Here is a 144,179-nt window from a genome sequence, read left to right as displayed (position 1 = left end):
TCCTCCACTGGGTTCCCTCTGAATATCAAGAGTACAGTACATACAGTGTGATATTAATAATATATTCCTGCGCATATCTATGCGCAGGAGCATGCTACTTTCTGCAAACTGCCATCGGAATATTGCCCTTGAAATACTGTACAGCTGGATACCAAACACCACCTCCTAACCTAATTCTGTCCCCTCATATCCTGTAAAGTTGGATATCTCTATTGTTCCCTTTCCAAAGTAAATGTAACTCGCTGGTGTGGTGCATGTAGGCTATGTGTAAATTATGTACTATGTGGATTAAATATGAGATATGTCTTTGTGGCTTTTCCATGCGAATGCGTATTCTACCGTATTTACTCATACCACGCGTTAACACGCAAGACCGCGTGAGCGATTGTACCTAACTGCGAGTATGCGCACGCACGGCAGAACAAGCACCCGCACGGTGGCCATCTGTGTGGTGTTTGTACATGATGCGTGTGGCTATAATATTTTCGACTTCGACACATGAACTACCTGCAATCTGGCCGGAAACAGCATTGAGTACTGAATATTGTGATCTCGTAGTTTGCGTTTGACTTGCACAAATTGAGCACAAGATTTTTGTACATCCAGAGCGAAATCCGGAAAGGCAGATATAGAATGATTTTCAAACTGGAGAGGACCATCAGTACGTGCCAAGCATAGAACAGTGTCCCTGTCCTTAAAATGAAGGAAGCGAGCAATGAAGGTCCGGGCAGGGGCTCCAGGTGGAGGAGGCAGAGGAGGAAGCCTGTGAGCCTGTTCCACCGCAAATTGAGGACTAAAAGCTTCTCTAGCAAAAAGACTGCATAGCCAATCCTCCAAAAACTTTTCAGGCGTAGTGCCCTCAGCCCTTTCAGGAAGCCCCACAAATCGCACATTGTTGCGTCGCAGTCGCCCTTCAACATCAGACAGTTTAGCTTGGATGGTGGCCATCTGAGATGAGAGATCATCCACTTTACTCTTCAAGGGGTTAGCAACATCCTCTAGGTCAGTGATACGGTGCTCAGTCTCACCAATCCGTTCCCTAATTTTTTGTAGGGAGACATTAATTTGGACCTGACCAATCTTGTCAGAAACCCTCTGCTCCGACGCAGATATAGCCTGCAAAATTTGTTGAATACAATGCTGGGAATCACTGCCTCCATCCGCATCATCAATCTGAGGAGGAGAGGGAGGCGAAGGAACACTGCAGCTATCAGAGGCTGGTGACTGTGGGCTTCTGGCATACCTCTCAAGACGTTTCGCGCCACTGGACTTCCCCATCGTTGTATATACGGAACAGGATATAACAGGAGAGCGTCTGTAGTTCCGGAAGTGCAATCGCATTAATATAACAGGAGAGCGTCTATAGTTTCGGAAGTGCAGCCGCACTGATATAACTGGAGAGCGTCTGTAATTCTCAAGATGCTGTAGTACTGATGTAATAGAACAGAAGGGTAGTGAGAATTTTTGGGGATGCAGCAAGACCTATATATTGTAACAGGAGAGCATCTGTAATATCCAAAAGTAAGCAGCACAGGCGCAATATAACAGGAGAGTGTCTGTAGTAGCTAGAATGCAGCAAAAGTGATAAAATATAAAATGGAGTACCTGTAACTGGAGTCTACAGCTGTGTCCTGAGGCTGTGACTCTGAGGTAATACAGTAACCGGGCTTTATGAATGAAGGTGGAGTACAAGCCCCATCCAAGATGGCCACAGCAGGCTACCACCACGAGGCCCCCAGAATGGGAATGCAGCCTCACAGAGACTCAGTCAGCTCACCTGGATCAACAGAGGGGCCCCAGTGTAGGAGAGTCACTGTCCTGGTGTCCACTAAACAGCACTGCAATAGGCGGCACAGACTCGCGGCAGCAGGCATCCACAGCGGGAAGCATAAGATGACGGCCGTTCGGCGGGACCCCGCGACCTCCGGCGTTAGAAGAGGTAATGGCTCTGACTCCACACCTGGTGTCAGCCCCGCTCACGGAGCCGTAGACACAGCAGCAGCCGCCGGAGTGCAGGGAGACCAGGGCGCACGGAGCGGGACTCAGTAGCAGGGATGTCTCGGCCAGAGGGTACACAGCTCCTTCAGTTATCAGCGGTCCAGCGCTGTAAAGTCACCTCCATGCCCCCTCCACATGCACCGGATAGCACAGTATGCACACGGGATACAGTGTAATATTTACCAGGGAACAGGATATTAAACAGGATGAAGTGAGGGAGCTACAGCACTGAGCTGTTACTCCCCGCTTTCAAGGTTTACCATCAGTCACGTTGTTGATCCCAGGCTGCCACTTGTTCACAGCGCTGGGATCGCAAATGCAGCAAGGAGGTGTTTAACACCTCCTACTGCATTTGGATTGCATTTAACAAAGCTGGTACGAACAGTTTGACAATTGCAATCCATGCTGAATTAGGCCCTACAGTATGTACTAAGCCTTGTAGAGAGACAAAGTAGACGGAGATAAAGGTGGTCATTCCGAGTTGATCGCAGCCAGCAACTTTTAGCTGCTGCTGCGATCAATAGTACACGCCTATGGGGGAGTGTATTTTAGCTTAGCAGGACTGCGATCGCTTGTGCAGCCCTGCTAAGCTAAAAAAAAATTCAAGCAGAAGTAGACCAGCCCTGGACATACTTACCCTGTGTGATGGATCCAGCGATGATGGGCCCGGCTTTGACATCACACCTCCGCCATCCGTTGTCCTGGACACGCCTGCGTTTTACTCACCACTCCCCGAAAACGCTCTCCAATGGTCCGGATCCGCCCATCCACACCTCCTTCCTGTCAATCTTCTTAGCGGACGCCGCTGCGACCGCATCCGTCGGTAGCCGCGACGTAACCCGGCGACCCCTGTCGCCGGGCAACGTCGTGCACGTGCACTGCGCCCGCCGTGCATGCGCATTCCGCACCCGTTCGCACCGCAGCGAAAAAATGCTGCGTGCGAATGGGTCAGAATGACCCCTCAAAGTACCAGCCAATCAGCTCCTGTTAAACAGCCTGTAACATGGCAGTTAGGAACAGACTGATCGGTACTTACCTCTGTCCACTTTATCCCTCTCCAAGGCTTAGTACATAGACCCCCTTAGGATTTTTACATCTCTATTGAGGACAGAGGGCCCACATTTTTTGCAGAGTCCGACTGTGCATCTGTATAAGTTGCACTGTGCATTTGCTGTGATGGTCTTGCAGCAGCGGAAACAAAGAGGATTTCTTTGTGAAGTGACTGACAGTCAGGGAGCGTTTGGGGGCGGTTATGGGGAGTGGTGGCAAAAATTCAGGCGTGTTGCAACAATTTTTTTTAGGGTGTTTCTCAGTTTGCGACTGTGATCCCATCTGCAGCTGCAATGGCTCCAGCATCTCACTTCCTGCGGCTATGCTGTGCAATCATAGGGAAACTCAGAAGTTTCATAACTGACTGATCTGCAACAACTCTGTGTATTTGTATGCATCCGCTAAGACTCGCGGAGCCAAAGGTACAGTACAAAGCCAGGAGAATGTGGTATTTGCATATTGTGTTGCACAGTAGCTGCTTACATGTTTGCAGCTGTGAATACATTAGTGTACATCTCTGATTCAGGCCAAGAAATGTATTCCTCACACCAGAACAAATAATTTTTCTAATTAGTCTAAGGACTTTAGTCATAGAGTAGGTTAGGAATTTAGCCTTCTGCATACCATACTTGCCTACTATCTCGGAATGGCCGGGAGGCTCCCGAAAATTGGATGACGGCCCCCCGGAAGAGCAGGGAAGTCTCCCGATTTCATGGATCCCCCCTGCCCGGTCACCCACTTAGCGAGTAAAGTGGGCGGTCCGGGCAGGCGATGATGCGATTCTTGTTGAATCGCGTCATCATAGCCACGCCCCCTGCTGTATAATGCCGGTAATAGCGGCATTACACAGCGGGGGGCGTAGCTTACATGACGCGATCCCGCAGCCACGCCTCATTCCGGCTCCGCCACGCCCCTGTTCCACCTCTGGCCTGCCCCCCTCTGAACGTCACCTCAATGCCCGCCTCCTGCTGAGCCGACCTGGCTGCTCTCTCCCGGAGAGAGCAGCCTAAAAGTCGGCAAGTATGCCACATACTGTAATCAACAACATTGGCAAAAGGATTTCCTGATAAGTAAGGAAGCAAATACCAGCTGTATTTCTCCTACAGTAAATTGACATCTAGCACACACTTTTCTGTCAGTATCGCACTTTAAATATGTATTTAAATTTCTCTGAAAATCTAAATGGGAAGCAATATCATCTGAACCCAAATTATCCCCTATCTGGTAAGAATTAGCCTACATGTCCATTGTCTCTTAACAGCATAGTTGCCTACCCTCCTGCATTCTGCAGGAGACTCCCTGAAATAGTAGCAATCTCCCTGACTCCCTGAATATACCAGCAATCTCCCTGATTGCACCTTATCCCTATTATGCAGCTGTTACATTCTTGAGGGAAAAAAAGAAATCAGACATATATACATTAAATTGGGCTTATCAGTGTCATTTCCCTGCATTGTTATAAGGCACAATTATCCCTATGGTTATATGCATATTAAATAAGTTTTCTCGTGGCCACTTACAGTATGTGGAATCTCTTGTAAATCACAATACACAAATAAATCCTGAAAAATATCAGTCATTTCTTCAACAAGTAGATCTTACTAACTTTGGGTCTCATTTACACTTGGATGTCAATCATTTGTATGACACGCCTCTCAGATGTAGCAGTACACATCCGCGCTGATAGATGTTACTTTCACAATCTCCCTGAAAGGCTTTTTCAAAAGTAGGCAAGTATGCTTAAGAGGTCAATAGTAAGCTTAATGTTGATGATGCCACTCGGAAGGTATATTGCAACCAAACCCAGGGGCACCAAGTGGCTGTTACCAAGGCATAGTAAATTCTAAAAAGAGATTTATGGATTGTAAAGAGCCATGTTGAAATCACACGGCAAGTTTGCAAATTAGCATAACACCATCTTGAGTTCCCATCCTGAAGCACAGATAGACTGCTATCTGAGCTAGTTCCTTATGACAGTAAGAAAAAGTATACATGCCTTGCCTAGTAGCAGTGTTTGATGCCAAAAAGACATTCAGTCCAATATCATAGTCTTTTATGTTTCATACATTACAAACTCTGGCTAAAAGGACAAATTCCTAAACAGGCATGGTTTGCCTTGTAAATGTTTGCTCCTTTAAAAAAAAATCCAGATTGGCTGGCATCCTGCACCTCTGGCGATCTCGGACTCTATTACATCCCGCCGTTTAACTCTGCCTATAAACAGATGATGTTTGCTATGACCTAAATACTTTACCAAAGCTTTGTAAGAAATAGAAATTAATATTGAGCCACAGTACAAAAACAAGATATGAAGACATAAACTCTCTATCAGCCGATACACTCGCACTCCATTCCATTCACCCGATCTTAACCAACTAAAATAATGAAATGGACAACTGAATTGGCAGTGAAAGGGGTTAGCTTTTTATTTAGCGAGATTTTAGTTTTAGATTAAATGTAAAGTACTAAAGTATGGCGGCAGGGGGAAAGAATGGCCTAGTCGTAAGCAAATAACTCAAAACTGAAATTGAAACAAGGCCCAACATCCTTGCCCCAATGACTTGCAAGGGAAATAACTACTGCTCAACCCTTGCGGGACTAACCACCAAACGATGAGGCCTTCCGCCTACATCGTCATCGACTTGAGGCGATCACCCATCCACGGTGAAGGAAGGACTCCACCCGGCCCAATGGTGGCCCCTGCCCAAGACTGGAATCCACACCTAAGACCTTCACCATGAATGGAACGCCCCCCCCCCCCCCCCCCCCGGGAAATAGGCAGAAATAATACCAAAACCATCAATAGCCGTTCTGACACCGGCCCAAAACCAGGTTCCCTAAGAACTGCAACCGCCACCAAACCCAACAGCCTCAAACCGACCTCAACACTCCAAAAGTATCTCCCAGAAAAATTGCAACACCTGCTTCTGAAAGATGAACTCCATCACTCCAAAACAACTGGCTATCATGAAACGAGATAGCGTCATTCCTAATAATCCTTCCACCTTGAGCTTCCACAGCCCTACCAACCACCGCCTTCACCCTGCGCCTAACCAATTAAATCGCACCAGGATGCACAGCATCACACCAAACCTTTCTTTGTATAATGTTGGACCCAAATACCCAACAAAAAGGCCAACTCTCCAGCTCCAGCATTTCCCGCTGGATCTTGCAGCACAAGTCCAGGAACGATCTGATGGTAAGATCATTCCCTCCCATGTGCATGACCAGAAATATTGGGTAACCGTATAACTGCGCTGCCTCCTCTACCGTCTGACGGCATGCTAACCATCGCATTCCCCTATAGCCCAGCCATCAAACCAATGGCGACTCTGGGCACAAAATTACCCTCTGCCGCCAGAGCAGAGCAAGAAGCCCAAAAACAAATGAGTGACCTACCACATAAATTAACTGCCCATCCAAATGTGCCCCTGTCAAGGAAACACAATTTAGACAGTAAGTGTAAACAATGAGATCTCTGAATCCGGTCAACACAGCAAAGCACTAACCAACTAAGGGAAGAAGCAAAACTGGGAACCAACTTAGGAAACTTGACCTGAGCCTTGGGGAGGGGACGGGGACGGGGACGGGGGTGTCAAGGTCCACCCAAAGTGACTTGAGGGAAAAAGACGAAACATGCTCTGGCTGGCTGAAACCATAACTAAACCGGCGGCTAAAACCAAAAATTCCTCAAGACCCCTGCCTAACGGCAGCGAGTGGCTAATCCTCCGGTTGGTATGCGCTGAGCAAGCTAAAATCAGATGTACTATTTGAAAACACCAGACTTCCACCTGCCCAGCGCCCGGATTTGACCCATGTACCAACACGCCGCAGTGGCAGCTGTGGTAGCACTGATGCGGAACGAGTGCATTCCATAATAACCCAGAGAAACACCCAATTTCAAGATGCACCACTTCAGAACCCAAGCGAACTGGTATCGGGTAACCAGCGATACATCCAAGTGCATCAGCAAGGCACCCTCGGAAAGTGGACGAAGCCTCCTTTAGGATTCAGCCAAGACCACAGGACAAATTCTGTAATCCTGACATCGACACAAGGAAACCCAACATCCCTTACCAGTCGTATCAGTATTGGAGCGCTGCAACTTACTGAACAACCCATCTTCCCGAACCACGGCATGAGACGCCAGCACTCCTAGAGAAGGCCACAATTTCATCAACCCTGAACGCCCCATGCTAAGCTATCGCGAAAGCCAGCTTAAACAAACATGCCTCAAACTCTGATGCACAAACCCTCAATGTTATTTGTGAAATCCGATGCAAAAAAGACCCATCGATAGGATGACACGTGTCGGGCGGAGTGGGAACTACCCTCGCCCAACCCTTCAAAATCTGAGTTAGCAAGGAGGACTTGGTAATGTCCAATTCTGCTCGCAAGCGAAGAAAATAGGAAATACCGGCAAGCAGCTTACCCACGTACGCTCTGGACTTTCCGGCCGAATACAACTCCCACACAAAGGCAAGAATCAAAGAATTTGATTTCTTTTTCATGTTGCCTCTATACAGAAGGAACTCGCTCCACTGTTCCCAAGTGGAGAGATAAGCAGAAAGTGTTGCAGGCGCCAGCGATCTGTGGGCTAAGCCCTCCATGTCAGCCTTATTACCTGTCACACATAAGAGGGACATAATTCACCAAAGGCTTCTCCACCCGGTGCCAGAAGCCTAAAGCGCACCCATTCGAAACGTGATAGTGCATCGGCCTCCCAGTTATTTACCCCACGTGCACTGCCCGAATAACAATGTTATTCTGCAGGCACCGCAGAACAATTTGTGCAAGCAATCGAAAAGCAGGAAGAGAGAATGAACATTTATGATTAATTGCATGAACCACCACGACATTGTCACACCAGAAAACAACTGAACGACTCTTCAGCAAACCACACCACAGCTCCAAAGCAACCACTACTGAAAAAAGCTCCAGCAACAGCAAGTTTTTAGTGAGGGAATTGAAGGACTGGTATGTCACCCTGCAATACAATTCTGCTATGCTATCGTTGACCAAAGTCCCTGATGGCAAGACAGGTGCTGAATCAGCCGAAACTTCCCAGGCATCTTCTTAGGTACAACTCCCACCGGTGAAAGCAGCAATCCCTCTATGGGAGGTTCCCAGAAGGGACCCTCCATCCGGCCCTTGCTGACCTCCTACTGCACCTTCTCATGTAAAACTACTAGAAACTCTTGAGCCGAACGCAGATTTCTAACCAAACCCATCCTAACCTCCCCATGGATGGGTAACAAAAAACCTTGCGTAAAACCAGAAATAAGGGAAAAAGCATTGTTGCGAGAGGAATAAACATCCAGCCAAGCCAACATCACTTCCACTCGCACCGGGGTGAGGGTCCTACTTAGCAACAGGAGCTGTGGGACCGCAGTTGTGTAACCTTGTGGCATTACCAGACTCACCTCTGCTACTGACATATTGCAGTCTCTGACTCGACGGGAACCTCCGCACCTGATACAAAGGTGCCAAAACTTGCACCTTGACCCCAAAGTGCACTGCCCATTGCCAAAGGCGAAGCACTTACTATGACCATACTTGAGGCTGCCGGACTTAAATCTGTTGCCCCCGGTATCGGCTTGTGAAACCCATGTCGGGCACCAGGTAGAAGTGACTTCCTCCGTCGCCTTGTTGGGCTGCGTGACAGCGACAAAAATCTCAACGTTCTTTTTCCCCAAATCAATTATCTCCCAGCCATGCTGCCTGCAACGGAACTCCTCATCGTAAACCCTCCATGCCAAAACCTTTGACTAACTAAAAAGCTCATAAATGAGATACTGATACCATATGACATTCATGTGTTCATCCGGGCAAGTTTCCAGATAATGTGCAGCAAAGATGAAAATGCCCCGCAACCAATTGTTGTAGGACCTGTACGTCTCCTCTGCCTGACTACCCTTTTTCTTAGCAGCCGCTAGCTCCTTCTTTGCTAAACTCATCGCCCTCTACGAATATGATCCTTCACCCTAGGGTGGAGCCCCCTCAATATCGCCATCAGAGCAACAAACTGCATGCGATTGGACCAAGTCCATGGACATGCTGCTACTAGAGAACCAACGTTTATGCTTGGACTGCCTATGGCGGCGCCCACCGCCACGACTGTCTGAGGAAGAGGAGGAAGTGGAAGAGGTGGACACAAGGCTCTTATCATCCGACCCTTTCCCGCAACGCTTTCCCTTGCCCTTACGACTTCTGGCATGGCATGACCCTCGTCTACGCCCTGACCTGTCGGACTTGGATGTGGCAGAGCCAAAACCCGACGATCCACTCTGCACCCAATCCAGATCCCTAGAGGAGTCACTGGCATGCAGAGGCCCCTGACTCCCCCTCCCCTAAGCAGACTCCCCCAAAGCCCCCCCCCCCACACAGTGGAGAGCTGATGTCACCCTTGCATCACCTTTGGCGCGTCCTCATCCACAGCCATGTGGGCCACCTCACTACCAGCACCCAGGTCACCCCTCACCATCGGACACACCGGTGCGGCCAATTGACTAACTCCCCTGCGCTCAGATACCCGTGTGCTAGCTGCTGGGGTAAGGCGTGCAACTAGGGAATCTGACAATCCCCACATCGTGGCCCTAACCTGCGGATGCCCCCAACCTCGGTGCGCCTGACCTGGCCCAGAAACCACTGTATTCGTAATGAATGATGGTCTGTGGTTCTCCTGCAGAAAATGTCCAGAAGAGAAGAGAACCTTTCCCTAACAAACTATCCCAGATAAAGCCCATGCCACCTCTCATAACAACTACAGAACCAATCAACAGTTCCTGCCATCTAAAACCAAAACCCTCCTCACAAAAAACCTTAACCCTGGTGTGCTGGTGTACAGGCCTGGAGATTTATGACACTGTCATATCTCATTCCCTTCGTTTTCTTTCCCCTTTCAGTGGCAACACAATAAATTCAAATATACAGGAATAGTTGTTACTAAACATTATCACCAACTTTTACAAGTGCACTTGCCTTTGCTGGCAAAAATGTAATCTAATATTACCAAATAAACTCATGGATAGGCTATATTATTTCAGTCAAAATTTATATTTTGTTGAGGTTGCATTACTTCCCATTTTAATTTCTCCACTTAACCAACACATACTTACCGACTTCCTGGCTGCTCTCTCCAGGAGATAATAGTGAGCAGAGGGGGTGGGGCAAAGGTGGAACGGGGCAAGCGCTGGAGGCAGAATGGGGTGTGCTTACCATGTTGCATCATTTAAGCCACGCCCCCGTTCTGTAATGCCAATATTACTTGTAAATGCTGATTTACATACAGGACTAAAAGCAACACTCTAAAAAGACATTTCATACACTTTAAATGGAGCCGCTGTGGCCACTATACTTAATCCTCAACCTACGTACTTATTACACCATTAGCGTACAGAGCCCCGTACCGTGTACGTACTTTGCGTACAAACGCCGCGCTGGCTGTACAAAGTACACTCAGTGCGTACACACCCAAAGATACACTGTGAACCCTTAACAATTATGCATGTGATAGTAATACACTTATAACCTTAGCAGGGAAAGGAAAACATGACACCAGTTTGTATTTAAAATGCCGTGTTCCGACACCACAACATATTATTACTGAAAGGGGGTTACAATAACAAAGCAATACAATACAACAGAGTAATGGCTACAGTCAATGGTACATACGTGTTTGGTTTTCGCCGCGCTTCCCAGTCTGGTCCTCAGTCATCTGGGTAGATGACCTTTTGAGTCTGTGTCTGACCAGGCATGCAGCTGGCTCATTTATACAATCTTCCAAAACTTAACACAATGGACACTGTAATCTCTTTGTCCATTGGACACAGGGATGGTCATTTACAGTACAGGAGAGGTCATAGGTTGGTTTGAATAGGTGAGCGATGTCTGTTCCAGATGCACTTGTGGGTGGTCTCCTCTGGGTTCCCGCCGCATACTAAATGTACAATAAATACAGTTTATATCTATATTCTGCTCCTGTGCATAACTATTCGCAGGAACGTGCGATCTTCTGCAAACCAACATCGGAATATTGCCCTTAAAATACCCTACAGCTGGATACCAAACACCACCTTATAACCTTGTTCTGTCCCCTCCTATCCTGTAAAGGTGAATCCCTTTGTTCTGATACCATTTAAACTGTTGTAACTTGCTGGTGTGGTGCTGGGAGACTATGTGTACATTGTGCACTATTTGGATTAAATATGTAATGTGTTTTGATGGCTTTTCCATGTGTTCACAAACTCAACTCGTAAATACCCATACCACGCGCTAATGCGCAGACCACGGGAGTAACCATACGCAAACTGCGAATATGCGCATGCACGGCAGTACAGGTACATGCGCGGAGGCCATCTGTGTGTAGTTTGTACGTGATGTGTGTACTGTAATATTTTTCGACTTTGACATACTAGCATTATAATGCAGGGGGTGTGGCTATGATGACGCGATTTAACAAGAATCGTGTCATCGACTGCCGGACTAACCACTTTACTAACTAAGTGGGCTTCCGGGCAGGGGGGACCAGAAAAATCGTGAGACTTGCCTGTTCTTCTGGGAGGCCAGGAGGATCACCCGAATTTCGGGAGCCTCCCGGCCATTCCGGGAGAGTAGGCAAGTATAATCCAACATCATATTTCATTTTTTAATTGGGCAAATAAATGCCCCAGCTCATCCAGTGGAAGGGAAATGGTCATTTCATAGTAAAAAAAAAAAAAATTATAATCTCTCATTGCGGCACACCCAGTGCATTCAGTAGGGTGACCCTCCATCTTCTAAAGCAGTGCTTGTTTAGACTTTTTATTTATGAGTACCCCTTCATCTCATAAATCCCCCCCACCCATCCGTCCACACCAGAAAAGTTTGTTTTTGTTAGGTAGTAATGTTCTTAGGTTAGCTAAATACGCAAACAACTCTTTAATGGCATTTATAGGCTTTTAGTTTTGATTTTGCATTTTACAATGTTTTTCTTTTTGTTTTGTTTTTTTGCAGCCTAACTTAAAATCAAAAACAGTGTTACAAGTACAAGTTTTATCTTGATATACAGAAAAGGAAGATATGTACATGCGGAGATGCATAATCAAATAAAGGTATACAAATTGTGGATACAATCACTTCAATCAATGCAGCAGGACAAATTAGAGGTGAATTACATATTATATTTGCCTCAATAACGTATAAAGTTAAACACAATGAGCACCTGCCTGTGTTTTCATTTTACCCACGGGACGGCTCCTTCCTCCAGCCACAGCTGCATGATGCGGCGTCCACATAGCGCGACAGCGCATGCGCAGGGGGCTCCTACATACAGCCGCAGCTGCGTCTCCCGGTGTCCTCTTAGCGCGACAGCGCATGTGCCATGGGGACGATGAAGACTTACACCACCACCGGCAGTGTTTTCAAGTCCCCCCGACCAGTCCGCTGCGTACCCCCGGGGGTACGCTTTCCACAGGTTCTAAAGTATGGACTCAGATCAAAGCAGAGAGAATCAGTATTCTATTGATTTCTTCTATCCTTTGGTTCTCACAATATCGACATCCCCAGCTGGGAAAGCTCATCCTGTCATCCCTGTATCACTTTCTATATGGTGCTCCGCCAACAAAATGTTCTTTTTTGCACCGTCACCATCCGCTATAATACAATTTAGAATTAACTTTGTGTTTCTTCCTGGTTGAAATAAGCAGTTCTTGGAACCCTGGCTGTCAGGTGGTGCAAGATTTGGCAAATAACCAAACATTCTTCTCCTTTGTGGATTTGCATTAGAAGTGGAGATGTTGCCCATAACAACCAATCATATTCTAGCTATCCTATTCTAAAAGGTGCTAGAGGTGGTACACCTGTCAATCCGTAACACAGGTGTCCTAAGGCGAGCTGAGGAAGGACAGAAACCTCCTGAGGGGTGACACTAAAGTGCCGACTACACCTCAGTCAGAAGAGCTGGGTGTGGCTGTGTGACATTACGTGCAGCACCCGTCTCCTATCACTGTGTAGGAGCCGACACTGCACTCACACTGGTCTCTGAGGGCAGCCGTCATACCCGGGACCCCCAGAGTGACAAAACGGGGGTTCGGGCCACAAGGCCACATCCATTACCCATAAGGCCATGCCCCCTTTTCCCATTGCGCCATCATTAGGGACGCCTCTGGTCACTGGTGTATCTATAATGGGTGCAGTGTGTGCGGTGCACATGGGCCCCTGGGTCCAGAGGGGGCCCACACCGCACACCCATTTCTTCTATACTTGCCTTTCCGGCGTCCATCTGCGACTGTGTGTGGGCAACCTCCGCGCGGCGGCCATTTTTCGGAGTCCTGCTCATGCGCTGTAGACTCCGGACAACACTGTTATCAGCATTCCTTGGTAAATGTAAAGGAAACCCATACAAGCAGGGTCGGATGAAGGGCCACACGGGCCTGAACTGAAAAGGTTTTATGAGCCTATACTGAGAAGAGGAGGAGCTGTGACCAGTGTTGTGTGGGGGTGGTCATTGACACGAGGGTATGGTCAATGACACATGAGTGTGTACACCCCCTACACTATCAGACCCACTGTCTCACAAAATACATAAAAATAGAAAGTAGAATTTTGTGAGAAAACTAGAATTACAATTTAAATAACTGATTTATGGCTGGTCGTGCTGCCAGCTAGGTGGCTTGTTATCATCATACCATCATAATTAATGATAAGCCAATTTTTATGTGGAGGCCTGGAACTGGAGCTCCCCCTGCCCCATTGTTAACCTGGCCCTGCACATAAGCTTCTATAAAGATGTTATAATGTTCCTCTTCAGACTACAGAAAATTAGATCAAATTCAGACAGATGCTGTTAAGGTTATTCAACCCCAGGATCCTTTTTTTCAATAGGTTCCAAATTACTGACTGTCACGATCCGGGTATCTGGACGCCATTTCTTACCCATCAGATGCCTCCTAAGGCTGGCTCAGCGCTCCAGGACCGGATCCCATCTGTTATCCTGATGTGTACATTCCTGTATCCTCTCCTGTCACTCTGGGACGCTGTCACAGTAAACGCCATATTACACCTGGCATGGCGTCTCCCGCGGCCTCCGCCGCCGTCCCTGAACTTCTGCATGCAGAGTGTCTGAGTGGCGATTACGTCAGCCGCGGCCTCCGCTGTGTCCGCGTGGTTGGATGTGCATCTGTCAGCCTGGCGCCTCCTGTCTCCGGTGGCCGGCGCCGCCATTACTGTTTTCATTACCACATGGATTACAAACCAAACTTCCCTCCAAGTGTCTGCATGGGCGCAGCCATCTTGGATTCTGTCAGCTGATCATTTCCACCAATCTGTTCTCAGTATTGATAATCTGCATAATTGCCTAGCCAATCCCTTCCTTGCTGCAGGTATAAATACACTGTGCCTGAGCAAGGAAGGCGTCAGTGCTTTGGTTGTCAAACCTAGTTCCTGTTTGTCTCTCTCCTGTGATTGTCTTCCAGGTTCCAGCTCCTGTCTCAAGACTTCCACCATAGAGACCCGCACCAGCATTCCACCTGCGGTGTAGCCTGACTCTCCAATCCGTTGTGGATTCATCTGTTTCCAGCTACTACATTACCTGCTTCCAGCTCAGCTTCCAGCAGAGTACAGCTTCTCTTAAAGGGCCGGTGTCCTTTCTACACTTTACCACTCTCCACCGGTATTATTATTTCTCCGCTCTCAAGTTCTACATTTCAGTTCATATTTCATCGCTCCCAAGTTCATTTATTATTTAACTGGTTCCAGCCAGTATCCACTCCGTGCTAACAACAGTCTGGTTCCAGCCAGTATCCACAGCAGCCGTTTTATCTTCAGCAACCCAGCTTTTCCTGGAACACCAGCTGGTACAATCCTGGGTTATCTCCATTGCTACAGTCGGGCCTGGTAAGGACTTTCCATCTAGAAGATTATAAGAACTATCTCACACTACCAGTGCCCTGTGGCTCCTGCCATCCTGTAGTACCCAGGAACTGTATTTATTCTTTGCTGACTTTTACGTTTTCTTTTACTGCTGCTGTGTTGCGGAGTTGTCATAATAAACATCATTGACTTTTATCCAAGTTGTCGTGGTCACGCCTTCGGGCAGTTATTATTCATGTTACTTACATGTCCAGGGGTCTGATACAACCTCCCAGGTTCCGGTACATCTCAGCCCCTACAACTGAGGCTGCCTCCCGTCAGCTCAGGCCCTCAGTTGTGACAGTAAGCACTGACCTAATGAATCCAGCCGGAGACCAGGATCAAGCGGCCAGGCCGATGCAAGAACTGGCAGCCCGACTAGAACATCAGGAGGCTGCACAGGGCCACATCATCCGCTGTCTCCAGGATCTCTCTACTCGGCTGGATGGGATTCAGACAACTCTCCGTGGATCAGGCGCGTCTGGTGCGTCAACCACAGTGACTCCAGCTATAACCCCACCCACCTTACCCATTTCTGCTCCACGTCTTCATCTTCCAACGCCAGCAAAATTTGACGGATCTCCAAGATTCTGCAGGGGATTTCTCAACCAGTGTGAGATTCAGTTTGAGCTACAACCTGGCAATTTTCCCAGTGACCGTACAAAAATTGCCTACATTATTTCTCTTCTCAGTGGCTCAGCCCTTGATTGGGCATCACCGTTATGGGAGAGGTCCGACACCCTGCTATCTTCCTACACTGCCTTCGTGTCAACATTCAGGCGCATCTTCGACGAGCCAGGCCGGGTAACCTCAGCTTCATCCGAGATTCTCCGTTTACGCCAGGGGTCACGTACTGTAGGACAATATCTGATACAGTTCCAGATCCTGGCATCCGAACTGGCATGGAACGACGAGGCCCTGTATGCTGCATTCTGGCATGGCTTATCTGAGCGTATTAAAGATGAGTTAGCTACCAGAGACTTACCTTCTAAGTTAGATGAGCTAATCTCACTTTGCACGAAAGTTGATTTACGTTTCAGAGAGAGAGCAACTGAGCGTGGAAGATCATCTGCTCCAAAATCTTCTGCTCCTCCTCCTCGTCAACTGTCACCATCTAAAGATGAGCCCATGCAACTTGGCCGTTCCCGTTTAACTCCTGCTGAGCGCCGAAGACGTCTCTCCGAGTCTCTCTGTCTCTATTGTGCAGCTCCGTCTCACACCATTAATGCCTGTCCCAAACGTCCGGGAAACTCCAAATCCTAGCTCGCCAAGGAGAGGGCCGGCTAGGAGTAATGATCTCCTCTCCATCTCCTCAAGATTGTAATCTCCCAGTCTCGCTTCAAGTTGCTCAACGTTATCGGAACGTCGTTGCCCTCCTTGATTCCGGAGCAGCTGGGAACTTTATTACCGAAGCCTATGTTAAACGGTGGTCCCTACCCACCGAGAGACTTCCTTCGTCCATTTCTTTAACTGCCGTGGATGGCAGCAAAATTTTTGATGCAGTTATTTCTTTAAGGACTCTACCAGTTCGTCTGAGAGTGGGAGTTCTTCATTCCGAACTTATTTCTTTTTTAGTGATTCCAAGAGCCACACATCCTGTGGTCCTGGGCCTTCCATGGCTCCGTCTTCACAATCCTACAATTGATTGGACGACTACGCAAATCCTGGCATGGGGTTCCTCCTGTGCTGAGACATGTTTGTTTAAAGTATTGCCTGTCTGTTCTTCCTCCCCCAGGTCGTCTGATGTTCCACCTCCTCCATATCAAGATTTCACGGATGTGTTCAGTAAAGCTTCTGCTGATATCCTTCCTCCTCATAGAGAATGGGACTGCCCGATTGATCTCGTTCCAGGGAAGGTTCCACCTCGAGGCCGAACTTATCCGTTGTCTCTGCCTGAGACGCATTCTATGGAGGAATATATTAAAGAGAACCTAGCAAAGGGGTTCATTCGACCTTCTTCTTCTCCAGCCGGCGCAGGCTTCTTTTTTGTAAAAAAGAAAGATGGTGGTCTGCGGCCGTGCATCGACTACAGAGGTTTGAACGACATTACCATCAAGAACCGTTATCCTTTACCCCTGATTACTGAGCTCTTTGACAGAGTTAGCGGAGCTACCATCTTTACAAAGCTGGACTTGAGAGGTGCATACAATCTCATCCGGATCCGTGAGGGTGACGAGTGGAAGACCGCCTTTAACACCCGTGACGGACATTATGAGTACCTCGTCATGCCCTTCGGATTGAGCAATGCTCCAGCTGTCTTCCAGCATTTTGTCAATGAGATCTTCAGAGACATTCTATACCGTCATGTCGTGGTCTATCTAGACGATATCCTCATTTTTGCCAACGATTTAGAGGAACATCGTTTTTGGGTTAAAGAGGTTCTGTCCCGTCTCCGTGTCAATCATCTCTATTGCAAATTAGAAAAATGCGTCTTTGAAGTCAAGTCCATTCCGTTTCTAGGGTACATTGTGTCCGGTTCCGGACTAGAGATGGATCCTGAGAAACTACAAGCAATCCAAAATTGGCCGGTACCCTTAACCCTCAAAGGGGTCCAGAGGTTCTTAGGGTTCGCCAACTATTACCGAAAGTTTATACGAGACTTTTCCACCATTGTGGCGCCTATTACTGCTTTCACTAAGAAGGGTGCTAACCCGTCCAAGTGGTCTGAAGAAGCCATGCAAGCATTTCATCTTTTAAAACAAAGGTTCATCTCTGCGCCTGTTCTGAAACAGCCTGACATCGACTCTCCTTTCATCTTAGAGGTGGATGCCTCCTCCGTTGGAGTAGGAGCGGTGTTATCTCAGAGGGCTAAAGATGGCCATTTACACCCTTGCAGTTTCTTCTCCCGGAAGTTCTCCCCAGCTGAGCGCAACTATGCCATTGGCGACCAGGAGTTGCTAGCCATCAAGCTCGCTCTAGAAGAGTGGAGGTATCTGTTGGAGGGAGCTTCTCATTCAATCACCGTACTTACAGACCACAAGAACCTTTTATATCTGAAAGGCGCACAATGTCTCAACCCTCGTCAGGCCAGATGGGCACTTTTCTTTTCCAGGTTCGACTTTAAACTCCAGTTCTGTCCGGGCTCTCAGAATCGCAAGGCCGATGCCCTTTCCCGCTCATGGGAGCAAGAAAATGAGTCAGAGTCTTCAGACAAGCATCCTATTATAAATCCGTTGGCATTCTCCACGGTAGGGATGGACTCTACGCCCCCATCAGGGAAAAGTTTTGTGAAACCGATGCTAAGGAAGAAGCTCATGCATTGGGCCCATGCTTCCCGTTTTGCCGGACATACAGGTATCCAAAAAACCCTGGAGTTTATCTCTAGGTCCTATTGGTGGCCAACTCTGAAAAAGGACGTCTTGGAGTTTATTGCATCTTGCCCAAAGTGTGCTCAACATAAGGTATCCCGCCAGTCGCCTGCGGGGCAACTGGTTCCACTATCTGTTCCCCGTCGACCTTGGACCCATTTGTCGATGGATTTTATTACAGATTTACCCATGTGCAACAAGTTCAATACCATCTGGGTGGTAGTTGACCGGTTCACCAAGATGGCACACTTCATTCCTCTCACCGGTCTTCCGTCAGCTTCCAAGTTGGCTCAAGTATTCATACAAGAGATCTTCCGACTCCACGGTCTTCCTGAAGAAATTATCTCAGATCGAGGAGTTCAATTCACAGCCAAATTCTGGCGAAGTTTATGTCAAGTCCTCCAAGTCAAGCTAAAGTTTTCCACGGCTTACCATCCTCAGACCAATGGTCAAACCGAGAGGGTGAATCAGGACTTGGAGGCCTTCCTCCGCATCTATGTGTCCTCCTCTCAAGATGACTGGGTTCAATTACTTCCCTGGGCCGAGTTCTGTCATAACAACCAGTATCATTCTTCATCTGCTTCAACACCATTCTTCACTAACTTTGGATTCCACCCTAAAGTCCCTGAGTTCCAACCTCTTCCAGCAACTTCTGTTCCCGCAGTGGATATCACCTTGCATCAGTTTGCCAATATCTGGAAGAGCGTACGATCAGCTCTGCTCAAGGCATCGTTCAGGTACAAGAAGTTTGCGGATAAGAAGCGTCGAGCAGTTCCTGCTCTCAAGGTGGGTGATCGGGTATGGTTATCCACGAAGAATTTGAGGTTAAGAGTTCCCAGTATGAAGTTTGCACCTCGCTATATCGGTCCTTTCAAGATTGAACAAGTCATCAATCCTGTTGCTTACAGACTCCAGTTGCCTCCCTTCTTAAAAATACCCAGGACATTCCATGTTTCCCTGTTGAAACCGCTGATCTTGAATCGGTTTCATTCCGCACTTCCTCCAACTCCGAAAGTCCAAACTCAACGAGGCGTTGAGTATGAAGTGGCCAAGATCCTGGACTCACGTCACCGTTACGGTCAACTACAATATCTTATTGACTGGAAGGGTTATGGTCCTGAGGAACGTTCATGGACCAATGCTTCTGATGTCCATGCTCCTGCCTTGGTCCGGAGATTCCATTCCAAGTTTCCTCAAAAGCCAAAGAAGTGTCCTGGGGCCACTCCTAAAGGGGGGGGGTGCTGTCACGATCCGGGTATCTGGACGCCATTTCTTACCCATCAGATGCCTCCTAAGGCTGGCTCAGCGCTCCAGGACCGGATCCCATCTGTTATCCTGATGTGTACATTCCTGTATCCTCTCCTGTCACTCTGGGACGCTGTCACAGTAAACGCCATATTACACCTGGCATGGCGTCTCCCGCGGCCTCCGCCGCCGTCCCTGAACTTCTGCATGCAGAGTGTCTGAGTGGCGATTACGTCAGCCGCGGCCTCCGCTGTGTCCGCGTGGTTGGATGTGCATCTGTCAGCCTGGCGCCTCCTGTCTCCGGTGGCCGGCGCCGCCATTACTGTTTTCATTACCACATGGATTACAAACCAAACTTCCCTCCAAGTGTCTGCATGGGCGCAGCCATCTTGGATTCTGTCAGCTGATCATTTCCACCAATCTGTTCTCAGTATTGATAATCTGCATAATTGCCTAGCCAATCCCTTCCTTGCTGCAGGTATAAATACACTGTGCCTGAGCAAGGAAGGCGTCAGTGCTTTGGTTGTCAAACCTAGTTCCTGTTTGTCTCTCTCCTGTGATTGTCTTCCAGGTTCCAGCTCCTGTCTCAAGACTTCCACCATAGAGACCCGCACCAGCATTCCACCTGCGGTGTAGCCTGACTCTCCAATCCATTGTGGATTCATCTGTTTCCAGCTACTACATTACCTGCTTCCAGCTCAGCTTCCAGCAGAGTACAGCTTCTCTTAAAGGGCCGGTGTCCTTTCTACACTTTACCACTCTCCACCGGTATTATTATTTCTCCGCTCTCAAGTTCTACATTTCAGTTCATATTTCATCGCTCCCAAGTTCATTTATTATTTAACTGGTTCCAGCCAGTATCCACTCCGTGCTAACAACAGTCTGGTTCCAGCCAGTATCCACAGCAGCCGTTTTATCTTCAGCAACCCAGCTTTTCCTGGAACACCAGCTGGTACAATCCTGGGTTATCTCCATTGCTACAGTCGGGCCTGGTAAGGACTTTCCATCTAGAAGATTATAAGAACTATCTCACACTACCAGTGCCCTGTGGCTCCTGCCATCCTGTAGTACCCAGGAACTGTATTTATTCTTTGCTGACTTTTACGTTTTCTTTTACTGCTGCTGTGTTGCGGAGTTGTCATAATAAACATCATTGACTTTTATCCAAGTTGTCGTGGTCACGCCTTCGGGCAGTTATTATTCATGTTACTTACATGTCCAGGGGTCTGATACAACCTCCCAGGTTCCGGTACATCTCAGCCCCTACAACTGAGGCTGCCTCCCGTCAGCTCAGGCCCTCAGTTGTGACACTGACATACTGAAAAAACTTTTGATACTCCATGTAAACATCCCTCTTTCTATAAAGTACTCTTTATTTCTGGCCATACACTTTTTTTTTTGTGTGTGCAGTATACACCCACATGACATGACCGAGCCCGGCATCCCGAAACTGAGAATCCCGACACTTTTGGGGGTAATTAAGCTAAACCTCCTCCCTCCCTACCCCAACCTTCCTCTGGTGACAGTTAGGGCTAAATCTAGGTGAGTGGCGGCTATGTTTAACCCCCACCGCTCTTGTGCCTAACACTAAACCCCCCAATGCCTAAGCCTACCCCCCTCCCCCCCCCACCTCCCCCCCAGGCCCTAACCTAAATACCCACCCAAAAACTTACATTTGGGATCCTGGTGGTTGGTGTTCTGGTGCCGGTCTCCCGATCAGTGTAGGGATTCCGGCGTCCCTCACATGACTGCTGCCATTCCGACCGCCAGGATGCCAAACACATCCCGTAGTGATAGCTTTTTGTAGCTGCTTAAGTGTTGTACAGTGCTCAGGAACTGCATGCACAGGTTTCGCTGCACAGTGGTGTTGTAGAGGATCTTCCTTGTTTAACAAAAGCAGCATTTGGATCTATGGAGAAACAGAGATCTGGATTGCAACCCAGGAGCTGGGTCTATTTACCAGAAAGAGCAGTCAGAAACTGTCAGTATAGACTCGGAACAACTAATAGGCAGTATGTGCAGTTAGACCAGGTAAGAGAACACCGGGCTCCAGCAGTTTGTGATATTACCTCTCTACTCCTTTAAGGGTTGGACTCTGAACCAGGGCCGGGGCAAGGTCTCTCTGTACCCTAGCCAAAGCTTCAGTCTAGCGCCCCCTAACTCGCACCCCCCCCCCCCCCCCTCCTTTCATCACCACCTCTCGCAGGGGAGATGAAGGTGACCACTAGGTGGGCTAGGGTAAAATGCATCTTTATACATATACAGAGAAAAAGGACAACACTCAAAGACTTTAAAGTAAAAAAAAGTATATTGTAAACAAAGTCACAAATTCCTTAAGTGATGACCATATTTATATATACACTGCATATGGGGTCTGGTGGGGACATTTAATTGTATGTGTAATGTGTATACATATATACTTATACACACATACATGTATTTGTGTGCTCCTTATTGTGTTCCATCCCCCCCATCTGTAAGTTCATTACTGACACCCCATCCCCCCTCCTCCATATGTACTGTATTGTGCCCCAGTGCCTGTGTTTTCCTATTACGCTGTTTACAAGTGTAAACTAGAGATGTGCACCGGAAATTTTTCGGGTTTTGTGTTTTGGTTTTGGGTTCGGTTCCGTGGCCGTGTTTTGGGTTCGAACGCGTTTTGGGTTCGAACGCGTTTTGGCAAAACCTCACCGAATTTTTTTTGTCGGATTCGGGTGTGTTTTGGATTCGGGTGTTTTTTTCAAAAAACCCTAAAAAACAACTTAAATCATAGAATTTGGGGGTCATTTTGATCCCAAAGTATTATTAACCTCAATAACCATAATTTCCACTAATTTTCAGTCTATTCTGAACACCTCACACCTCACAATATTATTTTTAGTCCTAAAATTTGCACCGAGGTCGCTGGATGACTAAGCTCAGTGACCCAAGTGGCCGACACAAACACCTGGCCCATCTAGGAGTGGCACTGCAGTGTCACGCAGGATGGCCCTTCCAAAAAACACCCCCCAAACAGCACATGACGCAAAGAAAAAAAGAGACGCAATGAGGTAGCTGTGTGAGTAAGCTAAGCGACCCTAGTGGCCGACACAAACACCTGGCCCATCTAGGAGTGGCACTGCAGTGTCAGGCCGGATGGCCCTTCCAAAAAATACTCCCCAAACAGCACATGACGCAAAGTAGAAAAAAAAGAGGCGCAATGAGGTAGCTGTGTGACTAAGATAAGCGACCCTAGTGGCCGACACAAACACCTGGCCCATCTAGGAGTGGCACTGCAGTGTCACGCAGGATGGCCCTTCCAAAAAACACTCCCCAAACAGCACATGACGCAAAGAAAAATGAAAGAAAAAAGAGGTGCAAGATGGAATTGTCCTTGGGCCCTCCCACCCACCCTTATGTTGTATAAACAGGACATGCACACTTTAACCAACCCATCATTTCAGTGACAGGGTCTGCCACACGACTGTGACTGAAATGACGGGTTGGTTTGGACCCCCACCAAAAAAGAAGCAATTAATCTCTCCTTGCACAAACTGGCTCTACAGAGGCAAGATGTCCACCTCATCATCATCCTCCGATTCATCACCGTGTACATCCCCCTCCTCACAGATTATCAATTCGTCCCCACTGGAATCCACCATCTCAGCTCCCTGTGTACTTTGTGGAGGCAATTGCTGCTGGTGAATGTCTCCACGGAGGAATTGATTATAATTCATTTTAATGAACATCATCTTCTCCACATTTTCTGGAAGTAACCTCGTACGCCGATTGCTGACAAGGTGAGCGGCGGCACTAAACACTCTTTCGGAGTACACACTTGTGGGAGGGCAACTTAGGTAGAATAAAGCCAGTTTGTGCAAGGGCCTCCAAATTGCCTCTTTTTCCTGCCAGTATACGTACGGACTGTCTGACGTGCCTACTTGGATGCGGTCACTCATATAATCCTCCACCATTCTTTCAATGGTGAGAGAATCATATGCAGTGACAGTAGACGACATGTCCGTAATCGTTGGCAGGTCCTTCAGTCCGGACCAGATGTCAGCATCAGCAGTCGCTCCAGACTGCCCTGCATCACCGCCAGCGGGTGGGCTCGGAATTCTGAGCCTTTTCCTCGCACCCCCAGTTGCGGGAGAATGTGAAGGAGGAGATGTTGACAGGTCGCGTTCCGCTTGACTTGACAATTTTCTCACCAGCAGTTCTTTGAACCCCTGCAGACTTGTGTCTGCCGGAAAGAGAGATACAACGTAGGTTTTAAATCTAGGATCGAGCACGGTGGCCAAAATGTAGTGCTCTGATTTCAACAGATTGACCACCCGTGAATCCTTGTTAAGCGAATTAAGGGCTCCATCCACAAGTCCCACATGCCTAGCGGAATCGCTCTGTGTTAGCTCCTTCTTCAATGTCTCCAGCTTCTTCTGCAAAAGCCTGATGAGGGGAATGACCTGACTCAGGCTGGCAGTGTCTGAACTGACTTCACGTGTGGCAAGTTCAAAAGGTTGCAGAACCTTGCACAATGTTGAAATCATTCTCCACTGCGCTTGAGACAGGTGCATTCCACCTCCTATATTGTGGTCAGTTGTATAGGCTTGAATGGCCTTTTGCTGCTCCTCCAACCTCTGAAGCATATAGAGGGTTGAATTCCACCTCGTTACCACTTCTTGCTTCAGATGATGGCAGGGCAGGTTCAGGCGTTTTTGGTGTTGCTCCGGTCTTCTGTACGTGGTGCCTGTACGCCGAAAGTGTCCCGCAATTCTTCTGGCCACCGACAGCATCTCTTGCACGCCCCTGTCGTTTTTTAAATAATTCTGCACCACCAAATTCAAGGTATGTGCAAAACATGGGACGTGCTGGAATTTGCCCAGATTTAATGCACACACAATATTGCTGGCGTTGTCCGATGCCACAAATCCACAGGAGAGTCCAATTGGGGTAAGCCATTCTGCGATGATCTTCCTCAGTTGCCGTAAGAGGTTTTCATCTGTGTGCGTATTCTGGAAAGCGGTGATACAATGCGTAGCCTGCCTAGGAAAGAGTTGGCGTTTGCGAGATGCTGCTACTGGTGCCGCCGCTGCTGTTCTTGCGGCGGGAGTCAATACATCTACCCAGTGGGCTGTCACAGTCATATAGTCCTGAGTCTGCCCTGCTCCACTTGTCCACATGTCCGTGGTTAAGTGGACATTGGGTACAACTGCATTTTTTAGGACACTGGTGAGTCTTTTTCTGAGGTCTGTGTACATTTTCGGTATCGCCTGCCTAGAGAAATGGAACCTAGATGGTATTTGGTACCGGGGACACAGTACCTCAAACAAGTCTATAGTTGGCTCTGCAGTAATGATGGATACCGGAACCACGTTTCTCACCGCCCAGGATGCCAAGGCCTCAGTTATCCGCTTTGCAGCAGGATGACTGCTGTGATATTTCATCTTCCTCGCAAAGGACTGTTGGACAGTCAATTGCTTGGTGGAAGTAGTAAAAGTGGTCTTGCGACTTCCCCTCTGGGATGACCATCGACTCCCAGCAGCAACAACAGCAGCGCCAGCAGCAGTAGGCGTTACACTCAAGGATGCATTGGAGGAATCCCAGGCAGGAGAGGACTCGTCAGAATTGCCAGTGACATGGCCTTCAGGACTAATGGCATTCCTGGGGAAGGAGGAAATTGACACTGAGGGAGTTGGTGGGGTGGTTTGCGTGAGCTTGGTTACAAGAGGAAGGGATTTACTGGTCAGTGGACTGCTTCCGCTGTCGCCCAAAGTTTTTGAACTTGTCACTGACTTATGATGAATGCGCTGCAGGTGACGTATAAGGGAGGATGTTCCGAGGTGGTTAACGTCCTTACCCCTACTTATTACAGCTTGACAAAGGCAACACACGGCTTGACACCTGTTGTCCGCATTTCTGTTGAAATACTTCCACACCGAAGAGCTGATTTTTTTGGTATTTTCACCAGGCATGTCAATAGCCATATTCCTCCCACGGACAACAGGTGTCTCCCCAGGTGCCTGACTTAAACAAACCACCTCACCATCAGAATCCTCCTTGTCAATTTCCTCCCCAGCGCCAGCAACAACCATATCCTCCTCATCCTGGTGTACTTCAACAGTGACATCTTCAATCTGACTATCAGGAACTGGACTGCGGGTGCTCCTTCCAGCACTTGCAGGGGGCGTGCAAATGGTGGAAGGCGCATGCTCTTCACGTCCAGTGTTGGGAAGGTCAGGCATCGCAACCGACACAATTGGACTCTCCTTGTGGATTTGTGATTTCGAAGAACGCACAGTTCTTTGCTGTGCTTTTGCCAGCTTAAGTCTTTTCATTTTTCTAGCGAGAGGCTGAGTGCTTCCATCCTCATGTGAAGCTGAACCACTAGCCATGAACATAGGCCAGGGCCTCAGCCGTTCCTTGCCACTCCGTGTGGTAAATGGCATATTGGCAAGTTTACGCTTCTCCTCCGACGATTTTATTTTAGATTTTTGAGTCCTTTTTTTACTGATATTTTGTGTTTTGGATTTTACATGCTCTGTACTATGACATTGGGCATCGGCCTTGGCAGACGACGTTGATGGAATTTCATCGTCTCGGCCATGACTAGTGGCAGCAGCTTCAGCACGAGGTGGAAGTGGATCTTGATCTTTCCCTATTTTTGGAACCTCAACATTTTTGTTCTCCATATTTTAATAGGCACAACTAAAAGGCACCTCAGATAAACAATGGAGATGGATGGATACTAGTATACTTATGGATGACGAGTGACTGACGACACAGAGGTAGCTACAGCCGTGGACTACCGTACTGCGTCTGCTAGTATAGAGATGATAATGATATAAAAAATATATATATATCACTACTGCAGGTATATATAATATAATGACGGACCTGCTGGACACTGTCAGCAGACTCCTACTACTAGTATGAAGAAGATAGAAAAAAAAACCCCGCCACAGGTAGGTATACAATTATGGACGAGCACTGACGACACAGAGGTAGCTACAGCCGTAGACTACCGTACTGCGTCTGCTAGTATAGAGATGATAATGATATAAAAAATATATATATATCACTACTGCAGGTATATATAATATAATGACGGACCTGCTGGACACTGTCAGCAGACTCCTAAACTACTAGTATGAAGAAGATAGAAAAAAAAAAACCACCACAGGTAGGTATACAATTATGGACGAGCACTGACGACACAGAGGTAGCTACAGCCATGGACTACCGTACTGCGTCTGCTAGTATAGAGATGATAATGATATAAAAAATATATATATATCACTACTGCAGGTATATATAATATAATGACGGACCTGCTGGACACTGTCAGCAGACTCCTACTACTAGTATGAAGAAGATAGAAAAAAAAACCCCGCCACAGGTAGGTATACAATTATGGACGAGCACTGACGACACAGAGGTAGCTACAGCCGTAGACTACCGTACTGCGTCTGCTAGTATAGAGATGATAATGATATAAAAAATATATATATATCACTACTGCAGGTATATATAATATAATGACGGACCTGCTGGACACTGTCAGCAGACTCCTAAACTACTAGTATGAAGAAGATAGAAAAAAAAACCCCACCACAGGTAGGTATACAATTATGGACGAGCACTGACGACACAGAGGTAGCCACAGCCGTGGACTACCGTACTGCATCTGCGAATATAGAGATGATAAAGATGATAGAGATGAACAAAAAAAATATAACACTACTGCAGGTAAATATTTATATAATATAATGAATGACGGACCTGCTGGACACTGTCAGCAGAATGCGTTTATAGAATAAAAAAAAAAAACACCACAGGAGTGTTTAACTTTTTCAGGCAGACAATATACTGGTGGTCACTGGTCAGTCACACTGGCAGCAAAAGTGTGCACTGTACTCCTGCTATAACTGCACCCCAGTCTCCCCCACAATTCAGCTGTGTGAGCAGTGAGCACTCAGCACAGTCAGATATACATAGATGATATTATCATGCAGCACACTGAGGCTGAGCACAGATATGGTATGTGACTGTGTATCGTTTTTTTTCAGGCAGAGAACGGATTATATTAAATAATAAATAAAACTGGTGGTGGTCACTAGTAACTATCAGCAAAACTCTGCACTCTGAGTACTCCTAATGCTCCCCAAAATTACTAAGTTAGTAGTAAATCAACTCAAGTGTCTCTATCTATTCTAACGGAGAGGACACCAGCCACGTCCTCTCCCTATCAATCGCAATGCACGTGTGAAAATGGCGGCGACGCGCGGCTCCTTATATAGAATCCGAGTCTCGCGATAGAATCCGAGCCTCGCGAGAATCCGACAGCGGGATGATGACGTTCGGGCGCGCTCGGGTTAACCGAGCAAGGCGGGAAGATCAGAGTCTGCCTCGGACCCGTGTAAAAAGGCTGAAGTTCGGGGGGGTTCGGATTCCGAGGAACCGAACCCGCTCATCTCTAGTGTAAACCACCAATCAGACTGTAATATCTGTACTGTCTGTGGTCCCGCAGAACCCCCATGAGTTACTTACCCTAAGTTGATTCCTTGTTTTCCCTACTAATTGGCATGGTGCTTCTTCCAGGCAGCAGCAGCATTACATTGACACTGCTGGGAGCAGACATGAAGTCTGGTGCTGCTTGCTGCTGGAGACCTGGGATCTAGGGGCCTGGAGGAGGTGCATCCGACCTTAACCAATATGATGCCCTAGGCAAGATTTTGTCTTGTGCCCCCTTGCACAGACACTAGTTCCGCCTCTGACTCTGTACCCCTTTCCCAGCACCATCACCCCTCACCCATAGCAGTCCTCATTTTGGTGCTCCTACCCTCTATATTTTAAATAGGAACAGTGTGACATTCGGTGCGCAGCCCAAAACGGGCGTGTCCTTGCTGGAAAGGGGCATGGCCACAAAATAATACCCCCAGTTGAAATTACGCCACACAGTACTGCAACTTTATTCACATTATATCATGCAATAATGTCTCTTATTCAAGTTACATCACACAGTAGTACCACATTATTCCTCACAGTAGTGCCCCTTATTCACATTACACCACATCATATTGCTCTTTATTCACATTAGACCACACAGTAGTGCCCTTTCTATATGTTACACCACAAAGTAGTGCACCTTATACACATAATGCAGCACATTAGTAATGCATTTCGTATGCAGATAGAGCCGCAGTAACACACACAATATAGGCATGCTCAATATCATTTTAATCAGCATAAGCTGCTTGTGTCCCTAAGCATTTGCCTAGTTTGCCTATGCCTAGGACCGGCTCTGGATCAGGGCTTTGAGGAGCCAGTTACATCCGCCTCCTATGTGCCTTCACATGACTTGGTATTACACGTGTCAGCACACAGCTAGCGCTGAGACACTATGTGGTACAGCCTGATCGTAGCAGCTGCATCTGATTAGACCGGCAGCAGCAGCCAGCGAAATGTAAAAGGAGGAGGCAGCACACAGAGACATCCTTCAGTATTTTGCTAAATGAATTCAGTGGCGCCCCCCCAGAGACCAGTGCCCATAGGCAGCCGCCTAAAGCTGCCTAATGGTAAAGCCGGCCCTGCACTAAACACCATACAAAAGGTTTATTGCAAAGATCAGTTAGTTTATTATAGTTCAGAGTGGCCTTATGGTTGTACAGCATGAAGTAAGAGGCAGGAGCAGTGGTGATTTTTACCTATGGGCTGTCACCCCTCTAAGTGTCAGTGAAGCCAGATGCAGTCCATGACTGCATTGGCTTCACTGTGACTTGCAGTGACTTCCTATTGGACGTCCTACATGTCAGTCACAAACACAAGGCACTCCTGTTGGAAGGTGTCTCCTTCCTCTGGGACTGCCAGACTGTGCTGCGATAGACAAGAGTGCTGGCTTCCTGTCGGAAGCCCCTTCCTGCCTTTCACGCAGCCCAATCCGGCTCTATGGGCTGCAGTCGATGCAGTCCATAAAAGCCGGGTGTTTGCGCATGCGCAGTCGCACTGCAGCATCTGTGCATGAGTTGGTTCCGACACTTGCCGGATCGATTGCGCAGGTGTCGGGACCCCATGTTCCATGTCTCCTCTCCGGGCTGGGGTAGTGGCAGTCCCTCTACTTAAAGTCAGTATGAGCAGTTGCTGGGCAGAAGCCATTGCAGCTGCATATGGGATTGCATTTGCAGTTTTCAAACACGTCCCCAAAACTGTTGTGACATGCCTTTGTTTTTCACGCCACTCCCCATTACCTCCTCACTCACTTTACAAATAACTCCTCTCTGTGACCGCCATCTCAAGACCATTGTGGCACATGCGCAGTGCCAATAATCACTCAATTGCAGAAATAAGGTTTGCCAGAGATCGACATGCACAGCTGCCATTTTAGGTGGAGGGTTCCTGGGGAACCCTGCCAGAACTACAGCCCCAATCTATAGCCCATAGGCAACAATGGGTTTCTGCTATCTGAAGATGGAAGTAGCTCCGGGGACCAGTAACGGGAAAGCTTCACATTTTGGATATTGGTAAATCTGGCAGCATCGCATCCCCTTAGGTACCTATAGGGGATGCGACTGCCAGCGGGAATGGAGGGATTGCAGCAGGTATTGGAGATATCCTACAGTACATACATTCTGGTAATACTTAATATTTGCACTGCAGCTAACCCCCCAAAACGGGTGTTTTCCAGGGAAATAGCCGCTAACATTGGTTGATAAATTGGCCCAAAAGTTACTTGCTTATTTTTGCTTTACTTATAAAAACAAATCAGGCCCGGTGATCAGTCTGTATCAGCTATGTGAGATCAGTGTGACCTGTATATAGTGGTGAGTGTGAAGATGGATAGTGATCAGCACTTATCAGATATGTAGTATCAGTGTGATGTGTGTATAGTGATCAGTGTGTATCAGGTGTGATCTGTGCAGTATAGTGATCGGTGTGATCAGAGCAGTAGAGAGCGGCACCGGGCCTGGGTATTATAGGGGTCATGGGCTAATCAGAGGTGTGTGTGTGTGGGGGGGCTTGGCAACACCTATATCACATCACAAAAATTAATTGCAAACTCCACGGTGGTATGGGTGTTTGCAGAAAAGCAATTTTTGGGGTGGGTGGTGTGCACCGTAATCTTACCTTGCTTGCTCCAGGAAGTGGGTCCCATCTTCCTACTGATATTTGGGAAGATGGCACATGTGCACTACAGAGTAAAGACTATGGCACAGTACCACATTTTTTATTTCATTGTGTGGCGCCATCTTACTGAGGATGTCAGTGGGAAGCCGGAGCCACAGAAGAGGACGGACCAGGTTTTTGGAGCAAGCTAAATATATTAGGAGGTGGAGGGAGCAGACCAGCCTGGACATCGGCCCAACAGTGAAAATCCCTGGTGGGCCGATGTGCATGTGGGGCCTGTTTTGTTTGTTGACATGTGTGAAGTGGTGTTGCCGCCATGATTACACGGTATACCTCTGGTGCTGCCCATGTAAGGCCAAATCTACAAATTTTCCAGGGTCACTTCAGTTCCCAATCCGTCCCTGTCCAACTTTGAAAAAAGTGCGATGGAATTTGATAGTGCTACATAAATGTTAAGAAATAATTGAATATATAGATGTTACAGCCAATAATTATAAAACCTCTTGGTGTCACTGGGCCTTTCAAACAGCAGTGGAAATTTGAAACAAATTGGAATACTAAAAGCTATATTAAAAATGTATTTGTTTTTCCCTGTGGGGGCCAATTTGTTTTGTTTTCTGTGGGGGACAATGTGTTTTCTTTTTTCTTGTGCAATGTTTTTAATCTACACTTGCGTCTGAGCTGCACCACACATGCATGCATTGCTATGGTGTTCACACAGAGTCAGACACACGCACCAAGAATTGTATTAGAAATGTGTTGGGCATTCCTGTATGGTTACTAATGTATGGTAGGGTGAGCTAATCAGACACAGATATAACATAGTATGGGTGTGTGCTGAAAATGGTTTCATATAGAGGCATTGAATTGCTCACATTGGAGACCATACTCAGACAGATGATCTGTACCTAGCATAGGGCTGGTGAAAGTTACAATGGTGTGGATGATGGTGGCGTCTAAAGACGCACAAAGCATGATTGCAGCATCTGTAGACACTGAAGTGCACATCTCAGTCCTTGCATATTTGGATGCATGTACATACACCAGGGAAGAGCATTGTAGGGTCTTTAGTATAAAGTCACAGACGCAACTGTAGCAAAAGATGCAAGGAAGGCTGCAATCGCATCCAACTCAGAATCAGAAGAATCCAACCGCCTCAACAGACTCCACCCCCATAACGGACCCCACCCGCATTAGAGCTGCTTCCATAAATTTCCATGCCAATCTGCCCCTGCTAGTCTGCATGTAGTGTAGCACGTAATAGAGGATACAGTTCAAGAAGGGTATAAGAGAAGATTGCATGTAGTAAGTGCCAGGATTCTGCATTTACTGTAATTTGTGCCAGGACTTTGCATCTTGTAGTATGTGACATGACTTAAACTAGTGTGACACAGGATTTTATACATGGAATGACGTGCAAGAGAGAAGCCACTCTGTAGAACATGTGACCGCTCTATGCATGATGTATACTGTGGCAGCAGTAGTCACTGTGCTTGTGTGCTAATACAGTAGTATGACAAGGACACTGCATGTGGTGTGGTATATGTCAGAAGAACATGTGATGGTTTGGTTTGGCACAGGACCCTTTGCATGTAGAGCGTGTGATACAGGACTGTACTGGAGCATGTGGTAAATGACTGCGTTCTTATATGTGCACGGTAGACTATGAAATTGTAGGGAAGGACTTAAGATGATGTTTCTTGTGGTGAGGGAGGAGAGACTCGGCAGCGTCTGTCAGGAGGTGGATGAGGTGTCTGAAGGACTTTGCTTTCTTTCCTGTCCCTGTAAATTGTCACATTGTTACAGGATGGAGAGGGACAGCCTGTGCCTTATCTCTGTGAGGAGGTAGCACCAGAGGGCTGGCTTTCTCCTTCTTCTTTATAAAGACCTTGTAGCCGAGAGCCTCTCTCGCTCTAACCACAGGGGGAGGGGATGATGCTGAATCTGGGAGCACCTGGCGGGCAGAGCGCCGAGATGGTCAATAGTGCTCTAGGGCTGCTCCTCCTGGTAAGTAGCGCTGCAGTAGCCCTGGACATCGAGTACCAGCCAGGTGATCACTATGGAACGGACGAGGCTGGAGCACAGGCGTTTGCCAGTGACTACAACAGCACCGCGGAGGGGATATTCTACAAGACCAAGGAAGCCAGCTGGATGTATAACACCAACATCACGGATTACAACTCGCAGCAGCAGGTGAGTCTCGTGCACTGTGGACACACATTCCCAGCTGAGCTATCAGTCACCCAGATATGCCTCTAACTATTGGAAAATTGCTGCCACATACATTTGGCTAGAACCCCCCGGCCCCAGCATGCACAATGAGAGGAAGAACTATGATAATATTTAAAGGAAGTGAAATAATTGGTTTTGTTACTTCACTTATTTAGATAGTGATTACAAAACGCCACTGTATATGTTTCTCAGGGATGTTGATATGTACATGCCAAGGGTAGATAGCCCATGTCTCTGGCTGGCGGGGCACGCTGGAACTTGTAGTTCCAGCAGGGCAGGAAAGCCAGAATCTCGGCAATCTATACACTGAATAATTCAGTTGGGTGGTTGTTGCTTGTTCATCCATGCAGCAAAGTGCTGTACTTCGCTTTATAGCTACATGTCTGGGGGAAGCTCCAGTGGAGTGCACTATAATGCAGCTGTGACTGAAGTGCAGGTTAGGAGGAAGGAGTGTTTTCTCGGAGACACCTCAGATCTTAGCCCTCTGTGTAACAAGAAAAGCCATTCAGTTCTTTCTATAGTACTGCTATACTCTGCCTGTGCATAATAATAATAATAATAATAATAATAATAATTCGCTCAGTGTTCGTAGTATTCGTGAACTATGTTAAAGGCAGCAGCAAACCGGATCGCTTATATTATATAATCTTCCGCGCAAATCAGCTTTTACTTCCCGAGTTCCCGGAGCAACACTACCCCTATGCTGAGGGCAGGGTTCTGGCAGCTCTCGTACCAAATTGGGATTAGTCGAAAGCCGGAACGGTCCGGACTCCGGAACACCGGACCAACTACCTGTAGCAACCTCGGCCGCTGTGGCGCTCTGTGTGCACTTTCCCATGCACCGTTTGCTTTGTGACGGCTGAAAACCCAGCTGTGGCTCCGGTTCCCTGCACAACTACTGAGGAGTACCTGTAGCAACCCCGTGCGAAGGCGAGATGGTTTATGGGATCATAATCGGGGCCCGCAAGAAGCACAATGTCGGGATAATTATCAATCAAATAAGTGTTAATTCCTTGCATGAGAAATCCCACCTTATTGGACCTACACCGTGGATGGTGTGCTGGGGAATCTCCCAAATAGCGTCCTATCGCATAGCTGTGTGCGGAGGGAGGACAGACTGATTAGCCGGTTGCTCTCACATTCCATATGCTGCCTAGGCTTTTGGACCCAGTAGCAATGCACACGATCGTCGCCGTCTGCAAGTATTATACTCCTTCCAGGCAGACCTGATCGTTGCGATATGATCGCAGGGGTCTGTGGTCTTGTGCAAGCTGCGCATGGCGTCAGGTACTGTTCTGTGACACGTTACACTGCGGGAACACACACTACAAGCTCCATAGTGGCAGCGGTCAAGTTTTTACTTTTTATCCAAACCCGTACAAAGTACAATAGAGACCAATGAGATGTCTGCACTACTGTGACTGACAATTTACCTGAAGTATGCCAGCTGTGATTCATTGACTGTTAACTTTGGAAAACTTCATGGGCTCTGACATCCCAGTAGCTCAGTGGGGTCTACCAATGCTCAATGAGTTTATGAAAAACAGGTGAAAATGAACATTTTCATCTTCTTTTGTAAGAATTAAGTGTCCGTGCCATTCATTAACAAGATAACTGCAGGAGATATCACTTTCACTCCATATCTGGCCTGCTGTCACCATACACCAGTGATTTTCAACCTTTTTTTACTCGCAGCACACAGAACAATATTTTAAAATTGCCAAGGTACATCATCAGTTACCCACAGAAAAAAGCAAAACACACACATTGGCCCTCACAGTAAAAAAATAAATCAATCCACACATTGGCCTACAGAGAAAAAAATCACATTGCTCCCCACATTAATCTTATTGCTCCACACATAAATCAATCACATTTCTCCCCACGTAAATCCTATTGCTCCCCACATGAATTATTCACATTGTTCCCCCCATAAATCCATAAATTCTTATTCTCCCCACATAAATCCTATTGTTCCCCAAAGGAGAAATAAAATAACAAATATCCGCTGTCCTCCTCGTCCCTCAGTGGCGGGGGTAGTTCATAGTGGAGTTCTGCGCAGCGAGCAGTCGGGCAGGTGTGGATGTGGGTGGGAAGGAAAGCTGTGTAAGCAGGCGGGAACTGGAAGATGTGTATGCAGGCGGGTGGGCTGGCTGGGTGGTGAGACGCGGCGGCCGTGACCTATGATATCACATTGCTTTCAAGGCATAGGTCACAGCCGGAGCATGACTGATCCTCTAAGAAGAGCCTGGGCTAACAGTTCACTCTGAAGGTGCAGGAAGCTGCTCTGGCTCCGCGGCACACCTTGCAATTGGTCGCGGCACACTGGTTGAAAAAGCCTGCCATACACTAAAATGGGATCCTAAATTCATTAAGCTCTGAAAATATTGACTACGGGAACATTCACCATCTCCAGATGGCGTTTGTTCCGGCACTTCCGCTCCTTCCTGTGAGGTGTCCCATTTGCAAAGAAGTATCGGGTCAGTTCCCTCAGTCACTGCCCAACTCCTTCCGCCAGAAGTCATGCATGAATGAGTCCAAGTTCACACATGCACAGTAGCACAGCTGAGTCAGACCTGGCAGTGCTAAGTGTCACCACTACTAAAGTAGCAGTGAAAACAGCTGATTTTCGGATCAGCTGTGTCCATGTCATTGCTCCGGCACCCACAGCGAGTTCAAAACTTCTGGGCGGGGTGTAGCGAGGGTGGCTCCAGTGGAGCACAAGCTCCGGGCGCCGGAAAAGTTAGAGGGCGCCGCCCGCCCCACCCGCTATACTGCGGGCTGATGTACAGACATCCACAGAGCAGGAGGAGAAGCAGAGGGGCACACACTGACTCGGAGACTAGCTAGGGAACAGGGCAGGCCAGAGGCGACAGCAGAAGACACTGACAGCACATGTCGGAGATTTGCTGCCCTCTTTATATGTCTCACTGTCTGCTTGTAGCTGTGCAGCGGGGTTACTTCTGTCACGTTACGCCACTCTCTGCCCCCGCTGTTGCAGCACCTCTCTCTGCCCCAGCTGCTGCTGCTGCAGCACCTCTCTGCATTAGAAGCTGCAGAGTAACATGTATAAGCGGCTCTACTGTGGCATAACATGTATATTCAGCTCTACTGTGATGTAACATGTATAAACCTCTCTAAAGTGTTATGTAAAGTGTATAAGGGGTACTACTGCGTGGTGTAAAGTGTATAAGGGGTACTACTGCGTGGTGTAAAGTGTATAAGGGGTACTACTGCGTGGTGTAAAGTGTATAAGGGGTACTACTGCGTGGTGTAAAGTGTATAAGGGGTACTACTGCGTGGTGTAAAGTGTATAAGGGGTACTACTGCGTGGTGTAAAGTGTATAAGGGGTACTACTGCGTGGTGTAAAGTGTATAAGGGGTACTACTGCGTGGTGTAAAGTGTATAAGGGGTACTACTGCGTGGTGTAAAGTGTATAAGGGGTACTACTGCGTGGTGTAATGTGAATCTCGGAATATACTGTGCGGTGTAATCTGAATTGGCCAAACGGTAGATGCTAGAATCACGTGGGCTAAGGGACCTTTTCCGTAAGGGGTAGGAGTTATGACACAAGGGGGAGGAGCTAGGCCAGCGGGACAGTTGCTCTACTATCCACGCCACCAACTATTACCTTTAGTAATCAGGTGGCGAGCGAAGCGTGGCGAGCAAAGCGAGCCCGCGAGGGTATTTTTTTCGGGTACCCTGTTCGCCCGTAGCTCCTCCCCCTGGTGACGTGTCTCCTCCCCTAGATACGTCAGAAGGTCCCTTCTCCCACTCCGAAATAGAATCAACCTTGGCCAAACGCCTATATTTTTGTTGCGCGCCTTAGGTGCGCACTGTCCCTATTTTAAACATGGGGGGTGCCCAAAGGAAACTTTCACATTGAGATCTACAAGATCTAGAACCAGCCCTGTCACCAATTTAGGAATATTGAATATTTATTCTTTTAAAATGTAACATGCACCCAATTCAGTACAGGAGAGGGGGTGCCAAAACATACCCTTGCTCCGGGCACCATGGCACCTAGCTACACCTCTGCTGCCGGGTCCCTGATAATTATCTTAATGGGCCCCAGTGTCTGTTCAAGCTGAAGTCACACCTTGGGCACAAGACAAGGTACCTGGTGTAGCTAAAGTGTATCCTTCTAATGTGAATTGACAAGTAAGCTAGGTTTATAAAAAAAAAAAAATCAAAACGCATTTCAAGTGGATGGCTTTAAGGTGGGTACGATTAACGCCACGATGTGGGCGTTCCCGATAATTTGGAACAACACATCGTGTACATCTTTCCATGTGTATGACCAATACTGAAGGCGATACGTGCACCTGTGGGTTGCTAACGACAGCCCCTGATCTTTTGAACAAGCAAGAAAATCTGTGGCTGTTGTTGGCGATGCCATGGTGCCGATGCCGCCCACCCAACTGGGCGCAATGTTTCATCATGCCGTGTGTACCCACTTTACATTTTTAGGAGTTTCATGTAATTTGCACTTAAACTGAAAGCAAAAATACACGATTTGCGAGCCATGATGTTGTGCTTTTTTTTTTTTGCATGGTCATAATTTTGTAACTTGCATTAGCACTCCCAAGTTTGCCATCTCCTGTCACAAGGCAGAATGCATCACTTATCACACATATACAGTGTTATATGTCCTGCCTATAATCACTTGTATACCCGCATTTTTGATTGCTGGCATGCCAGTCCAACTCGCCTTACATGCTGTAGCTGTTCCAGAGATGCAGACATTGTACAGCATGAGTTTTTGACTTGGGAGTGCGAATGCGTAGCCAGAAGCCTTGCACATGCCTTGGAGGACATAGAGGTATCCCTCTCCAGTGTTCTTTTGCAAAAAGAGGCCCATTAGCTTCTATAGGCAATGTCATCTATAGATGGCATTGCCCATCAGGCACAAGCTACGGAGAGTTATGTCTACTGGAATTTGCTGCATACAGACGCATCAAAACATTTATGAGAGACTCCTCCAGGGGAATCTGACCCTGTGCATGCACAACATGTTAGTTTCTGCTGCCGACTGAAGCTACAGGACAGGAATTGGAAGATCTCTCTTCTGCAAGTAATGATGTGTACACACTATGCAATACCGCATACAATCTGGCTGATATCGGCTGGATCCTTATGATATTTTATAGTGTGTACGCTCGATATTGGGTTTGGTGTGGGCACCCGTGGTTTGTGTGCTATATTGCACGTCGGACCATGCAGATCCTATGTGCACTGTTGCTTACGAAGGACATGCTACCGAATGTAACATGGTCCCGATCATCCCCTTGCCTCCGCTCATCACAGCCGACATATGTGTGTATGCACTTGCCGATGTCTGGGTCCCTTCACAAGCGGTGTCACATCGTGCGGGCATCGCAGTGATGTTTACATAGCCTAAGCCTCCATAGCCTCAAAGCGGTTTACCCCATCTGAAGATTGTGTTTATTAAAGGGCCAAGCTCTGAAAAACTTTGCATTTTGGAGTTTGGTACATAAGGGTGAGACCGCAGTCCCCTTTGATAATATTGGGGACTGCAAACTGCAACACTCATTAGCCATCTGTAAGAGATTTCTCTGAAACCTCCTGCATTAGGCTATTGGTAAATACTGTAGCAACAATTCATAAAATTATGCAGAAACTGTAGTGGCTTCATAATTTTATATCTGTGTTGCTGGGTCTCTGCTCTGTATCTCTAGTCAGGAGCAGGGTTGAAGTTGTTTGAATTCAGAGCTACTTAAATCCTGGGTTGGTGTGCTATTGTGAAAGATGTATTGGTGAACATCAGCATGCAATCTACACTGTAGCGATTAACGGCTATGTTTTGTAGTTGGTTTAGGGAGGATTTGCTAGAAGTGTAACTTTTATACCGGCATATCAGATTTTGCATCCAAACAGGAAAATTAAATACACAAATAAAAAACAAAAACACTTCTGGATTGGATATACACATTCTTAAGTATCATTTCATGTGAAAAACGTGTAATCTATCGAATTAAGAAAAAATAAACCAGTATCTATTATAATCCTAATCTGTATAGAACAGATATGCATTCCAGACATGCCAGTTAGAAAGGCGTTTACACAGCTGTACAAGAAGCAGGACAAACAAAACACCAGTGGGAAAAAAAAATGAAAACAAGCTGATTTTCTTGAGTAGTTATCTAAGGAGCTGTAATCAGCAGAACACAACGGCAATTAAACACTAATTGGATAGGAGAGCAAGTGGTGCTGTTGGAGCGGAGATAGGACTGTGCAGTATGACTCTTGGGTGGGATTACAGATTGTTATTGGAAACTCAAGCATTTACAGGATTAATAAAACTGCTAAAATAACTTGTGTTATATGGGTGACTAATTTGGCAGGTTGAAGTCCAATAAATCTTCAGACTTCCTCTAAAGCAGAGGTTCCCAAACGTTGAGTCACGGCGCCCTAGAGTACCAGACCTTTTTTCACGGCACCCCAAGGCCAAAAGTTTCTTATTTAGAATATTAAATTAAGCAAAATGTGCTTATGTCATCCTTACGTTCAATTATGTGGTGAGGGACAGGGTTCACTGCTGGTTGTCCACGTTTATGATTGGCAGCCACCAGCCCTGGTTTTGCCTATTACATTGACCATAAATATTTGAATTGGTTCTTGACCACCAATCCAAGGCACACGTGTTTGCGCATCCCTGCTTGTGTAGTTTAACAACTGCTCCATCGTTACTTCTTTATTTATTTGACGCAAGCTAGTGTAACACTGCTTTTTCCCACAGTACTCCATCTTCGTACATCAAAACTAAAGTGGACATAAGGCAGTGTTCCCAAACTTTCTTGAATCACGGTGCCCTAGAGTATCAGAATTAATTTCACGGCAACCCTAGGATTAATGTTGTGTTTTGGTTTTTTTTTATTGATAAATTTCCTTAGGTTCAGTTACGTGGTGGTGTACAGTTGTGATTTTGTTTTTCTGCATGTTTTATGATTGACAGCCTCTAGAACAGGTTTTGCCTGTCACTTTGACTTAACTAATTTGAATTAGTCCTGGACTACCAACCTGTGGCACCCCTGCAAGAGCCTCGCGGCACCATAGGATGCCTAGGTACACAGTCTGGGAACCACTGGGCCAAGAATTGTTCATAGTCTGTTTTACAAAGCACTTGTATATAGATCTTGAAAATCTGTTACATTTTTGCATTGTTATCTTATGCCTAGTTGGTGCATCAGAATCTGATACATGAGCTGCTACTCTTATAGGAAAAGTAGAAGGCTGTTTATTTGTAGAATACATGTGATAGCAGAAAATAACTATTACAAGTACCCCATTCAGAGTAGGACTGGCTAGAATCATAAAGATGCAATTGTCCCCTGATTGTGCTTCATCTTATACATGAAGGTTATAGCGGAGACAAGGACAGAGCCTTCATTGCTTCATCATTGTTTATTTCTAAGGTGTCGCGAATTCCATAGCATATGATCTAGTCACAAGTAATCATTCACATCAGTCCTTGCCCTACTGGTGTTCCTGAAGCGGAGTCAACCCATGCAAACATAGGTAGAACCAGTGGTGCAAGTAGAAAACATTTCTTAGTGGTACTGTGTGCGCCAAAATGGGTGTGGCCACATGGGGCATGGCCAATGAAAATAGGGGTGTGATACACATGCCCCCAATAGCACAGTGCCAGATACACACATTCCCCCACAGTGCAAGGTACACATATGCCCCCGTAGTGCCAGACGTGTCCCCACAGTGTCGGATACACATATGCCCCCCCCCCCCCAGTGGAAGGTACACTTAGTGCCATAGTGCCATGCCATATATGCCCCTATAGTGCCAGATACACTCGGCCGCCCCCCGCTCACCCGTCACTCACCGCTACTATGTGAAGAAAGGAGAGTGCAGCCCGCGCCTTTTCTGCCCCTCAGTGCTTATCCGGTCTCCAGCGCTGGTGGTGTGTCTCTCAAATGAGGCGCCGTTTTATGAGCCAATCGGGAGCCGCAGCTGCCAGTCCACGAACTCTGATTGGCTCACGAGCTGATGCCTCATTTAAGAGAGACTCCAACGTAGACCAGATGAACATAGAGGGACACAGGGGAGGCGCGTGCTGGTCGATCTCCTTCCCTCACACACAGCACAGCAGCGGCTGCAAGCACGGCGGACGGACCGGCGGTACTGCATACTGGCTGGCAATTTCTTACTGGTACGCAGTACCGCCCCGTAACGCCATACTTGCAGCACTGGGTAGAACCTACAAATTCTAAATAAAAACCTGATTGTAATCTAACTCAAGATGCCAGAGCTATAAGGTTGTAATGTTAACCACTATGCCACCATTATTTATGTATTTATTTATATATATATATATATAGTGCACACATTCCGCAGCACTTTTACAGAGAGTATTTGGCAATTCACATCAGGCCCTGCCCCAGTGGAGCTTACAATCTATATTCTCTACCACACGTACAAGCACACACATTCACGCTAAGGTTAATTTGTAGGAAGCCAATTAACCTACACAAGCACAGGGAGAATATACAAACTCCACACAGTTGGGGTCATGGTGGGAATTGAACCCATGACCTCAGTGCTGTGAGTCAGTAATGCTAACCATTACACAGTCTGTGCTGCCCTAACCATGATTTTCTTTTGGTTGTGCAGTCAGCAGTGCAGGGTCGCCATATAAAGCACATATAGATAGTTACAGTGTGTTTGGGGTTGTTTGGACTTGCTGGGCCAAACCAGAAATCATATGGCAGACCACCCCACAAGGCCCAAGTAGTAGAACTGTTTTTTATTTGTGGTTTTCCTGCAGGAGATCAGTTTGATCACCATTTGCTGCTACTGTGCTTCATCCTATAATAGATTGTTAATGTAAACCCATAGTGCTGCTTATTCCAATGACCTAGCAATCAGTTTGTAGCCCTACGGCTATCCTTGTATTCTACGGGATATTCATGTAAGCATAAGCAAAGCACTAGATGAAAAATTCAGCAAGCCCCAGAAAGATGGCAATGCAGATGAAACAACTGTGGATGAAGGTGGAATGTGTTTTTTGTGACTTATTAGTGTTCCAAGGATGTAAGGGGACCATAGCTATTGTTTGCAATGAGGATTTGGCTATTTCATTGCTATAGAATAACAGGCCAAGCATTGCCAGTTAGAATAACAGGGGTAAATGACCCAATATTCATTCCTTATAGTGACTAATGGAAAAAATGATCAGCAATAATCCAGCGCTGCTCACCCTCTTACAGAATGTGCGATGTCCAGCTTTATACTGTATGTTATGTGTATAGGAACAAATAAAACAAAGTTAGGTTCTATATCACGAATTCTGCAAGGCCACCATTGAGAGATATATGTAATTGGGTACCTTTTTAAACTGGGTACAGACTGAGCGATATGTCATTTAATCTGACGAATCGGACTGACATATCCCTCACAACAGCGCATGTTGGGTAGTGTATACCTTATATGTGGGTGTCAGCGGTCGCTAGTGACTTCGTCCGGTTTGATGTGCTGTGCATCAAACCTGATGATATCACTAGGGTCCTGTAGTATGCTAATTTAACATTGCTCAATATGTACCCAGGTTCGATATGTCGGCCTGTCAAGTTCTAGTCAAATATTTTTTATTTTTAGCCAACCACTTCCATGTTGACCTTTTCTACTGTATATCTTTTCCATGTCTACCTTTTTAACCCTGTCAACCTAATACATGTCGACTTTATGCGGTCAACTTAATGATTGTCTGTCTAATTACCGTAGATCTTCTATATGTGGGCAGCATGATAGGTGTAATGGTTAGCATTACTGCCTCACCGCACTGAGGCCATGGGTTTTATTCCCACCATGGCCCTGTGTGGAGTTTGTATATTCTCCCCGTGCTTGCGTGAGTTTCCTCCCACAATCCAAAAATATACTGGTAGGTTAATTGGATCCCACTAAAAAAAAAAAAAAAAAAAATTAACCCTAGCAGTGTGTGTGTGTGTACGGAACTGATGTTAATGGCCAAATATTCTCTGTAAAGCGCACGGAATATGTGTGCCCTATATATATAACTGAAAATAAATTTAAATAAATAATATACGTACACCACTTGCCAGGACAGCAGATCTGAGAACAGTCTGAGTTTCTAAAATAAAGCAAAACTGTAGTACATCCCTCCAAAACTTTCTGTGACTCGTACAGTAGTTGGAAACCACATTGTCCTCATGTTGGGGGTGTGACATGTTCTCTTTGGGAGATTATAGGTCTTCTAAAACATAATGGTATCAAAACCCAGTGGTGTGGGGCAGTTGCTTAAAGGGCTGGCATGATACTGGTTTTACATAATGGGCAGCAATCAACGCTACACATTCATTTATTATCATTTGGCAGATTCAATGTGTTTGATCATTTCTTCACTGGATTTTGAGGTTACAGGTAGACTAAGGCTGGGTACACGCTGTCCGATGTGCACCCGATATATCGTATGAGCCGCTGGCTAGTACGATATATCTGTAACATCGGACAGTCTGTACGGGTGATATTGTATACGATGTGTGCTCCCTCACGGGTTGTATACGACGTCGTATATCTTTTGTTCTGCACTTGAGAGCAAAAGATATGTGACAGCCCTGCATGCTTCAGGATGTGGGTGGATGCAAGCACCGCCGATATATCGTACACTTACGATATATTGTTTGCGATGTCACATCTGCCCAACATCCTACAGTGTGTACCCAGCCTAAGGCAACTGTGACAATATTATTTTAGTTTTATATTTACACTGTTTGAAAGGTAAAATAGCAGGTAAATTGTAGTAAAATAAATGTAATATCCTTGAAACAATAGTCAGTGTATGCATTTTATTTTTGAAGATTGCAAATTACTAGTAACTACTTCTGTTGTATTTTTTTTTTCTTTTTTTTTTTTTCTTCTCTCCCTTGAAAGATTAAAGCCTCCCTAGAGGAGCAGGAATACAGCGAGGTATGGGGGATGAAAGCCAAGGAGCTTTTTTCTGAAACTTCTAAAAACTTCACCGATCCCCAGCTCCAAACGATCATTCGTTCCATCTCATCCCTGGGACCTGCTAACTTGAACCTTACAGAGCGAACAGAGGTGAGTGCCACCCAAAACACAACCACTGAGACAGGCCTTGCCAAAACCTAGAGGGAATGCTTATGGGAGAATTCACTTATCTTCACTTTCCAATATGTGAAATGTTTAAAAAATATTGTTAAAACAAAGTTGAATTATTTTGAAATATAACTAATTAGCTCATATTTGCCAGTATCGCTGTTGATGATGATGCCCATTCGCTTTATCATAAATATATTACTAATTGTATTTTGGAGGCGTCTTACTGACACACAAAAAGGATTAACTAAAAAAATAAATAAGCACACAGCAACATCTGCAGGTTATTTAGAAGCATTACAGTCCAGAGCGATTTAATTCTTTGCATAATGAAAAGTAAAAAAATATGAGCATCTTCATCACTACTGTTTGCATGTCAAATGATAAATATATAGAATATTATATACACAAAGCGTGCTAGTTGCCCTCTGTGTTTGTAGAAACAGCAGTGCACGGTATTATCAAAGATTTTAGAACACCCCCATTTTTATTCAAGTTTTAGTTTGTCTCAAATTCTCAATGTACTTTGAAATGGAAGCATATAACATAAACAAGTGGATACAGAAGACATATTAGAATCAATTTGTAAAAAAATAATATAATTGAATCTACATTTTGACTCCTCAAAGTAGCCACCTTTTGCGACTATAAATGCGTGGTATTCTTTCTACAACAGAAATCATTCCCAATTCAGTTGAAGAAGTTGCCACAAATGTGTTACACTTGTAGGTTAATTTGCTTTCATCCTTCTGTCCAGTTAAGTCTGGAGACTGTTCTGGCCATTCAATGATTTGAAGCCTACCGACTCTACTTTTCCCAGAAGTAGCCTGTTTGGTTTTGCGTGCCAGTTACTCTGTGCAAGTTGCCAACTCAGATTATCATGTTTTCTCCATGTTTGACAGCTGGTGTCATGGAAGTGTATTTACTAAGCAGTGATTTCTAAATGTCGCTGCTGGCTGACCTGTTTAAGCCCGAAACTTAAAAGGGCAATGCTTTTCATAGTAAAACATGAGACGTTTTGCTATTAAAAGTACTGTTCTTTTTAAATGTTGGGATTAAACACTCTGGAAAGTGGCAACTTTTACAAGCAGTAACTTATTAAAAAAAAGCCACACACTGAGGAGCCATGCTTTTGCCTACTCCACCGCGCACAAACACCTTGTGTGATGAACCAAATAGTTCTACTCTTGATTTCAACTGTCCATGAGACCTTCTTCCAGTCTTCAGTAGTCCACTGGTGGTGGTTGTAAAGCATAAAATGTCAACAAAAACTAGAACAATGGAGTTGTAGAGAGTGTATGTATACATACATACATACATACATACATACATACATACATACATACATACATACATACATACATTCTTATTAACACGAGCATTCACCAGTTTCATTAGAAATATGCATGAAGATGTATTACCACATCATTGTTCTAAATGGATTTCCGTCTGTCGACATTTCAGTTGGCTATAGAACCATCAAGAAGAATAAAGTGAGTACATTGTTGGAGTAGTAGTGAATAAACTTGCTATTTACATACATAACAATGAACACAAAGGGGCACATTTACTAAAGTAAAGGGGGGTACACACGGAGAGATCCGTGCTTAAAATCTAAGCAATCTTGCTAGATTGCTTAGATTTTAAGCACGGATCTGCCGTGTGTATGCCCTCCAGCGATAGCGATGCGCGGCCCCGCACATCGCTATAGCCGATGCTAGATCAATCTAGCGGGTCGCTCACTTCACCGTTGTGTGAAGTGAGCGGCCCCCCGTCGGCTTTCCCCCTCGCTCAGCACATAGAGATGTGTGCTGAGCGCTCTGTGTTAAGATCACTCAGCACACATCTCTCCCGTGAGTACCCCCCTTAAGGGTATACAAAAGTGAAGATGTTGCCCATAGCAACCAATCAGATTCTACTTATCATTTATCTAGAACCTTCTAGATGATAGCTAGAATCTGATTGCTATAGACAACATCTCCACTTTTGTGAACCCGCACTTTATTAAATGTACCCCTGATAGTCAGCACCTGCTAACACTGTCCACCTGAAGACTCTACCCCCTCATTGGAACGGTATCTTGCGTACCAGTAAGCCACTTCCTAATAGTGATTCTGCATTGTGTGCAGAACTACCTGCACTTGAAGGCTTCTAGCCATGAAAACCAAAGTGCATCATCCATTCCTTCATGACTACTGCACTTCCTTTAAAAAACCTATTGTGTTTTCCCCATGGGAAAGGCATTATATTTGTAAATACTGCTGTATTAAGCATTGATTTTGCAAATTACATAATATCCCCTAATGTAGGAAGGTCACAGCATAATGTATTCAGTTGGTACATACATTATAATAGTTTTAGTTTTGTATGAAACAATTGCTTTAAGCATCCACATGTATACAATAAAGCATTTGATTTAAAAGATTTTGATTTGGAAGACATTGTGGGTTAAACTACAACTCTCAGTTTTTATATTTTACTCAAACATCACATTGTAAACTTTAATTTAAATTGAAAATTACGTAGTTTACTCTTTTTATGTACAAGAAATTGCATACTTTTTTTTTTTTTAATGCATTTGCTTTCTAAAATTGTACAGGGCACACACAACAGCCTGCTTATTACCTCCTTCCTCCAATGTTCTGGGAGCCATATATAAATAAGGTCATAATAACATCATAAATGTTGAGAGATGAGGGAAAGCGGGAGTTCATTGTCCTCATCAACTCACCCCCCACCTCCAACACTTATCTTGTATCCTGTCACTTGCTGCTGTTCTAGGGACATAAACGTGCTGACCTTGAGCAGGCCTTTAGCAGCAGGCAAAGGATGTAGAGAAATGTCAGGAATTGTCAGAGTCCTTCAGAGGGAGATATGATTCAAGCATTTAATGAGTTTAAACACCAAGCAACTGCAAGCTTGAATCTTGGAAGAAACTGAGGTTGCTGTCAGGAAACACACAAAGAAAGCAATATACATACAGATGTTTGTAATGGGTGGTCTTCTGTTTGCCGGCGGTCGGGCTCCCGGCGCTCAGTATACCGGCGCCGGGAGCCCGACAGCCGGCATACCGACACTTATTTTCCCTCGTGGGGGTCCACGACCCCCATAGAGGGAGAATAAAATAGTGTGGCGCGCGTAGCGCGCCACCGTGCCCGTAGCGTGGCGAGCGCAGCGAGCCCGCAAGGGGCTCATTTGCGCTCGCCAAGCTGTCGGTAAGCCGGCGGTCGGGCTCCCGGCGCCGGGATGCTGGTCGCCGGGAGCCCGACCGCCGGCCAGCCGTAGTGAACCAGTTTGTAATACGGGAGGCAATATGGTGGTAACAATGCCGACGCTGGAATCCCGACAGGCGGTGAAATGCCGCTTCTGGAATACCGATGCCACAGGCTTTTCTCTCTCTATGGGTGTCCACGGCACCTATAAAGGGAGAATATAACCTGTGGCGTTAGCAGCAGGCTTTCTAGCACTTTCCCCACTGCCGGCATACTGGTGGCCGGGATCCCGCTGTCGGGATCATTAAAGCCGGGATCCCGGGTGCCGGTAACACGTATGTATTTCTGTAATACATAGGTCCCACAAAAGCGTAGAGATGAGGCTTGCCAGTATTAGTAGTAAATTCCAAGGTCTGTTAATAAAATTGTGTCCTACATATCTATATATTAAAAGCAGAAGACTGCTTAGATGAGTGACCTATTTCTATGATGCCATTATCTGAGCAGGGCACATCATATACTGAAGATATAGCTCTTGGTCTGTAGATTTGCAGAATTATATTGGTGTTGTAATTGGTTGCTTTGTTTCGGAGTTATGTGGCAAAATGTCTGCCTGCCATTTTCAGTGCATCACGATTATGCTCTGGAAAATGTGGCAGTTGGTTAACTGCCTGTGCACCTGCTGGGTGACCTGGAACATGTGACTTGCTTGGGGGTCTGGAAACTGTGACAGTTTTTTGCAGCCACCCGCTGAGCATGGAATTTTCGACTCCTAAGGAGGTGAAACTGGGTAAAATGTTGTATCCAGCAAACCTTTGCCCTGTTGAAACCCGGGCACATCGGCTAGTAAGATATTATTTACGAGTGCTCTTAATAAATGTGAAGATTGGCTCTTTAAAACATAAACATACACAAATTAAAAATCAAATTGAAAACTTTCCTGAAGTAGTGTTAAGTAGAAATGTCAGGTAAGTAATGCTAATTATTTACATTCTAGCAGCTGGAGGGGTCAGTACTCAATCAGCCAATAATCATAAGTGGCTAGATAGTGTTGCTGACAGTCATTATTATCATCATCATCATTGTGTATTGTTACACCCTCGAGATATACACTTCCCTAAAACATAACTGCATCCTCATCTAATTGTGAAACAATTATATAAACACGCCTTATTGTACTACTATGGAACGTGTATTTTCCACCTATTATTTTATACAAAAATAGCAGACCTTCATCCAATTCTAAATGAGCCTCACAGGAACCAGGGGTATTTTGCATTTAATACTATTGCCCTTTTAAATCCCGTGGCCAGAAGGCTTTGAAAAGCCACCGCTTGTGAATTGTATTTCTAGATGATTCAAATGTTAAGAAAAATTGTTTCACTGCTATCAAGCTAACATTTGACTTTCCATACCAGAGCTTATGACTATTTTTGTTGGAATGTAAAGTTAGAATTCCCCAAGTCAAAATTTTGGTCTTGATTTGGGTGCCAATTTGGTCTGTTCCAATCAGAAAGTGCCTTGATTGTACTCTTTCTAAAAACAAAAAACCCCAAAACTGTGGTTCTCAACCCTCAAGTTTTCCCAATGGGTCATATATTGAAGATTTCTGTCTCTGGAAGCCTGTGGGATAATTACTGAACCAGCTAAATGGATTAAGTGGTCTGATTACTAAGCATTGAATGGAGATAAACTGCCAGCCAATCTGCTCCTAACTACCAAGTCACAGGCTGGGTTTGAAAGAACAGTTAGGAGCTGGTCGGCTGGTACTTTATTTCCATCTAAGGGGGACATTTACGAAGTAGTGATAAGAGCGGTGAAATGAGCCAGTGGAGAAGTTGCCCATGGCAACCAATTAGCACTGAAGTAACATCTATAATTTGCATACTATAAAATTATACAGAGCTGCTGATTGGTTGATGGGGAAACTTCTCCATCAGCAGCTCTGTATAATTTTATAGTATGCAAATTATAGATGTTACTTCAGTGCTAATTGGTTGCCATGGGCAACTTCTCCACTGGCTCATTTCTATGCTCTTCGTTCTCACTGCTTAGTAAATGTCACCTAGGCATGATTAAAGAGATCCACAAAACATGACCTGCTGGTGGTACATAAGGAATGAAGTTGAAAACCCCTGCCATAAATGTCCATTAAAATGATAGTTACAAGTACAATGTCCTAAGTGTTGGTTAAAAGAAAAACAGTATCATCCAGATCTGAAAATAATTGACCGTTGCACCAGAGTACCTTTATTTTAGTCGCCAATGTGGGGCCAATGTTGGTTTTTGTTTTTTTTCTTCTTGTGCACTGTTTTTAGTAGTGATGAGCGGATTCGGTTTTACTCGGTTTTACTCGGTTCTCAAAACGGCATCTTATTGGCTCACGGATGTCACGTGTTTTGGATAGCCAATAAGATGCCGTTTTGAGAACCGAGTAAAACCGAGTAAAACCGAACCTCGCTCATCACTAGTTTTTAGTCTGCGCAAGCATCTGAGTTGCAACACACGTGTACCAATGGTGTTCGTACACAGTTGCTGTACAGATTCTGAGGCATGCTTCAAGAAGTGTATTAGAGATGTATTGGACATTCCTAGGTGGTTACAAGAAGTTGACTAAGTATGGGCATGTTGCTGAAATTTGTTGCATTTAGAGACTTTGAATTGGTCACATTGGAGACCATACTCTGATGGATGATTTGCACCTAGCGTAGGGCTGGTGAAAGTTTCAATGATGTGACCAATGGTACCTTCTAAAGACACACACGGCATGATTGCAGCATCTGTAGACAACGAAAGTGGGCATCTCTGTCCTTAAATATTTGGATGCACATACGTCCACCTGAGGAAGGTCATTGTAGCAGCATTAGCATAGAGTTACAGATGCAACTGCAGCAAAAGATGCAAGGAAGGCCACAGCTGTGTCCAGTTGGGCACTATGAGGCGGTATCCTTCCCTGTTGACTGACCTCACCCCCTCAACAGACCCCGCACTCGTTTGGCCTGCTTTGGTAAATTTCCCTGGCTGATATTCCACCCCAGTCCACACCTAGGGGCCGCAATATAGAACCTACAAAAGCAAATTGAAGCTACAGATTAGAATTAAAAAAAACAGAAAAACAAATAAAGGGTATGACCTCGGGCAGCCAACAGATGGCAATCCAGAGTTGTGTAGCAGATGGATATACAGGTTGAGTATCCCTTATCCAAAATGCTTGGGACCAGAGGTATTTTGGATATGGGATTTTTCCGTATTTTGGAATAATTGCATACCATAATGAGATATCATGGTGATGGGACCTAAATCTAAGCACAGAATGTATTTGTTTCATATGCACCCTATACACACAGCCTGAAGGCAATTTTAGCCAATATTTTTTATAACTTTGTGCATTAAACAAAGTGTGTCTGTATTCACACAATTCATTTATGTTTCATATACACCTTATACACACAGCCTGAAGGTCATTTAATACAATATTTTTAATAACTTTGTGTATTAAACAAAGTATGTGTACATTGAGTCCTCAAAAAACAAAGGTTTCACTATCTCACTCTCGTTCAAAAAAGTCAGTATTTCGGAATATTTGGATATGGGATACTCAACCTGTATTTGTTTTTTATTTAAGTAATTTATCAGTACACTATACTGTAACTTAAAAACCATTATCTCGTACTGTGACAGAGTTTGGAATTGCACTTTTTATTTTTAGCTAATCCTTGGAAAGGGCAATTTGACTAGTTAATGGAAAACTGTAGCTTATTTCATGGGGTAGGATATTCTAGTCTATGTATTTCCAAAATTAGTTGACTGATATTCAGCAATTTTATGAATACATTTACAATCTTGCTCGTTCTGTGAACAGACCATTTAGTTTTACTGGACACCTTTTAACATTTCTGCATCATGTGCAATATTTGGAAACTCCTTCCTGACATTTGGAAAAGTTTATTTGCTTCTGAGCTAGTGACAGGGGTGGTCGTGGAGGGGATAAGATAGGAGGATGCAATGGCATGGATCACCAGGGAATGGAATGGTAATTGATATGTTCAAGGATGTGGCACCACACAACGTGGTGGTGATTGGGACACAGCACCATGAGAAACTTGGGAGTCAGTCTGGTACCCCAAAAGGTAAGGAATAGAACAGACACCACAAGCTGAGCAATTTTAAATAGTACTATTGTAAAAGAAGACTGCTATTGGTTGAGCTGGCCACATGACCAGAGTTTACCAGAGGACAACTGAAGCTGCTGCTTCATTTTTTAGGAAAGATGGCAATCTGTACTTCAACCATTATGGTGCAATCTAAAGTGTTGCTTGAAAACACCTAGGGTGGGATGTATCAAGCCTTGGAGAGAGATAAAGTAGAGCAGTTGCCCAAATCTGCTCCCAACTGTCCTTTCAAAGCGTAAGGTAGATAAATGACAAAAGTTGATTGATTGCTTTGGACATCTTCTCTGCTTGATACATCTCTTCCCTGCCCCCCTGTACAGCCCTTAGTCTGATGCTGGATGTCAATTTTTTAAAATAGTCAGGCGATCAGGATGTTCTTTGCCAATTTGCGCAGTGCGTGTGGGTGGGGTGAGTAAATCAGTGTTGCACTACTGACCGTTCCCTCCATAGCATGCGGGATAAAAAAAAATAGATATTTCTTTAAAAATAAAAATGTGAAGATTTTAAGAATTTAAGGAAAAATCACTTCACAGAAAGGGTAGTGGATAAGTGGCATAGCCTCCCATCAGAGGTGGTAGAGGCTAAGACTGTAGAGCAATTTAAACATGCTTGGGATAGGCATATGAATATCCTTACAAAGAATTAAGGTTCAAAAAGGGTTGAGATTGCCTAAAGGATAAAAAAAAAAAAGGGGCAGACTAGATGGGCCAAGTGGTTCTTATCTGCCTTCAAATTCTATGTTTCTATCTCTTGGGAATTATGTAAAGCTGTCACCCATGTTAATTTCCAGAGAGAAATCCCTAAAACCTGGGACTGTCCGTTTAAAAATAAGGGACACTGGCAGCTATGTGTACCTAGACCTGTAGATAAAAAAATAAAAAATAAATTACTCATCAAACCTAGTTTTTGACTGGTTGCTTTCAGTGACTGCACTTACAGATTGGTATAATTACTCCTATCTTGCTTCATGGAAAATAACATAAGGGGCTGATACAGCGTGCCACGCAAGTCTGTTTTGCGGATGCGTCTTGTATGTCTTTGCACTGTGCATGCTCAGGAGCCGAGCAGAAGTGTCTTCAAGCAATTCAGAGCCTCAAATGGCTCGGTTGCATCTCCACTTCCATCTGGAGTGTAACTAGGTAGCAACAGGGCGTTGACAGGTAAGCTACACATGCGTCCTCGTACATCCAGCTAGAATACGCCATGCAGTGCAAGATGCCTGGCTGAGTGAACCACCAGATCCCATGCAACTCTGCTAACATTGGCCCTCATTCCTAGTTGTTAGCTCGCTAGCTGCTTTTAGCAACAGTGCAGACGCTAAGCCACTGCCCTCTGGGAGTGTATCTTAGCTTAGCAGAAGTGCAAACGAAAGGATCGCAGCGCTGCTACCAAAAAAAATAGTGCAGTTTCAGAGTAGCTGCAGACCTACTCCTACCTTGCGATCACTTCAGACTATTTAGTTCCTGTTTTGACGTCACGAACACGCCCTGCGTTCGGCCAGCCACTCCCCCAGTTTCTCCAGCCACTCCTGCGTTTTTATCTGGCACGCTCTGCGTTTTACACACACTCCCCGAAAACGGTCAGTTACCAGCCAGAAGCACCCACTTCCTGTCAATCACTCAACGATCAGCAGTGCGACTGAAAAGCGTCGCTAGACCTTGTGTAAAACTGCATTGGCTTTTGTGAAAGTACGTCGCGTGTGCACCAATGCCAATTTTTAGCCTGATCGCTGCGCTGCGAACGAAAGCAGCTAGCGATCAACTTGGAGTGATGGCCATTAAGCATTGTTTTTTTCGTTTTTTCCTTTTTTTTTTTTTTTACTTCCAGAAAATGTGTCTTAATCACAACATAATGTGACTAGACCGCACAAGGAGACTGATGATTATTTTTATACATGGCACTTGTACAGTATATTTTGTGTGTGTGTGTGTGTGTGTGTGTGTGTAAAATATATTATATTATATTATATACAGGTTGAGTATCCCATATCCAAATATTCCGAAATACGGACTTTTTTGAGTGAGATAGTGAAACCTTTGTTTTTTGATGGCTCAATGTACACAAACTTTGTTTAATACACAGTTATTAAAAATATTGTATTAAATGACCTTCAGGCTGTGTGTATAAGGTGTATATGAAACCTAAATGAATTGTGTGAATGTAGACACACTTTGTTTAATGCACAAAGTTATAAAAAATATTGTCTAAAATGACCTTCAGGCTGTCTGTATAAGGTGTATATGTAACATAAATGCATTCTGTGCTTAGATTTAGGTCCCGTCACCATGATATCTCATTATGGTATGCAATTATTCCAAAATACGGAAAAATCCGATATCCAAAATACGTCTGGTCCCAAGCATTTTGGATAAGGGAGACTCAACCTGTATGTGTGTGTATGTATGTATGTATGTATGTATATCAAATTAATCAGCACAGTCCCCTCGTTCATCCTAGTTCCTTTGCATTGTCAATAGAGGCGTAACTAGGCTTTTTGGAGCCCAGGGCAAGATGTAAAATGGCGCCCCCCCCCCCCCCCAAAAAAAAAAAAGCACACAAAAAGAGGCCGCTCCAGAAGGGGTGTGGTCACCGAAAATGGCCCACAGTGCCAGTTACATTGCCCCGCTGTGCCGGATACATTGCCCCGCTGTGCCGGATACATTGCCCCGCTGTGCCGGATACATTGCCCCACTCGGTGCCAGATACATTGCCCCACTCGGTGTCAGTTACATGCCCCATTTGGTGCCAGACACATGCCCGCCTGTGCCCGTGCCCCCCCCCCCCCCCCGTTCACTCACCGGCCGCTTATGTGAGGGGAGGAGAGCGCAGCGCAGCACCTCTCCTTCCCCTCACCGCTCCGTCCAGGTCTCCCGTCCAGGTCTCCCGTCCCGTCTCCGGCGGCTGTGTCTGGCGCCGGTTCGCTAGCCAATCAGAGCTTGCGGACCGGCAGCCAATCGGGAGCCGGTCTGCAAGCTCTGATTGGCTAATGCCGGAGACCGGACACAGCAGCGCTGCTGGCAGCGCTGCTAGTGCTGGCAGCGGCGGTGAGGGGAGGGAGAGACGCTGCGCTCTCCTCCCCTCACATTTAGGGTTGACGGGGGCGAGTGGGGCATGATGCCCTGGACGCCGGTGGCGCCCCCCTCTCCTGGGCCTGCCAAGGCGCCCAGGGCACGTGCCCCACTCGCCCTACCCTAGATACGCCTCTGATTGTCAAGATGCATTTTCAGCAAAAAAGACACCAATACTAGAAGAATCAAGCAAGACCTTGTGTGCCAAGAGGGGCTGTTTGGTGTGACTACAGCAAAGATGTGTGAGGACATATCTGTAAGTTGACTGAGAGTGTGTAGTGTGAATTGAGAACTATAGAGTTGTGAGTACGAAGAAATCAGTCTGTTTTCTGACTGATCTATTGCACCAGCAGTAGGACTGGTGGAAGTGTGCACTGATAATTAGGACGATTAAACAAAGCATGCCAACAGGGTTGGTCTGGTCACATAGATACAGTACATACATCTCTGCATATCAAACAGATGTACTAAGCCTTGAAAAGTGATACATTTCACTGTGATGAAGTACCAGCCAAAGCATTGAGGTCAGCGCATACAATGTAAGTGCGATTGTGGCCAACTTGAATGCAACTTTGAACCTATCCCATGATGCAGATGTTTAGTAACCATACAAAGTCCTTTCAGAATTGTCACTTAGACTATTGATACTAGATTACTGCTATCTTTTGTACATTACTGAAAAACAATTACTCTGCAATCTGGAAAGTGGGTACAGAATAAGGCTGTAATGGGTTTATCTATAAAATCCTAAACCTAATTGTTTCTATTTGCTGAACTAAATGCATTACTCGTGCTATGTAAAGCAACTTTATTTGCATCATACTGTATGGCTTGCATTGTCCACTAATTACTTAGTTACTGAATCAAAACCAAAATATATATGTGTGGGCAATACACATGTTCAAACCACTCTCAAGAAAAGTGTACAACCTTTAGTTATCTCATCACAATGGCACCCCTGCAGGGGTGTGATATATTAGGCAGCAAGAAAGAGTCTGTTCTTGAAGTTGATGTTTTGGAAGCAGGAAAAATGGGTAAGTGTAAGGAGCTGAGCGAATTTCACAAGGGCCAAATTGTGGTGGCTAGATGACTGGATCAGAGCATCTCTAAAACAGCAAGTCTTTTGGGGTGTGCCAGGTACTCAGTGGTTAGTACCTAGTACCAAAAGTGTCCCAAGGAAGGAAAATCAGTGACAGTCAAGGGTCATTGAAACACGTGGAGTGGTAAGGCTAGCTGGGGTGCAGAAACATACCTTTTGCTCCAGGCACAATGGCACCTCTGCATGTGGGCATAATCTTTTATATTAACTACTATTGGGTTAATCCAAAGTTTAGTATTTACTGGGGCGTAAATATATAACCTTGACCGACAATTTTGTTTACATTTTTTTTTTTCTTAATTATGTATGTTCGAACCCATAATATTTGAACACCTTGAAGGGTGTGTTTCAGTTAGTAATGCTTTGGCCCCAGGGTACTTCAGGTGAATATCATTGTTTTTATTACAAAATTCACAAGATTTAGCTGCCCAAATCCTGATGTTTTTATGAGGTTTAGTGGCGTGTTATTATGTAAATTATCTTTTGATTCTGTATTGTCCCAAAACATGTTAATTCTAAATTAATTTGGTTTCTTTTTCTCTTCCAAAGTATAACACCATTCTCCGCCAGATGGATGGTAACTACTCCACTGCCAAAGTCTGCCCTCCCAACCAATCCACAAACTGCTGGTCCTTGGAACCTGGTAGGAAAATAATAAACAAAGCATCACAACATAGACTTGTGTTGTGGGAACTCCATGTTCAGAAATGCTCTTGTGGCATTAAGGGCCTGATCCTGAGTCGAACGCAGTAGCAATGTGAGACGCAGTGGAACAATGTATTTCGACTGCTCATGCATCTCGATTTTGTTTGTATTGTACATTGTCACAGTTCAAATTTAGATGCATAGTAGCAGAAATGTAAGGGGCCTTCCTGGATGGTGACTGGGAGGTAAGAGGGTGTGACTAAAAGAACACAGATGTTGTGTCTTATGGGAGTGTCGCTGAAAACAGTTGCATGCAGAGGTGGATGACTGTTCACATAGGAGGCATACTTGGACAGGAAAACTGCACCTGCCGTAGGGCTGGTGCAAGCTTTGATTGTGCATCTAAAGACCCACCAGACTGTAATGTCTATAGATGCAGTGCATGGACACCTTAGCCTTGCACACCAGGGCTTAGGAGTTGTGTTAGCATAAAATTGCAGATGCTACTGCGGCAAAAGACACGAGAGGCTGCAACTGTGTCCAGCTCAAAATTAGGCTTTGAGTGAGGAAGGATGAAGACAATGGTATATTTCTGTGTTTAAACTGGAGATATGTTCATAAAATGCAATTTTTATCAGGGATTTTACTGCATAATTTATTTCAGGGGTGGTCAACTGGTCCTCGAGGACCTCTAATCGTTCATGTTTTCAGACCACATGTGGAGATGTACAATTGTCATTTAGGAACAGTCATGCAAGTAGAAAAAATGTCTTACAGGTACGGTGTGCTGCGCCAAAAAAATGGGTGTGGCCAAATGCCACATGGGGCGTGGGCAATGAAAATGGGGCCATGATACACATATGGGGGGAGGGGCAGATACACATATGACCCCAATAGTGCCAGATATACGTTGCCCAACAGTGCCAGATATACATTACCCCACAGTGCCAGCTACACAAATGCCCCCAGAGTGCCAGATATACATTGCCTCACTGTGCCAGATACACAAATGCCCCCAGAGTGCCAGATATACATTGCCTCACTGTGCCAGATACACAAATGCCCCCAGAGTGCCAGATATACATTGCCTCACTGTGCCAGCTACACAAATGCCCCCAGAGTGCCAGATATGCATTGCCTCACTGTGCCAGATATGCATTGCCTCACTGTGCCAGATATGCATTGCCTCACTGTGCCAGATATGCATTGCCTCACTGTGCCAGATATGCATTGCCTCGCTGTGCCAGATATGCATTGCCTCGCTGTGCCAGATATGCATTGCCTCGCTGTGCCAGATATGCATTGCCTCGCTGTGCCAGATATACAGTACATTGCCTCGCTGTGCCAGATATACAGTACATTGCCTCGCTGTGCCAGATATACAGTACATTGCCTCGCTGTGCCAGATATACAGTACATTGCCTCGCTGTGCCAGATATACAGTACATTGCCTCGCTGTGCCAGATATACAGTACATTGCCTCACTGTGCCAGATATACATGTCGTCCCCCCCGTGCCAGAGATGCCCCCAGTGCCAGATGCACATGTCGGTCCGTCCCGCCGTGCCAGGTATACATGCCCCCTTTCCCCTGCTGCTCACCGCTGCTGCTGTCCTGTGTGTGAGTGGAGGAGAGCGCAGCCTGCGTCTCTCCTGCCCCTCAGTCTCCGGCGGGTGTCTTAGTTCAATTCAGCGCCGATCCGTGAGCCAATCAAAGCTCGCGTTCCTGCCGGTCCGCGAGCTCTGATTGGCTCATGGGCGGCGCTGAATTGAACGAAGACACTGAGGGGCAGGAGAGGTGCAGGCTGCGCTCTCCTCCCATCAGCGGCGGTCAGCAGCGGAGGGAGGGAGGAAGCTGCGAGGAGCTTCGGGCCGTCGGCGTGGGTACGGCATACCCATGGCTAGATTCTTAAGGGTGCGCCGTACCTGCACACTTGCACCGCTGTTTAGGAATGAAAGAATCACACCTTATAAAATGTGACTTGGTAATGACTACACTTGTGCACTAGCTAGGTGGTGTGGAAAACGTAAGCTGTTAGTGATCCTTGAGGACCGGGATGGCCGCTCCTGACCTAATTCATGTGACTAGTCAACATCATGTGTATTCCCATGAGTCTACAAACCTGATCTGTCATTTCAGCTGTAGAATTCTGCATGTGCAATTACAAATCCAGTCTTCCCTTGGTATTGACTGCAGCTGACTTACTGTATTTACACACACTGCTCCAGCTAAAACCCATAGTGAAAATATTGGGCTTAATACGACAATGCAATCCACATGTTCCTTAATATATTATGTAATTTCTACATGGCATATATGGTCACACATAGTTATACCTAGCTCTACACCAGAAATGCAAAGGTTAAGATGGGTGGTGGTGGTGGTGGTGGTTGTTGTTAATCTGAGAGTCAAAAATAACTTTTTGATATCATTTTAAAAGTGAATGTTTATTGTCTTAGATCTGAGTGACATCATGGCCACCTCACGGAGCTACAAGAAACTGCTATACGCATGGGAGGGCTGGCACAACTCTGCTGGAGTTCCAATCCGGGATTTATATCAGCAGTTTGTTAAACTCAGCAATAAGGCTTTCAGGATGGATGGTGAGTGAGGGTGGATGTAGTTATCTTACTGTAGTTTACAAATGGACTGAGTTCTTGCATGTTGGCTCTACTTGTACATAACCTCTAGGAAACCTTCTGAATTGGTGATGTTACTGGGTCCAACTAAATTTAATGGTTTATTCGTAAAAAATGCTCTTTCATCTGCAGGAATATGCACATGATTTCTAAGTGATCCCTGATTTGGACCACCGCTTACGAACTGAGCCCACTCAACAATTCTGTAATGTTACTGTGGATCGGTTATAGGTGGTCCTCTGGCACAGCAAGATCTGCGAAAACTATAGTGTAATAGGAGCAGTGAATGGAATGATCATGGCAGCAATTCAACCTTAAATTTTGTCAAATACCACATTACATTTTGTGTATAAGTGCCAACTACACATAGTGTATGAATCCTACCTTTAGTATACTGCCCACAGTATAAAGGTGCCCACACAGTGAGATTTTTTTTTAAATGATGTGGGCATTTCCGAATGATGCCATTTAAAAATGGTCTGTGTTGGCATTTTAAATGATGCGACGCGCACCCATGGGTTGTTCGTCTCCTCGGATCTCTTGAACATGTAGAAAGATCTGAGGAGGTGGTGAACGATGCCATGTTGCTGAATGCAGCATGGCCCTGCACCCCCAACCCTCCCTCGCTCTACGTTAACGGCATCTGCAAGTGTCCCAGGTCTCGTCGCTCGCAATGTGTCGATGGAGGACACATCGCTCTGTGTGTGGAGGCCTTAAGATTTCAGTAGAAGGTTATTTGTTTTTATTGGTCATTTGTTAGGGTTTTCTCATTGTTTTGTTTTTATCCTTGCATACTGGACAGTATTAATTAACTTATGGGATTCCTGACACCTATATCCCCCATCCCAAAGCACCCATGTTGAACTGTCTTGGCAGAGCTAGGAATGCAGTAATTAAGGTGAAATGTAGATACTATCATTTTCCTTTGAAGAGGCAGCCTCATACTACATAACATAAAGTCACAAAAATAAAATCATTTTAGTCATTGCTGAATTGCGTTCTGATGCCTTGGAATTTGTACATCTATATTTCTAATATCATAACGTCTTTTTGATAATGCAACAATATCTGTGTAGCAGCTCTTTTAAAATTCTATAAGTGTCCATTTGCAGTGATACTGTTGGATAGGTGGCAATGACTAGGCATATTTTACAATCTTTAGTCTCTATATACCCTTGTCAAAGTTCTTAGTATTTTCTGTTACATATTATCTCTTCTTTATGTCTGTACACATTAATAGTAATCTAGTAGACTGTCCTCTCTGTACATTCCCCACTTCAGTGTTTGCATCTACAGTATAACACTAAACTGTTCATTCAGGTGCCTGGAAAGGACTTTGTCCTAATCTTTTATCTGTCTGTACTTTATTGCATTCCTTATGACGAACAAGATACTTTAGGGTTACATTTACTAAGCGAGAGAGAGAGAGTACCAACCACAGCCTGTAACATGGCAGTTATGAGCTGATTGACTGGTACTCCTCTCTCCACTTTGTCTCTCTCTCTCTAAGGCTTAAGGGGGGTACACACGGAGCGATAATCTAAGCAATCTGACTAGATTGCTTAGATTTTCAGCAACATCGCTCCGTGTGTAGCCCCCTCAGCGATAGCTATGCGTGGCCCCGCACATCGCTATCGCTGCTGCTGCTGGGTGAAATGAGCGCCCCCCCCCCCCCGCACGCTCAGCACGGATCGCGCTAGTGCTGAGCGCCGGGAGAGATGTGTGCTGAGCGGTTCGCTCAGCACACATCTCTCCCAAATCGGGCCGTGAGTACTGGCCTTTAGTACATAGGCCCGATTTGGGAGAGATGTGTGCTGAGCGAACCGGCCAATCTAGCAGCAGCGATGGCGATGTGCGGGGTCGCGCATCGCTATCGCTGAGGGGGCTACACATGGAGCGATGTTGCTGAAAATCTAAGCAATCTAGTCAGATTGCTTAGATTATCGCTCCGTGTGTACCCCCCCCCCCCCTTAAGACAATTGTGTTATCACCGAGCATATTAACTTGATCACATTCCATTCACAAACCTGGCTACTACAGGAGAGATCATCACACACTGATCTACATCTATCTATCTATCTATCTATCTATCTATCTATCTATCTATCTATCTATCTATCGCATGCTGTTTGACAGGTTGCCACTTACTGCCTTCAGAAAGACCTGGTTGAGTGTGACTTTTCCCAAACCATAGATTTATAGCTAACTTTTGTATAATTTTATACCATCATTTCAAAAACGTTACATTTGTGAAGAATTTCCATTTCCATATTACAAACAATCTTGTTTTTGGAAGATTGCCTCCACCATGATACAGAGATGAGATGTAAAAAAACCAAAAACCTGAGCTAGCGTAGCAGAGAAAATGAAAAGACAAATGCAATTTTCTATTTAAACACCTTTAGACATGGTTGTATAGTGTGGTGCACTTGGCTGTAGTGGGCTTTTCCTGGTAGGGAGTGAGCCGATTATGTGATACGTGCATATCCAGCAAGGTAAGTCACTGCTGTTGAGTCCACCCAGCCAGCCATGATTCTGTCACACTGCAGGTTTTCGGACCCTCTTACCACACCCTGCGCTGCCAATTCACTGACTGGCATGTCTCTGCTGGCCAGTCATATAGGAATGTTCCTTTTATAACCTCAGAATATTGTTCCTGAGATAAGCTGACAATATTGTAGCCAGTCACAGAGACTTTACTGCTCAAGTTACTTTAGTATCCAATCCCAGCGCAGAGAGGCCTATTTAAACCATTCCCTGGCACCAGCTCATTGCCAGTTCAACTTGTCTTCAAGCTACTCTTGGTCCCTGTATCACAAGCAATTCTGATTCCTTAGCTTTCTGCTACTTCATTCCAGGTTGTCTTCAGTGATCTACAGAGTGCTCCTATTTTGTTACTTGCTATTCAATCCTGTGATCAGCACTTAACTACTCAGCAGCAGGATCCTTCTCCGGTTCTCCCTGCTGAAATACGCACTTATCCTGTACACCTGTGTGCTGTCTGCTACCTGCAATATACCCAGTATTACCAAGTACAATCTGCTATTCACTATAGCCTCTTGCACTCAGTCTGGTGCCCAGTTACTCCCATTACACCAGTGTGCTTCTCTGCTTCAGCCTGCATACCTGCCTGCAGTATCTCAGCCTGCACATCCCTGCATGCAATCTCAAACCTGCATATTCCTTCCTATGGATTCAACTTGTGCTTTACTGTGTGCAGTCCCAACCAGAATATTCCTGCATGCACTATTAATTGCAGCCTGCTAACATTATCATATAGTTCCTATCTGAGCCTGCAGGGTTCTAGTAACTAACCTGCAGAGGGTACATATGTCTAGTGCAGGCATTCCCAACCACGGTCCTCAAGGCACACCAACAGTGCAGGTTTTAGTGATATCCAGACTTCAGCACAGGTGACTTAATTAGTAGCTCAGTTATTTTGATTTAACCATCTGTGCTGCAGCCTGGATATCACTAAAACCTGCACTGTTGGTGTGCCTTGAGGACCGTGGTTGGGAATGCCTGGTCTAGTGTGTACTACGGTCTGAACTTTTACATTGTGTTCCTGACACCACAGCATAGAGCATTATTCATATATAGTATTTTCTAGTGTCATTACCATTGCTGTATGTCACACCTGTACCTTGCCAAGTACTATTCTGTTCTTCCTTAAAGTGTCCTGAAGGTAGAACTGACTGAGGAGTAATGTCATCATTCACCTAGTATCATTTACTCCAGTTCCGATCAGTCCTGTCCAGTGGTCCCAGTACTTTACAAATACAGATTCTGACAGATACTGTAATCAGCAATTTTCAACCGCTGTAGTGTGCCGCGAGCGGTCTCTAGGTGTGCTGCCGCCAGCCAGAGATGCTCCCTGCCACTACCCACCAGAGAGATCTATTGCCACCCGCCAGCCAGAAAACCCGCCGCCCGCCGGAATCAATAGCCGGCTCGGGCAGCGCTGTGCAGTGTGCACTTCCGCGTACGTAACTCATAGGTCACGCACGCCACGTCTCAATCTTGCCTGGAGTGCCCACCCGCCCACTGGCCACTCCACGTCGCTTTCCTGCCTCGAGTCCCTGTACGTCCACTTGCCACTGCTGCTCCTCCATCCATGCTGCCATCTCAGCGTTACAGCTGCAGGTTTTATATTTTAAAATAAAAAAATTATTTATGCAAGCAATGTTTGGAATCACTGGGTGGGGGGGGGTGTGGGAAGCAGCAATTATTATGGGGGGCAGTGTGTGGAATTACTGGGGGGAAAGTGTGTGGCATTTTTAAGGAATATATATGTTTTACCGACAAATGGGATGTTGGCTGTCAGTATACAGACAGTGGCATCCGGTCTGTTTAATTACTGTGGGGGCCAATGTGTTTTTTTTTTGTTTTTTTTTCCCGTGCTGCACTGATGGTGTGTCTTGGCAATTTTAAAATCTTATCTGTGTGCTGCGAGTTTAAAAAGGTTGAAAATCAGTGCTGTATATTGTGCAATGTTCCATGGGTTTTACATCACATTTGCAGACCCAGTTACAGTAGTAGGGATGACCATTGACAGTGATGTGCAGTCAGGGGAGGCAGAGTCTCTCACCTGACATACCTCTGTATTCTCCAGAGTTTTGATAATAAAAATAACTAGAAGGTATTTATAACTTTATAGTATCATCTCTGCGTTATTCTAATCCATTTTTTTTATAGTCCAAATTCGCCGACTTTGCAATGCTCCCCTGGGAATGCAGAAACTGTCGCAAGAGACCAGAGGTGAGGCAGCTGTAAGCTCAGCCTACCCTCTGTGATGATCGGACACTACCTGGAGCTGGGGGCAGGGATGCACTTTGCAATAATGCTGCAAAAAGAAGGCAACTAACAGATATGCCTCATTGGGGGTATGTGTCTTGATACAGTGTCAGGTGATCTATCCAAGAAGTTTCCAGCAGCCAACATGAAGGAGGCACTGATGATGACCACCAAAATGTAGGGGAATGTACTGATGAGTGGTTGGGCAAGAGGGGCAGAGAGACCTGTCCATCAGTATACGAACAGCCGCATCCTGGCCACCAGGATGCCAGCAGTGGGGTGAGCGCTAGTAAGCCGCTTGTGGGCTCGCTGTGCCCCCCACACTGCGGGCATGGTGGCTTGCTACACTCGCAACAGGTTTTATTCTCCCTCTATGGGTGTCATGGACGCCCAAAGAGGGAGAATAGCCTGTGTCGCTGGTATTCCGGTGCCGGCATTGTACTGCTGTGTGTGATTCCAGCATCAGCATTGTGATCGCCGGGATCCCGTTTATCATGGATTACATGCGTTCACAACGGATAACCTCTATTAACACATGTTAATGGGCATTAACAAACCTTTTGGGAGAAGTCGGGAGGCTAATTGAATAGCCTCCTGCGTTAAAGCCAGAGGCTACCTCTGTTAATTACCAGCGGTAAAGTACCACGGGGTAATTGAATTTTCCCCTTTTTTTTATATTGGGTTTTCAAAATATAGTAACATTTGGTGTGTGCTGATCTGTTGTATTGACCGTTTTCTGTTTGTTAGCAGAGGATACAAGTTGGCCTAGGGGCTAACATGTTTAAAAACATTGATTTGCATCAATGACAGAACTAGTGAGCGGTGGGTCCAGGTGCAACAATGCTTTGGACTCTCAATTCATCACAGTGCCCCTCCCCCCTCATCACAGTGATTAGCAGTCACTTTTTAGCTATATGAGCACCATATAAACAGACAGCGTTAGTGCCCTCCATATACTACACACAGCATTAGTGACTGCCATATACTACAAACTGCAACAGAAACCCCCACATCCTACAGATAGCATTAAGCTCCTAATTACATCCCTCAGTGTCATTATAAAATCTTAGAACAGTAATGTATTTGTGTGTATGTGTAAAAATATATTATTAATGATTAAATGGCATGTTAGGTGGGCACTCTGGAAAACTTAATAATGTATCAGGGTGTGTTCCTATAATCAAAGAGCTATCCCCATACAATGGAAGGATCAGACTACACATTTTTTGTGAAAACAGGATTAGGGTCTCCTTTCCTTAGCCAACACATTTCAAGACTGGGGAGGTCTTCATCAGGGTGCACAAAACTGACTTGTGGTGTCCACACGCGTGTACATGTGTATGTATGGGTATATGTATATATACACGGTGTGTGTGTGTGTGTGTGTGTGTGTGTGTGTGTATATATGTAAATAATATAAATGTGTGTTTGTGTATTATAGCTTTTAGGGAAATAAGAGCATATATACGCTTGAAACATTTGTTTACACACACGTAAAAAAAACATACATGTGGGGGCGGTATCTAATGCCACCCAAGTTCGGCCTACGTGCTGGAATACTGACAAACTGACATGTATTTATTTTTAAAAGGGGCAATCACTTACAAGGCATGGTTTTGCCTTGTAAGTGATTGCCCCTTAAAAAAAAATCGGGGTTTTGGCCAGAATCCCGCATGTCGGCCGAACTCTGGTGGCATTACATCCCGCCTATAGTTTTAGTTGTAGAGCTTATCTGAGCAAATTAACTCAAGATGGTAGTCCCATATGGAGCCAAACAGCGGGAGAATCAACGGGATACCCTCAACACGTTTCGTCCAGTTAGCATCTGGAGGACTTCATCCTGCTGATAGATTCTATCTATCCAACTCATTATAAAGCCGCGGATGGGCACCCCTTCATATCAGCAGGCCCCGTTGCAATGCACCGGCTGCATCGCCGCTAGTCCCACCACTGATTTGCTGTCTAGGGCAATTGTGAGATTTTAATGGTTGGATTATGAGTAAGAAACTAGTGGAAGAATCTAAGGGCTATTCAATTAGCTCTGGCAGTTTCAGAGCGATCAAATTTAACCCACTGACTATTCAATTGCGGGCAATTTTTGCCCATTTTTAAGGCATTTTTGTCAATGTCTTTTCACTTCCCTTTCACACAAAAAAAATAATAATTGTCGAAAAATGCCTCGAACGCAGGCCGTTTTTGCTGGCGAAGGTACGAAAACATGTGGATTCGCTAATCCATATGTTTTTCGCTACTGTCGAATGTTTCGCCTCGCTATTGCATATGGTATATCATTATTCACCCTAAAAACATTGCGAAAGGTGATTACCCCCCCTTAAGGGTTAGTGCAGTATAGTGGATTTTTAAAACGTTTTAGTACTCTCTGCTTGACCTTTTTGTGGGCATTTTTTTTTTTTTTACCTACAAGTTTTATCTGCAAGTAACTTTTCATATTTAATTGTAAGAAGAAAAAAAAAATTATTTGATTGCTTCTAATGATAATAAAAGAAGTCCTAAATAGTACCAATCTATTGGTACGAGCAATACTGAGGGGGATTGTAGTTTGTAATAATTTTTTATACACTAAGGAGTGCCCCCTGTACTTTTCTCTTTAAACGGATTGCTCCCTGTGATATTCGGGTCTTTTTATGTGGGACACTGGTGCTTTTACTACTTCACATTGACTGACTGTGGAGGGAACAATAAGCAATTCTCCTAAAGCACAGGTTCTCAAACTCTGTCCTCAGGACCCCACACAGTGCATGTTTTGCAGGTCTCCTCACAGAATCACAAGTGAAATAATTAACTCCACCTGCGGACCTGTTAAAGTGTCTGAGTAATTAATACACCTGTGCACCTGCTGGGTTACCTGCAAAACATGCACTGTGTGGGGTCCTGAGGACTGAGTGTGAGAACCATTGTCCTAGAGCATAGGTCTGCAAACTCTGTCCTCATTACCCCACACAGTGCATGATTTGCAGGTAACCCAACAGGTGTATTAATTACTCAGACACTGTAAAAGGTCCCAGGTGGAGTTAATTATTTCACTTGGGATTCTGTGAGGAGACCTGCAAAACATGCACTGTGTGGGGTAATGAGGACCGAGTTTGGTTTTGGAGTTTTGTATCTGGTTAGTGTTAACAGCAGATGCTTGATTCAGCGTACCCTCTAACATTGTGTATGTATATATTGTATAATGCCCATATAAACCATTGGGTTGATATGTGTCTGTAAATCTGGCTCTAATAGTAGCCATTGCTTTCATAGTGAGATGGTGGTGGGATTTTAAAACCAAAGGACATTGCTGGCGTTTTCCAAGAGCAAAACAAAGAATAATAAATACAGTTTCAGCCACCCAAGTTGCCAGTGATGCCCAATTCAGTAAATTTTGTGCCTTTTCTAGTTCACTCTAATTCAAACGGTTAAAAGTTGCAATGCAAGTGTGGGTGGTTTTATTTTATTTTATTTTTTTTGGTCTGTAGCTTGTATGTATATTACAGCAGATTTATAATAGAATTATCCATATTTCTTGACTGACCTCTGTCCTCTAGTGGAGTTTGGAATTGTGTACTAAATGTTTATAACCTATCTACTCTACTAAAAGCTTTGTTAAATAGACCTAGATATCTAGAAGTGCAATGTAATAGTGGCTTTCTTGTGTATTACAGGATATAAAGACACAGGAGAGTATTGGCGCTCTTGGTATACCTCATCTACTTTTGAGGACGACCTTGAACAACTGTACCTACAGCTGGAGCCACTGTATCTAAATCTCCATGCCTTTGTACGGAGGAAACTATATGAACGATATGGTGCAAAATACATTAACCTGAAAGGCCCAATTCCTGCACATCTCTTGGGTGAGTGTACTGACCTTACTGGTTCCCAGGGTTAGCTGAAATAAATAAAATAAAAAAACACTATCTGCCATTGTTCTAGAATACAGTTGTTTTTGTTAGACACCAGAAAGATATTTCTGTCTGAGTAAAAGTATTGGTTAGGTGTAGCCAGGTCAGCGTTAAGTATGATGTAATTCTTGACTTCTGTAATGTTTGGTGAAGCTTCTGGGATGGGGCTTAGAATTTATCCTATGTCCATGCGATTTGAAGGTAAATTAAAATTGTACCATATGCAACATGGGTGAGGTTGAGTTTATTAAGCTTTAACATCCTACAATTTCATATTCTCCCACACCTTCATCTGAGTGAATCCATCCTAAATTAAAAACTCTGCCCCCTTCATGTCCCTGTATCGCACAGTCCTTTCATCACTGTTTTCAGTGACAAAATATAATTTTTTTATTTTTTTTATTTTTTTTTAACGGACTGCAGGGTCCATAATCATGTATATCTAGCCAGGCTCAGGGAAGAAATGAGGGCGAACAAAAAAAAAAATTGTGCTGCAGTATATAACTGCTACTAAGGCTGCATAGTCTGCAGCATCTAGAAGTACTTTGTAGCCAGCGATATTGCACAGTATGGGCTTCCTGCTGGAAGCTCTTGCTATGCTAATCACACTCCGGACTGGCAGTCCTAGGGAGAGAAGTTTTACCTCACAAGAGTGCCAGCCATGTGTGAGATTAGCAAGCAGGGCTTCCAATAGGACTGTCTCATCTCCATGCTGTGCCTGCCCTGCATTAGTGATTCTGCGGGAGCAGGGCTGGAGCTAACTGGGGAGCAGTGGCGGATTATTTCTAGGTAAGCTCCACCACTGGATGGGAGCCATTACTTGCCTATTGTCTTTTGGACTGCAGAAGTTGTGGTTCCACTATTTTGCACAAGCTCAAAACCTTGTTTGTCAACTTTATCTTCTTCCAATTGCTATGTTTAACACTGGCTACAAATGTACTACCATCCTGCCAGTATGGATAATTATGATTAGGGTTGGTGGGTTACAAGGAGCAGATGTTGCATCAGAGCCCTTAGGGTAAATACACTGTTAGAGGTCCCAGAGGACTGGAATTGGGAAACATGGTTTGCCTTCAGGTGGAAAGTTTGGACTTCAGGTGCAAAGTACATAGGATGCACAACATGAAACGTGTTGGTTTTATACCGGTGAGCTTAGATGATTTATGTAGGTCATTTCAAGGTGCACACCGATTCATAGATTGTTCAAAAGTTTTCTGAAAGAATAATTATATTCAGAAAGTAAGTGGCAAGATAATCAAACCTAGAACAATACGTACAAGTAGATGCCGATTTTTTAGTAGAGTTAAGAAACTAGGAAGCACATTTATCAACAAGTTTTAGCTATTTAAAACTTATTGCATATGATAAATGGTGCTCCATCCAATCAGCTCCAGTTTGGAGCTGATTGGCTGGAGCACCATTTATCATCTGCAACAAATTTTTTTTAAAGGCTAAAATTTTTATAAATGGGTCCCTATGGAACACTTCTGCATGAGTTTCTGCATGGTACATATTTTTTATAAAATGTTTAATCGGCAGATCTAATATTAGCAACTGCGTGATATGCAGCATACACTGAAGTCAGACCACAGAGCATATGCTGACCCCAACTTTTTTCTACAGGTAACATGTGGTCTCAGACGTGGAACAATATCTATGATATGATGATTCCCTTCCCTGACAAGACCAATGTAGACGTTACTAACACCATGATAGAAAGGGTAAGCCTGTTGAACAGGGGGTTACTAATTTGAGTAAGAACATCTGAATTTGTAGATTTTTATTTATTTATTTATTTTTTGTTATAAGGATTAATGGTAAACTTTCCTCTCTTTGTTGATCCCTTTATTAGAAATGGAATGCAACCTATATGTTCCAAGTTTCAGAGGAATTTTTCACATCACTGGGTCTGCTGGAGATGCCCCCTGCTTTCTGGGAGAAGTCCATGCTTGAAAAGCCAGCAGATGGGAGAGATGTTGTGTGTCATGCCTCTGCATGGGACTTTTATAACCGCAAAGATTTCAGGTGGGTCACTGTATACAGGTGTCTATTAAATAACGAGACCGTACTTCTAAAAAATAAACCATACTGCGGGAGTTGAAAGCGAGTGGAGGAACATTGACCTTGGATTATCCCAAAACAGGTTTGCAAGTTTCTCTCTCTCTCTCTCTCTCTCTCTCTCTCTCTCTCTCTCTCTCTCTCTCTCTCTCTCTCTCTCTCTCTCTCTCTCTCTCTCTCTCTCTCTCTCTCTCTCTCTCTCTCACACTTTGCTGTCACACAGCGTTCGAATAAGTTGTATTTTTCCTGTGTGTTGTAAAAATGCATTGTGTTAACTTAAATTTTTTAGTTAAATTGAACAAAACACCCGCAGAATCTTTCCATATGCTAACTGTGTTTGAGTGGCACAAAAGGTTTAGCGACTGCTGTGAGGATGTCTTAGATAATGAACATCCCTGAAGGCCTAGCACATCAAAAATAAATGAAAATGAACAGAGTTAAACTGTATTTAATATCATTAAACGTAAATTATAGCATCACTCTTGTTTAATAACCGCACCTCATAGCTGTATTTTACATTTTTCAACAATCTTTGCTATTCTATTGTTGGTTGAAAAATTCTGGAATACAAGGTGTTAAATATGGGGACTGACAGAGGACATATTAAAAAGAATAGGCATTTATGTATCGAAGTTTCAACAATGAAAACATGCAAGTAACAAGTTATACTGTTACAATATTAGCATGAACAAATTGAAATACTTACCTCTGATCTCATATGAGTTAAGATCTGTCCCAGATGATGGTCATCGATTTAAGTAGTTTGACTGAACTTCATTATTTAATCTCCAGGGTCCCGCCTAGTAACTTTGTCGCACGTTAAAAGCTGTAGGGTTTGTGGAAGTCTAGGTTCGCTGCAGACAGAACTAGAAGCCTATTCAGATCCAATCGCTGCAGCGATTGTAGCCTGATGCCCTTTCTGGAGTGCGCACGCGCAGTGGCCGCACTGCACGTGCGCACCCAGTGAGATGCAAAAGCTTCTCACTGCTGCAATCGCCTGTGTCTGACAGGCAGAGGGGGTCGCTGGGCAGGAGGGGACGTGCCAGCGGCGTTAGAACGCCATTGGTGGGGCGCGGTACAGACAACGCAGGCATGTCTGGACCGATGCGTCCCCCCGCATGTCAGAGAAACTGGTCATAGATGTGCTAAATTTACCCACTTATGAATACAATACCCCAAACATATTACTAGATTGTTTCCATCTGATATACTGATAATAGGAACATATATTTCATATACACCCCACTCACTAGGTCTTTCAAACTAGGTCACAGGTGAAAGACGACTTGTAACTAGAAGTATGCAAAGTACTAATCCTAAAAAAGTACATGTATAAAGCAATGAGGTCATACATGTACAAAATGGAGTTACACATAGACAAAATGGCATTGAAAAAGTATTTAAAAAATATCACCCCATACATCTATGAAGCTAAAAACTGGGATACCTGTATGACATGAAGGCTTATCTACAGATAATAATAATAATAATAATAATAATAATTTTTTTTTAATACAAAGTATAGTAATTTTATTAAGCAAGGTGCACCCATAAACTGCACCCTTGGAAAATAACCAGTTTCATGAAAAGATTAATAGTGGTGTGAATCAAAAACAGGGCAGTCCGACTCTGCGATAGCTGCAGCACACTGAGTGTGCATCAAGGCATATTACAAAAGCCTAATAGCAAAACCACCCCAACAGTGTATGTATATTTCTCACTTTATGAAGTCAGGGCTGGTACTAAACTGAGCATTTACTTTTTCTTTGTTACAATTATTAATATTAAACCTCTATGACCCACAGGATAAAACAGTGTACTATAGTTACTATGGAGCAGTTATTCACAGTTCACCATGAGATGGGACATGTAGAATATTATCTGCAGTATAAAGACAAGCCAGTCACATTCCGCCGGGGAGCAAATCCAGGATTCCATGAAGCCATAGGAGATGTACTGTCTCTATCGGTGTCTACCCCACGCCACCTTCAAACCATTGGGCTGCTGGAAAATATCACAGAGGATCCAGGTGACTCAGTTTGTAATGCATAGTGGAATTCTGGGTTCTTATTACCCCATGTAATCTTGTGCAGTGGGCCTGGAAGGGTTGGTGGAAAACATGTATTGGTATAAACATGGGAAGGATTTGGAAAAGTTAGAATAACCTGGGAATGGTATTTTGATTGAATTAAATCTACAGATACATGTTATACATGGGACCGGATGTATTGACGCCTGAGATCGCCAATGTGTGTGTTTGTTTGTTTTTTTGTTTGTTTTTTAAAGGTGCAAGCACTTACAAGGCAAAACTACACCTTGTAAGTGATTGCCCCTTTTAAAAGAACGTCCAAAGTCGGCTGGCATCTCGCACCTCTGGCGATCTCGGCATCATTACATCCGACCCATGGTGTTCAATGGTTTTGTTTTTTTAAGTCTTTTTATAATTTTAACTAAATTAAAATTAGATTGCCATAATTGTTTGAATTCCATGCTATGAAGTACAGTACCTTAGTATTGAATGCCTTTTGTGTTTTAGGGAAAATCAAAGTTGTTTTGTAGTGTGCTGGAGTTCTGTGTGTGTGTGTGTGTGTGTGTGTGTGTGTGTGTGTGTGTGGGGGCAGGGATCTACTAATTGTCTTTATAACTTGATACAGTGCTGTAAATACCATTTAGCAGGGACATTTGTGGGTTGGTTAGGTTTTACAGTGCATCGTCTGCAAAGGTTACATTTTGTTTTGATGTGGGCCTAGCTGAATACATTTTGATAAGTCATATTGTGTACAGACTGACAGAAATTCAATACATAGGGTTGATACTGTACAAAGCTCAATCATAATGGCTACTGCATTGTGTGTACATAACTCATGTTTTATAAACAAAAAAATAGATTTTTGTTTCCAGAACAAGTATGATAATGATCTGGTTTATGGAACAAGACAAGTTCATGAGAGTCCGAATGTAAAGGGCTGAAACATGGCCACCAGCTCAGAGGTCACAGTAGTCCTTGTTATGCGATGGGTCTTAGCATGCTATGATGCTATGTTATTAAACATGCTAACAGCATTTCCAATATGTTAATAGAGGCTTCCTGCTCTATATATGCATTCAACCAGGAATAGCTGGTTAACAACAATATCAAATCAGTTCTAGAAAACGATTGGTGTGGGTAAGAAAACCGTATAGCCTCTGGCAGATAGGTTTTTTTAATATTTTCAAGGTGGATATTTATCAAAGCTTGGACAGAGATAATGAACCAACCAACCAGTTCCTAAGTGACATTTTTCAAATGCCGCCTGCAACATGGTAGTTAGGAGCTGATGGGTTGGCACTTTTTCTCTCGGCAGTGTTTGATAAATATTCCCCCCAAGTGCCAATAGACTAAACTTTACCATATTTCTAATATGAGTTGTTGTTGTTGTGTTTTTGTTTGTTGTTTTTTTTCTCTCAGCAGTTAAAGATGAGAGGGAGCTATGTCTGTCTAGATTTTGTCTTGAACAGTTTTAAAACTCTCCACATAGTAAATTCCAACCTTTTATGTAAATCTGCAAAAATTGACAGTGGAAGCCTTCCTGACTCATATTAGGCATGTATATGTGTAAAATATATTTAATATTAAAAAAAAATATATTTTTTTAATCAATCAAGATTAGTCCATGCTAACTTTGGAGTGCGATACCATAAAAAATACAGTGTTAGGGTGGCCACTCAGCTGCAGTTCAGTGAATGGTAGGTGACGTAGATCTTTGAGAATCTTTTCGCAAGATAATGAAGGCTGATTGGTTAAAATATTCTTCCTTTAAAATAAAATTGCTGTGTAATTTCTGAATGGTAGAGAACAACCTCAACTTTTTTTTTTTTATCTGTGACTGAGGGAAGGGGGAGTCTTGAGATCCTAATTCATTCTAGAAAGAGGATGGATCACCAAAGTTAGAGCCAAAAATTGTGATACACTAATGTAATAGCAATGATAGGTTTAGTGCTGTAGTAATGTGGGCTCCAGGCTGAGAAAACTTTGGCAATCTACTTAATGCCTATCTCTGTTAAAATCTGGGTCCCAATTATGAAGGGTGTTTGTGGCTTTAATACAACTAATGCCACCCACCCAGATTGTCTGTGGATAAAGTAATGCACCAGGATGTATGAAAGCTTCTTGTAATGGTTACAGATTTTATTGAGGTCTCTTGGGCCGTACTCACGGGGTAGATGTGTGCTCAGCAAACCGCTCAGCACACATCTCTCACCCCGTTCAGCACAGCGCGATGTGTGCTGAGCGAGTGGGGGGACAAGGGCCGCTCATTTCACCCAGCAGGTGAAATGAGCGATGTGCTAGATTGAGCCCAATCTAGCGATAGCGATGCGCGGCTATCGCTGTAGGGGGTACACATTGAGATATCAGTGCAAAACTTCTAAACAATCTAGTCAGATTGCTTAGATTTTAAGCATGGATCTCTCCGTGAGTAAAGGTGGGTACACACTGGCCGATATATCGTCCGTTCTCTTGAACGGATGATATATCACGGGTCTGTCAGCCAGTGTGTACGGGCGATATGTCTGTGAACTTCGTCGTTCACAGACATTTTGCTTCTGCCCTGCAGCACAGCCGATGGCCAATATATCAACTGATATATTGGCGCGTTGCTGTGTGTGTACGGGCGGTCGGCCGACAGCCCGTACACATGCTGCGGCAGCCAGCGGTGATTGACAGCTACACACGCTCGCCCAGTTCATGACGTCAGTCCCCGACAGATCGGGCAGTGTGTAGGCTCAACACACTGCCCGATCCGTCCATAGATATATCTGCTGATCAATTGATCGGCCGATATATCTTCCAGTGTGTACCCACCTTTAAGGATAGTCATACATGGCCCTAGATGTTAACTAACCAAATAACAGCTAATAGTCTGTTTAATATTAGAATACAAACAGCAGTATAGTGCAAGTTCAAGCATGCAAGGTGTTATATTATAATTAACAAAATAACCTACAAGAAAGTTAACCATTTCTAACAGCACATGTTCTAATATCAGCAAAAAGCTAAAAATTACCTTGTATTTTCTTAGACTAAACTGGTGAGCCAAAGCAAGTTAGAATATATAAACCTAGTAATCTGAACATGGCATATCGCTGGTTACCCCCGACCCACCTCCTCCCTGCTGTATTTACCCTATGCCAGCACTTCTATTCTGGTCTGTCCCATCTGTCGCTCAGGCCTGTGCCCCTGCAACCTATTCTCATGACTGAATAAGTCACCATTGATTTAATTATATAGGTACTCCAAATCTAAAGAGGTACACATTTTTAAGAGTCCCAACTGTTGTACAATACATACAGAAGTATATAAAATCAACAGTGTGATCATAATAATATCACTCTAGTTCTGAGTTGTTAATAATGTCATCCTTTGGAAACAGATGCTGGGCCACATTAGTAAAAACAATGTGATTGGGATTCATAGCTTCAGCTGTCAGGTCCGATGATCCTAGACAACGGATTGGCATAGAGTGGTAACTCTAGTATCATTAGCTCCTTAGTTATATATTCAATGATGTGAGATCTTGCAGATAGCCAGTAGATGGAGCAAGTGTTCCACAATGTAAAGTATCCTGACAATCTACAACACTGTTTTGTAACCATTCTGTATATTCTGATGCAAGACATTTTGTTTTGGATAAAATTCTGCTATATAATTTTAGGTCTCTTTTTGGAGTTTTCTATGTGCCAGAACTCGATTGATGGGTTGCCTTCTGTGTACTGACTCCTGGTTAAAGAAGATGCTTAGAGAGTGCTTGGTCTACCTGGCAAACATGGATGCAGGCAGGGCTGTTTCTAGCCAATTTGGCTCCCAGTGCGAGATTTAAAAATGCGCCCTCCCCCCCCAGATTAAAAAAAAAAAAAAACCTTGCGCGCGCTCCCGGCAAGGGGGCTTGGCCTCATGTAAATGGGCACGGCCTCGTCTGAAAAGACTACCTCACACCCCAGTTTTTGACCCTGCACCAACAGATCACGCCCACCATAGAAAAAAAAATTCCACCATATTAAGCCCCACACAGTAATGCCCCTTGCACCATATTATGCCACACACCGCAATGTCCTTGATACATTAAATCCCCACATTACGGCAGACAGAGTCCCCATTTTACACATTACCGCCGGCAAGAGTCCCTACTTTACACATTACGGCAGGCAAGGGTCCCCATTTCACACATTACAGCAGGCAAGGGTCCCCACCGCACACATTACGGCAGGCAAGTGACTGTGTCCCCATTTTACACATAGTGTGAGAGAGAGAATACTTACAGAGGCGATTCCCGCTCTTCGGCCCGCCTCACCAGTCTCTCCTCGCGCTGGCCGCCTCTCCCTTTTCGTAGCTTGGCTCCTCCTCAGTACTCCTCTTGCGTCATTCCGCAAAACTCCGCCCCCCCGAGCGGGGTACTCGGGAGGAGGGGGAAGCAGGGAGCCACAGTCATTGCCGTGGCTGGCGCCCCGTTCGATTGCACAGCTCGCCCATCCCCAAGAAACGGCCCTGGCCGGCATCTGTGCCTGCTGGCATCTGTCTTACTCTCCTAGATTGCCACTTTTATATAGGGATCCTGATGGATTTGAGGGCAGTTTTTACAGGCCTTGCAACTAATGAGCACCAAGTGGACGCCTCTGGATGCTCCACATTTTAATGAGGTGCTGTATACTGGTGGGGTTTCTATACAACTGGTCTCAAAGATAGCATGCTTCAGGTACCCTCTGCCCATATATAGCCTGTTGTCATTGAGGTTATGTCCAAGCAATTCCCATTCTAATGAAGTAGTGCTATGCTCTCCACATTAGAAACATAAAAATTCAGTTTTGAAACTGTATGCTGCAATTACAGAGCCAGTAACAATACAAAATAGTTCCATGCTTCCCAACCATACTCCTGGTTGTTGTTGTTGTTGTTATCTTTAATAAACAAGCTTTTTGATATGATGCAGGTTTATATACCTTGATTCAGTAAGAAGTACTCAACAGAAACCTAAATATATATACATTTCAAGAAAAACGTCTTTTTAACCATATTATGTAGCTTGTGTTCTCATAAAGAAGCAAAGGTTCTCCGTCAGAGGACAGAGATTTCCTTGTCGCTAGGTAGAATTTGCAGCAGCCGGCTTGTGCAACCCCTTGGGTAACACAGCCGGCTGATAGTACTGAGGAAGATCTGATACTGCATCCTTGTATGCAGTTTAGATCCGTAACGCAGCAGGAGGTGTGACATCTTCTGCTGCATTACCATAATAGTGCCCTCTCTCCTACTTCTATGTAAGTCCACATCTGAATGAGAGCCCTGGTCTTCTTTACCCTAATACTCAAATTTATGGTATCCGTACGAAGTTTTGCAAAATAATTTAATTTATTTTTTAATTCTTCCATTATAGAAAGTGATATTAATTACCTCCTTAAGATGGCTTTAGAGAAGATTGCTTTCCTGCCTTTTGGCTACCTGATGGATCAGTGGCGGTGGAACGTATTTAATGGGCGTACCCCTTCCAGCAGATACAATTCCGACTGGTGGTATCTCAGGTAAGTCTTGCTAGGCAATATAGGAGTTCAAAGCCATCCAAAGAATATTTTGTGTAACCAGCTCTAATTTGGAAACCTTCACTAAATCACTAATGGGCTCTAAATGCTTAATATACAGCATGAATAGGTAGTGGTATGTAGTATATTTGTACAGTGTGTGTGTGTGTGTGTGTGTGTGTGTGTGTATAGATATAAGATACAGGTTGAGTATCCCTTATCCAAAATTCAAAATCCCACATTTTTGGGTCCCCTACTGAGATAATAACATATGTGTATATACAGATATATTATATAGATATATAATATAATATTGTCAAAGTCGAAAAATATTGCAGTACACACATCAAGTACAAACTACACACAGATGGCCTCCGTGCGCGTACTTATTCTGCCGTGCGTGCACATATCCGCAATTTGTGTATGGTCGCTACCGCGGTCCTGCGCATTAGCACGTGGTGTGAGTATTTACGGTAGAGTTTGTGAACGCATGGAAAGCTATCAAAACACATTACATATTTAATCCAAATAGTGCACAATGTACACATAGTCTCCCTGCACCACATCAGTAAGTTACAGCAGTTTAAATGGTAACAGAACAAAGGGATTCACCTTTACAGGATAGAAGGGGACAGGTGTTGGTCTGCAGCAGATCGCATTTTTCTGCGAATAGTTACGTGCAGGAGCAGAATAGAGAAATAAACTGTATTTACTGTACATTATGTATGCGGCGGGAATCAAGAGGAGACCACCCACAAGAGCAGTTGGAACAGACATCGCCCACTTATTCCAACCGACCTATGACCTCTCCTATACTGTAAATGACCATCCCTGTGTCCAATGGACAAAGAGATTACAGTATCCATTGTGTTAGGTTTTGGAAGAATTGTATAAAGAGAGCCTGTTGCAGGCCTGGTCAGACACAAGACTCACAAAGTAATCTATCAGATGACTGAGGACCAGACTGGGTAGCGCGGCGAATCCAATCACGTATGTACCATTGACTGTAGCCATTATTCTGTTGTATTGTATTATATTGTATTGTATATCTCGTAACCCCCTTTCAGTAATAATATGCTGTGGTGTCGGAACCCAGCAGTTTAATTACAATCTGGTGTCGTGTCTTCCTTTCCCTGCTAAGGTTTAAAGTGTATTATCGCATTGCATAGCTGTTAAGGGTTTGCAGTGTATCTCTGGGTGTGTACGCGCTGTGTGTACTTTGTACCGTCAGCGCAGCGTTTGTGCGCAAAGTCCGTACACAGTATGGGACTCTTTACGCTAATAGCGTAGAGAGTACGTAGAGTGTGTATTAAGTATAGCGGCCGCAGCGGCTCCATGGTAAAGTGTATTTAAAGTGTGTTTAAGGTATAGCTTTTAATTCCAGTATATAAAATCAGCATTATCAATATATACATATGTGTCATTATCTCAGTAGGGGAACCAAAAATGTGTGATTTTGGATAAGGGATACTCAACCTGTATACAGTATCTATCTGTCTATCTCTAGCCATATATCTAGATCAGATATGGATTAACCAAATTGCTATGGTCTGTACTTTACAATGTTTTTTTCCCGATTTTGATTGAAAGGAGGGTCATTTTAAGATTAGTGGACCTGGACAAGGATAGCCGTAGATCAGCCATTACACCCCTTTTGTTGCCTATGATTTAACAGGAAAGAAACTGTATCGATTGCAAACAATCTTTCTTAAGGCCCGTACACACTGGCCAATATATTGGCCGTTCTCTTGAACGGCCGATATATCGCGGGACCATCGGCGAGTGTGTACGGCCGATACGTCTGTGAACTCCGTCGTTCACAGACGTATCGCGTCGGCCCCGTAGCACAGCCGACTGCTAATATATCTACCGATATATTGGCGCGTTGCTGTGTGTGTACGGGGCGGTCGGCCGACCGCCCGTACACATGCGGCGGCCGCCGGTGATAGCTGAACCCGCCCAGTTCATGACGTCAGTCCCCGACGGATCGGGCAGTGTGTATGCTCAACACACTGCCCGATCCCTCCATAGATATATCTGCAGATCAATTGATCTGCAGATATCTTTCCAGTGTGTACCCACCTTTACAGGAAAAAAAATAATATATCTATCTTCTATGTACATTGGTATAAATGATGGCATCTAGGATTTAAAATATATATTTAGTTAGTGGTAGGCTAGTATTTTTAGTTGAATTTTTTTCTAAAAGAAGAGATTATCTCCATTGGAAAGCAAAAAAAAAAAAAAAGTTACATGGCCTCCCTTTGTCTTGGAGTCTGTGATGGCCCTTTTTCTTTCCACTTGAAACATTGGTCCATTACTAGGAAGCTTAATAGTGTGTCTGGTGTGCTAAGAACAACTACCGTAATGGCAAGTAGTGGGAGACTACTGATATACATATAACATGTATAGTGCAATTAGTAATGGGGTTATAGTCCAATCCTATCAGTGTTTGGATGGGTTTCCTGCAATAGTCTAAAAACATACTTGTAGGTTAGCAACAAATGGACGTATTGTATGTTTGTATAAGCGTGGTAAGGAATTTAGGTTAGAAATTCCAATAGGAAGGTATTCATGTGAATGGGTAAATATGGCTCAGTATTTAATGTACACTAATGTGTAATACAGTATGACTGGTACTATATGTACAATACCAATATTACTAAAACTATGAGTTTACAGAAGTCATATTGGTAAAATAGGAATTGAGTGTAATAATATTGCTAAAATATTAGGGGTTGTGGGCCTAATTCACACCTGGTTGCAGCATCGATCGCAGGCTGAAGCCCAGTGAGGTGTGCGCAGGCGCAGCAGCCGCACTGCGCATGCGCACACGGTGAGATTGGTGTGATCGCCTCTGCCTGATTGGCAGGGAGGGGAGGGGTTGTCCGGACAATGCAGGCATGTCCGGACCGTTTGCAGGGCGGACCGTGGCAGCTTACCTCACACACAGCCACTGTGACCAAAAACATGGCAGGTAGCCGACTGCCTTAGCAGCTAGGCTGCGTAGGCAATGAGTTACTCATCAGGTGCAAAAGGATTGCCGATGTGCGATGCTTTCGCACCTCTGCAGGGGTGGGTAGGGCCTGGCATTCGGGGTGGACTAGCCCTGTGTAGTACAGATTGCAATCCTTAGCAATTCATAGCACCTCTCCTTCCTGCATTTGCGATGGCAGTACTGCGATCGCAGTCTGGGATGAACATCACAACGGCAAGCTGAGAAAGCCTGAGCTTACTCAGGCTTGCTGTCGCAGTGTGGCTTGCGAGGCCAAGAAAAACTGTCTCACAATGCAGTCCTTGGCCTCGCCACTCCCAGAAAACCAGGGCAACACCGTCCCTCCCCCCTGAATGCCTCTGCCTGTCAATCAGGTTGTGCAGTTTCCTGACCATCTGAAAACTGCCGGTTAGATTGTGATTTAGATCCAACATGAATTAGGCCCTTAGTGTAATGATATTGCTAAAATAATGGAGTTTGAAAATGTAATATTTTATGAATTCGGTAACCACCTTTCTATTCCACAAAACTGTCCTACAGAGATTTTTGGTTTTTATTCTTGTGAAACTATTGCATATTTCAGAACAAAGTATCAAGGAATCTGTCCTCCTGTGCCACGCGATGACTCTCATTTTGACCCTGGAGCAAAATTTCATATTCCAGGCAACACCCCCTATATAAGGTAACTTAATTTTCCACACTCTATTGCATGGTGACCTTCTATAGCACAGCTCCCTTTACGTTGTATTACATAGTGTCCACATCCAGCCACCAACTGTGTTAACCACTCTGGTTAAATATGTTAGTGACCAGAAAATGAAACACGCAGAGGTCATATATAAAATTCTGCACAGCAATCTTGGTAAAAATGTGGTCATATTGAAAAGAAAAACTGCGTAAATCATTTTGTTTTATAGTCTCATTACTTTTTGCTTTTGAATATCTGTTTATTGCACAGTATTCAACAAAAATATACAAAGTCCAGTGTACATATGCTAACGCTCAAACATTTGATACATTGCAAGTACTGGGCATAATGGTAGCAGAGAAGTTGTGGGGTTGGAGGTGCAAATAAAACTACTGTAGTTGAGAAGGAATGGAGAGAAAATGCTTTGTTGGCGCATTTCCGTTCGTCATGTAATACCTATACCTATGATGTGCCTCGCATTCTAGCCACCAAACACACCGCCACGCCTCTTCCACAACCTTTTACTGGAAGAAGCTGACTGGCTAGGTTCCTTGCGGTAACAAATATTGAAAACAAAGATATGCAGCCAGAAACAGCAGTAGCCTTTCAACAGGGCCCCTCAGGAGTAGTATGTGGAGAGAAGAGAGTGGTCCCGGAACTGTCTTTGATCAATAAGTGTTTATATTACCTACTAATGTGTTCTTCCAGTAATGTGCTCAAATAGCTTGAAAATATGTGGATGACGAAAATGCAGTAATAGTGTGTACTTGAGTTTGCAAGAGTACATGCAAACTAACCTTGCCACCTCAAGAAGTGGTAGGCATTGGACTAACTCACCTTTGTCCTATGGTGGTTGTGTGAGCAAAGTAGATGCCGCCTGGAACGGTTTGTAGGTTTTTCTTATCTTGTAGAGGTTCCAAGGAAAGAAGTAAAGTGTCAACATAGTGCAGATCAATGTATCCAATGGTACTGTGTTGTAGAACTTGTATAATATACTCACACTTAATAAGATGAAAGAATTATTTTGACATTCATTTAGAAACCCAATGCACGTCTGTATTATGTATAGAAGGATCCAATGGCCCAAAAATAGCCAATGCCAAAATGAAAAATTCTGTAAAGCTAATTTATTGACGTATGGTAGTGTACACATGATAAAAAAAAAAAAATAGATCTAAAAAATAAAAACCAAGGAAATATCGCTTAGAACTTTAATTTCACAGAGCCTATGTGTGCTCCCTCAACCTGGGCCATTGGATCCCACTACACATAATACCAACAGACCTCTGGTTTATAAATGAATGTCCAAAGCATTCTTCCATCCTATTAAGGGTGAGTAAACTACATAAGTTCTACAACACAGTACCAATGGATGCAAACCATTCCAGGCAACATCTATGTTGCTCACACATCCACCATAGTTTAACGATGAGAGTTTGTCCAATGCCTACCACTTCTTGATTCAAAGTGAGTTTGTATGTACTCTTGCAAACTGAAGTGCTAGTGCATTACACATTACTGCACTTTTGTCATCCACATATTTTCTGGCTGTTACTGAAAGATCATATCCAAAGGAATATAAACACTTATTTATCATAGACTATGCCAGAGCCACCCCTTCTCTCCACATACCTCTCCCTGAATGTCAGGGAGGAGACTCCCTAAAATACCAGCAATCTCCCTGACTTCCTAAAAAGTCTAGCAAGTCTCCCTGATTGTACCTTATCCATATTATGTAGCGGTTATGCATACCTCCCAACTTTTGTGCATTGAGAATTGGGATCTGCGCACGACCCGAAAAGGGGCCGTGACTTAGAGTGGAAGGGGCGTGACCTCTGCAAAGGGGCATGGCCTCATACATACCCGATTTTCTGCATTGTGGGGGCGCGGTCAGCGACCCTGAGCAGCTGGCCAGCCCTGTGCTCACCTCCCAGCACTGAATTGATGCCGTGTGTATGGCATCTATTCAGGGATCACTCCCTACTTTGCTGTGCAGAGCAGCGAGTAATCAAAAGATACCCTAACTGCCCCCTCCACCGCCCATGGGACACTGCTGCCTGCGAGTGGCACAGCAGGACAGTGTACGAATAGCAGGACTGTACTGCTGGAATCGGGACAGTTGGGAGGTGTGTTATGTATTTGGGCGGGATGGGAATATATACATTTTAGTGGGATCATCGGTGCCATTCCCCACCATTGGTTATTAGGCACAATGGGGCAGATGTATTAACCTGGAGAAGGGATAAAGCCGTGATGAGCGCAAGCTGATAACGCACCAGCCAGTCATTACAAATTTGAAAAATGACAGGAGCTGACTGGTGCGTTATCACTGTACACTTATCACTACTTTATCACACCTTTTATCCCTTCTCCAGGCTTAATACATCTGCCCCAGTGATCCTATGGCTGCATACGTTTTCAAATAAGGTTTCTCATGACCACTTTTAAATGGAACTATGTGAGTAGAACACCATACATGAACAAGCCTGTAAAATCGTGAATGTGTCCATGCCTTTGCGTCAACAAGAAGTTGTTACTGAGCAGCAATGCTCAGGTGCAGCAGCACACATTCATTTTACCACTGCACTCATAGGTGTTGCTTTCACAATCTTCCTGAAATACGGTTTCAAAAGTAGGCAAGCATGAATTTAAATCTACCCAGTGTTTTGTTCTCCTTTCATGACTGTTCTCCCATTATGTCATATCAAATGACCTGATCCAACTTAATCTCGCCAAAATACCTGGCTTATAAATAATTAAATATTAGCATAATTTAGTTAAGAATTCCTCCCATCTCCTGAGATGCTGATCTTTGTTTTGTATTTCAGATACTTTGTGAGTTTTGTGCTGCAGTTCCAGTTCCACAAAGCACTATGCACAGCTGCCAACCACACAGGCTCTCTGCACACATGTGATATTTATCGGTCGAAAGAGGCTGGCAAAATGCTAGAGTGAGTATTCCTTTTTAGCAGCATGATGGAACTCTTGCCTTTTCCCCATTATAGACTACTTCCTTCTAATTTATTTTCTCTCAGAGTAGAGGTTTTCTACCATTCTGTCCTAATGAGCTTAGTTTTATTTGACAACAGATGAACAAGGGGCATCTTGAAAAAGAGTGTTCTACACAGTAAAGCAAGCACATAATTGCAGAGCCACATTTAGCCAATCATGGGTCACAATCTTTCATTTGGAATGTTCCTTGCTATCAAATTTACTGTGGTTCAATTGCTGTAAACATTTGTCTGGAACATTCTTCTAAAAAAAGAAGAAAAAAATGCACTTTCTCCCGAAAACTCACGGGTTCAGTGAAACCTGTGTGTTTTCGATAGAAACCGCACAGTGTTCTGACAAAAATGGGCTGTTTCTGAGGATTCTGTTTCACCTGCCCGGAGGCAGGTGAAACAAAATTCCAGATAAGCCGTGTCTCATGTCGGCTTATCGGGGCTAATTAGATAGCCTCCGGCGGGACAATTGGCACCAGTAAATTACCGGGGCTAATTGGATGTCCCCCATGACCTTGTTACCATCAATTGTCAATAGTAAGTTTCAGTGTAAACAAACGTAATGAACACTTTCAGTGGCCATACTTAGTTAAATCTGGGCCTGAGCACCAGGTGACTGGATCTGACCACCAGGTGACTGGATCTCTGTACATAAATGTTTGATCAAAGAAACAAGCCAACTGGGCATACTGTAGTTAGAGCTGTTTGATGCTGACAACATAGACAGTCAGATGAGGTCATTCTTTAACCACTTAGATGGAACAGTCGCACTTCATGTGACTGCAGGCAGGTTTGCTTCTACGGATATGATCACATCTCATGCGACCACAGCCTCCCCTCCTGACCCTGTATGATCACATCTCATGCGACCACAGCCTCCCCTCCTGACCACAGCCTCCCCTCCTGACCCTCTGCCAATGTGCAGAACAGTTTTCCTTGTCCTATTCAGAGAAGGGCTGTGTCGTGTCTGCACTCCGAGAGGGATAGTTTGTGCTCATATCTCGCACTGAGTCCAGAGTTTAGCCGGGGGACTGACCCGATCCCTCTGAGACACACTCCCCTCCATAAATATAAAGGAGAGGGGCTAGGTGGTTAATACAGCCTGTCAAATTTCAGTTTAGACTTGCAGGCTATTTGGCCCATGCATACAGTTTTTTCTGGCCAGTGTTGCTTATTGATTTTTCATTCATATTTAGTGCTATCATATTTTGTAGCAATTTACAATTATACCAAAATAAAACAAGAGTGGGTAATAACGGACGGAGGTAAGAGTGCCCTTCTTTTGCACCTTTTATTGTATACCGTAAGGTCTTATTTGGTTGCCAAAATACTAGCATGTTATGGGCACCTTATAGACCGGATGCTGCGCAGCTTTTCATTTGATAAAAATAATATATGTACTAATAATTGTAAATAACCGTTTCAGTGAAACACGCCACTGGCCAGGGCAGGGAATAAGTGTCTGGAGCTATTCAATTAGCCACGGATTTCTGTTTATACTCTCCTGAGGGGCGAGCAGAAATCTGACAAAACTAGTGCTGCGATGTGAGGTGCGGTCTTACAGCCTGCGCGACAGCATCGCACCCAGCATTATTTAGGAGTGGTAACCTCACCTGCATCTCTTGACTGAAGTGCCGGGCGCGAAGCGGCTAACTGAATAGTCTAGGATCTCATTCCCACATTCCCAGCACTATTTATTATCACGTTTTATTGAATTCAGCCCTTTGAACGCTATAACTTAAAATCATGTTTTGGGAGGATTTGTTCTTTTGCTGTTTGATAAAATACAATATTCTTGACCTATACTTCTCTGGTTTATCATCCCATTTATAATGACCTCTCCTGATACTTCCAGGACTGTACTTCGTGCAGGGTCTTCAAAAACTTGGCAGGAGGTCCTGAAAGATATGATTGGTACAGACAAAATGGATGTCGGGCCCCTGTTGGAATATTTCCAGCCTGTTACAGACTGGTTGATAGAACAAAACAATAAAAATGGAGAAACACTTGGATGGCCAGATTTTGCATGGACGCCACCCACTCCTGATGGATACCCAGGAGACATTAGTAAGATACTGTACCCATGACTTTATCATATAGGCTACATGAAACTTATATGGCAGTTTAGTATGTACAGCCTGTACTTTATACTTCCAAAAAGGTGTTAATTATGAGTGGAAAATAGAAACTATTAATGAACAGGTGTGTGTGTGTGTGTGTGTGTGTGTGTATAGCTAACTTGTTAGATTGCCTTTAGTGCAATTTAATACTGTCTCATTGGATCCTTACTGGTGATGGATCAGATCTTGTACTCTGCATGACTTTTTATGATAGTTCATATGCTGTCTGATTGGCCCAGGCATTTCTAGTCACACCCCTGACAGGAAGTCTTTTTACGATGCGTATGTACCCCCCCCCCCAAAAAAAAAACCCAAAAAAACCAAAAAAAAAAACCAAAAAAACAGTACAATTCTTTTAACATATCAGTTATATTTTTGACCACACCTTCCCCTTCACCACACTGATACCAAAGTAACTTCAATCACATTTCTTCCCCATTCTGGTGTTTGGTCTGAGCAACAACTGATCACCATTCTGTTTGATTTTAAGCATTGAGTTGCTACCATGAATAAAAGAATACAGCTAATGGTTGATCAGGTGTTTGCATTAATAAAGTGGATACTGTGTCATTTACACCCTAATCCCAACGTTATCAGCATGTGCAGTATCCATCTCTTAAATCTGCCAAAATCTGAACATCTCCCTGTTCAAGACCTAGCGGTTGAAGTACATGATGATCTAGGTGTACAAAATAGCAGATTCAATTAGCTGCATGCTTGTAGCAGTGGCCAGTGCAATTCAGTTGCAGCCCATGGTAATCCCACAGACACGAGAAAGAGGGAGGCTGCGCTGGCAGAGGAAAGAACAATATAGACCACTAAATGTGTAATTAAAATTTTTTATTAAAAGACAATAATTCTTTAAAAAAACACTACTTCTGTGCAAGATAATGTGCCAAATATATGCAGAGTAAATGGATTTTACCAATTAAATGCAAAAATTGGAGTTTACCAAAGGTTTTGGTACAGGATTAATGCGATATATTCTCTGGAATCCGTTCCATATTTTGCCCATAAGTATTGTATCCAGTTATAATCCAATAATGAGAGTCCCTTTTAGATGTTACTGGAGAGAGTCCATGGAATAATTCCATATACCGCTAGAGTGTTAGTGCAATGTCCCATAGATGGTGAGTACCTCATGCAATGCGGAAAAGAGCTGGTGCCTCTCTCGGACTCCTCTGGATAGCTGGTCGACTGTATGGGCTGGTTCGGGTCCAATTCAGAGATATCCTGGTCCAACGGGTGAGTACCTGACGCGTTTCGCTGCATAGACCTTGCAGCTTTTTCAAAGGTGTGCTTAGCTAATCAGCTCGCCTCACAGCGCCCGAACACCTTTGGGTATTTTTTTACCTTATTCCTAATCTCACAGACAGCCTTTACTGTGCCCACCACAAGCATGTTAGCCCATAGCTCTGGCCACTTAACCTGCAATCTGTGGGTTTACAGTATGTGGAAATGGTCTTATAATTGAATAGCTTCATATGTTATTAGGAGCTACAAGCCTGCATTAAACATTGAGACTAATTGAATCTGCCCCAAAGACTCTGGTGCATAAGATGCTGCTAGGGAACAGGAGATAAGAAGGGTGTTTACACTATTGCTTTTACCAGACATTGCCCACATTAGTATGAGGTAAAAGATCAAACCTCGCCACAAATACGATCACTAATATTATGCTACTAGCAGACAATACCATCAATGTAACTAACGTTACACTGCTATCACTAACATTACCCTGGCAGTACACACTGCTATCACGAATATTACACTATCTGCACACACTATCTTAATTAGATACCTCAATCAGCATAGCCTTTTATACTCGTCACTAAAGCTGGGTACACACCTGGCCGATTGGGTGGCCGATCAGTCGACTTAACTATTAGTAAGTGGATACACACTTACCAATCGTCCACCTGATGTGTCTTGTCTGATTCACAACTAGGCAGGCATTTTTAATGTCCCTGCAGCAAGTGTACAGGCGATCAGCAGACTGCCTGTACACACAGCCAGATGCTTTCCTGTTTCCCCGTCACAGTGGACTGTGGCAGAGCAGCAGAACTTCATCTCCAACTTCAGTTTGCATGCAGAAATTTGGGCAGATTTAACAAAGCTTGGAGAAATATTAAGTGGAGAGAAATTAAAGTAGCAACTACTACTGTCATTTTATTGACTGTGTTTTGAAAAATGTCAGTTAGGAACTGATTGGTTGGTACTTTGGGGTCTATTTACTAAGGCTTGGACGGAGATAAAGGACAAACTAATCAGCTCCAAGCTGTAATTTTTTAAACCAAGCCTGTGATATGGCAGTTATACACTGATTGGCTGATACTTTTATATCCATCTACTTCATCTCCCATCCAAGGCTTAGTAAATAGACCCCTGTATAATATTATTATTATTATTATTATTATTATATTTTTTTTTTTCAACTTTATTATATTATGTAAATGCTCTTGTTGCATGTAGAATTAGAGCAGCCAAGGAGGACTTTACTGTGACTACAAAGAAGCCAGTAATCTTCTCAGCACCACCTACTGGCCCAGGAAGTGAATGCTTCCTTGTTACTCACGGAGGGATCTATTTATCTGGTCACTCCAAACACATCTCAGGGATGGGTTTCTTACAGCCCCTGTCTCTGTGTGTGCTTTGTTACATAAGGATGATTTTGGGACGTACAACACGCCTAGAATGCAATGCAGATGTGATTATTGATAAATGGGCCCATATATACAGTGACAAATACAGTCTTCCTTTCTCAATATCTGGACCTATGAAACGCTATAAAACATTCAGTCTGGTACATACCTGGTGCCCTGTGTTTTCAGAGATATAGATGTAGAGTTGGTAGCAAAGAGGACGTAAACTAGTCACAAGAAAAATGCCCAGAAATAGTGTGCATTTCTACACATAAGGTATGCAGAGCTCTGAAGTATGTAGTAAGTACCTCTGAAGTATGCTCAGGCAACATACAATGGGGGGGAATTCAAATGTTTGAAAAGTCGGTTGGGTGTCTGTTTTTTCCTGTCTATTGGATAGGAAAACAGATTCACCCAACTGACTTTTCAAACAATTGAATCTCCCCCTATATGTAAGGTTTGATAATGTGCACAATGTGTATGAGTGCATAGCTGCATATGTATTCAGTTGTTTTCTGAGCATGTTTCAGTGCGAACTCTCACAAGATGGAAAAAGGGGGGGGGGGACCTGGACTGCACATTCTATTACTAAAGATATTAATGGGTGCTATCATGCTGAGGCTTCAAATACTATACTGAGAGAGATGCAGATGCACACTCTTAGCACTAAGAACACTGATAGTAAAAATAATTTAAATAAACCCTCACAATTAACATGGAGTATAATTGAAGTTCTTAGCACACATTTGCGCAAATATGGGTCCCTAACATTCCTAATACTATCACATTCTATATTCATAGAATGTGATAGTATTAGGAATATTAGGGACCCATGTGATGAAGTCACCTGGCCGGATTACATGGGCCCGCATATTTGTTCAAATGTGTGCTAAGAACTTCAATTATACTCCATGTTAATTGTGCGGGTTTATTTAAATTATTTTTACTATCAGTGTTCTTAGTGCTAAGAGTGTGCGTCTGCATCTCTCTTCCTCCAGCATAGAACTCGCACAAGATGCCTTATGCAAACTGGCGTACAACTCACTCTGCACCTGCCCAATAGTGTGTTCTGTGTAGGGGCAACATTTCTGGGCTGCACTAACTGTTTAAAAATAGCGGGAAAGGTGTGGGTGTGTGTTTTGTGTTTTACGAATACTGCCTGTTCTTATTCTGAAATTAACCCCTCTGTTTGATTTTTTTAAGTTTAAGTGGTTAGCAAGTATTTGATATTTTGAAGTAGTGTATACTATACATTTACATTGTGCTTTTATTTACAGATAAAAACGCTAATGAGCGAGAAGCAGATGATTTTCTAGGTAGATACAACAGCACAGCAGAGGCTGTATGGAATGACTATACAGAAACCTCATGGGCTTACAACACAAACATCACAGATTACAACAACAAGATTATGGTGAGAAAACGGCTAGCCTTTTATAGACTTTACTATACTTGTATAGCAATTCATGTTATGTTAGATTTTTCTTTGCCAGTCTAGATTTTTCTTTGCCAGGAGTGTGAGGTATTTTTTTTTTTTTTTTACTTCAGTATAATGTGTAGGTTTCACAAAAGTAGTAGTAGTGGTAGTAGTAGTAGTAAATTACAGAGTACTTAAATGAATCATCAAAATAGGAAAACAGTGACTTACAGTTGAAGACAATATAGGACAAGTAGAGGGTAAATAAACTAGAGATGTGCACCGGAAATTTTTCGGGATTTGGATTCGGACGCGTTTTGCCAAAACCTGCCTTAACATTTTTTGTTGGATTCGGGTGTTTTTTTTTTAACAGCTTAAATCATAGAATTTGGGGGTAATTGTGATCCTATAGTATTATTAACCTCAATAACCATAATTTCCACTCATTTCCAGTCTATTCTGAAAACCTCACAATATTATTTTTAGTCCTAAAATTTGCACAGAGGTCGCTGGATGACTAAGCTAAGCGACCCAAGTGGGCGGTACAAACACCTGGCCCATCTAGGAGTGGCACTGCAGTGTCAGACAGGATGGCACTTAAAAAAAAAAAAAAAAAAAAAAATAGTCCCCAAACAGCACATGATGCAAAGAAAAAAAGAGGTGCACCAAGGTCGCTGGATGGCTAAGCTAAGCGACACAAACACTTCAATATCACAGGAATTATTCGTTCTAATCAATGGTATTATTTATTGGTCCAAATCACTTGAAGAAAATGACAATCACTAGAATGAAAAGCCAGTATCACAGGAATTATTCGTTCTAATCAATGGTATTATTGGTTCAAATCACTGGAAGAAAATGACAAAATGACTGGAATTAAATGGCAGTAATGTCGGGAATTAGATCAAATGGCAGTACCACTGGACATATACGGAAGTGTCAGACATGATGGCACTTTAAAAAAAACTTTTTTCTATATGACAGGGACAAACCCACTGTCCTAACAATTGGCAGGGCTGATTAAACAAACAGCCAGGGGGAAACCCCTGAATCCAGTTTGCAACCCTGGGTAATAATTTTTTATTACCCGGGATATAATTATAATCACTAAGGCTCCTCTGTAGTGATGCAGATGAAAACCCCCTTCCCCCAGTGGACCCCCACATGGGAGTCCTTCCTCGTCATGCTGAGGACGCTAAGGGAGTAGAATCCAACCTCTGAACCCGTGCACCTGTAGAGGGTGCAGACTTTCTGCTCTTTCTATGGCCTATAGAAGAGATAAAGAGAACTTGTCTCTTGGTGGTATGCCAATTCCACCCTCCTGGCGCTAATAATAAAGTATATGTATCACAAATATATAAGTATATATAGAGAGAAAGATTCAACACACTGCAGCGTATGTTTTTAAGACTTGGTTAGAGTCTTAAGCATAAAAAAATATAGGTAGATGTTTAAAACATCGCGCTGTGTCACTAGTTTTTTTACTTTTAATAAAAATCTAAAATGTGAAAAAAAATATGTATAAAATGAATATGAAAAGACATATATACTGTAGAAAAAGTGGCTCTATATAGATCAGTGATGAGATCGGGAGACTTCCGCAAATATCACAAAAATAACATTTATTACATACACATAAAAACAAAAATCTAATCTACTGGTCACCTATATATACATGCATGTATTTTGTAACTTTGAAAAATGGAATAATCCCTAATTAGCATAAAATGCATGTAGCTGTTTAGGTAGCTGCATTAGCAACACTTTATATGAATGAAATGCTGAAGTCCTTATTAGGCAGTGTGTAACACTGTAACAAACAGTCTTGAGCACTGGGTCCACACACGGAGATAACTTTATATGGCGGCGTCCCGGCTGCAATATGAACAGTTCAGCGAGAAACTGAAAGCAGTGTTTTATAGTTACCACTGATCCTTCCTGCTAAGATAGCGTATCCGTCCCTTTTTCACCCGGTGGGGAGGCCATCACCGCCCCGTGTGATGTGCGGCGGGATGGAATATCCAGATGGGTGGAACTGTAGGCTCTCAGCCAGAGTATGCTCGCTGCGGGCTCCGATATTTCTGTTTGTTTATCGGCCAGATGACTGCTATACTGGAATTGCCTGTGGCTGCAGAAGCTCACCACCTCTCCCGGATAAGGTTATCCGGGAGAGGTGGTGAGCTTCTGCAGCCACAGGCTGAAATAAGTATCAGGGTGGCAGAAAACCGTGGGATTTGCTGCCGTCGAAGATGGTTCAAGTAAGAAAAGGAAAAGCACATGAGGGAAGAAGGCCCTACTTGTGAGAGCTTACATTCTAAAGGGGAACGACAGACAGGGGTGGCACAGAAGAGGTAGACAATGGGGGAATTCAATTGTTTGAAAAGCCTGTTGGGTGTCTGTTTTTTCCTGTCTGTTAGATCTAATATACAGGAAAAAACAGACACCCAACAGACTTTTTCAAATAATTGAATATCCCCCAGTGATTGTGGAACTGAGGGATAGGATGAGATTTGGCTCTGTTAGGTGAGGAAGTGGGTCTTGGGAGTCCGTCTGAAGCTTTGTATAGAGAGAGAGAGAGGTAGAGAATTCCAGAGAAAGGGAGCAGCACTTGAAAAATTTTGGAGGTAGGAGTGGGAGGAAGTAATCAGTAGGCAGGAGAGGCGGCATGCATTAGCAGAGCGAATAGGATGGGTGGGAGTGTAATGGGAGATAAGTTCAGAGATGTATGTGAATGGGAGAGGAGTAGGTGAAGTCTTTGTAAGTGAGTGTGAGAAGCTTGAATTGGATTCTGAAAGGGAGGGGAAGCCAGCGAAGGGGAGGTGGACATAGTACGTTTGGTGAGGAAGATGAGCCGGGCTGCAGCATTGAGGATAGATTGGAGTGGAGAGAGGCATTTGTTAGGATGCCAGTCAGGAGATTACAGTAGTCCAGTCTGGAGATGACCAGTGAGTGGATAAGGATCTTCGTATCATCCTGGTTGAAAAAGGTCTGATCCTGGAAATATTTTTGAGATGAAAACGGCAGGTTTGTGAGAGGTGCAAAGTGTGTGGTTTGAAGGATAGGGAGGAGTCGAGGATTACGCCAAGACAGCACACTTGGGGGCTAGAGGAGATAGTTGTGCCATCAATAGATAATTAAATTGTGGAAAGTGAGGTTGTGCGGGAGCAGTGGCGTAACTCCCGTCCCCGCAGCCACTTTGGAGGCGTGGGGGTGCCGCCACTGATTGCTATGTGTGTTCGAGAAGGAGCCGGATGGTACAGCGCGTGCCTCTCCTGTGTGTCCCCTCCTGGGTCTCCGGCGGCGCCGTGTCTGTTTCATGAAGTGCCGGTTCGTGAGCCAATCAGGAGCTGCAGCTGCTGGTCCGCGAGCTTTGATTGGCTTACGAACCGGCACTTCATTTGACAGACGCCACTGGAGACACAGGACGGACACAGCCAGGAGAGGCGCGCGCTGTGCCCTCAGGCTCCTTCCCGGACTCGCAGTAGCGGGGGAGGGGGGCATATTTGGCACTGGGGGCATCTGTGTAGCTGGCACTAGAGGGGCATATGGGGCACTGGGGTCATGTGTGTTTCTAGAACTATGGGGGCATATTTTTATCTGGCACTGTGGGGGAATATCTAGCACTGAGGGCATATGTGGCAATGGGAGCACAGTCCTAACAACAAGCAATTACCCCCTGGTAACAAGCACAACACCCAGCTCATGAAATCCCTGGCAACAAGCATTACCCCCTAGCAATGAGCATGACACCCAGTGCATGAAACCCCTGGAAATGAATATTACCCCCTGGCAACGAGCTTGACGCCCAGAACATTATACCCGTGGCAACAAGCATAACACCTAGCACATGAAACCCCTAGCACCGAGCATGACACCCTGAACATGAAAATCCCTGGCACTGTGCATGGAACCAAGAGCATGAAACCCCTGGCAACGAGCAGGTAATTAGAAGCCTTACTGTAGGGCTTAATGTGTAATGGGCATTGCGGTGTGTGGCATAATGTATCACGGACATTGCGGTGTGTGTGTGTGTGTGTGTGTGTGTGTCATAATGTGTCACAGGCATTATGGTGTGTAGTGTACTATATCATGGGCATTGTGGTATAATGTCTCTGGCATTGCAGTGTGTGGCATAAGGTATAACGGACATTGCAGTATGTGTCACAGGCATTACAGTGTGTCGTATACTATATCACAGGCATTGTGGTATATTGTCTCAGGGGTATTGCAGTGTGTGGAATAATGTATAACGGGCATTGCTATGTGTGTCATAATGTATCACAGGCATGGCGGTGTGTGGTGTACGGTATCACAGACATTGTATGTGCTATAATGTCTCAGGGGCATTGCAATGTGTAGCATAATGTATAACTGGCATTGCGATGCGTGGCATAATGTCACAGGCTTTACGGTGTGTGGCATAATGTGTCAGGGGCATTACGGTGTGTGGCACATTGTGTATTGGGCATTGTTGTGTGTGGCATAATGTCTAAGGGCCATTGCAGTATGTGGCATAATGTAGGAGGAAAAATTACAAATAATGTAAAGGGCATGAATCAGGATTATTTTTTTTCCTGTGGTGGCCAACGTCTGGGCATGCAGGTTGCAAAACTGGGGTATAAGGTAGTCTTTTCCTGCAATGCCGCGCCCCTTTATGCAAAGCTACACCCATTTCGGCAAGGCTACACCCCTTGCACACAAATTCATCACTTTGCTAGTGCCAATTATGGGGGCACCAGATAATGTTTTGGCTTGGGGGAGAAACATTTCTAGTTACGCCACTGTGCGGGAGGGTGGGTAGATGTTCAGTCTTAAACATGTTAAGTTTAAGATAGGATATGGTCTGAGAGTGGTAGAAGGACAGCCAGGAGAGGGCCGTATCATACAGACCAATAGAGTGAAGGATTGGCAGAGGGAGAGGGTGGTCCAAGTCAAAAGCAGCAGAGAGAAGAATAAGTAGAGAGTAGTGGCCCTTAGATTTGGCAGCATGGAGGTCATTGTAGACTTTTGTGAGAGCAGTTTGAGTGGAGAGGATGAAAGTCAGACTGGAATGGGACAAGCAGTGAGTGGGAGGGAAGTAGGTGTCAGCATTCCAAAGAGTGTCGGGATTCCGGCATTGGTATTTCGACCGCCATGATCCCGACTGCCGGAATCCTGACTGGATCCCAGATCGAGCAGAGGGGACAGTGCCTGATGAGAGGGAAAGATTGAGAAGGTGGGCAAGATGGGAACAGGCAGAAGGAGAGAAGTAGTGGAGGAGGTGGGAGGGGATAGGTTCAAGTTGGTAGTTGGGGGGCAGGGTACATGGGAGAAAGATGTCAAAGTTGGCGAGAGGAGTGGGGAAGGGTGGTAAGGGATAGGAGGTTGCTGATGGTCTGGTGGGATGTGATGTCCTGATGTATAAAGTCCATTTTGGATGTAAAGTAAGTGGCAAACTTGAGCAGAGAGTGAGAAGGGGAGATGAGGTAGGGGAGGGCAGAGGAAGGAGTTTTGACTGTGGCAAAGAGGCACTGGTGGTTTGAAGACTGTTTGAAGAGATGAGATTCTTGAAGTACGAACGTTTAGCGAGGGAAAGGGCAGCACTGAAAGACGTTTGAAATGGAGGAAGCTGGATTTCCTCCACTATCACTCGGCAGTACGTGAGCATTTTTTGCAGATACCTGGGGCATTTGGTGTGCCAGGGTTGAGGCATCAATCTGTGAGGGTGGAGTGACAGCATCCTCCCATATACTGTTTGAGAGGAAGGGGTGGGGGTGGGGGGGAGAGAGAAATGCAGATGGGGTACAAATTCCTGTACAGCAGGCATTCCCAACCACGGTCCTCAAGGCACACTAACAGTGCAGGGGGTAAATTTACTAAGGTGGGAGATTTTTAGAACTGGTGATGTTGCCCATGGCAACCAATCAGATTCTACTTACCTTTTATCTAGCTGCTTCTAGCAGATAATAGATATAATCTGATTGGTTGCTATGGGCAACATCACCAGTTCTAAAAATCTCCCACCTTAGTAAATTTACCCCCAGGTTTTAGTGATATCCAGGCTGCAGCACAGATGGTTAAATCAAAATAACTGAGCTACTAATTAAGTCACCTGTGCTGAAGCCCGGATATCACTAAAACCTGCACTGTTAGTGTGCCTTGAGGACCGTGGTTGGGAATGCCTGCTGTACAGTATGGAAGTTTCCTATTGCAGAATGATCGAAGAATTGACAACTGTTCATATCCCGGAACTAGTACTACACCTGAACATTGCATCTTATCGTAGGTTAAAATATAATCCTATTTTTTATTTTATTTTTAAACCTTCATCCCTTTTATTCCATTTTTTTCTAACCAATAGTTAAAGCATGGATGCTAATTGGTTTTTGAATCCCATCCCTACTTATCAGTCACATGACCTATGATATAGTGAGCAGTCTTTGAAACATTTATAGCACAAGCTTCCTCCTTACTCTATCATGTTACCACCTAAGTGCATCTTGACAGACTGGTTGGCGAAAAGTGTGTTTTTGTTTTGGTTTTTTTTGGAGTGGCATCCACATAAATCTATAACAGATTACTTATTTTTTCTTATAAGAGGAACACCATATTTTTTTCAGGAGATTCTCAAATGATGAATGGCTTCAGTTTCTTGTTAAAGGGATACAAACTTTCTTTGTAAGAATACAAATTTAAATTATACCCCTTTTCCACTGCCAAAATAACCCGGGCTATTGCTGGGTCTACCCGGATTGCGGCTCGGTGTAAAAGGGTGTCTGGAAAAATAACCTGGGGCCAGTTACCTAGGAATCCGTCCTTGATAGCTACCAGGGTCGAACCTGAGAAGTACCTGGGTAGCCTGCAGTGTAAATGGGTGACCCGGGTCATCCAACCTTGCTCATGCTAAAAGCCTATGGAGCGCCGGAAGAGTGAAGACCCGCCACTAACCTGGGTCCAGCTTGCAGTGTGAACTGGGTTTCAAGCCACTATGACTCTGCTTGAAACCGTGTTCAATTACCCGGATTGGACACAGGTTTTTGGTGGAAAAGGGGTATTACTTTTACTCAGATGAGGCAGTGTTAAGCAAGTCTGTATAGATTATCTTTCAGCTGTGTTCCTTAATGTCCTTCACAGTTGGAAAAGAACTTGGTTATGAGCAACCACACACTGCAGTATGGGTTGCAAGCAAGGAACTTTGATTACAGTGATTTCCAGAACCCAGAGACACAGCGTTTGCTGAAGAAGCTCAGTGACATTGACAAGGCCGCACTGTCAGAAGATGACCAGAAAAAGGTGAGGCTGATTGGAAAGCAGAAGTGCTAAAGATACATTTTTGGTTCTCTAAAGGCAACCTATTTTGAATGCTAAATACATATACCAGTAGATTTATACAGCCAGAATGCCAACCAGTACAGTCTCAAAATGAAAGATCTGCCTACATCAAAATGGGCCTTAAATCACAATAGGAGCCCTACAATTTTAATATAACCATTGTTTTGACATCGCACCCTTTCACAGATTGTGCACTATTGGGCTGACTGCTCTGCATGGAAGTATGTTTTGCAAATGAAACGTGCATGTTTTGAACTGAACATGTTCTGTAGCCTAGGGCACATATTTGTTCGTCAGTGATACACTGATGCATGTCCGCTTCCTGTTGAGCCTTATCATGGCATTCAGTAAGGGTGTGTACACAGATTTATGGGTTATATGGATTTGTGCGCACATAGAGATCTCTTGCACGAAGTATAGAGAGGCACTCTAATAATGATGGTAACTTATCCAAATGTATGAATACAGCTGGAACAGTCATATAGCTGCATGCGGGCAAATATCCCCATTTTGCGCTATGCATTTTGCTTTACTGCATCTCAGAATCGTACCCTGTGTCTGTATTGCAGGGGTGTATCTATCTAGAGGTCTGAGCACCCCTGTCAAAGCAAGGTGCTGGTGCACCCCTATATTTGAAATAAGGAAGGCGCGAGTGCCGAAAAAGGGCATGGTCTTGTGGGGAAGGGGCATGGCCACGCAATAGTACCCCAGTTCAAACTATGTCACACAGTAGTGTCCCTTATTCACATTACACCATACAATATTGTCTCTTCACGTTACGCCACACAGTTGTACTCCTTATACAAGTTATGCCCCTTATTAATGTTACACTACACAGTAGTATCCCTTACACATTATTAGCACGTGGTAGCAGCACCCCTTACACATTATTCCCACACAGTAATACTTATCACACCCAAGTTTACTTAAGTGGAGACATCAGCAGTACCTGTATCTCTAAGTAATGGAGTGCTCTGGGATACTTGTATATATTGTAATCCTGATATGCAAGGTGAAAAAATATTTTACATGCCTTAAAGTGTAGTCCTGATTAAGGTCCACACTGACCTACTTTTGTATATATATAGACACATGGATGCTATGTAAGAATTATATTTATTGAGACAATGACTTATGACACACAGACCCTGCCTAAAGTTTTTACCTAGGCAGTGATATTGGGATACGGATAGACTGTACATATAAACATGAGAAACCTTCTTACAATCACGTGTCTATATAAACAGAACAGTATGTCAGTTTGGACATTAATCAGAACTACATTTTAAGGCAATTTAGATTTTTGTATTTATTTTTTCACCTTGGACATCAAGGGCACCATTGTTTAGAAATATAGTAGTAGCAGAACAGTAGTAGAAATAGTAATGGCAGTACTGTACCTGGTGAGTCACTGTTACTGCTGGCACCAGTGTCCAGCAGCACCGCACTAGTGATTAGACTCCAAATAAACTACTGCTCCCAGCAGCTCTTGCTGCCTGGAGATCCCGGCAACATGTGTGAATGTACAGGGTGAGGCAAAAAAAACAACCCACATTTTGAAAGCATGGTAAATGCTATTCAAAATTTTAGAACAAAATCTAAAAGTGCATGGAATACAATTTTTTTTTTTTTCTCTTACGTCCTAGAGGATGCTGGGGTCCATATTAGTACCATGGGGTATAGACTGGTCCATTGGGAGCCATGGGCACTTTAAGAGTTTGAGAGTGTGGACTGGCTCCTCCCTCTATGCCCCTCCTACCAGACTCTGTTTAGAAAATGTGCCCGGTGGAGCCGGTCACAGCTAGGGGGAGCTCCTAGGATTTTTTAGTTTTTATTGTTTTTTAATGAGTTTAGGCACAGGGAGGCTGCTTGCAATAGCCTCCCTGCTTTGTGGGACTTAGGGGGGAGGGGGGGGGGGGGGGGGGAGTAGTGTACAACCCTAGAGGTTAATGGCCACTATCTCCACTGACAGGACACTGAGCTCCTGAGGGTGATGATCGCAAACCCCTGAGGCGACCGCTCACTCCCGCAGCACTGCCCCCACCCCCTAACAGAGCCAGAAGTCAAGTGGTGAGTAGGACACCGCTGACCCGAAAAGCGGGGTGCCGGTGAGAATGGCGGCGTCAGGGTGGGAGCACAGCGCTCACATTGCGCTCCGGAGGGCTCAGAGGCACACTGTGCGGTGCTGTGAGGGACACCCTGGGCCAGCGCAGTACCCTACAAACTGGTCACTCGAGCTATCAGGGACTCTGTCTACTGCCAGCAATGCATTACCTCAGGCCAGTATAATGTAAGTGCGGGAAGACGTGCCATTACAAGGGGGCGGAGCTTCTCAGAGCTGATCCAGCACTCACCAGTGCTATTTTCTCCGTGCAGTTCCACAGAAGGAGGCTTACTTTACAGACAAATCCATATACTCTGCTTCAGGCGTGGCGCTAAGGCCCACTATCACTTGTGCATGAATTTCTAAAGCCATAGTAAAGTGGTCAGGCACATTACTAGAGGATTTAGATACTATGGATAGAAGGAACATTGAAATGTTTTTACGTCACATACAGGATTCTGCAGGTTTCATGGTGGAGGCCATGAAGGACCTTGGTCAGCTTAATGCACGGACGTCTTCCATGGCTGTCTCGGCACGCAGGGGACTGCAGTATCTAGTGGAGAACCTACCCTTCACAGGTCAGGCTCTGTTTGGGGAAGCGTTAGATGCGTGGATCTCCACGGCAACTGCTGGTAAGTCAACCTTTCTTCTCTCTGCTGCACCACAGACTAAGAAATTGTATTCTACATCTGCAAAGCAGTCCTTTCAGGCCGCTAAAGCAAAAGTCAAAATCCCCATCCACTTTCTTTAGAGGTGGCTGGGTGGAATCCCGAAAACCTCCCTGGGTAACGGAAATTGTTATACAGGGGTACAGACTGGAGTTTCAAGAACTCCCGCCTCACAGATCCTTCAAATCGGGCTTGCCTACAGGAAGCCATTCAAAAGTTGCAGAGGTCCAATATCATTGTTCCGGTTCCACCTCACCTACACCACAAGGGTTATTACTCAAACCTGTTTGTTGTACCGAAACTGGATGGTTCAGGAAAAGCAATATTAAACCTAAATCCATTGAACCCCTACTTGAGGAAATTCAAATTCAAGATGGAGTCTCTGAGAGTGGCCGCTTCACCAGGCTTATCTCAGATTTGTGCTGCTGGACTGTCACTATCAATTCGAGGCGCTGACGTTTGGCCTCTCCACGGCACAAAGAGTGTTCACCAGCTCGGGTATCGCTTCATCAGTGCATTCACCTTCTGGGGAAAATGGTTGCCTCCTACGAGGATCTACAGTACGGAAGATTCCATGCACTGTATTTCCAACTGGATCTCCTGGACAAATGGTCGGGATCTCATCTGCACATGCACCAGAGGATACGTCTGTCACTGGAAGCCAGAATATCGCTCCTCTGGTGGCTGCAAACTTCTCACCTACTGGAGGGAAGCATGTTCAGGATTCAGAATTGGATCCTCCTAACCACGGATGTAAGTCTCAGAGGTTGGGGAGCAGTCACCCAGGGGGAAAACTTCCAAGGAAGGGGGGGGTCTAGTCTGGAATCCATCCTTCCGATAAACATTCTGGAACTAAGGGCCGTGTACAACGGGCTTCTACAAGCGGCACATCTTCTAAAAGATCATGCCATTCAAGTTTAGTCAGACAATGTGATGACGGTGGCCTACTTAAACCGACAAGGCGGAACGAAGAGCAGAGCTGCAATGCCAGAATCATCCTCTCGGTGGAAAAGCATGCAGTGGTGCTGTTGGTGATCTTCATTCCAGGAGTGGACAACTGGGAAGCGGACTTCCTCAGCAGACACAATCTCCATCTGGGAGAGTGGGGCCTCCACCCAGAGGTGTTCGCAGAGGTGACAAGTCCTTTGGGGCGTACCTCAAATAGACATGATGGCCTCACGCCTCAACAAGAAGCTTCTGAGGTATTGTTCCAGGTCGAGTCATCCACAGGCAGTGGCGGTGGACGCCCTGGGTACTCCGTGGGTGTTGAAATCAGTGTATGTGTTCCCTCCACTTCCACTCATCCCAAGGATTCTCAAACTAATAAAGAGAACAAGCGTACAGGCGATCCCCAGTGCTCCAGACTGGCCAAGAAGAGCTTGGTATGCGGATCTTCTGGAGTTACTGCTGGAAGATCTGAGGCCTCTTCCTCTTCGAGAGGACCTTCTGCAACAGGGGCTATTCGCTTATCAAGACTTACTGCAGCTACGTTTGACAGCATGGAGGTTGAACGCCAGATCTTAGCTCAGAAGGGCATTCTGAACAAAGTTATTCCTACCCTGATACAGGCTAGAAAGGGAGTAACGTCAAAACATTTATATCGGATTTGGAAAAAGTACTGGTCTTGGTGCGAATCCAAGACGTTTCCGACGGTGGAGTTTCAACTTGGTCAGTTTCTCCTCATCCTGCAAGCAGGGGTGGATGTGGGCCTGCTCCCGGGATCCATAAAAGTCCAGATTTCGGCCTTGTCCATTTTCTTCCAGAAACAATTGGTTGCCCTCCCTGAGGTTCAGACTTTCTTGAAAGGGGTGCTGCACATCCAACCTCCCTTTGTGCCTCCAACGGCACCTTGGGACCTTAACGTGGTACTGCAGTTCCTGCAATCTGATTGGTTTGAGCCTTTGCAGGAAGTGGAGGTCAAGTTTCTTACTTGGAAGACTGTCGCACTGTTGGCATTGACATCTGCTAGACTTGTTTCGGAATTGGGGGCATTCTCCTACAAGAGCCCCTACTTGATTTTTAATGAAGGTAGAGCTGAGCTCAGGATGCGTCAGCAATTTCTTCCAAAGGTTGTGTCGGCTTTTCTTATCAAACAACCTATTGTGGTGCCAGTGGCTACTGACTCCTCAGTTACCTCAAAGTCCTTGGATGTTGTGAGGGCTTTGCAGATTTATGTGAAGAGAACTTCTCTTCACAGAAAGTCGGACGCTCTGTTTGTCCTTTATGATCCCGCCAAGGTTGGGTGGCCTGCTTCTAAGCAGACTATTTCTCGCTGGATCAGGTTTACTGTCCAGCATGCTTATTCTACGGCAGGATTGCCGTGTCCTAAATCCGTTAAGGCCCACTCTACTCGTAGAGTGGATTCTTCCTGGGCGGCTGCGCGGGGTGTCTCGGCTTTACAGCTTTGCCAAGCAGCAACTTGGTCAGGGTCAAACACGTTTGCTAAGTTCTACAAGTTCGATACTTTGACCAAACTGTAGGTCCTTAGAGGCCAATCAGTGCTGCAGGAGCCTCCGGGCTCTCCTTCCCATACTGGGAGCTTTGGTACATCCCCATGGTACTAATATGAACCCCAGCATCCTCTAGGACGTAAGAGAAAATAGGATTTTAACTACCTACCGGTAAATCCTTTTCTCATTGTCCGTAGAGGATGCTGGGTCCAGCGCTTCGTTCTCCTGCAGTTGTTACTTGGATTGGTACTACCTTGTTCCTTGGTTAAGTACTGCATTGTTACTTCGTTAAGTACTGTTGTTCAGCTGTTGCTGACTTGTTAGAGCTGGTTAGCTTGGTTTGCCTTGTTATGTGTGAGCTGGTGTGAATCTCACCACTATCTGTATTTCCTTATCTCAAAGTATGTCAGTCTACTCAGGCACAGTTTCTAGACCGAGTCTGGTAGGAGGGGCATAAAGGGAGGAGCCAGCCCACACTATTAAACTCTTAAAGTGCCCATGGCTCCCATGGGACCCGTCTATACCCCATGATACTAATATGGACCCCAGCATCCTCTACGGACTATGAGAAAAGGATTTATCGGTCGGTAATTAAGATCCTATTTTAATTGGCTTTGATTATGAGCCTAGCAGCCTTCGGTTCATTAATGGTTCTTGGTCAATGTTTGTAGGCCTTAGCTTTCAGATGGTCCAATTAGCTGTGTAGAGAGAGGTCTTTTATTTATTTATTTATTTATTTATTTATTTATTTATTAACAGTTTCTTATATAGCGCAGCATATTCCGTTGCGCTTTACTTTCATGAAGCCGATGAGGATTCCTTTCCTCACCGTAACGGAAATTCTGCTTGTTAATGTAGCCAGACAAATGAAAATGAGCTTTGCCATGAAGTAGCAGCGATAATGCCGGAAATGACCCACCGAGAGATGCAAAACTTCAGAAATAGACTAAAAATGTGTACCGCTAGTGGACGCCACCATCTGAATGACGACATTTTCAAAACCAAGTGAAAAATACTGTATTCTATACACTTTTAGATTATGTACTAACATTTTGAATAGCATTTACCATGCTTTTTTGTTCACCTTCAAAATCTGGGACTTTTTTTTTTTTTTTTTTGCCTCACCCTGTATAACCATTTTGTTGGCTACAGCAATATTCTATATACAAGTAGTGCCAATGGTTCCAAGTGATTGATATGGGCCACATTATCACTTTGCACCAAACACTGACTGCTACTGTGTGTGCTCACTGGGGATAGGTATCCTTTGATTTCTACATTTAAAAGAAAGTGTTCTCTATTTTAATTTCAGTACAACCAAATAGTCTCTGATATGGAAGCGATCTATAGCAAGGCCACAGTATGTAAAGACAGCAAGTGTGTGCCTCTGGATCCAGGTATGTATGAATGAATAATGTACAGAGCTCCTTATTGTAAATACTATAGAAGTAAGGGGTAATGTTAGTTTAAGGAAAAGAAAAGGTAAAGTACTATGCATGTGATGCTGCATGTTGCAGAAGAGAATATTTGTTCACCTCAGCATCTGATCTAGGCCCTTCATTTGTAGCAGCCCCTGCACTTCTGATAAAAAATAAATTTGCTTTGTTTTGTCATAAAATAAACTGTATGCAATGAATACAGATGTGTTCACATACACCTATACTCAAATCACAAAAAAGAGCCCTGTTTAGCATGCCATAGACTTTGATAATTATTGTCTCCAAAACACTAATCCTAAGTACCTAGTATACTATAAGCGAACAAAGATGCATCATTTTAGGAAAAAGAACACAATCTAGGGTAAAAATGCAAAAGACCAGCCTTATACCAATTATTTTGCTACAGAGATACTAATCCGAAGTACCTAGTACACTATAATCAAAGTAAGGTTGGATACACAATCCGCCAATGGTAAAGGGCCTTACTCACTGGCCGACGGCAGATACGGCCGATGAGCGACCCGGCGGCGGGGGGGCAGTGACGGGGGGAGTGAAGTTTCTTCACTCCCCCCGTCACGCGGCTGCATTGAAGTGCAGGCAAATATGGACGAGATCGTCCATATTGGCCTGCATGCACAGCCGACGGGAGACCAGCGATGAACGAGCGCGGGGACGCGCATCGTTCATCGCTGGAGCCTCCACACTGAAAGATATGAACGAGTTCTCGTTCATTTATGAACGAGATCGTTCATATCTTTCCAAAAATCGGCCAGTGTGTAGGGCCTATAAGGCTTATGCACGAACAACCTTGTGCATACATACCGAATGTTCGATCGATATGTTTGGCCAGCAGACCTCCTTTGAGTATGTCCGCCCACTTGTGACGTCATATTGAATGGGTTATGCAGCTGATATATTGTTCGGTCAGTAGGAGGTTTATACACACCTGCAGATGCATATACGTGCTGGTTACGGCCGCCATGATACTTTATATCTGAATGCCATGGCTCACTGGTATATCTGGTATACATACCAGCCAATATATTTTTTGCTGGCTGTACAAACAATATATCAGTGTCTATCCAGCTATAGACACAAAATTCAGTAAAAAGTATGCAGTCTATGCAAAAGGCAAAAGTCTGTTTTTTATATAAGTGACCAGCGCCATGCAATGTTATGCTTTTATCTATGACTTTATACTGCACCAAACAAAGTAATGCAAAGTACCTACTATATTACAGTATATGCGAAGTACCTAGTACACTATATATGCGAAGTACCTAGTATACTATTGATAATGTCGATATTATCTTAAACCGTAAAGCTATACCTCTAGATACACTTTTACCGTGGAGCCGCTATGGCCGCTAGACTGAATACACGTGCTACGCACTCTGTACGCTATTTGCGTACAGAGTCTCGTACGTGGTACGTACTTGGCGTACACACGTCGCGCTGAGTGTACAGAGTACGCACAGCGCGCGCACACACATTTGATAACCTTTAAACCTTATACGTAATTCAATGCAATGTTATTCTTACACTCTAAACCATGTGCCGCAAAGCACTGTAAGGATGTTATACCTTAAACCTTAAGTAGCGCTGACGGTATAAAGTACCCGCAGTGCGTACACCTTATCAATACTTATAAACCTTTTACAGTTAAAATACGCTTTAAACCCTTGCAGGAAAGTGAGGACACAACACCGGTTTGTAGTTGAAACCACAGGGTTCTAAGGCCACAGTGGATTATTCCAAAAGGTAAAACAGTACAAATTATACACTACAGGCTAACCATATAAATCTAAACAGAATAATGGCTACAGAGAATGTACATACGTGAGAAGGTTCGCAAGCGCAACCTGGACCAGTCCTCCGCTTATCAGGCAGAAAGCATTCAGAGTCTTCTGACCGGCCAGGCAACAACGGGCTTTTTATACACAATTTACATACACAATACAATGGTCACTGTAATCTCATTGTCCATTGGACACAGAGGTGCGTCTCTTCATTACAGGAGAGGTCATAGGTTGATTTGAAAAGGTGGGCGATGTCTTTCTCTAACTGCTCTTGTGGGTGGTATCCTCTGGATTCCCGCCGCATACATAATATACAGTAAATACAGTTAATATCTATATTCTACTTTTGCACATAACTATACGCAGGAACATGCGATCTTTCTCTAACCAACACTGGAATGTTACCCTTACAATACCCTACAGCTGGATACTAGACATCACCTAGTATCCAGTCATGTTTTGATGTAGCTAATAATCACTTCCAGATCATTTACTTTAAATGTAAATTTGTCTGACCCTTCCTATCATGCAAAGGCGAATCCCTTAGTCCTGGAACTGTTTAAACTGATACTTGCTGATGTGGTGCAGGGGAGCTATGTGTACAAAGTGCACTATTTGGGTTAAATATGTAATGTTCTAATAACACTCTATGCGCTCACAAACTCTGCCGTAAATACCCATACCACGCGCAGGAACGCGGTAGCGATCATACGCAAATTGCGGATATGTGCACGCACGGCGGAATAAGTGCACGCGCAGCGGGCATGTGTGGCGGGTTAGTATATGGTGTATGCATTACAATATTTTTAGTCTTTGACACTATATGCACACTAAGATGCAAATTTGAGGACCGTGCACGGAGATTGTCCCATATGGTGAAAAAAGTCCCCCCTCCCCTTCCCCATCCAACCAGTCCAGAAGCTTATTAAATGTTTTGAGTGCTGTAGAATGACAATCAGCCATGTGTAATATAGCCTTTAATTATATCTTCAGACTTTATCGAACTGCAAGGTGGATGTAGAGAGTATGTAGGTGTGCAGGGAACGCTACAGTTCTTGACACAGTCCTGTTTATTTTTAAGATCTAACTGAACTCCTGGCAAAATCGCGAGATTATGATGAGCTGTTGTTTGCCTGGAAAGGGTGGCGAGATGCTTCTGGCAAAAAAATGCGTGACCATTACAAGTCCTATGTGGATCTGGGTAATAAGGCGGCAGTAATGAATGGTAAGAGACAGAGAATGAAAACGTAAGTGTTCAACAACCACATACTGTATTTGTTATCTACATGCATAAAGATTCAAGCATTACCCTGTCATCCGTGTCTTCCCTTCTCACTTAGTACAATCAACTGTTGAATGAGTTCTGCTAATCCTGCAGCAAATGGGGAGGGTCCTTAACCCAGGACACCACTCACACTTTGGGGTTGATGTATGAAGCAGTGAAAAGACTGGAGAATTGAGCCAGTGGGGACGTTGCTTATGGCAACCAATCAGCTGCTACATATAATGTTACTTCAAAGTTGATTGGTTACTATGGGCAACTTCTCCACTGAAACACTTAGCCACTTTTTTTTCCAATGCTAAATAAATCCCCCCCCCCCCCTACCTGTTACCCAATGCTGGAAGACAGACAGCCAGTCACACTCTGGACTCTTTACCTTCAGCGGGCACCATAAGCACTTGTATACAACTCTCTAACTACTTAAACTACAAAGGTTAAGACTTTTTGGGTGAATCCTTTAAATTCTTTAAAATTTTAAATAGCTGGTTTGATTAGCCTATTTTGTGTGTGATTTCCTTATGTGCAGTCACAGACCAGCATACATCTAACCATTGTGACTCCTACAGGGCTTGTGAAAATGCATTGCGATTACTTGTAAAGTGTGTATACAAGTATATATACAGTGTGTGTATATATGTATGTATATGTGTGTGTATATATGTGTGTGTGTGTATATATATATATATATATATATATATATATATATATATATATATATATATAAATTATTTTTTTAATATGCCCATTTACTACCACTTCTGCATCAGCCCCCATGTGTCTTCACGATAGGCCTCCTTGATTCAGCTGTATTTGCAGTGCACTTTAATCTTGCAGCCTTATAATGCCCCCTGTACAATACGTGCCACACCACAAATAATCTTATGAAGTTAGTGTCTCCTGTATTCTCTGCTATTATCTTTATGCCAGTTTTGAGATGTGGAGAATAAACCATATCTCTCTCCTGCAGTCCTTCAGTCTTACTCATCACGGCCCCTTTCCTGGTTTAGAAACGGCTGCATTTGGCCTGATTGCAGAACCAAATTTAGGTCCAAATGAAATGCGTGTTTCCGTAGCTGCAAGATAAGTTGTATTTTGCTGAGCATACGCTGTCAGATAGATGTCAGACCAATAGACCTTATGGAGGAAATTCATTTAGCTGTGGTAAATTACCGTGGCTAGTCGATCCCCTGGGGCAGCACTTATCAGGGATTTTTTTGTGTGCGCCTTTGAACAGAGGTGACATAAAATCCCTGATAACCAACGGGTGCCACAACCCTATTAACACAAAAATCTGTGACCGTTTCATGGATTCTGTGTGTTAACACCTGTACACCAATACATTCATTTAACGGCCATTTTAACAGGGTAAGGCGAAAAAGGGAGTGCAATTGAATAGCCACAGATGTTTAAGTCTGAGGCTACCTCTCTCTTTGACCCCTGTTAACGTGGGCAATTCAATTCCCCTCCTATATCTGACAAGCTGAAGCCATCGGATATCGCCACACACTGAGATAGATCAGTGTATGGCCGCGATATCCATGTTTATCTTCTTTCCTCCCCTGTGAATGAACAGAGGAAATGAACTGTCGTGCGCTGTAGCGCATACTGTGGCCAACAAATTATCAAATCTAATTACCAGACTAATAATTAGCAATATAATTATCTGGGTAATCTGACTATTTTTGGCAGAAAACGGTATGGTGTATGCCCATCATTTCTCTGTGGGTGTCAGGAAGGCAATCTTTAACACCTGCTTTCAGAATTGCTGGATACAACTGAAGAAAGATGGGCTTTTTATGGCTAATTTTATCACTGGTTTGACTATTTACTCTTACAGGTCATGGTGACAATGGAGCATACTGGAGATCATGGTATGAGACCCCAACTTTGGAAACGGATGTAGAAAATCTTTATCATGAGCTACAGCCACTCTACCTCAAACTCCATGCCTATGTGCGCCGAGCTCTTTACAAGAAATATGGAGAACAGAAAGTAAACCTCAAAGGGCCCATTCCTGCCCACCTGCTTGGTAAGAGAACAAGCTGTACCTTTGTATCACGTACCGTAGTGTCCTTAAAGTTCATTGGTGTTCGTAGACATGGTTGAAGGAGCATCTGACTTTTTTTTTTTTTAAGGGTATCCACGCAGTGGAAGCAGCCATTTACATAGGCTGAAATTATAGCGAGAAGAAATCATCATATCCTTTCGCTAAATATATGAACATTATTAAGGTCATTGTATCCTAGTAAAAGGCTTTCTTCTTCTAAATGTTTGCCACATGATGGCTACCTCCTAATATGTGCAGTTGGTGGTAGAACTAGTGTTATGACTGTGTCCCTGGTTATTTTCCGGTTTAAAAATAAAAATCTTCTTTTTATTTTTTTCTACAACAAAAATGAAGTTACCAAGGTGGCCTGGAATCCTAATATTGCTGATATACATTTCTTACAAATACTTCATGAATGCAAATTCATTTTCAAGATTTTTTTCTTTTCTTTTAGGTAACATGTGGGCACAGTCTTGGTCCAATATATATGACCTTCTTGTACCATATCCCAATGCAGCACAGGTTGATGCCACACCAGCAATGTTGAGTAAGGTGGGTGGCTGCCAAGTTACATAGAAAGGAAACCTCTTCTGTAAAACTTTTATGGATAGTTGTATTTTGTGTATTACATGAACATTAATGTTCATATACAGTTGAGTATCCCATATCCAAATATTCCGAAATACAGAATATTCTGAAATACAGAATTTTTTGAGTGAGAATGAGGTAGTGAAACCTTTGTTTTCTGATGGCTCATTGTACACAAATTTTGTTTAATACACAATTATTCAAAATATTGTATTAAATGACCATCAGGCTGTGTGTACAAGGTGTATATGAAACATAAATTGTGTTTATGTACACAAACTTTGTTTAATGCACTAAGTTATTAAAAATATTGGCTAAAATGACCTTCAGGCTGCGTGTATAAGGTATATATGAAACATAAATGCATTCTGTGCTTAGACTTGGGTCCCATCGCCATGATATCTCATTTTGGTATGCAATTATTCCAAAATACGGAAAAATCCGATATCCAAAATACTTCTGATCCCTAGCAATTTGGATATGGTATACTCAGCCTGTAATACTATATTGGTTCTATTATATAAGAAATAAAATAGTGGATGAATAACATGGAACATGAAATAACAAAAATAGACAGACATATGGGTAAAACAAAAGACCGACAACTGATGGTAAAGAAGTGGAACATGTGCATTGAAGCATTCTATCTTAGGACACTACAGTATAGTATAATTGCCGTTCTAGACTTATTACAAATGTCTAAAATCAATGTGTGTGTGTGTATATGATGCCTGGCGTGAGTGAGCCGTCGGTTCCCGTGCACCTCTGCTAATGTCACAATGTAAATATGACCAACAAGTAGACTATACTGATTAAAATGATTTATGGTATGCATATATTCTGTGTGCAACTGAGGCTGTATCTGCATACAAAATGTTATGTTGCAGTGTTTTCCAGGAAAACACTAACGTAACATTTTGTATGCAGATAAAGCTGCAGTTGCACACACAATGTAGATATGCCACACATAATTTTATAAAGAAAATGACCGTTATATCTTCTATGTTAATTCTGCATGATGACTTTTTTATGAGTGACTTATTTCTATGATGCCGATGTCTAAGCAGGACATGTCCTATACCAAATTAAAGCTCTTGGTTCGTCGATCTGCAGAAGTATATTGACGTTGTATATAGTTGGTTCGTTCCGGAGTTATGCCGCAAAACGTCCGCTTGCCATGTACAATGCATCTCCACTGTGCTCTTTGAAAATGTGACCGTGATGAACTCTGCCTGTGCACTTGCTAGGTGACCTGGAACATGTAACCTGCTGGGTGGTCTAGAAACTGTGACCGTTATGTGCAGCCACCCACTGAGCAGAGAATTTTCGATTTCTATGGGGGGTGTAAAGGGCTAAAATGTTCTGCCCAGCAAACCTTTGCCCTGTTGAAACCGGGCACATCAGCTATTGTGTATTCTTGTAAACTGCAAGGGCATAGAAGTAAAAAAATAAATCTGACATTTCATAGAAGGTCTACAATGTATTTCTAGACTGTTACTTATAGATGTGGTTAGTGACCTGGTAGATACTATAATTTTGATTTCTTTACGATGTCTGATAGAATTGGACGCCCAAGATGATGTTTGAGGAATCGGACAGGTTCTTTACCTCTCTGGGGCTCATCCCCATGCCCCCAGAATTCTGGGAGAAATCTATGATTGAGAAGCCAGTTGGCCGAGATGTGGTTTGTCATGCTTCTGCCTGGGATTTCTACAACCGGAAAGACTTTAGGTATAGATTATGATTGGAAATGTAATATGCCAGAAATCTGCAGGTAGAACCAAGCCTGATCAGTATCAGGTATGAACTAGGGGCCTGATTCATACCTGATCGCTGCTGTGCATTTTCGCACAGCAGACGACCAGGTACTTACTGCGTATGCACCGCGATGCGCACACACGTCTGACAACGACAAAGGGCATCGCCGGTCAGCGACAGGATGGTGCGAAAATTATGATCTCACGGGCGTTTGCAAGGTGATTGACAGGAAGAGGCCGTTTGTGGGTGGTAACTAACAGATTATTGGGAGTGTCGGGAATATGCAGGCGTGCCCAAGCGTTTTCAGGGAGGGTGTCCGGCTCCAGCCCCGATCAGCCTGTTCTCATCGCACTGTCGGAGTAAGTCCTGGGCTGCGCACACAGTGGATTTTTGCTGCTCGGCTTACACATGCGATCGCACACTTGCACAGCGAATTTACACTCCCCCTGGGGGTGGCGACTATCTGAACGCAGGACAGCAAAGTTAGCAGCCCAGTGATCAGGTCTGAATCACTCCCTAAATGTGTAAGACTTCAAAGGAACATAGAGAAAATGTGCAGCAAATGTATGTTAAATCATGGTGTTCTAAATCCCAATAAGGGGATGCGGTCAAGATGCCTGCGTTCCGCTCGCCACCCCTGTCGGGATTGTGTGGTCGGGATTCCGGCGTCTGTATTTCGACCGCCGGGATTCCGGCCGGCGGCATTTAGTACTGATCCCCCAGTAAGATATATTAAAAAATAATAATAAATGAACAGAAACAACATAACACTAAATATCTTGTCATGTTTCTTTCAGAATTAAACAGTGTACTGTAGTCAACATGGATGACCTCATCACAGTCCATCATGAGATGGGACATGTTCAATATTTCCTGCAGTACAAGGACCTACCGGTTTCATTCCGGGAAGGTGCTAATCCTGGGTTCCATGAGGCGATCGGGGATGTGTTGGCCCTGTCTGTGTCCACACCAAAGCATCTCTACAGTATTGGACTTTTGGACAAAGTTGAGGACAACCCAGGTATAATTTTGGGTCAAACTGGTTTGTGCCATCTGAGAGCCAGTATTTACCCTGCACAGAAACAAATAACCCACCAAATCTAACTCTCTCTGCACATGTTATATCTGCCCCCCCTGCAGTGCTTATGGTTTTGCCCAATTGCTAACAAACTTGCTGCTGCGATCAACTCAGAATTACCCCCCTGGTTCTGAAGAAATGGCATTAACTGGAATCTAGAGGATGTTTAAAAATGCATCAAAAATGTACCCATTATTCTACTTTCCTTGTTATGAAAATATCACCCCAATCTATCAACGCACATCTTCCCTGATCTATGCAAAGCACTCCTGTTTGATGATCTCTCTAATTACAAGATCAACTTCAATAACTGTGAACTTATAACACCTACTCTCCCCCCACCCCCAGTCAGCATAAGGAAATAATTATAAATAGGAGTGGTGTATTATGTCGGCATTCCAAATGTATACATGTATGATGCTGACATTGAATATGTCGACATGCTCATAATGTCTACATTAACCACGTCGATATTCAGCATGTCAGTATTAATGTTATGTTGACATTGTTAGAAACTAGACACTGTCTTGTCTTTATAGTGTAATTCTATCCCTAACACTAATCCTAATTGAAATGTCGACATTATGACAATATTGACACATTGTATGTTGACCTTTTGCAGGTGTCGACATTTTAAACAGTGATATGCGTACTTTGAAAACAGATTTAGAATTTTAATAAATTGCTTCCATTTTGTAATGGAAGGAGCTTTGTTGCTGTAACTCCATATTATATTTTAGGCTAGATGTTGCCCAAGAATTAGTGAGAAAGTTACTCGCCGCATTAAATCCTCACTGTCCTCTGGGGATAGGACACCTTAAACCTGCTGCATTCTTTCTTTCTTTCATGTCCTAGAGGATGCTGGGGTCCACTTTAGTACCATGGGGTATAGACTGGTCCACCAGGGGCCATTGGCACTGTAAGAGTTTGAGAGTGTGGGCTGGTTCCAACCCTCCTATGCCCCTCATAGAAAATGTGCCCGGAGGAGCCGGTCACAGCTAGGGGAGGTCTCCAGAGTTTCTCTAGTAAAGTTTATTTTAGAGTTTATTATTTTACAGGGAGGCTTCTGGCAACAGCCTTCCGGCTTCGTGGGACTAAGGGGGAAAGTAGTGTCCACCATGCGGGGTCTAAGCCACTATCTCCGCTGACAGGACACTGAGCTCCTGAGGGGATAGATCGTTCCCCGACACAGGGGATCGCTCACCCCAGCAGCATGCCGCCACCCCCTTACAGAGCCAGAAGATCAGTGGCGAGGGAGTCACCGACCCCCTAGCAAGTGGGGGGCCGGTGTGAAGATGGCGGCATCAGGGTAGGAGCGCAGTATTAACTGCGCTCCGGAGGCTCAGCGGTACATAGTGCGGCGCTGTGAGGGGCGCCCTGAGCCAGCGCCTGAACCCTGCACTGGTCACACAGCCAGGCAGGGTCCCAGGATCTCAGCCAGTATTATCCTATGAAGAGCGGGAAGACCGTGCCATTCGGGGTGGGGCTTCTCAGAGGGGACCGAGCAGCGTTCAGCGCCATTTTCCTGCCTGCACAGCGCTGTCCAGGAAGAGCAAGTCCCTCCACAGCAACTCCAGCTATCTCTAACGGTACCAGGGGGTTGTAGAAGGGGGGGGGGGAGGCTGCAAATTTACTCTAACTTATTAAGTTGCACAGTCAGCACTGATAGGGGTCTCCCTTTATATTAAAAGCGCTATGTGTGGGTTGGCTCCAATCTCTGTGTCTCTCTCGCCATTCTTGGTGGTGAAACTCTGTCCTCCCCTGTGTGTGTGTGTGTGTGTGTGTGGAGTGTCTGTGGTCTCCATTAAGCAATGTCCATGGTCTCTGTGTCATATGCTGTAGAGGCTATGTTCTCTCAGGATGATCCCATTCCATGTAATCAGGATTGCACTGGTTTAGCACAGATTCCAGCAAGGGAGCCTGAGTGGTTATCCGCTATCAAATCTATGATTTCTCAGATTTCAAATAGGGTTGCACAAAATGAATCTGCAACTCAGGCTTTACAGAACTCTATGGCAGTCTGGCCCAGTTCTGGTACATCAGGGCTCCCCGCTGTATATTCACATAAACGTGCTCTTGCTCAGATCATGCAGGATGATACCGATTCTGATACAACACCCGGGCAGGTTGAGGAGGCTTACTTCACTGAAAATAAGAAAGCCTCGCTAACCTTCCCTGCATCAAAGGAATTAAATGCTATTTTTGAAAAGGCTTGGGAAAACACGGATAAAAAATTCCAGATACCTAAAAGGGTTCTGGTAGCATTTCCTTTCCCGGTAGAGGATAGGAAAAAATGGGAAAACCCTCCTATTGTTGACGCGTCAGTATCCAGACTCTCAAAAAAGGTGGTTTTACCTGTTCCAGGATCTACCGCCTTGAAAGAGCCGGCTGATCGTAAAATTGATAATACGCTCAAATCCATGTACCCGGCTTCTGGCGCAATACTACGTCCCACTATTGCCAGTGCTTGGATTGCCAAAGCTATAGTAAAGTGGTCAGGCACGTTACTTGAAGACTTGGATACTATGGAGGAATGTGATGTTGAATTTGTTTTTACGTAACATTCAGGATTCGGCAGGATTTCTGGTAGAATCCATGAAAGACCTGGGTTCCATGGCTGCGGGAATTTCTTCCATGTCCGTTTCAGCTCTTCGAGGACTGTGGTTGTGCCAGTGGTCTGCCGACGCGGAATCCAGGAGAATTGTGGAGACCCTACCCTACACAGGTCAGGCTCTCTTTGGGGAAGCGTTAGATGCGTGGATCTCCATGGCTATGGCTGGTAAGTCACCCTTTCTTCCCTCGGCTACACCTGCACCGAAGAAACCCTTTTCTTCAGTTACATCACAGCCCTTTCAGTCTAACAAGCCCAGAAAGGCCAAGCCGTCCAACACCTTCTTTCGGGGAGGTCGGCTGCAGGTTCCAAGGAACAGAGACCTGCTTCAGGTACACCAAAGTCCTCCGCATGACGGTGGACTGCACGCCTCGGAGGTGGGAGCGAGACTCGGACATTTCAGTCACGTCTGGGTGTCCTCCGGCCTGGACCCCTGGGTACAATATATTGTGTCCCAGGGGTACAGGCTGGAATTTCAAAATCTCCCTCCTAACCGATTTTTCAGATCAGGCTTACCAGCTCTGCTGGCAGACAGGACTGTCCTGCAAGAAGCCGTCCAGAAGTTTGTGGAGGCACAGGTCATTGTGCCAGTACCGCCTCATATGCAAAACAAGGGTTACTATTCGAACCTTTTCATGGTACCGTAACCGGATGGTTCGGTCAGGCCCTTTCTGAGCTTAAAATCACTAAACCCCTTTCTGAGGGAGTTCAAGTTCAAAATGGAGTCACTAAGGGCAGTGCTATCAGGTCTGGAGAAGGGGGAATTCCTAGTATCCCCGGATATCAAGGATGCGTACCTCCACATGCTGATTTGGCTGCCGCATCAAGCTTATTTGCACTGTTGGACTGTCACTTTCGGTTCCAGGCCCTCCCATTCGGCCTCTCCACAGCACTGAGGGTATTCACCAAGGTGATGGCAGAAATGATGATTCTCCTCCGCAGACAGGGGGTGAACATAATTACGTATCTGGACGATCTGTTGATAAAGGCATCGTCCAAGGAGAAGCTGTTACGGTCCATAGCACTCACAACCCAGCTTCTCAGGGAACATGGTTGGATCCTGAATCTTCCAAAATCACATTTGGAACCAACCAGGAGGTTGTCCTTTCTGGGAATGATCCTCGACACGGAGGTGCAGAGGGTGTTTCTTCCAGAGGAAAAGGCGTTGGTGATTCAAACGATGGTCTGGGATGTCCTGAAGCCAGCCCGGGTGTCAGTTCATCAGTGCATTCGCCTTCTGGGGAAGATGGTGGCCTCTTACGAGGCTCTACAGTATGGGAGGTTTCACGCTCTGTCCTTCCAACTGGATCTCCTGGACAAGTGGTCGGGATCCCATCTTCACATGCACCAGAAAATACGTCTGTCGCCAAAGGCCACCTTCTGGAGGGCCGCAGGTTCGGGATTCAGGACTGGATCCTTCTAACCATGGATGCAAGTCTCCGGGGCTGGGGCGCAGTCACTCAAGGGGTAACCTTCCAAGGAAGGTGGTCAAGTCTGGAAGCCGGCCTGCCGATAAACATTTTGGAACTAAGAGCCATCTACAACGGTCTTCTCCAAGTGGCCCATCTTCTGAGAAATCTGGTCATTCAAGTGCAGTCGGACAATGTAACAACAGTGGTTTACATAAACCGACAGGGCGGAACGAAGAGCAGAGCTGCAATGGCAGAGGTAACAAGAATAATCCTCTGGGCAGAAAAATACGCATTGGCGCTGTCGGCAATCTTCATTCCTGGAGTAGATAACTGGGAAGCGGACTTCCTCAGCAGACACGATCTCCATCCAGGGGAGTGGGGACTCCATCCAGAGGTGTTCAAGGAGGTAACAGTTCTTTGGGGCGTACCCCAGATCGACATGATGGCCTCTCGTCAAGAAGCTTCGGCGGTATTGTTCCAGGTCGAGGGACCCGCTAGCAGTGGCGGTGGATGCCCTAGTGACTCCGTGGGTGTTCCAGTCGGTGTACGTGTTTCCTCCGCTTCCACTCATCCCAAGAGTTCCAATGCTCATAAGGAGAACAAGGGTTCAAGCGATCCTCATTGCTCCAGACCGGCCAAGAAGGGCTTGGTACGCGGATCTTCTGGGTCTGCTGCAAGAAGATCTGAGGCTCTTCCTCTTCGGGAGGACCTGCTGCAGCAGGGGCCATTTGCCTATCAAGACTTACCGTGGCTACGTTTGACGGCATGGAGGTTGAACGCCTGATACTAGCTTGAAAGGGAATTCCGAACAAGGTTATTCCTACCCTGATACAGGCTAGGAAAGGAGTACCGTCTAAACCTTACCATCGAATTTGGAAAAAATATGTATCTTGGTGTGAGTCCAAGAAATTCCCTGCGGTGGAGTTTCAACTGGGAGTTTCTCCTCTTCCTACAAGCCGGTGTGGATATGTTCCTGAAGTTGGGATCTGTGAAGGTCCAGATTTCGGCCCTGTCCATTTTCTTCCAGAAACAATTGGCTGCCCTCCTTGAAGTTCAGACCTTTTTTTTTTTAAAGGAAGTTATGCACATCCAACCTCCCTTTGTACCGCCTATGGCGCCTTGGGACCTTAACGTGTTGTTGCAGTTCCCCCAATCAGACTGTTTTGAGCCTCTACAGGAGGTTGAGGTCAAATTTCTTGCGTGGAAGGCTGTCGCGTTGTTGGCCTTGGCTTCAGCTAGACGTGTGTCGGAGTTGGGGGCTTTGTCCTGCAAAAGCCCATACTTGATCTTCCATGAAGATAGGGCTGAACTCTGGACACGTCAGCAGTTTCTTCCGAAGGTTGTGTCGGCATTTCATATCAACCAACCTATTGTGGTGCCAGTGGCTACTGACTACTCAATTTCATCAAAGTCCTTGGATGTTGTAAGGGCTCTGAAAATCTATGAAGAGGACTGCTCGTCACAGAAAATCGGACTCTGTTTGTCCTGTATGATCCCAAGAAAATTGGGTGTCCTGCTTCTAAGCAGACGATCTCTCGCTGGATCAGGTTCACTATCCAGCAGGCTTGCCGTGTCCTACGTCTGTCAAGGCCCACTCTACTCGTAAGGTGGGGTCTTCCTGGGCGACTGCCCGGGGTGTCTCGGCATTACAACTTTGCCGAGCTGCAACTTGGTCTGGGTTGAACACGTTTGCAAAGTTCTACAAGTTCGATACTTTGGCCTCTGATGATCTGAAGTTCAGTTAATCAGTTCTGCAGGAGGCTCCGCGCTCTCCCTCCCGTTCTGAGAGCTTTGGTACATCCCCATGGTACTAATGTGGACCACAGCATTCTCTAAGACGTAAGAGAAAATAGGATTTTGGTTACCTACCGGTAAATCCTTTTCTCGTAGTCCGCAGAGGATGCTGTGCGCCCGCCCAGCGCTTCGTTTTCCTGCTTTCATTATTTGGTTTAGTACAACTTCGTTTTAGTTGAGTACTGCATTGTTACTTGGTAAGTTATGTTTCAGTGGTTGCTGAGTTTTCAAGCTAAGTTAGCTTGATGTGCCTTGTATGTGTGAGCTGGTGTGAATCTCGCCACTATCTGTGTTTAAATCCTTCTCTCGATGATTATGATTATTATTATTATTATTATTATTATTCGGTACAAATGAAGGTGTTTCTCCCAGAAGATGAGAATCGAGACATCAAAGAAATTATGTCAGGTTCTACAGACCCAGACTGTCTCCCTGCATCTTTGTGTACGGCTTCTAGGAAAGATGACTACATCTTACGAAGTGATCCAATGCGGCAGACTGCATTCCAGAACCTTTCAGTTAAATCTAATTGTTCAGGGGACAGGCATGCATTTCATTTTCCAGCGAAGGATCTGGTCGCCCCAAACCAGGACCTCATTAATCTGTTGGTCGGTTCACAAGAATCTTAACAGCGGGAATGAGGTTTGGAGTCTGGGACTAGAAGGTTTTGACAACAGAGAATAGGGAGCAGTACTGGACAACCATCCGTTTCAGGGAAGATGAACGCACCGGGAGAGCAGTCTTCCAATAAATGTACTGGAACTAAGAGCCATTTACAATGCACTTCTTCTAGCACAGAACCTAGTATGGGCTCAATATGTGAGAGTACAGTTGGACAATGTGACTGCGACAGCATACATAAACCATCAGGGAGGAACGAAAAGCCATGGCTTTAAAGGAGGTCACAAAGAATCTGTCTTGGACAGAAAAGCGCAACATCATCCTGTCAGCAGTCTTCATTCCAGGAGTAGACAATTAGGAGGCAGACTATCTCAGTCGTCAGGATATGCATACAGGGGTGTGGCATCTACACCCTCAGGTATTCGAGGCAGTAATACGAGGGTGGGGTCTACCACAGATAGATTTAATGGCCTATCGAAACAACCATCAGCTGCCAGGATAGGCGGCCAGGACGTGGGATCCAGCAGCAGAGACGGTGGACACGCTCCCGATTCCCTGGACCTACGAACTAGTATACAGTACATCTTCCTGCCATTTCCCCTTTTACCAAGAGGGTTAAGAAAGGTCAAGCGGAAAAGAGCGTGGGTGATTTTAATAGCTCCAGATTGGCCTCGCAGAAGTTGGTACTCGGACCTGAGGGGGCTCCTGGCGGAAGATCCTTGGAGACTGCTACAGAGGGATGACCTGTTGTCACAGCGCCCATTCCTTCATCCAGATCTGATCCATCTACGTGTGACGGCGTGGTTATTGAGACCAGGATACTAAGAGACAGGTATTTCGAAATCTGCTATGCCTACCATGTTAGCTGCAAGGAAACCAGTCGCGGCAGCACAGTACTATAGAATCTGGAAGAAGTACATGGTGCCAGTCTAAGGGTTGGAGTCCCAAAGAATTCCGCCTTTCTAGGCTTTTGAGGTTTCTCCAAAAAGGTTTGGATGGTGGTTTGAGATTGGGTTCCTTGAAGGTCAAGGTCTCAGCCCCCTAGATTCTTTTTTTTTTTTTTCTTCTTCCAGTAACGTCTGGCATCCCTGCAGGAGGTCCAGACATTTTTTGCAAGGCGTGTTGAGAATCCAACCACCTTTTCGTCCTCCCACTGCCCCATACTGTCTATATTGGGTGTTAGATTTTTTTTAGATCAGTGTTTTTTTAGCCTTTGGAAAAACCAGATCTGAAATACTTGAGGTGGAAGCAGTGGCGTAACTACTGCCCCCGCAGCCCTCGCGGTGGCTTGGGGGCGAGGGGCTGCGGGGGCGCCGCCACTGATTTAGAGCAGATTGACATGCGGACGAACGTCCGCATGTCAATCTGTTGTCACTAGCCCCCCGCTGTGAAGTAGGGACACGGAGGGCACAGCGTGCGCCTCTCCTGTGTCCCTCTGAGTCTCCGGCGTGTCCTATGAAAAGGGGGTGTGGCTTCGCGGAGGACCCGCGATCGCGGGCCACGCCCCCGTTTCGTCACTGAGGGGGCATGCCCAGCGCTCTGTGAGCTGCTGGCATGCCCTCTCTCCCACTGTCTGCGCTGAATAGACGCTGTGCGCATGCGCACAGCGTCTATTCACTACTGCTCTGCTATGCAGAGCAGTGACTGTAGGAGACTCCCAACTGCCCCCCCCCCCATCGCGGGACACTGCGGGAGGTATGCATATATGGCACTGGGGGGGCACTGAGGGGGCATATATGGAACAGGGGGGGGGGCACTGAGGGGGCATATATGGCCTGAGGGGGCATATATGGCACTGGGGTGGCACTGAGGGGGCATATATGGCACTGAGGGGGCATATATGGCACTGGGGGCACTGAGGGGGCATATATGGCACTGGGGGGGCACTGAGGGGTCATATATGGCACTGAGGGGGCATATATGGCACTGCGGGGGGCACTGAGGGGGCATATATGGCACTGGGGGGCACTGAGGGCATATATGGCACTGAGGGGGCATATATGGCACTGGGGGGGCATATATGGCACTGGGGAGGCACTGAGGGGGCATATATGGCACTGAGGGGGCATATATGGCACTGGTGGGGCACTGAGGGGGCATATATGGCACTGGGGGGGCACTGAGGGGGCATATATGGCACTGAGGGGGCATATATGGCACTGAGGGGGCATATATGGCACTGGTGGGGCACTGAGGGGGCATATATGGCACTGGGGGGGCACTGAGGGGGCATATATGGCACTGGGGGGTACTGAGGGGGCATATATGGCACTGGGGGGCACTGAGGGGGCATATATGGCACTGGGGAGGCACTGAGGGGGCATATATGGCACTGGGGGGGCACTGAGGGGGCATATATGGCACTGTATGTGTACCTGGCACATGGGGGGCTATATTTGGCACTGGGGGCACGTGAGCACCTAGCATTGTGGGGGAATATCTGGCACTGGGGGCATATGTGGCACTGGGGGGAGAGGCTATATTTGGCACTGGGGGCATGTGAGTACCTGGCACCGTGGGGGAATATCTGGCACTGAGGACATATGTGGCACTGGGAGCACAGCCCTAGCAACAAGCACTACCCCCTAGCAATGAGCATGACACAGAGTGCATGAAACACCTGGCAACGAGCATGACACCCTGAGCATGAAAACCCCTGGCACCGTGCATGGAACCAAGAGCATGAAACCCCTGGCAACGAGCAGGTAATTTAAAAGTAATTAGAAGCCTTAATGTAGGACTTAATGTGTAATGGGCATTACGGTGTGTGGCATAATGTATCACGGACATTGCGGTGTGTGTCAGAATGTGTCACAGGCATTACGGTGTGTGGAAAACTATATCACGGGCATTGTGGTATGTGGTATAATGTCTCAGGGGCATTGCAGTGTGGCATAGGGTATAACGGGCATTGCGGTATGTGTCACAGGCATTACGGTGTATGGTATACTAGATCACGGGCATTGTGGTATGTGGTATAATGTCTCAGGGTCATTGCAGTGTGTGGCATAATGTATAATGGGCATTGCGGTGTGTGGCATAATGTGTCAGGCATTACGGTGTCTGTATACTATATCACGGGCATTGTGGTATAATGTCTCAGGGTCTTTGCAGTGTGGTATAATGTATAACGGGCATTGCGGTGTGTGTCATAATGTATCACGGACATTGCGGTGTGTGGTATACTATATCATGGGCATTGTGGTATGTGGTATAATGTCTCAGGTTCATTGCAGTGTGTGTCATAATGTATCACGGACATTGCGGTGTGTGTCATAATGTATCACGGACATTGCGGTGTGTGGTATACTATATCATGAGCATTGTGGTATGTGCTATAATGTATCAGGGGCATTGCAGTGTGTAGCATAATGTATAACGGGCATTGTGATTCCTGTCATAATGTGTCATAGACATTACGGTGTGTGGCATAATGTGTCGGGGGCATTACGGTGTGTGCATATTGTGTCATGTGCATTATTGTGTGTGGCATAATGTCTGAGGGCCTTTGCAGTATGTGGCATAATGTATACTGGGCATTACTATAAGGAGGAAAAATGACAAATAATGGAAGGGGCATGAATCAGGATTATTTTTCTTTCCTGTGGTGGCTAACGTCTGGGCGTGCAGGTTGCAAAACTGGGGTATAAGGTAGTCCATTCCTGCAATGCCACGCCTCTTTATGCGAAGCCGCGCCCATTTAAACAAAATCACGCCCCTTTTTGGCGCCGCGCGCCTTAGGCGCGCACATGTTTGTCCCTTTCCTAGTGCCAATTATGGGGGGGGGGGGGGGGGCGCCGAAGAATTTTTTGGCTTGGGGGAGAAAAATTTCTAGTTACGCCACTGGGTGGAAGGTAGTCCTGCTCCTAGCTTTAGCTTCACCAAGGAGGGTCTCTGAGTTAGGGGCTCTGTCATGTAGAAGTCCTTTCCTAGTTTTTCATGAAGACAGAGTGGAGTTCCGTACAATATCGGAGTTTTTACCTAAGGTGGTTTCCGGTTTCCACGTTAACCAACCAATTTTGGTCCCTTCTTTCCATGGTTTGGCAGACGGGGATTTGGCCTTGGACTTGGTCAGAGCCTTACGGGTATACGTACAGGCTACAATTCCCATTGGGAAGTCAGACGTTTTGGTTGTCTTGTTTGATGCTCCCAAGAAGGGCTGGCCGGCTTTGAAACAAACTTTGGCCACCTGGATACCACTAACCATAAAGCAGGTATATCTCTCTAGTGGTAAGAGTTCCATTTCAGGGTAGGGGCTCATACTACCAGGTCAGTGGATGCTTCATGGGCTGTGGCTAGGGGAGCCTCCACTAACCAACTTTGCAGAGCTGCAACTTGGTCATCTGCACACACATTCATTCGCTTCTACAAGTTTTATACGTCTGCGCCTACAGATACAAGGTTTGGTCAGTTTGGTTCTTCAGGCTTCAGACAGCACTCCCTCCCGTGGGAGTATCTTTGGGACATCCCTAGCTGTTTAAGTACTACCCAGTGTCCCCTAGTGGATGAAAGAGAAAAGAGGATTTTGGTACTTACCGATAATTAATTTCTCTGAATCCACTCGGGGACACTGGGTGTCTGCGTGTTCTTGTTAAATTTAGTTCAAACGGTTTGATTATTATGTTCATAGTCCTTGATGGCTGGTTAACGTGTTGGTACGGTTGGTTTCTTACCGTTAGCCTTGATTTTTCATGTTCCCTCTTCTCTCCGTTAATTTTTCAAACTGGAGGGATTAGGGGGTGTGAAGGCGAGGAGCCAGCTGTTCATATAAAATTTTTTTTTTTTTTTATATCCCCTCACCCCTTATCTTCCTACGCCTATAAATATCACTTCTCGCATTAGGCTGGAGAAACACCAGGAGTAATTGTCCCTTTGTAATAGTCAAAGGCATGTCAACACACACACACATATACACACACACCCACACCCACCTACCCACCTACATACATACCTTCAGATGGAGTTTGAGATTACAGAGTGGATATTTAAAAGACAAAAACTGTGTGTCTTCTCCTAGAGAGCGATATCAATTATCTTATGAGCGTTGCACTGGATAAAATTGCCTTCTTACCATTTGGGTATCTGATGGACCAGTGGCGGTGGAAAGTATTTGATGGAAGGATACCAGATACAGAGTATAACCAGCAATGGTGGAACCTCAGGTCTGTTTTCTGCAATAAAACTGTAACCTCTATTAAATAAAAAGTGTGTGTGTGTGTAAAATATAAACATATATATTATATATTATACATTGGTTTACCTGCTCAGGTGCCCTTACAGAGGGAACAGAGCCTCCAATATACCATGAAAAGACAGCGGCACTCTGAGACGTCTTGATAAGGTGCAAAAATAGAAGCAGTGTCTGTTCAATGTTTCGGGGTTGTTTCCTGATGAAGCCCGTCAAAATAATAGACGCCAGGGCTGGATTATAAGGGGGGCAGTCGCTACTCACACAGGAGCTTGCCAGGTTTCTGGGAGTGCTGGGAGCTGGGGATCTGTCATGCTGAGTGAGAAAGTGTGTAGCGTTAGCGTATATAAATAAATACTGTATATCTGTAACGGGCAGGCTATAATGATAATGCACTATATACACCAGTACTGGCACGTGTGAACTCACCAGTTCCCGCACAGCTCCCAACCAGTCTGGGGTAGAAGACACCAGTAGCCACCAGCAGCTGACTGGAGAGGTCTGGGCATGGCCTGCGCAGGATGCGGGAGGGGTGAGCACAGGATCCCGTCTCTTTGCCAACGCACAGTATATGTAAAGGTGCTGAGCTGGTTATCTGCCGCCTCCTCACCCGCACAATCTGCAGCCCCAGCACCATCCTCTCGTTTTCCCGGTCACAGCACTGCTCACCATAGACGGGGCCTCTTGCCCTTTCCTACCAGATTGATTCACCTTACCTTACCCCCCCCCCCTTACCCCCTCCGGAAAATGGCCACTAGTGTCCCCGTTGCCTCTACTCGGAGCGCTGTGGGACCGTCTGGTGGTTCCTGCTTCTGTTTCCTGATTACTGCTGATACTTGTTGGCAAGTGACCTGGGATTTCAGTATAGTATGGGGGAGGGGGCGCATTATACATAAGGGACACTATATGGAGGGGCAGTATATGGTGTGGGGTTCAGTATACATAGTGTGTGTCCATGTCCCGAACAGAGCTCCAGTGGCCACCAGCAGCACCACAGTGTTAAGTAGCAGCGTTACCTTTTTATATAGATACAGGTTGAGTATCCCTTATCCAAAACGCTTGGGACCAGAGGTATTTTGGATATCGGATTTTTCCGTATTTTGGAATAATTGCATACCATAATGAGATATTATCATGGTGATGGGACCTAAATCTAAGCAAAGAATGTATTTGTTACATGTACACCTTATACAGACAGCCTGAAGGTCATTTTAGCCAATATTTTTTATAACTTTGTGCATTAAACAAAGTGTGTCTACATTCACACAATTCATTTATGTTTCTTATACACCTTATTAAACAAAGTTTGTATACATTGAGCCATCAAAAAACAAAGGTTTCACTATCTCACTCTGTCAAAAAAAAGTCCGTATTTCGAATATTCCGTATTTAGGAATATTTGGATATGGGATACTCAACCTGTATTCCTATTTAATTTTAATAGTAAGTGAAAATCAAACGAATGGATAGAAAATCCAGTCAATTTTGAATATGAAAGGTCGTTCTAAATGGCAACTGACATCAAAAATCTACCTACTCGTTCTCTTCCCTGTCTCCATATGGTACTTTATCTCCATGCACTTTATCTCCATCCAAGTCCGTGGGGCAGCCTCTAGTGGCCGCCAGCAAACATAACAGAGGCGAGGAGCAGCCTTACTGGTCTATTTACTAAGCCTTAGATTGAGATAAAGTAGATGGAGATAAAGTATCGGCTCTCAACTGTCATTTTTCAAACCCAGCTTGTGATATGGCAGTTAGGAGCTGATTGGCTGGTACTTTATCTCCACCCAAGGCTTAGTAAATAGATCCCTAATAGCCTTTTATTATAGCAGATAATATCTCCTGGACATACACCTAGAGTCTTTTCTGGTTTTAGAGCCCTTTGGATTTGACTAAACAGAGTAATGGATTATAAAAGGATTATATGAAACTCAACCAATCAGATGCCTACTGCCTATAATTCTGCAAATTTTTATTGGGTGCAGGTGTTTCTGTTCCAGTGAGTGTCTGATTTGTGACTCAGCATGGGGTCACACTACAGCAGCTGTGCTGGGCTGCTAACTGGTCATCTGTCAACTCAATACAGTCACAAAATGTAAAATTTATGATTTTACATCCAAGGGTGATGCTTTTGGGGAGAGAACTTTGCAATGTACTTATATATACTATCACCCCTAGGGAATGCTATGGTATATCCTCATGGCTCCAGTGTCACCCCAATAGATGTGGAAAATGGTATTGTGTTGTTTTTTTTTATGTATATGAATAGGGTGGTCTTCAGATACTGGCGGACGGCCTCCAGACTACCAGCATACCGGCGCCGGAATCCTGACCGCCGGCATACCGACAGTTTTTCTCCCTCTTGGGGGTTCACGACCCCCCAGAGGGAGAATAGATAGCGTGGCGCGCCACCGTGCCCACAGCGTGGTAAGCACAGCAAGCCCGCAAGGGGCTCATTTGCGCTCGCCCAGCTGTCGGTATGCCGGCGGTTGGGATTCCGGCGCCGGTATGCTGGCCGCCGGGAGCCCGACTGCCGACCATAACATACTACACCCATATAAAAATCCTTTTCTCACAGTCCATTGATGGATACTGGAAATCTTCTGACCCTTTGGTGGTGGTGTCATATTTCATGGTATTCCTTATAGTATTGTCCTCCTCACACGGTTTCTTTCTGCTCTCCCTGTTTTGGGGCTGTGTTGGTCAAGCAGCTGAGGCTTAGGGGCTGTATAGTGCTCCTGTCAGAGCCCCGTATGTGTGTGTGCGTGTGTGTATATGTATGTATGTATGTATGTATATGTGTGTGTGTGTGTGTGTGTGTGTGTGTGTGTGTGTGTATATATATATATATATATATATATATATATATATATATATATATATATATATATATGTATATATGTGTGTATGTATATGTGTATGTATATATATGTATGTGTATATATATATATATATATATATATATATATATATATATATATATATATATATATTTTATTAGTTGGAGCATATCAGAGTACAACTTTAAATCTCCAATTAGTGTTTTAGATTTGTATTCCATTACCTTTTGTACTTTTGCAGTATGTTATAGTGATTTACTATAATTTACTAATATAACTATATCAATCCAGGCTAAAATATCAGGGTTTGTGCCCTCCGGTCCTGAGGTCTGAAGATGATTTTGATCCTGGAGCAAAATTCCATATTCCAGCCAATGTCCCATACATCAGGTAACAAAATAGCCATTGATTCAAAGCACCATAAAAAATATTAGTATATCATTCAAATATAGGTGCTTTATTTTCACACACTTTGAAGACTAATGATATGATGCATTTGAATAAGCTTGTTTAAGGACTAAATTTAGACAAACAGACGTAACCGTCTAGAACAATAGTTTGGTTTATGTCTTTTTCAAAATAGTACTTTTCCAACTCCATGATTCTTCTATTGGTTACAATTTGCCAATATGATAAAGTCCAGTCACACTTCTGATGTAAACTTCTCATCGCGAGATGGCAGCCGGTCCACAGTTGAAAGATCCAATAATTTTCTTTCATAAATCCAATCAATGGTGTAATACAAAAGCACTATTACAAGACTCTGCATCCTTGCAGTTCTGAAACCTATTTCCACATCTTGATTGCTATTTGGAATTTACGTGTCCTTTTTCCTTCTTCAAGGTACTTCATCAGTTTTGTGATTCAGTTCCAGTTCCACGAGGCTCTGTGCAAAGCAGCAAATCAGACTGGACCTCTGCATACATGTGATATCTATAAGTCTGCAGAGGCAGGAAAATTGCTCGGGTGAGAGATTTTTTATTTTTCCTTTTTTGAGGGTGGGGTGGGGGTTGTTTCGGGTTTAGTTCTTCTCCTTTTTATGCACTTTAAATTTGTTCTGGTAAATTTATATTCCTCAAAGATCAACTGATTTAACCTGGAAAATCTGTTACCACAGATTGTATTGGAATCTGCATTTCAATTTAATTGGTTGTAACACTGGCTTGTTTGTTTTTTTTCTCCTTCATCCACTAGGGGACACTGGAGCGCAGTTACAATGGGGAAATAGTAGGCAGTAACTGGGAGCTGGCACTTTAAAACTCTAACACTGTGGCTAAGTCCTCCCCTACTATGTTCCCCCTTCAAGCCAGTCTTTGTTTTGTGCCCAAGGGAGATGGTCACTCTTGGGTTTTCTCTTAAGAATTTTTTTTTTTCTTTTCTTTTCTTTCTTCACAGACTGGCAGTTCTGCCTCTGCCATTCTGCACCGCGGGAGCTGCCGGCGGGGTCCCATCGCAGCTGCGTGCGGCTCTGGATGGGCCCCGGCTGAAGGAGACACTGAGCTCTCTGGAGCTGGCTGGACACCGCTGCGCGCGGCGCGTGTCGGGACTGCTCCGTCGGCAGAAGATTCCGGCAGCATGGCAGCGGTAAGTATAGTGGCCAGACACCGCTGCGTGCGGCGCGTGTCTGGGCCACTCCAAGCAGCAGCGGTGAGTAAAAAACCTTTAGTTTGATCTCTAATGCTGAGCCATGAGAAGTGATCCCTGTAGCCTAGAGGGCTAAGGCTGCATATCTCTAAGCAGAGTACACAGCCGCCGGAGACCTGGGTTCAGAACACACTCTGACCCAGCTCTGGTCTCCGGCGGCTCACATCACCGCTCCCCGCGCCCAGTTTCTTTACAGCGGCTAACATTCTTCTCCCCCCCCCCCCCGCTGCCTGCTCTGGTCTCAGGCCGCGGCTCACTTCCCCCGCACACAGATCCCCGCGCAGCGCGGCTCACAGAGCCGGTGCGGGGATACTCAGAGGCACTCTGCAGGTTTAAATCTGGCACCATTACAGGGGGGGCAGAGCTTGATCCCGCTCTGTACCGACAGGCTCAGCGCGCGCTGGCAGCCATGTTACAACGCTGCAGAGAAGGGGAGAATCGGAGGCACAGTGAGCTTTTTCAGTGGGGACAGGGGGCAAACTAGAGTGGCATAGTTTGTGTATTGTGTACTAACTCTGCACAGTAACGTGCAGGATACATAGAGTTGCTGTGGCTGCAATTCTCCCTGCTCCCCCCCCCTCCCTCCCCTTCTGCCTATTGTTGTGTGTGTGTATGGGGGAGGGTGACAGGTGCTGCCATGAGCTCCAAGGCAGCACAGAAAATGTTACAATGTCAAGTGTTCTGTAAAATTCACCCAGGGACAGTCTGATAATTCCCTTTTATGTGATGGGCTGTTTCACTGGCGAAATCAGTTGAAGGGCTCTCTAGGGCTGTAATCCCTTCCCAAGCTCTGTCCTTTAGTCCCCTCCCCCCCTCCCTCCACCCACACAGACTTGCTAGCCTCTGTGTTACAGGAATCTGACGATGATATGCCTCTATTAGATGAGGCGGTGGTAGATAATTATACAGGATACTGATGATCAGGTGTTTGAGGACTCTGAACCAGTAGCTCAGGGTATAGAGGCTCTTATTACTGCTATTCGCTCAGTATTGCAGGTGGAAGAGACGGAGCAGGGCGCCTTACACCCTTCAAGGTTTGGCACCAATCAATGCTTGCCGGTGACCTTTCCAGTTTCGGAGGAGCTAGATGCGCTCATAGTGGCAGCCTAGAAGCATCCAGACGCAAAGTTTCAGGTATCAAGGAAAATTTTGTCTTCCTATCCTTTTCCCGCAGATAGCCGGAAACGCTATGAGACCTCTCAGATTGTGGATCCTTCGGTATCTCATCTGTCCAAGAAGACGGTTCTGCCGGTTCCTGGAGCGACTTCGCTGAAGGAAGTGTGGGATAGGAAGTTGGAATCCACCTTGAAGACTATTTACTCGGCGGTGGGAGTATTACATCGCCCGGCACAGGTAGGTTGTTGGGTCAACAAGGCGATGGAAGCTTGGGCGGAGCAATTGTCCTCTGGAATTCATGATGATTTGCCAGCGGAACACATCCGTGAATCAACCCTTTAACTTTGCCAGGCTTCCAAGGGCATCTGTATTCTCGGAGCTAGGATTTCCGCCTTAGCAATTTCGGCCCGCAGAGCTCTCTGGCTGCGGCTGTGGCAGGCAGATACGGAGTCCAAAAGGCAGCAGAAGCATTGCCCTTTACCGGAGAGGTCCTGTTCGGTAAGGATCTGGATGCCTGGATTTCTCAGGCCACTGAAGGTAAGTCGACTTATCTTCCTTCTGCTGCTCCAGCCCATCGCAGGCCATATAGGGGTCTCTCCTTTCTATCCTTTCGTGCCCCTTCCAGGTCCAGGCCAGGGGAGGTGTTTCCGCCTCCCGTGGCCATAGGGGTAGAGGCAGAGGTTCCACAGCCTCAACCCAGTCAGAGGTTAAGTCCTCCACCGCTACTACCGCATGACGGGCTTCCCTCCCACCTGGGAGACCACAGGGTGGGAGCTCGTCTGTGGGACTTCAGGGCAACAGAGGAGTTGCCTTGCAGGTAGCGGTCCAGAAGCTTCTATCTGCAAAGGTACTGATCCCTGTTCCCTCTAATCATCAGAAACGGGGCTTTTACTCAAGCCTGTTTCTCGTACCGAAGCCGGATGGTTCGGTCAGGCCAATCCTGAACTTGAAGGATCTCAATCCGTACTTGAGGGTATTCAAGTTCAGGATGGAGTCTCTCCAGTCTGTTATTGCGGGGTTGGAGCAGAAAGAGTTTCTGGTGTCCTTGTACATCAAGGATGCATACTTACATGTTCCCCTTTAGCCTCCTCATCAGGCTTTTCTCCGGTTCGCGATACAGGACACTCATTTCCAGTTCCAGGCCCTTCCGTTCGGTCTCTCATCTGCTCCCAGTGTTCACAAAGGTCATGTCGGCCCTACTTCGGAAGCAGGGTGTGACGATTGTTCCCTATCTGGACGATCTGCTAATAAAGGCACGCTCGGCAGACCTGTTACTTCAGAATATCCGTATAACGCAGGACCTTCTGATTCGGCACGGGTGGATCCTGAACTTCCCGAAGTCTCGCTTATGCCCCTCATAACGGTTGCTGTTTTTTGGGGATGATTCTCGACACGGTCTGTCAGAAGGTTTTCCTTCCTCAGGACAAGATCCTGTCTCTGCAGACGCCGTTAAGGTCGTTACTTAGACACCGTCGGGTGTCAGTGTATCTGTGCATTCGCCTTCTGGGAAAGATGGTAGCGGCGTTTGAAGCTCTTCCGTACAGTTGCTTCCACTCTTGACAGTTCCAGCTGTGTCTTCTACATCAGTGGTCAGGATCTCATCTGTTCCTTCATCAGCGGGTGACGCAATCTCCAAAGGCACGGTCGTCTCTTCTCTGGTGGCTCCAGTCGGCGCATCTGTTGGAAGGAAGGCGGTTCGGCGTTTGGGATTGGACTCTCCTCACCACGGACGCAAGTCTGCGAGGCTGGAGGGCAGTGACCCTCATACATCGGTTTCAGGGGTGCTCGTCGATTCACGAATCCTCTCTCCCCATAAATATTCTCGAACTACGGGCAGTCTACAACGCCCTACTTCAGGCACATCACTTGCAGTGTGGTCGAGCAGTCAGAGTTCAGTCCGACAACGCCGCGACTGTAGCGTACATCTGGGTGGCACTCGCAGCCGTGCGGTGATGAGGGAGGTCACCAACATCCTTCTCTGAGCGGAGGAGTAGGCTCTGTCCTTCTCGGCGATATTCATTCCAGGAGTGGACAATTGGGAAGCCGATTACCTCAGCAGTCAGGACATGCACCCGGGAGAGTGGTCACTCCATCCCCAGGTGTTTTGTCAGCTGGTCCACCGGTGGGGGAAACCCACAGATTGACCTCATGGCATCCCACCTGAACCATCAGCTGCCTCAGAATTACTCTCGAACGAGGGACCCAGCGGACGTGGATGCCCTCACTGCTCCTTCGAATTTCCAGTTTGTTTACCTCTTTCCTCCTTTCCTGTTGCCTCGGGTTCTGGTCCTCCTGGTGGCTCCAGATTGGCCACGCAGGGCTTGGTACTCCACCCTACACCTGTTGTCAGTAGCCGAGCCTTGGCCCCTGCCATTACGGGACAATCTACTACAACAGGGTCCTTTTCTTTATCCAGACTTACGCAGGCTACGTTTGACGGCGTGGCTGTTGAGAAGGCCATCTTGAAAAGGAACGGGATTCCTCGTACGGTTATACCTGCTATGCTTCAGGCTAGAAAGTCAGTCACATCGTCTCACTACTACCGCATTTGGAAGGCTTAGGTAGCCTGGTGTGAACATCGACTGTTTTCTCCTTCAGTTTTTCGCTTGGCCTGCCTTCTCAGTTTTTTGCTGGCGGGTTTCTCGGCAGACTTAAGACTGGGTTCACTAAAGGTGCATGTCTCTGCACTTTCAGTTTTCTTCCAGAAAAAGTTAGCCTTACTGCCGGAAGTTCAGACTTTCTTTCAGGGAATTTCTACGGATACAACCTCCCTTTCGCCCTCTGACAGCACCATGGGACCTCAATCTGGTCCTCTTTTCTGCAGTCTTCGTTGTTTTGAGCCTCTGGAATCGGTGGGGATGAAATATCTTACCTGGAAGGTGGTCCTTCTCCTGGCTCTGGCTTCGGCCAGACGGGTGTCGGAACTTGGGGCTCTCTCTTGTCGACCTCCTTACCTGGTGTTTCATGCGGATAGGGTCGAGCTCCGTACTCGCATGTCTTTTCTACCTAAGGTGGTGTCCGATTTTCACATCAATCAGCCTCTTGTGGTTCCGGCCCTCTCGGTGGACTCTCCGGATTCGAGATCGTTGGACGTTGTCAGGGCGCTCAAGATCTATGTGGATAGGTTTTCAGCCATTCGGAAGTCTGACTCTTTATATGTTCTATACGATGCTGCCTGCCGTGGTTGACCGGTTTTCTAAGCAGACTTTGTCCCGATGGATTCGGCTGACCATCAGACAAGCTTATTTGGCAGCTTCTCGGAAACCTCCGTCTTCAATTTCAGAGCACGCTACGCGCTCTGTGGAGCCCTCGTGGGCGACTGCCAGCGGGGTCTCCATGACTACTTTATGTCGGGCGGCTACTTGGTCGGGCCGACATACTTTGTCAAATTTTACAGGTTTGACACTTTTGCGGCCTCTGCATCGCAGTTTGGCCGAGCGGTTTTACAGGACTCTCGGCGCTCTCCCTCCCGTCTTGGGAGCTCTGGGACGTCCCCATTGTAACTGCGCTCCAGTGTCCCCTAGTGGATGAAGGAGAAACCGATGAATCCCTTTCTCCGATTTTTGCTTAACGGTTTGCAGATTACTATGTGACTGCTTGTTTTGTTCAGGTTAACCTTTTTGTTTGGTTAGGTTTCCAGCTGTGCTTCGTGTTATCCTGGTTTACATGGCGGCGTTAACCTCCTCTACTTTAACGTTTGTTTATTCCAGCTCTCCTCGGGCACATTTTTACGTAGACTGGCTTGGAGGGGGAACATAGTAGGGGAGGAGCTAGCCACAGTGTTAGAGTTTTATAGTGCCAGCTCCCAGTTACTGCCTACTATTTCCCCATTGTAACTGCGCTCCAGTGTCCCCTGTGGAATCGGAGAAAAGGATTTATCGGTAAGTACCAAAATCCTGATTTTTTTTTTTTTTTATTTTATTTATTTTTTACCATAGCAATGTGCCAATAATACAGTAATCTTGATTTAGAAATTAATATACTTACTTGAGCTCAGATGTTAACTTCCTCAATACTGCCACAGTTATGTGAAAATTGAATGTGCCCATAAATAGCTTGGAGTGAATATGTGCCATCCTCTAATATCCAATACAATCTATGTACTATGCCTATATGCAATGGTTGTGATAGTTTGGTGACTCTCCCGAATGAGCAGAGCCCCTTCTCCTCCGAATTCCCCCCCCCTGTGGATTCTTGCATCATGCCTCTTGCATATTCAGTATTGCAGTTGTTTGTTATACACTATACCTTTATCTGTTATGTACATTCGAGGAAGTAGACCAAGGACTATCAGGTCTCTGGGATTCTCTGAACTCAAATCTGGAATCGTAGGTACGGCTTTAGGTATTTAATGAATGTAGGAAGTTGGGAGGCCTGGTGAGGCTCCTCCTCATGTGGAGAAGATGGAGTACCAAAGGTAACTATGTATAGATTAGTACAATGTAAGGAAAGGCAGCAACCCTGTACACAGTCCTGGATGGTTATAGAACAGGTATAGTGGCACTATATATAGCTGCTGTAGACTCTTGCAGGTGTAGAGCTTCACACACTGTTGCAGAGAGTATTTGAGGAATGCACAGTATGAGTAGATACAGATACTTAGAGACTGAAGTAAACCACCTAGAATGAATGCTGATGCTTGCAAACTGAAGTGCACTGCAGAAAATTAATGCAGGTGATTGCAGTCTGGGTGATTGCTTCCTAGGTGGCAGCCAGGAGCGTTTCTTGGTGCGGGCAAGCAGTTCCAGCGCCTGGGGCGTGGCCGCAGGCACCGCCGCCTACCCGCACCCCGGCTGCAGCAGACGCCGTGGGCTGTGTTGGCGTCCGCTGCAGCCGGCTCCAGTGACAGACACTAGAGGTCATTATTGACCTCTAGTGTCTGTGCGGCGCTGCTATGGGAGAAATGTCATGATGTCTCTCCCATAGAGAGGAGCCGCGGGAGGCCAGACGGAGCAGCAGCAGCAGTTGGGAAGCACGAGCGGGCCAGTGGTAAGTATTGTTTTTTATTTTTGTGTGTGTTTGTAAGCGGCTACTAAGGGGCACAGCTACAGAGGGCACAACTACTGGGGGCAAAGCAACAGGGGGCACAACTACTGGGGCATAGCTGTAGGGGGCACAACTACTGGTGGTAAATCAACTGGGGGGCACAACTACTTGGGGCAAATCTGGGGGCACAGCTACTGGGGGCATAACTGTGGCCTATGAAGCACTGGGCGCCACCAGGTGTAGAACCGGCCCTAGTGGCAGCCCAGGTTTACCTGCCCTAGTTACAACTCTGCTGCAGAACACGAGTACTACAGGAACCAGTTACAGTGATTACTGCAAAAGCTGTTTATTTTCTCTTACTACAACAGTGTAGCCAGCACTTCTTTCTTTCTTTCTTTCTTTCTTTCTTTCTTTCTTTCTTTCTTTCTTTCTTTCTTTCTTTCTTTCTTTCTTTCTTTCTTTCTTTCTTTCTTTCTTTCTTTCTTTCTTTCTTTCTTTCTTTCTTTCTTTCTTTCTTTCTTTCTTTCTTTCTTTCTTTCTTTCTTTCTTTCTTTCTTTCTTTCTTTCTTTCTTTCTTTCTTTCTTTCTTTCTTTCTTTCTTTCTTTCTTTCTTTCTTTCTTTCTTTCTTTCTTTCTTTCTTTCTTTCTTTCTTTCTTTCTTTCTTTCTTTCTTACCAAGGGTTATTAGAGCTTTTTTGCGTCTGTAAATCCATTTTATATTACTGTTTCATATATAGTTGTTATCCGGTAAGGTTTTTTGTTTAGGTTAAAAATAATAAATTGTAAATTTCGGTATTATTGCAGGAGTATTAGCAGGTAGGTATAATAGCTATGATTAGAAGCTAGTTTTATACAGAAAATTCAGATTTAGTAATTATGTATGTTTGGCTTAAGTTATATCCAGATTTAACTCAAACCAGCTTTGATGCCGAGTGGTAGGCATAGCTGCAGTTTGATGTTTGAGTCAACAGAGGATAATGAGATGTCATGAGACACCTCTGGCGCAGGCTATAAGAGCTCCTCAAAGAGAGCCAGCGATAGCAGGTGGGGCTCACAGGAATGTGGACATGCAGTGACTGTAGTGCATCAATGGTGGAAGGGTAACTGCAGAGTATTTCTTAGCCCTGTCCCATCCTAACCTTAGGATAAACTTGCATGTGGTATAAACAAGATTAGTTGTGGTTATTCAATAGCCAATGTTTTGCTATAGGAATATATTGCTAAATTGGAACTTTTCTTAAGCTTTTTTTTTCTTTTTTTTTTCTTGTGCCTTTATTCTGAAGAATGGCAGCAAAAAAAAATGCTGGGTTTTCTGGGGCCTTTTTGTCTGTTTTATTGCATACTCTTTCAATAAGAGGTTCAAAATATTGACTTAAAACTCTGGAGTGTATGCTGCTCTATATGAAGCAATTTGAGGGAATTTGTTTTGGGTAAAGGAAGACCCTTTGTAATTCTTTCACAGGGTGAGAATAATACACTTGACTTACATGCCATTATGTGTAGACCATATGTTGAACTCTTGTGATCAGAATAAATAAAACTTTTATAGTTATGCAGTAGTTATTCATCTGGGATGCATTCTGGTGGTCATGTGACTGATGCCAGAATCCTAGCACCACTCAGGAAACCAGTGCCGGAACACAGACAGCGGACAGCCTGAAAGTGAGTATTGGTGTACGGGTTAGGTTTAGGGCCCGAAAGGGGGGGGGGGAAATTAGGGTTAGGCACTAGGGGTGGGGGGATAAGGTTAGGCACTGGGGGGTGGTTAGCCATAGCTAACACACCTGGAGGGTTAGTCATAGCCACCACCTCAGGAGGGTTAGGGTAGGGGAGGGTAAAAATACTTAGCCCATCAACAGTCGGGATCTTCCGAGTTGGGATGCCAGTGGCGGTCATGTAAACACATCCGGCCCGCCGGTATTGAACACTAAACCCTGAACCCATTCATCTTTATGGGTGAAATGAAGGTAAAGTATACTTTTCATATCAAAGCATATATTTGCTTAATCTATCCTGGCAAAATAGTCGGATCTCTCTGGCTCACATTCATTGTGGTAAAAACTACCACATTAAAAAATAACAAAAAATAATTAACTGAAGCATAGAGGAGAGTAAATGATGACTGGTTTAAGTAAGACTTCTTCTTTGATTTAATGATGCATTTGCTAGTTTGGCAGGATGGGGAGATATACCCCAAGAATCTTTGTAGAACAGTGGCTACTAAGTGGATTTACTGTTTGTTCCATTAAAACAAATCTGGAATGGTAACCCTATCTTGAATCTCCAGAATGGTACTTATTTTATATCCTTATGTTTAAAGTTTTGCTTTGCATTGGTGATATGACCAACAGTCTCACATAAATGGCTGTGCCATCCAATTAACATGTCTTGTGTGTCACTTCATAGATTTTCTTATGTAACCAACACAAGACAACTGTATATACCAATTAAGATGTAATGCATACTCAGTGATAAAGGCAGTTGGTTATTAAACGAAACATTCATTTAACTGTGTGTGTGTGTGTGTGTGTGTGTGGGGTTTAAAAAGCGCATATGCTTTATACAATAAGTTCTCTCTACTTGCAGAGATGCCATGAGATTGGGTAATAGCAAACCTTGGCCAGATGTCATGGAAGCAATCACTGGGCAGCGGAAAATGTCAGCTCATGCCCTTCTTGAATATTTTAAGCCTCTTATCGACTGGCTGGATGAGCAAAATAGTAAAAACGGAGAAACTATTGGCTGGCCAGAGTACAATTGGACTCCAGGTGGGTATGCTGGAGTAATATTTGGAAGTAATATGATGAAATTCATTGAAAAGATAGCTCAGAATTTACTCTAAATGACTGAGCCCACTCACTGGCATATTTATATGGGGTATCACAATACCTGGAATTACACCAAAGCATAATATACTGTTCTAAAGCAGTACCTTTGACACTTAGCAATGTAGAGCTGAATATTATTTATGACCATTGCACTTTCAGATCTGTTTCCCGTACTAGTTGTAAGTGCTGGTACTGCGTACTATCATAAAAATATCTGTCTTGATCCTGAAACTGCAGGTCTTTTATTTTAGAGGAAAAAAGAGAGAGGATCTGTTTCCGATGCACAAGGTAATAAATTATTTGAGTAAAATGTAACCTTTATTTTATATCTTAAAAATTGTTATGAATGTGAAGACATGTTTTGTTCCATGTCTGTAAAGTCTGACTGTTGCGAAATATTAAAAAACATGTAACATTGGTGTAATGACATAACACTGTGAGTTAAGGAAAAAAGAAAAATACATATATATAACTAATAAACAAATATTAAAACCTCTGAGCGTCTCTTTCGTACCTGTCCTCTACAATTTGTCTCTGTGCAAACCCTTATATTGTGTGTCTGCTGCAGGAGATGATATAGATGTTAATAACGTGTAGTATAAATGTACTTCTGTGGGGATTCTATTGTGTACCTTGAAGAGAGAATTGGATACAATTGAACACAATTGTGTTCCTTATAGTCATAGGTTTATAACTAAGTATCACTTTTGTGCTCTTGTCAGGGACCTTGGCTCATTGCCCAGAAATGATATTGTGAAGACATCTAGGGGCCCTACTCATTTCCCGATGCGCCGCCGAGGTGCCCGACGGCCGATACGGCCGACGAGTGACCCGGCGGCGGGGGGGGGGGCAGTGACGGGGGGGGGAGTGAAGTTTCTTCACTCCCCCCGTCACGCGGCTGCATTGAAGTGCAGGCAAATATGGACGAGATCGTCCATATTGGCCTGCATGCACAGCCGACGGGAGACCAGCGATGAACGAGCGCGGGGCCGCGCATCGTTCATCGCTGGAGTCTCCACACTGAAAGATATGAACGAGTTCTCGTTAATTTATGAACGAGATCGTTCATATCTTTCAAAAAATCGGCCAGTGTGTAGGGCCTATAAGTCCTATCTATCTAAAAAAAAAATTAATATACGGATAGGACTAATCTGCTAGATATTCATTTATATACATAGGGAATTTATCTTCCCCCCTGGACATGTAAAGTAATGAGAAAATATATATGGAGATATATATGGTGAAGTGTGGTTGGGGGTGTCTCTTGCATATAGTATCAAAATTCAAAATAGAGACTCACTTCACACATGGATTAGGTCAACCAATCCCCTCTCACATATAGTGTCGGGTGTCATATAGGGAATTTTTCTGACACGTAAAATAGTGAGAAAGTGTATATATTTATAAATATGTGTATGGTGGAGTAGGGGTTTAAGGTGTCTCCTACTTTATAGTATCAAAATTCAAAATAGAGACACACTTCACACTTGAATTAAGTCAACCAATCACCTCTCACATATAGTGTCAGATGTCACTGTGTCATATAGGGGATTTTTCAGACATAGAGTAGTGGGAAAGTATATATAGAAATATATGATGAAGTGTGATTTAAAGTGCCTCTTGTATATAGTGTCAGTTTTCAAAGTAGAGACATACTTCACATGTAAATTAGGTCAGCCAGTCACTTCTCTCATGTAGTGTCTGGTGTCACTTACATATATTCAATAATGAGTATTGGTGGATCATCTCTCGCTTATAATGTCAGATGTAAGATCCCTCTACCTCTCAATAATGATAGGTGTCACTCATAAATACTCCCACAATAAATATTAGTGAATCATCTCTCACTTATGATGTCAGATGTGAATCTCTCTATCTCATAGTGATTCACCAGATCTTTCATATGGTAATGTTGATCCCTATAGTGACTCAAAAAACGGCATGACCCCCTATATATTATAATCCAATTCCCAAGATATCTCACTTATCTATGTCAAGCCCTATTGTATTAGAATAAATATATTATTTCATAATAATCAGGTATACGTATAGATATTGGTATGTATAATTGCAGATGATTGAGGTTTTCAGTTCCGTTCTGGGTTTACAAAAATCTAGTTATATGTAATCATCTGGGCAATGAGATCCCTTATCTGTGATACTCAGAATACATTATCCTTGCATATACATTTAGCTCGTAGTAGGTGGTCTGAGTTCAATAATAAATAGTCACAGTAGTATCTACCTATTTAAATTTTCATAGATCGCTCCACTGAATAAACTATCCTTGCATATAGGTCTGACTCGTGGTGGATGGTCTGAATTCAGTGATGAATAATCGCAGTAGTCTCTGCCTATTTGAATTTCTATAGATCATGCCACGGATATATATCAATACACTGCTATGATCTCCATTAATACAATCTGCACTTGTGATATAGTATGCACATTTCAATTAGACATGAGAGACAGGTACGTAGGACGCTCAGGCCCTACGTACGTTTCGCATTTGCTTCGTCAGGTTAATCTGAGGCAGCGGGTGCGGTATCCTTTTATCCCATCCGCTACCAATCAGTGCATCACGCGGGTAATTCAAATCTTGTGACGTGTCTAGGTCCATTAGGGCCGCTCAAATCTCTATGTATGTAATTGCCGGCCCGGATCAGTAAATTGTAGAGGACAGGTACGAAAGAGACGCTCAGAGGTTTTAATATTTGTTTATTAGTTATATATATGTATTTTTCTTTTTTCCTTAACTCCGTGTTATGTCATTACACCAATGTTACATGTTTTTTAACATTTCGCAACAGTCAGACTTTACAGACATGGAACAAAACATATCTTCACATTCATAACAATTTTTAAGATCTAAAATAAAGGTTACATTTTACTCAAATAATTTATTACCTTGTGCACCGGAAACAGATCCTTTCTCTCTTTTTTCCTCTATTTTCTAATATAGGTACTCTTACCCAGTGCCGTAACTAGGCATTTTAGCGCTGTGTGCAAGAAATGACAGTGCCCCCCCCCCCATGTAAGATAGGGGCAGAGCGCGCAAAAAAATTCTAGGGGCGTGGCTTCACGGGGAAGGGGCGTGGCCACAAAATAATAGCAATTCATACTACGGTGCACAGTAGTCTACATTATTCAAATGACGCTGCACAGTAGCGCCACTACACCAGGTAGAGCCCCTTTTATACATTACAGCAGACAGTGTCCCCCTTTTTACACATTGCGGCAGCCAGTCCCCCTTTTTACACATTGCGGCAGATAGACCCTTTTTACACATTGCGGCAGCCAGTCCCCCTTTTTACACATTACAGCAGCCAGTCTCCCTTTTAACACATTGCGGCAGCCGGTCCTTCTTTTTACACATTGCGGCAGACAGCGTCCCTTTTTTACAATTACAGCAGACAGCGTCCCCGTTTTTACACATTACGTCAGACGGTGTCCCCCTTTATACACATTGCGGCAGCCAGTCCCCCTTTTTACACATTGCGGCAGCCAGTCCCATTTTACACATTGCGGCAGCCAGGACCCCATTTTACACATTGCGGCAGCCAGTCCCCATTTTTTACACATTGCGGCAGCCAGTCCCCATTTTTTACACATTGCGGCAGCCATCCCCATTTTTTACACATTGCGGCAGTCATCCCCATTTTTTACACATTGCGGCAGCCATCCCCATTTTTTACACATTGCGGCAGCCAGTCCCATTTTTTACACATTGCGGCAGCCATCCCCATTTTACACATTGCGGCAGCCAGGACCCCATTTTACACATTGCGGCAGCCAGGACCCCATTTTACACATTGCGGCAGCCAGTCCCCATTTTTTACACATTGCGGCAGCCAGTCCCCATTTTTTACACATTGCGCCAGCCAGTCCCATTTTTTACACATTGCGGCAGCCAGTCCCATTTTTTACACATTGCGGCAGCCAGTCCCATTTTTTACACATTGCGGCAGGCGGTGTCCGAGAGACAGAGAGAGAGACAGCCAGAGACAGAGAGAGAGAGGGGGGGGGGGGGAATATACTTACCTTCTCCCCGCTGACAGGCTCCTCGTGCTGCTCCCTCGGTGGCGGCAGTGAGATGAGAAGGAGGAGGAGGGAGGGGGAGCAGGGAGCCGCAGCAGCGCTATGTTATTGGTAGTAAGCGCCGCTGCAGCATCCCCCTCTCCTTCTGTATTGGCTGCCGGGCAGCCAATACGGAAGGAGAGGGGGATGCTGCAGCGGCGCTTACTACCAATAACATAGCGCTGCGGCTCCCTGCTCCCCCTCCCTCCTCCTCCTTGTCCGCTGCCTTCGGCGCTGGTCTCTCTCCTCCAGCACGGCGCACACAGAGGCGGCATGTAATGAGTCAATTTGACTCATTACATGCTGCTGGCCGTGCGCCCCCAGGGCAACTGCGCTGTGTGCCAAGCCCACTTGGCACACACGTAGTTACGGCTCTGCTCTTACCTGATCTGTGGTAGCACCCCCACTTTCCGTATTATTGATTGTTACGGTATTTAGATTAGGGGTATCGAACTATATACTACATGAGATAGATATTATTATTCCAGTGCAACAGTTCCCTTCCTCTTCCCCTTTCCCTTGCTTAAACTGATTCAGGGTCTTTTATTTTAATAAGCATGAGCATGTATGAAAGTGATAAATATAGCATGTAATCACTTGGGTCACACATAAAGAGAGAATAAAAAACTAGAAGAACTGAACAGGCACAGCAGTTGGTAAAAGCACTAATAGAGGGATAAAATATTTTATGACAGGTGGGAGGGTGTATGGGGAAGGGAGATAGGGAGGGGGAGAAGGACCTTTGTTGGTAGATATGGAAAGAGATGCATAGGTTTCTTCTTTTAAATGCCAACTTTGTACCTCCTTAATTAGAGGTTCTCAACCACGGTCTTCAAGGCACCCCAACGGTCCAGGTTTTAGGTATATGCATGGCTCAGCACAGAAGGCTAAATCAAATTTACTGAGATGCTAATGAAGTCACCTGTGGCCAAGCATGGATAAACTTAAAACCTGGACTGTTGGTGTCTTGAGGACCACGTTTGAGAACCTCTGACTTATTGTATACCAAACTTTACTCTTTCTTAGTTCCATCGGTTTCCGTTGAGCCACTTCCACCACCAAGCACTGTAGACTTCCTGGGAATGTCATTGAACAAAGGGCAAGCATCAGCAGGAGCATGGGTCCTCTTGGCAATTGGAATAGTCCTGGTCATAACTACCATCTTCTTGGGTGTCAAGTACTCAAAAACAAGACGTAGAGCAAATAAGTCCTCCTCTGAACTGGAGCTAAAATAAGATGGATCGCATCCAACTAGCAGAGTGCCATCTGCGGGAAAAAGTCCTTCGCCAGCATTCCAAAAAATGGGGACACTCCGTGTATGAGTTGCATCAGGGGAAATCTTGTTGACTATGCAAAGAACTTCATCCTTGGAGGAGCAATCCACCAGCGCCTTCAAAACCAAATTTTAAAGGCTGTACTTTTACAGAGGTGCTGATGGGAAGGGAGGTTTGGGGTAACTGGGTAAAAATAAATTTGATAATCGATTTGTGATCATGTCAGGGTTTTTTTCTTCAATGGGAGCAATAAAATTATTGTATGTGGAAACTTTACAGTTTTGCTGGTTTCAATTATTTGTTTAGCAGTAGAGGCAGGCCTGTTATTGTCATTGATTTGTAAGGTGTTGGTTATCTGCGGCACTGAACAGTGAGGACAACAGAACAAATAAAACGAAGACCTACATGGTAGAAAACAAAATGCAGACATGAAAACAACGGGTAGGGAGTGCTGTGCCACGAGACATGTTACATATTAAGGGGCAGATATAATAAGCCTTGGCGAGAGAGAAAGTAAAGAGAAACTATCACCACTAGGCTTCTGTCACTTTTCAAATGCAGCCTGTAACATGGCAGCTAGGAGCAGATTGGTTTATAGTTTCTTTCTCTACTTTATCACTCTCCAAGGCTTAGTACATCTCTCCCTAAGTGTTATACATGATGTCTTAAACAAGCAGAGATTGTGATAATTGTCAGTGTGTATTAGTATGGGTAGTATAGGTGGGGGTAGAGTAAGCTCTAGCAAAGAGAGCAATTTTAAGAAAGTGTTTAAAGATTTGATGGGTATGGAAGAGCTGATGAAATATTCATGACAATCTATTATCAAATTAACTCTGAGCTAATGAAAGCTCTGAAGTAGGTGAGCGTATATTATGTCTCCACTATAGTACTAATTTCTAGCACCCTAATGAGCTGTTTTAGTTCATCCAACTGTTGAAGTTGGATTGCACTACTGCGCATACCCCATATTGGTTCTGACTTGGAGGCTTCAATACCTAACAACAATGATGGCCACCGAACCTACTACTGCACATGTGTGGCTCCATCTTGTCACTGTTAGGGTGCCAAGGTGGGAAACTGACGTATTCCACTTAGTTCCAGAAATACACTGTAATTTCTACATCCACAGCACCAGAGAGCCACTATACAGAGCCTGGTACTGATTGCATCCGCACCGCTACCCAGATACCAGCTGGTGACCTGTATGCTCCGCACAAGCTTAGCTCCATGCCACTTGTTTGTGTATGCATAGATGTGAGCACGACTGTACCTTCACTTTACAACTTTAATAAATAACCCTATTTGGTTAAGTACTGTGCTGTTTGTCAG

At 44.8% G+C, this 144,179-nt stretch overlaps 1 protein-coding gene across 1 annotated transcript; it reads left to right on the top strand.

Annotated features, from left to right (window-relative positions):
- The first annotated feature begins 32,414 nt into the window (after positions 1-32,414).
- Positions 32,415-143,126, top strand: ACE (angiotensin I converting enzyme). The gene is made up of 25 exons (XM_063960005.1): positions 32,415-32,783; positions 43,747-43,914; positions 56,033-56,126; positions 58,587-58,730; positions 67,226-67,417; positions 69,089-69,186; positions 69,318-69,490; positions 71,329-71,552; positions 76,930-77,074; positions 80,650-80,748; positions 83,583-83,705; positions 85,612-85,823; positions 89,796-89,932; positions 97,049-97,207; positions 103,781-103,865; positions 106,788-106,931; positions 108,826-109,017; positions 109,490-109,587; positions 111,185-111,354; positions 112,179-112,402; positions 123,915-124,059; positions 127,217-127,315; positions 127,769-127,891; positions 137,258-137,439; positions 142,603-143,126. The coding sequence occupies exons 1-25, from the start codon at positions 32,523-32,525 to the stop codon at positions 142,809-142,811; spliced, it is 3,900 nt and encodes a 1,299-aa protein (XP_063816075.1). The 5' UTR covers positions 32,415-32,522; the 3' UTR covers positions 142,812-143,126.
- The last annotated feature ends 1,053 nt before the right edge of the window (positions 143,127-144,179 follow it).

The sequence above is a fragment of the Pseudophryne corroboree genome, chromosome 3 (assembly GCF_028390025.1).
Source record: "Pseudophryne corroboree isolate aPseCor3 chromosome 3, aPseCor3.hap2, whole genome shotgun sequence".
NCBI classification, from domain to species: domain Eukaryota; kingdom Metazoa; phylum Chordata; class Amphibia; order Anura; family Myobatrachidae; genus Pseudophryne; species Pseudophryne corroboree.
This window is presented reverse-complemented; position numbering and strand designations above follow the sequence as displayed.

What these genes read in the sequence shown, in the direction of transcription:
- ACE (XM_063960005.1), top strand. Translation starts at nt 32,523, where the DNA reads ATGATGCTGAATCTGGGAGCACCTGGCGGGCAGAGCGCCGAGATGGTC. An exon ending in TAAGGCGGCAGTAATGAATG is followed by an intron (nt 106,932 to 108,825) that starts GTAAGAGACAGA and finishes TTACTCTTACAG; the next exon opens with GTCATGGTGACAATGGAGCA. An exon ending in CAAAGTTGAGGACAACCCAG is followed by an intron (nt 112,403 to 123,914) that starts GTATAATTTTGG and finishes GTCTTCTCCTAG; the next exon opens with AGAGCGATATCAATTATCTT.